The following is a 144179-nucleotide window of genomic DNA, read 5'->3' as shown; positions in this document are numbered from 1 at the left end:
AGGGTTCACTCAGCTGCCTGCTTTGCCGCTGGAACTTCATTCTTGGGAAGTTTCTGAGTTTCCCAGGAGATGGAGCATGAGCAGCATTTGCTCCAGCCTGAGTAATTTCAGAAGGCCTGGAGTCCTGTTTTGTTCTGCAGGTTTCCAAGAGTGGGTGTGGGGCATGAGAATTCCCAGCAAGGGCCATTACCACTTCTTGTTAAAAATTGGGGCCGTGCATTCCTCCTCTGTCACAGTTTTCTGCCGAGTGGTTATTGTGGTGTTTTAAAAGTTAGGCCGGGCTTGAAGAAGCCGGACAGAAATTAGACTGAAATGTTTGAAGTGAGTCCGTGTGTTAAAAGCACCCCTGAACTACTAGGGGGTAAGCGTGTGTGTTGCATATTCCAGAACAGCCTCAAATCCTTTTTAGATTTAATAATAATCTTGAGCACTGGAAAGACTGAATTAAAGCCGGATGAGACTTGCCATATTTGCAAACATTTTTGAGGCAGTCTGTAACAGATTTTAATACTTTTCTGAGTTAGAAGGAACCGTAGCATATGATTTATAATTTTTACCTTTATGAGCTATTGTTCCCTTATTAACCCCACTGCCATGATATCACATACTATGTTATTATTGGAAGTGAAAAGGTCCTTATGTGCAGAGCTAATATGTAAACCTTTCTCGGTAATTCAGGTACCCTTGAATTGTATAAAAAGAGCAGAAATATTTTAATGTCCAACTCCTCGTTTATTCACAGCTTTTAGGGTACAGTTCCTGGGTTAGCCTGGAGGTGATTGGCCAAATCTTTGCTTCTCCTGGAAGCCAGAATAATTTCCAGGCTACAGTGGCATTGGGGTTACAGGTTCAGCTTCATCATACCCCCATTAATTCTAGTAGGTACTATGAAATATATAGTTTAAAATTTTCTAATGGGGGTGCCTAGGTGGCTCAGTCGGTTAAGTGTCCAACTCTTGATTTCAGTTCAGGTCGTGATCTCACAGTTTGTGAGATCAAGTCCTGCGACAGGTTCTGGGCTGACAGCCCACCGCCTCCCCCCCCCCCCCCCCCCCCGCCTGCTTGACATTCTCTCTCCCTCTCTCTCTCTCTCAAAAATAAATAAACATTAGAAAACGTTTTTATTTTTCCCAATGAAAAGCTGGGAGCCTTCAACTTTTTGTTTTTAATTTTTTTACCTAACCCCAAGAAGCAGCTACTTGGTTATGCAACTATGCCAAAATGAAACACAGGAGAATTCTTCTTTTGTAAGACAAATGTGTCCATTTTCAACAATGATTCCCTCTTTCTCTCTCTCCTCCTCCCTTCTCCCTTTCTCTTTCTCTCCCTTCCTTCCTCCCTCTATCTCTTCTCTCTTGAATTACTGAAGGCTCTAATTGCTCAGCACTGTCTTCATGATAAGGTCAGGAATTATACACTGTATGCAAGGCTTTTCTCTCCAGCCTCATAGCTGACCAGGGAAGACTTGCTTCCCTCCCTGCTTCACACTCCAATCACTGAACCACTCCCAGTGCCTGAGCGTACCATGCTTATTCTCTCCCTTGCCCTGGCATGCGTTACTTCTCTAGAATATTCACCCTCCCCTCCCTAAAGCCGGTGAGTATTCTCATAATATCCTGTCTTCGTTTACCCGTGTAACCAACTACATCGTATGGTAAACTATTTGTCTTCCCTTTTAGACTCTAAGTGACTTGTAAGCAAGACTGTGTTTATTTTGTTCACCATTGCACCCCTAGAGTTCCTCACGGTGCCTGGTATAGAGTAGGCGTTTGGTGAATTTTTGTCAAAGGCTCAACTGAGTCTGGATGTCACTCAGCTTGCTTTACATGCAGAGAAGTAACTTGACCTTTCAGCTTACTCCTGGAGAGAGGAGCAGAGGGGCAGAATGTACCTGGAGTGCTTCATAAGTCTGCAGGAGTCAGCTCTTTTCTGGTTGCAGGCTAGGAATGGCATTATACAGATTTCAAGCTGAAGCACAATAGGGCTGTGATGAGGAAGCATGTAGGGGCACTACATCGGGCTTGCCCTAAATCACGTAATTATTATCTTAATATCAAGATTATTTTAAATTTGCCCTTTATCTTTAGTGAATTACGAGAGGATTGCCTGCTACGTTAGAAGTAACCTATCTGCCAGAACATGAACTGTTGGTATTTAAATAAAATAGGTTGAGCCTAACCAATGCTCCTTACTATTGCGTTTCTACTATAAAGGTGACTTAAAATTTTTCTTCCTTAAACTATTCATTGTTAAGTGTACATACCCACTGTCTATCTCAAATATTGCTTACCATCTCCATGTTGCGTGAATAATAAAAATGTCTGATAATGATGTTTGTACTTAAGAAATTGCTGGGATTAATGGGGCGCCTGGGTGGCTCAGTCGGTTGGGCGTCCGACTTCGGCTCAGGTCATGATCTCGAGGTTCGTGGGTTTGAGCCCCGCGTTAGGCTCTGTGCTGACAGCTCGGAGCCTGGAGCCTGCTTCCGATAGTGTGTCTCCCTCTCTCTCTGACCCTCCCCCGTTCATGCTCTGTCTCAAAAATAAATAAACATTAAAAAAAAAAAGAAATTGGTGGGATTAAGAAATATAATCTTAGGTTAGTGTGGGTAGAATTACATAAAGTAACTACCACTGTGCAGAGTCAATGCCGGGCATTTTATCTACATCATCTTTGATCATCCCAGCAACCGTGATAAGTGGGTGCTATCATTCCTCTTTACGGATGAAAGAATTGAGGCTCAGAGGTGAAATGCCTTGACATGATCACTTAGTATGTATGTGGCAGATCTGGGGTTTGAAATTTGGTTGGTGTGCCCCACAGCCCCTGTTCTTTACTGTATATTTTTCTTCATGATGAAAGCACTATTGTTTTCTTAGGCATTGGATGTTGGTGCATATCATTGTTGAATACTATTGTTGAATGCACAATGATGACACAGTGGCTGATGGGTCACCAGCAGGAGCATTCTCTCATTATCCTTGAATTTGTGACCACAGACAGTGTTTGGAGAACTTTGGGATTTTAATTCAAACTGTTGGGAGTCTGCCACAAAAGCTCAAGTGATTAGCAGTCGCCAGGCTGATGAGTCTTTGATTGTTTCCCAGAATTCTATAGACATGTCAAGATACATAGGCTATGTTCGCCCATGCTATATTATTTATTAGGATCACACCACTTTTGGGGACACTAATACAGGTGTTTTCTCTAACACTTTTATCGGACTTTCTCCCAACTTCCTGACTAGTCCGAGGAGGTGAATCCAGGAGCTTCTGGAATGTAGCCTGCAGGGGTAAGATCCTAGGGTCCACGTAAAGCTTAAGAAACAGTCTCAAACCTGGGGACCGAGTCAGATTCTCTAGACCTGCAGTTTTATTTCTCAGAATGAGATATAACCCAACAGCCATTTCTTTAGGGACTTGTGGCTGAATTAGTCCTAATGTTTTAAGAAACCTAAGTTTTCAAGTCTTTTACAATTATTCCAGTGAAATGTCCACTTGATAGTGGATTCTATCCAGTGTAGTGTTCTCTATTATTTGTATTCTGTATATGATGATGGAGGTGACAAGGATTTGGGGAGATTGCCTGTTTTAAGCTGGCTGAAAGTCAACTACCAATAAAACCAGCAATCTTCCTAAGATTATCCACAAAGTCTGTGATTATCATGGGTTTAAGCACATACACATTACTCTGCTTTGCAGAAGTCTTACTGTTGCTTTTCAATGACAAAGGTGATTCAGAAGTTGGGGTATTGACTCCAACTTATAGATTGGTGACTATTAGAACCAAGTGAATTACTATAATTTGACACTAACACCCCCCCCTTTGATGGAAATTTCCTTTTAGATGATTCCACTCTCCTTCTCTATGTTGGATTACCAAGTGGGGCTATTGGAATTAGAAATCCTGCTTAATGATATTTGAGCAGACTATCAAGTCTGTATGCAAGGGTATTGAAAACACAGGTATAATTTCCCCAAAGAATGTAGAAATGACCTTAAAAATTATAGAAGGTGAGATTTTAAAAAAATTATATAGTTCAAGTTGATGTTAGGAAAGTAGTCGAGAAAGGGAAACTAAATCTTATATTAGAAGGATATTTGGGTATTCCTTTCACTATCAGCATATTAGTTGATTGTGGATCACTGGGTTTTTCTCTATTTCTAAAATCCACAGTTCAATGGAAAAAATAGTCTTAAAATCAAAGAAAGCAGGGGCGTCCGGGTGGCTCAGTTGGTTAAGCAGCAGACTCTTGATTTTGGCTCAGTTCATGATCTCACAGTGGTTGTGAGATCTAGCCCCCAGGCAAGCCTCCACGTTGGCCCCACTCATGTGCATGGTCTCTCTCTCTCTCTCTCTCTCTCTCTCTCAAAATAAATAAATAAGCTTAAAAAATAAAATCAAAGAAAGCAAGAATCGTCTTTATGTGCCATTATGGTTCAGTTAGCACGTTTTATCTCATGAGAGATTCTTGATAGGATGGGAGCAATCAAGAGGGAATTTGGACAATACTCTGTGAACCTTGCACAAGCTTTTCTAGGAACTGCGTGCACTGGCGGTGATCAGGTGGGGGGGCACAGATGTTGGGATACTCCTCACTAATGGTGATACTCATTCTTCACATAACTCAGCAAATACTTATGGAATGGCTATTTGTACTAGACACAAAATATACCCAAATCCCTGCTTTTATTGAGATTATATTCAGAGCAGGGGTATAGGCCATGAAAATTCAACATAATACATAACTGCATTATAATGAATATTAGATTAGCGCATGGAAAAAAATGGGATGGGGGTCAGGAATTCTACAAGGGGGACAGGTTGTCATTTTAAACAGGCTGATCAGGGTAGGCCACAATGCAAAAGTGATATTTGAAGGAGGCAAAAGAGGTAGCCATGGGTACACCGAAATAAGGAAATTTTCTGTGCAAAGGCCCTAAGGCCTGTTGTGTTTGAGAATAGCAGGTGTGTTTGAGAATAGCAAGGAGGTCACCGTGGCTGGAGTAGAGTGAGAGGGGGGGAGCAGTAGCAGATCACGACAAAGAAGTCACCGGTGAGTGGGGAAAGGTAAACCACTTGTGGACATGCAGATCATCGTAAGGACTCTAGTTAGCCTTCATTCTGAGTGAAATAAGGATACATTGCAGAGTTTTGAGCAGACATGGCTGACTAGTGTTCTAAAAGAATTGTTTTGGTGGGGGGATAGGCTAAATGGGTGAGGGGCATTAAGGAGGGCACTTGTTGGGATGAGCACTGGGTGTCATATGTAAGTGATGAATCACTCAATTCTACTCCTGAAACCAATATTGCATTATATGTTAACTACCTTGGATTTAAATTAAAAAATAAATAAAAATAAATAAAAGAATTGTTTTGGCTGTGAAAGGCTGAAGCAGGCAGGCAAGGGCAAAAGGAATTCCAGTGAGACATCTGGTATTCAAAATTGAAGATGGGTCTGGAGATGTACATTTGGAGTATTTGGCACCTCTACGGTACCTAAGACCATGAAATATCCCATGGGAAGTCACTGATTCCTGGGAGCTCCATTTCTAGAAGCTGCAGCCCATGGCATAGGATGTGTTCCAATCCTCGGGCCAAGTTGACCCCACCTTCTATTGTTTTTTGAGGATAGCAGGATAGCATCAGTCATAACCCGCTACACCAATTAGTTTAATCATTTGGTGTTTCCTGGACACAAATATTTCCACACCATGCACAGTTAGAGCTAGAGGTCATCTACTAAACGTTTCTCATCTAACAGATAAAAAGAGAGGCTCAGAGAGGTTAAATGATTTCACCAAAATTGTAGTGAGGGTAACGGTGGACCTGGGAGTAAAATGGCCTTCTAGCTCAGTACCGTTCTTTATGCCTTCTGGAGCACTTACAATTTTATTAAATGGAACAAGAAAGGTGATAACAGAGAGGTAAAGTCAAAGATCATTTCTGCCACCAACTGTTTCCTTCAGAAAAAAAGTCTACACAGGAGAGCTCTCTTAATGCAGTAATTTTGGCTGCACTTGCATCCCGTAGTGTAAAAAGCCACAGAGTGAACTTCAGCTGACCCACTCTCAAAGGGAGAGCTGGAAGGCACCTCCAGAGTTGTTCAGGCCAGGTTTTGAATAAACTGGGGAATGATTTTTGAATTCTAGAAAGGTGGGTGAATAAGGAATAATTTCTTTTATCTAATCAGTAACAATAAATTATTCTTTTCCTCTTCGACTTGGAAGCTAGAGAAGGCAAGAGAAGAAAGAGAATGTGGGTAACTCTGCCATCAGCTTTTGATGATTCTTTTTTTTTTTACATTTATTTACTTTTGAGAGGTAGAGAGAGACAGAGTGTGAGTGGGGGAGGGACAGAGAGAGAGGGAGACACAGAATCCAAGACAGGCTCCAGGCTCTGAGCTGTCAGCTCAAAGCCCGACGCAGGACACGAACCCACGAACCATGAGATTATGACCTGAGCCAAAGTCAGACGCTCAACCGACTGAGCCACCCAGGCACCCCTTGATGATTCTTGATGATGATTTGGAGAAGGCTGGAAAGAGCTAAATCGGCATACAATTGAACATCATTTTTATTTGACTATAGATTGCAATCAGACATATGCTCCACTTCAATTTGTCCCTGGTTCTAGTCCTTTCTTAGCTATTGGTGAGTTATTTGGATTAGCTAATGAGTTCCAATGGGTTATTATATATAGTTTGCAAACCGATATTATATTTGGAGACAGTTCTTTCATTCAACAGATGTTTATGGAGTATCCACTACTATATGGCAGGCATGAGAAATGCAGTGGTCAAGACAGGTAAGGTATATGTTTTCACAGAACTTACATTGTCACGGGGTTACATAGACAATAAACAAGAAACTAAATAAGTGAACAAGATAAATCCAGATAGTCATAAGTGCTATGAAGGAAACAACACTGTCAAGAGATGGAGAGAGCTTAGGTGAGCTACCTTAAGTAGGTGGGTCAGGTGACTTTTGGACTAAAAATCTAAATAATAAGAAGGAACCTGCTGCATGGAAGTGTGAGGCATTCCAGGCAAAGGGAAAGTTTAAGAGCAAGGGCCTTGAGGTGAGAACAGTCCTGGGATGTTGGAGGTAATGAAAGCAAGTCAGTATGGTTGAAGCATAGTGAACAGAGTAGGCTGGGCTCACATCGGGTAGGACCTCGTAGACCATAGGGAGGAACCAAATTGTAGCCTAAGTGTAGCAGGAGGCCACTAGAGGATCTTAAGCAAAGGAACAATATTATCAATTTATTTATTTGCAATAACACTGAGATTCCTTTTTGAAGAATAGGGTATAGGAGAGCAAGAGTAGGAGCAAGGAGACCCATTAGGAAGCTAATATACTGATCTAAGGAGTTAATAGTAGGTCACTCTGGGATGGTAGCAGTGGAGATGGCTAATGTGATAGGATTTGAGACAGATTTCTGAGATAGTGTCAACTGGCTGATGACTGAATAAAACATAAGGGAAAGAATAACGAAGGTGACCGTGGGTTTGGGGCTATACAGTTAGGATGATGATGGAGCTATTGGGTAAGATGGGGAAAACCAGAGAGCCATGACTCTGGAGGGCAGCGGTTGGGGTGGAAGGTGCTCATGAATAGCAGAAGTGAGAGTTCCTTTCAAACATATTATGTCTAATATACCAATCAGCTATCTGGAGAGGTAGCTGTACAAGAGAGTTTGGAATCCAAGGGGGTGATCAGAGCTAGACAGAGAAAGTTGAGAGTCATCAACATATAAATAGTATTTAAGGTCACAGGACCTGATTCGCTCACCTGCAAGAATTTCCAGAGAGGAGAGAAAAGCTGTGAAGACCAAAGCCTGGGCATATCAACCTTGAGAGCAGGCCGACCCAGCAAAGGAAACTAACTGAGAAGCAACTTCGGTGAGTTGGGGGAGGGCTTAGTGTTGTGCAACTCCAGAAAGGAAAAGATTTCTTAGGAGGGAATAGTCATCTGTGATGAAAACTGCTGCAAGGGATCCCAGGAGATGATCCCAAACCACTGACCTTGGCAAACAGAGTGTGGTGACCTTGACAAGAGCAAGTGCAAAGGAATGACGTGGTGAAAGTTGGACTGTAGGGGTTGAAGAGAACAGGTGATGATGGCATGGAGACAAGTGCAGACAATTTATTTATATCTGTGGTTTCTTTCACCATTTCAGATAGGGATGCAGTGATGAGGTAGGACTGTAACCAGTATTGTTAGGTGCTAATATTAGGGGTTTAAAAAAATTTTTTTAATGTTTATTCCTTTTTCAAAGGGGGGGGGGGACGGGGGAGGGCAGAGAGAAAGGGAGACAGAATCTGAAGCAGGCTTCATGCTCTGAGCTGTCAGCACAGAGCCCGATGCGGGGCTCGAACTCCCAAATCGTGAGATCATGATCTGAGCTGAAGTTGGACGCTTAACCAACTGAGTCACCAGGTGTCCCTAATCTTAGGTGTTTGGTGAATTAAAACTAATATGGGGCGCCTGGGTGGCTCGGTCGGTTAAGCGTCCGACTTCAGCTCAGGTCTATGAGCCCGCATCGGGCTCTGGGCTGATGGCTGAGAGCCTGGAGCCTGCTTCCGATTCTGTGTATCCCTCTCTCTCTGCCCCTCCCCCATTCATGCTCTGTCTCTCTCTGTCTCAAAAATAAATAAACTTAAAAAAAAAAAAGCTGCTGAGGATTCAACTCAGTTTAAAAAAAACAACAAAAAACTAGTATACATTCATAGGACATTTGATCTCCTGTGTGTAGTTGGGCGGATTAAGCTTTCATGGAGTCCCCTTGATGTTTATACATGCAGTTCTAATCATTCTTTGACACTAGTTTCTTGGGGCTGTTTTCTGCAGCAATACCCAAATAGAACAAAAGGCAAAAATAATAAAAGCCAGCATTTATGGAGCACTTAGTGTGCTGTTTAGTGGTGATTAGTTCATTTAATACTTACTTCAAATGGTAGGGGCTATTTAATCCCTTTCTGATAAGATCACATGGCCTCCTCTAAAATCCAGGTAGTTAATTTATAATTGAAATCTTGCAACACAGCTTGAACTTAACTTGGGAAATGCTTGTATTTCGACAAAATTATTTATTTTATCTTTTTCCTTTTCCTCTCACCCAAATACCCCTAACCATGCTTATACAGCAGTGTGGGATTGGAACCCAGGCAATCTGGGAGCTCCAGCCCCCTGCTGCTTAATGAACATCCTTTATCTCAAGGCACATGGAAAGGAGACTCCATAAAGGAAAAGCAGACAGCATTTGATAAAATCAGTGTTGCTACAAAATTGCATACCAGTAATAATGAATTGAGCTAGAAATGAAAATTTTATTCTGGAAACCTCTTAGTGGTGTTTAAAAAAGAAAAAAAATCTGCATACCAATAGAGACTGCATTTACAGAATGCTAGTCCTGTAACATTACTCAACATTCTCCCTCCAAAACTCATTTTCACCTTGATAATGAATTGCCCCTGAAAATCGAGATAGACTGTCATGCATATACATTTTTCTTTTGAAAGTGTTTTGGCATTTTCCTACCTGACAGCTAGTAAAACAGATGATTGATTGGATACTTTTACTATCTCTAAGGCTGATTCTTATTTTGGGTGGGGTTATAATGAAAATAAGGGCATTCCCTGAGGAGTAACAAGCCCATAGGAGGAGTCTTTATCCTCTAAATTAGAAAAGCCTAGCACTCATTGGTGCCCAGGAAGTGCCCTAGACTGGCATTGTCTTGTTGTTCTAATCTGAAAATGACAGCATAGAACACAGCCGAAGGCATGAAGCATTTTATCATAGGTGATGCAGCTTTAATTGGTATGTGGAAGGCATGCTTGTGGAATTAGTCCTCAGAATACTGGCCAACCAGATCACTTTCAACATTTCCCAGTGTTTAGTTTCGTCTTATAATTAAGTAACAACGATCATTTCCTGACAGCTAATAACTAGCTAAAGGAGTTAGAAGCCTCATTAGGTTTATAATTTATCAAATTCTAAGCTCTTCATTTGCAGTGTTGCAAAAAGAGAAAGCATCCTCCAATTCCAAACTGATTAAAGACAATCTCTCCAAGCATATTTCATATGTGAGTGTTAATTTGCTCATCAAAGGCTGACTTTGTTATTTTCCAAGTTTTTTTGAAATAACAATTATTACTTAAGCAGGAAAAAATGTTTATGTGGCTTTAATAGAGATGTATTGAACTGTGTACACACACACACACACACGTGTGCCTGCTAAAACAAAAGTAAAATCAATAGGCCATGTATCCTTTAAGGCTCTTTTTGTGACAATTCCACATGCTTTCCTGAGAGCATGCTTGACTATCCATTAATTCCAGAAATAGCATCGTTACATGTACTCCACAAATACTGATTGAGCACCCAGTTTGTGCTAGGCACTATTCTAAATGTTGAGGATACAGCAAGGAGACAAAAACTCCTGTCCTTACTGGGCTTGGAACCCAATCTTAATAATTTCTGTCTTCAAGATTACCCAGAAGATTATGTAGGCCTGGAAGACCACACATTAAATGTCTTCAAAGCGGTCCAGCTAAAGGTAGGAAAGGGTCCTTGCTGGATCATCTTGGCCACCATACCTCTGACTGTCTTCTCATCAATATGGCCATTGCATAGTGGCCTCAGGTTTTTCTGGTTCAAGAATCACTCCCTGATCAACCATACTCTTGAGATCATAATCTTCCTGCTAGTGGGAAAAAGTACAATCTTTTCTCTTACGGGACCTAGTGCTTTCCTCTTCATTTTGGAACCTGACATGAGCTGGTCACAAAATGACTTCTAATCCCTTGATGAAAACATTCATTTCTACAGTTTGATGTGGGGACAGTCAGACCTATAATTTAGGCTCTGGAATTCTAGAAATATGGAGCTCAAGTTACCACGATTCTTCTAAGTGACTTCCATCCTGCCCAGACCACATTGAAAAGACCTCTAGAGAAATGGAACAGTATCTTTCTAATGGTACTTACTCTGAGACTTCCATCAGAGTTCCTGTTGGGAATCCCTCAAATATCTTTCCCTTCCATATTCTAATGCATCCTTGGGGCACAGTAACCCTAGGTGCTCAAAGAAACTCCATTATATCTTCTGCCATAGGAGCAACTCAAGACATGAGATCTTCTGGGATCTTCAGCGTTGGCCAAAATGCAAAGCAGAACCCCAGGAAGCCTTCTGGCATTTGGTTAGTGTTAACACACCAGTCCTGGATTTCAGCATCAGAGATGTCCATCATTGTCCTGCATAGAATATGTGGACATTGGCCCTGGCACCTTACATGAAAATTATCCTTCTGGTGTTCCAACTGCTTCTCTTGGTTCTAGACTATCTAAAACTAAGAGTTGGGACTACCCAGTTCTTATGTTGCTAAATCCAATTCTTCAATATGTGTTCCTGGGAACTCTTCTTGGCCTGAGTATATTTAATAAACAGGCAGAATGAGTGGTTGATGCCCCCTTTATTTTATTTGAAGTTTATTTTTTCTGAATTTCCATAGAAATTCAGAAATTTGAACATGTTCTTCATTACTTTAAGTGCCATGGGATAAATATTTGAAGGAATGGGGTGCCTGGCTAGCTTAGTTGGTAGAGCATGAGATTCTTGATCTCAGGGTTATGAGTTCAAGCCCCATGTTGGGTGTAGAAATTACTTAATAATAAAATCTTAAAAAAATTTTTTGAAGGAACATCCAGCTATTTTAAATCATTCGGCAGACTTAACGGTGCAGAAACAAACACACATCTCTACTCATTCGACAGATACTCCAATCATTAGGAACCCAAGGGGAAACAAGTTGGTAATTAATGGACATGCTATGTGACTATTCTCACATAAAGTATAGGGACTCAGAAGCAGGCTTTCACTTCATCCCCGAAATTACTCCTGATTTAAAGTCACTTTTCCTAATGTGCCTGGCAATCCCATTTGCCTATAATTTCTGAAGAGTTACAGTCTTTGAATTCAGTCCTGGATGGAAGGAGAGATAGTTCTATGCAACATACACATTTATTTAAGTAATTAGAAGTTTTCACAAGAAAGAAAATTTTACAGTGCTTTTCTGAATGGGCATACTCTGTCATGGAAAGATGGGCCTGGAGGGGTGAACCAAAACACTGTGGATGCCATAGGGAGGGGCTCTCTATTTCACATTGTTTTTCTAGGTCTAGTGAAAACATAAGGATTGAAGGCTGGGCCTCACCCTGGTGATATAATCAGGAATGGAAGCTTGGTAGCAAATAATGAGGACAACAGAAGAACCATTATGTTTAGAGAAGGAAAGGTCTCAAAAAAGAGAGAGAGAGAGAGAGAGAGAGACTACTCCAAATAATTCAGGCTCCTTTTCTCTTTTTCTTGTGTGAAATCGAACGTTTCCATTCTCTGTTTAGCCTTTACAGGTGGTGATATCACCTGTATCACCTGTAGGGGCTTTAGAAGCCAAAGACAACCTCAGAGTCACTGGCTTCTCTGGGCAATGGGAATCTCGCCACAGGAGGAACAAAATATGAAAGTAGAAAATTCTACCCTGAATGACAAATCTATATGTTCTAAGGATGAATCCAAACTTCGGAAGCTGTGGGACTGTCCTCAGTCAGAAGTGAAACTCTTTCAATTGCTTGCATTGGGGAAACACCCTTGTCTCTAGGTTTGGGGATCATGAGTCAAAGCCAAGGACTGGAACCTCGCTAAGTCTGTGTGTGTTGGGCCTTGAAAGGGAGTGTGCTAGGTTCTGGGATTGGCGCCTCTTCTGTAATGCTTTTCCCCTCCCAGGCCTCCAGGTCAGGACTGGCAGGATTTAATGACTCTGAATGTCTGCAATGAGTGGCATCTGGATAGCCCAGGGGGACTGGCAACAGCACAAAATTGGCACAGGGGTTGGAGAGCAGGTGGAGGGATAGAAAACTGGATGCCTAAAAGGTGGTCTTTTGGGGGAGGTCAAAAAAATCTTTTGCCAAGCCTGTTAGGTGAGTCACCAGGAGAACTGAATCTCAACTGTTGTCCATTCTAAATTTTTTTCAAAAATAGCACTGAATGTATAGAAACTTCTGAAATGAATTGTCTGATACTGTATACTTCTATTTACCCCTAAAAAGAGAAAGTTAGATGGTTGGTTGATAGGTTGTTAGTTATTGTCAATGCATGGACTGCCTTTAAACTCCAGGTATTAGTATTAAACAAATCAAAAATATTTTTAGTCAAAAAATATTTTTAGTCAAATTTGTCTAGGATGCAGTGGGACCCGGCCAAGTGGGTTCAACACCTTAAAGAGCATGAGTCATCCATGAAGATCATCCCTTCTCATTTTCTTTTGAGTCATCATCTGCACAGCTTTAAAATTACCTTCAGGAATAAGGCAATATAGCTGACTTTTTTTAAAGCAAATTTAAAAGACAGAAATCTTTCATGTCTGTTTCCCCTGCAGTATGGTCTTAGAGAATGAGTCCTCCGGGGATCATATCCAGAGAGATGGTGTGTTCACCACCTCTGAAGACTCTAAAGCTTTTGTCAAACCTCAAAGTGACCTAAGCTCTTCAGGAGGGAGGGACATTTTAGGTCATGAATAACATAGACAAACCCAGAACTCTCATGGATCTATAAGCTCTTGCCTCTGTAGAAACCAGAGTGGGCTTTGGGGAGGGAGGAGTCATCATCCCGCACACACATTTGTAAGGCAGTCCCCTGGAAGCAGCCAGAAGCCAGATCTTTGAGAGGTCTCAGAACCTACCTTAACTTGGGTTTCAAAGAACTGCTAACATCTTTGGCTGGCAACCCTAAGCAGGCTTGGTTCTGGTTACAGAGAGACCTTCTAAACAACCCCAGAAAGTAGCTACTTACCGAGCCCCTAATAAATCCAAATGGAACTCCAAAATCCCTGCTATTGAGGGATGTGCATTTCGTTGAAGCGCCCCTGGTATCACAAGGCCCCCCCTGAAATGAGTGTTTTCTCTGAGGAGTGTTTGGGTTCTCTTGTTTGTTTTCTGCCTGTTGGCCCTTTCCACCATGTCCAGCTCTCTTCCTTTTCATGGGCACAGCAGAGCCTATTACTGCAAATTGGTGATGAGGCAAGGTGGCTGGGAGGTGCTCCCGCATGGGGGAGTTCTGTTGTTTTTATAACCGGTGCCAGCTCTGAGTAGATGGTGAGTAAGAGCCTCTTCCTCTTCCCTCTGGGCTGCCCTTGTCTCCCATGCCAATCTTGTTGCTGGCCTGTTTCGGATATGGTGCTAAGCAAGGGCGGCTGCCTGGCTCTGATGCTTCCCAGGCTCAGGACTCAAAACTCGAGAAGGCAGCAAAATCCGTAAGTGAGGGCTGCATTGGCCTGTGTTTCCTGTTAGCCAGTATTCCTGCATGAGGGCTTCTGGGGAGAAGTGGCAAATGCGAAGGCAGTCAAAGAGCGTTTGTTACTCCTACTTCCTCCATTAGGTAAATTGAAAGTGCTCGCTTGGCACACAAGAGCAAAATGGATGGTGAATGCACCTTCCAGTGACTTTTGGGCTGATTTTAGGTTAGATGGCCTTTTCTGCAAAAGAATCTTAATGCTGGCAAGTTTCTTTCTTTCTTTTCTTCTTTCTTTCTTTTTTCTTCCTTCCTTTCTTCCTTTCTCTTTTTTTTTTTTTAACAGAAATAACATCTGTTTGTTCATTCTTATGTTTGAACATTACAATATAAGAGCAATTATGGTTATCCATACTTTATACTCCATACATTAATTTGCTATTTTCCATTCTGGTTTTGAGAATAATGTTTGTTTTGGATTTTAGTTGCTCTTTTGTGTGCCTCACTAACTTGTTTGCCGGCTGCCAGATTATTACAAGCAGATATAAAGGGGAGTTTTCTTCTGGAGAAACCTCCACAGTTCATGCTCAAAGGATATGTTTGTATACCCTACAGAGGAAGAAAGTAATTCATTAGTATCTTTGTGTGTGTGTCTATGGTTTCTTTCTTTCTTTTTTCTTTACTTTTCTTCTTCTTTTTCTTTTTTCTTTTTTTTCTTTTCTTTTTTTTTTTTTTGGTAGCTGTAATCTGCAGTTTCTGCATCTTTTAGCATAAATATCAGTTTCTCATTTTGTAACATGATTTCTTTCCAAACTTGTAGTTTAATTGAATCTAGCTTTGAGTGACACTTTAAAAAATGCTCTCCCGCATCAGAAGCATTTCTCCAAGCCAGGTGCTCTTCATGCTCACCTGCTGGCAGTGTTTGATTAGCAGCCAGCTACAACCGGGTGTTCGTATTTGTGCCAAGTCCATTCTATACATGGTGGTCTGTGCTTGAGAAGATGAGTCATGCTAATTACTCAGACCCCTTCCTTGGAGGTAATGTGCCAAAATCACAGAGCAGAAAAGCCAGAAACAGTATGAGCCTTGGTATTGATGGACCATAAAATCAGAATTTCATCTCCGAAGATTGCTTTGTTCTCAGATACATCACCCTTTCCAGCTATGAGCTCACCAACCCTCGCTCTATCTCTGGGCCAGTTGGCATCACTGCCATTCTACAGACGCAGAATGGGAGATGCAGCTGGGCAAGCCAAATTGCCCCAAAGCCAGGTGATCTAGCTAGAACGGGGAGCCAACTCCCTTGACTTCTCTCCAGCCCCTTGCTGTCTCAGACGACGGCGGCTTAGCGGAGAGACCCGGAGGCTCAGTTGAAACTGCAGTGTTGCCTGAAAGTGATCTGTATGTGAATTATCAGTCAGAAGCCAGGAGAAACTGGATCAAACAGTGGATGCACAAATGGAGATTGGGAGAAGGCAGCAGGGAATGAGGCTAAAAATGAGGGAATCTGGGATGTAAGTCCAAGAATGTAGGGAATATCCTTTTTATGCAGGCCACGTTGCCTCTCTTAACTGTGGGCTGAAATATGCTAGATAATATATGTCATACAGCAAATACAGAATATCCTCCAGTAGGAAATGGTAGTCAAAGGAAAGCTAATGCATAAACTTAAATCATTAATTTAGTAAATATTTATGTATTGAGTGTCTCCCATGAGCTGAATCCTATGAAATTCATCTTTATAAGCTCACTGCCTGTCACATGGTAGATAGATTAGATGAATGGATGGATTGATGGATAGGTGGACACATGTTGTCCATGAAATTTTTTTTTTTAATTTTCTTTTAACGTTTTATTTCTTTTTGAGACAGAGAGAGACAGAGCATGAATGGGGGAGGGGCAGAGACAGAGGGAGACACAGAATCAGAAGAAGCAGGCTCCAGGCTCTGAGCAATCAGCCCAGAGCCTGACGCGGGGCTCGAACTCACGGACGGCGAGATCGTGACCTGAGCTGAAGTCGGACGCTTAACCGACTGAGCCACCCAGGTGCCCCTGAAATTTTCTTTTAAGGACTTCCTGTCTTCTCCCCGCTCTTCCTCCCTTGGGAGGGCCCATGCAGTTCAACAGAGACTCCTGCCTCACCCCTCCCAGAACCACCCACTCGCAGGAAGGAGAATTTCCTTAATGAAGGCCAGTGAACATGGGCTGTGTGCCCACAGGGAGGAAGGCTTTATATACTTTTACCCAGATGGAATCTGGGAAAACCATGTCAGGAGGAAGGCCACACCCTAGCCAACTCAGGGGAGTAGCATTTGCATGTTATAGCCTTCACTGCAGCAAACCCAACACAGGTGTATACTCTCTGGGTGAGGCAATCAGAGCGAATTTGCCCCCAGGTCTCCAGAGGTCGACCACCCTTCATCCACTATCTCTTGAGCTTGCCTCCTGGATCCCAGCTTCATCTCAGACATATGCAGCCAGGATCTAGGAAAGGCACACCAGGCACCATTATTTATTGAATGCCCTCATTGCATTGGCCTCAAACCAGATGCAGAATTAGATTACTATACCTGACCAGTTGGTTCACATTTTAAACAAATAAATAGGCAGATAGAGGTGAACTAAGTAGAAGGGAAGGTGGAAATATACTCCAGGGAGAGGCTGGTGCCAGAGAGGGAAAACCGGTCAGAGCCTGTCATTTTGAGAGCTTAAGTAGGACGGATCTTAAAATATTTCAGACCCAGCTCCATGTTTTTAATCAGCCAGAGAACAGGCAAACTTGGGTGGGAGAGGGAAAAATGAGTCACACACTTCATGCATTTAATGTTAATTCATTCCTTTGTGGTTGTTTCTGTCTTTGGGCTACCCCTGTGCCTTGTATGTGCCTCTGACAAAGCACGTGGCCAGCCATTACCAAGCAATTATTTGTTTACTTTCCATCTCCTCCAATGGAACATGAACTCAATGAGGGCAGGGACTTTGTCTTTTCACCTCTGACTTCCCAAAGCCTGATCAATAAATGCTTCCTGAATTTACATATGATACCCACCTCAGTGACTATAGCTGAATTTCCAATGAGAACTTGGGCCAGGATGTTAGATGCTCTAGGAATTCAAAACAGAGGTAACTATGGATTGGAGGGGTCTGACAGCTTTCTTGAATATAGTATTATTCTCTGGGATCTGAGATGATGGGATTGAGAGTGGGAGGTGGGCAATTGCCTGAGGCAAAGGCTCAGAATTGGGGGTACTCTTGTGGTTCCCAGGGAACGATGAATGAGCCAGTGTGGCTGAAGCAGAGGGTTCCTGTTTGAAATGTTGGTGTCATATACAAAAAAGGCAGGGTGAGGCCAGTGTGTGAAGGGACAAATGAAATTGTTTGCAATTGAAATTTTCAACAGTGGGAATCACAGAAGTCATTTGAGCTAGGCTTTAAAAGATAAAAGGAGAGCTCAGAAGAGCTGAACCCAGCAATGCCCCAGCCATGCCAGGCAAGACAGCTTGGAGCATTAGGTGCTAGAGGCAAGGAGCCTACGTCAGAAGGGACAGCAGCAATCTATGAGTTAAGTGATCAAAGTCTGATCTTAGAAAGGTGACAGTGGGAATGATTTTCCAGATTTGGTGGGGAGACTGTTTTGAGACAAGTGTATCATTTGTATTCACAATTTTCTGTAAATAAGGATTCAAATAATGATGGCTGAACTCTTAGTGCTTAATCTATGCCAGTCACTATTAGCATTTTTACATAGTATCTCAATACACCCTCACAACACCTCTTTGAGGTATTATTATTATTAGCCCTATTTGACAGATAAATTAACTGAGGCATGGAGATTAAGAAACGTGCCCAAGATCATACAGTGAGTGAGACATAGAGCCAGGATTCAAAACAGGTTGTAAGACTGCATACCTCAAAGTGTTCACCACAAATACTTAAACAAGTTCATGGGAGGGTTTATGTATGATGGAGGAGGTTCTAAAATGTGATGTGTGTTATCACCATTTCGAAAGGAGAATAGAGAAGCATTTCTTACATTAGCTTATCTATCATCATTATTAGTTGCCTACTCCGGTTTATACTGATCAGTATTCATTAAAATTTAGAATCTGTAACAGGATAATATGCTTCTTTTTAAACATAGATTTTCCTAATTTAAAAATTAATAATATTCACAATAGGGGCATCTGGGTGTCTCAGTTGGTTAAGCATCTGACTTCAGCTCAGGTCATGATCTCACGGTCTGTGAGTTCGAGACCCACGTAGGGCTCTGTGCTGACAGCTCAGAGCCTGGAGCCTGCTTCGGATTCTGTGTCTCCCTCTCTCTCTCTGCCCCTCCCCCGCTCATGCCCTGCCCCTCTCTCTCTCAAAAATAAATAAGCATTAAAAAAATAATATTCACAATAAACATCAAAATATTCCAGAAATAGCAGATATAAAGTGAATATCCTGAGCAATCCTAATTGCTCCTTAAATCATTCTCCATTGTTGTGTGAAAATTCCTCCAGCCTTTTTCTTTTATATATGCTTATATAATGTCATCATATTATCCTCATTCTCATCATTTATGTTAATAATAATCCTTTTGCTCAGAGGTAATCACTCTGTTTTGTAATATGCTTTTTTATTTAATATATTTTGTACATCTTTCCATGTGAGGACACACAGTTTTCTTGCCTTTCAAAGTTACACAGGGATTCACAGTCACTTTCAACATGACCTCCAGTCTGGATTCATGTTCTTTTCCAATCAACAGAGCAATACGTCTGACATGACCTAGATTCTTACCTCAATGCCACTTTGTTCCTTCTGTGTCTGGGATACAGGGCTCAAGGAGAAGCAAGCTCGAGTGGGCCTCAGTTTTCTGTTTCTGGGAAAATAACAGAAGCTGGCATTTCTCTAGTATCCCTATGATCCAGCAACTATTTCTAGCCCCACTTTATAGATGGGGAAACTAGAGAGATTAAGTAACTTATACTTGTGCAAGGTCATACAGTTAGACATTAGAGAGTCAGAACCTGAACCCAGGCTCTTGTGCCTGCAAAGCCTGTTTATTTAGCACCACCCTTTCCCTTTATCTCTTTTTACAAGTCTTTTACCTGAGTAATAGGAAGGGGGTTCCATAGCATCATATTGCAGTCAGCTGCAGAGGAAAAGTTAGTCAATAAAGGTGAGCTCTGCTATTTCTCATTAAGGCACACTTCACAAATACCTGCACGGAAAGGGGGTGTTGTCTAAAGAAGCACATCCCCTCCCTGTGGGTCACTAGTTAGTGTGGAATGTGACCCACTATCTCCCAGCAGTCCCAGGGGACACTTCCTAGGACTCGAACCTCGTTCAGTGTCTCTCCTGCTGGTGGAGGCCAGGGAAGGGGAGTCTCAAAGGTTCCTTGGGTGAAGCGGAGTTCCCCACTTTCCAATCGAGTGACATGACAGCAGCAGCAAGGCTCTATCTATCCACCCAGTACAACCCACACACAAATTTCAAAAGAGACAATTTAAGTGGATAAGCGTAGATAAACAATCTTGGTGGAGCGTCCTTACAAGGACTTTGTTCTTTTGTTTTTGTTTTGTTTTGTTTTGTTTTGTTTTGTTTTGTTTTGTTTTGTTTTTGTCTAAGTGAACTAGACTGGTTTAACAAACAGCCCCCTTTAATGGAATAAAGTAACTCCTTGCTTTGTGCTAGGAGAGCCTAGCTAGGACATATAAAATGATCAAATTATTTCTTCCCAAGGTAGGCATTTTCACAGCGCTTCAGCATCAGAAGGGAACTGAAAATTAAGCAGTTCAGATTCTTGTCTCATATGTTTTACAACAGCCCCCTGAAGTAGGCAAGGAGCTTCCATTTGAATACTGTCAGGGAAAGTGAACTCACTAAGTACAGAAGCAGACTGTCTCAGGGCACCTGGGTGGCTCAATTGGTTAAGCGTCTGACTCTTGGTTTTGGCTCAGGTCGTGATCTCATGTTCTTGGGTTTGAGCCCCACATCGGGCTCCTTAGTGTGCATTGGGGGGCCTGCTTGGGATTCTCTCTTTCCGGCTCTCTCTGCCCCTCCCCTGCTTGAGCTGTCTCCTACCTTCAGTCCTTTCATCCTTCTGGGACCAAACAGAAGCCATTGAATGGTTTTTCCACTTCACCACCTTGCAACCTTTTGAGCACAGTTACCATTTCCCTGACAAATCTTGTCTTTTTAGGTTAGTCTTGAATTCCTTCACCCATCATTCCTGTGTCATGATCTAGAGTCCTGGGTGCTAAGGTTTTTCTTCCTTGATTGTGCTCCAGATTGTCCATGACCCTTTCAGATGGGTGACATGTAACACAGAACACAGTGCTTCAGGGAGGACCGGATGAGGCAAATTGCTTACCTTGTTCTTGATGGTCTACTTCGATCAGGTGCATTAAACATAGGACTTTGCCCAATTCTTCAAAACAAGGGGAAACCAAGGAACTTTATTCTGGAAAGTTTGCAAATAAATCAATTCACCAATTTATTTTTCTTCAAGCAATAATATAGGGAAAAGAAACCTATGGATCTAGATTTTTCATTTGGTGTATTGTAGCATCTTTCTGATATGCCACTTTTTGTCATAATATTCCTCCGTGGTCCATCTATACGCTAGGAATTGTGTGGGAAAACGGTGCTTAACTTTTCATTAGTGTTAAGTCATGACTCCTGGGGCTTCTTAAAAGTGTCTTAAAAATTGAAGAGATAAAATATTGTAGAGTATTTCTGGATGCCAGTGATTCTTTGAAGTGGAGAGCTAGCCTCTTAAAGACCAGGATATTTTGTTAGCAGCTCCCCTCCCCGCCCCCCACCACCACCTTACTGCTGCTGCCTTGATGGAATCAAGTTTCTGTGAACTCTTTCAGATTGCCTTGAAAGGTTTACTACTTCCCTCCTCTACCACAGGATTTAGGTCCCCACTCCAGATCCAGATTAGTTTTTGTAACACTAGAAGAAAGTAAAATAATAGAGTAGGTTTCCCTCAAAAAGCTTTCTTTGATTATAAACTGTGTCCATGTACATGTAAGATTTGATTACACCTTAGACTTCTCTGGAAAAATTAGTGTTGGGATATACAAGAAAATGTGTGGTGAGGGTATATGAAGGTGGGAGTACATTAGACGCTCTTGTACCATTTTCTAAAAAGTGTATGATTGGGGGGTCTGTACAGAAAAATGTCATCAAAAGTCGGTACATATAAGGAAACCATTGTCAAAATTAACACTGTTCTTCAGCCATTTGCTAAATAAGAAAAGAAGGGCAAAATCTTTCTTTTTTTTCCTGCTTACTATAGTATCTTTAATATCTCTCTAAACAAAGAGCACTGTCCAATGTGGAAAGGAAGGGCAAAATCTTAAAGACAAATGAATTTTAAATAAACAACAACTAATTATAGCAGGGAATGTGTTGGAAAGAGTGGTTATATGTAATTATATAGTAATTATATTGAAAATGTAATCACATGCCACCTAAACATTTGCTGGGGAATAAATCCACCCCCTGCAACCATCCCCTTCTGATCTCAAAGACCTACATTGACTTTGTAAAATGTGTGATATGGTTTCCACTCTGAAAAGGGTGACCTTTTCCAGGGCAATTAAAAGGTGCTGCTTTGAGGATATTGGAACCCATGCTCAAAGGGATAAAAGGAAATTGAAACTTCTATTAAAAGGAGCTAATGATGCCTAGAGCAGTTGGGATTAAAAAAGAACAAAGTCAATTTTAAAAAAGATCTCCAAATCAAAGAGCAGCTTTTCTCATCAAATACCAAGAGAAAGCAAAATGATTTTTGATGAAAAATGGGGCAATGGAATCAGCCTTTCACCTACATCCTGGGGCTTCAGTCAAAAATGGTAAGAAGTTTTGAGCAAAATCCTTTGAACTTTTTGGGAGGAATGTGCTACATGTATTTAAGATAATGTCATGAAAGATAAACTAGCTTGTCTCTCAAATTAGGTACATATTGAAAGGATAACAATAAAATATAGTGTGTATAAGATTGATTTATAATTGATTCCCCATCTGACAAAATAATTCCAGAGTTAAAAAGCTAGCATTTTAAAACATAGAAATATAGTTTATGTATATAACATTATACCAGTTTTAGGTGTACGAAATAATGATTTGATATGTCTATGCACTGCAAAATGATTACCACGGTAAGTTTAGTTAACATCCAGCACCACCCCTAGTTATGATTTTTTTCCTTGTGATAAGAAGATACATCCTTCTTATCTGTGATAGAAGACTGTTAAGATTTACTCTCTTAGCAACTTCCAAATATACAATACAGTATTGTTAACTCTGGTTACCATATTACACATTTCATCCCCAGCACTTACTTATTTTATGTCTGGAAGTTTGTACCATTTGACTACCCGTCACCCATTGTGCCCACCCCCCACCCCCTGCCTCTGGCAAACACCAATCTGTTCTCTGTATCTGTGAGGTTTTTTTTATTGTTGTTGTCGTTTTAGATTCCACATATAAATGAGATCATTTAGTATTTGTTTTTCTCTGTCTTACATATTTCACCTCACATAATGCCCTCAAGGTCCATTCATCTTATTGTAAATGGCCGCATTTCTTTCTTTACATGGCCAAATAATATTCCATTGTATATATATACCACAACTTCTTTATCCATTTATTTATCGATAGACACTTGGGTTGTTTCCATGTCTTTCTATTGGAGATAATGCTACAATGAACATGGAAGAGCAAGTGAGTATCTTTGTTTTCCTCAGATAAATACCCACAAGTGGAATTACTGGATCATATGGTAATTGTAGTTTTAACTTTTTGAGGAATCCCCATAGGGTCTTCTACAGTGGCTGTACCAATTTACATTCCTACCAACAGTGCACAAGGGTTCCCTTTTCTCCACATCCTCACCAATACTTGTTATTTCTTATCTTTTTGATAATCATTCTAACGCTCATGAACTGAAGCCTCATTGCAGTTCTGGGTTGCAGTTGCCTGATGATGTGTGATGTTGAGCACATTGTCATGTACCTGTTAGCCCTTGTTATGTCTTCTTTGAAAAAAATATCTATTCATTCCCTTTACCCATTTTTAACTTGAATTCTTAAAAATTATCTTTGCTCTTCAACTGTATGAGTGCCTTACATATTTTAGATATTAACCACTTATTAGAAATATGATTTGCAAATGTTTTCTCCCCTTCTATAGGCCATCTTTTTATTTTGTTGATGGTTTCCTTTGCGTGCAGAAGACTTTAGTTTGGTGCAGTCCCATTTGTTTATTTTTGCTTATGTTGCTTTTGGTATAAAAATCCAAAAAATCGTCGCCAAGACCAATATCAAAGAGCTTACTTCCTATGTTTTATTCTAGGAGCTTTATGGTTTCAGGTCTTATGTTCCAGTCTTTAATCCATTTTGAGTTAATTTTTGCATATGGTGTAAGATGCCGGCACAGTTTCCTTGTTTCGTGTACAGCTCTGTAGCTCTCCCAATGCCATCTGCTGAAGAGGCTCTCCTTTCTCCGTTGTATATTCATGGGTCTTTTCTCATAAATGAATTGACCATATATGCGTGGGTTTATTTCTGGGCTCTCTATTGTGTTGCATTGATCTGTGGGTCTGTTTTTATGTCAGCACCACCCTGTTCTGTTTACTACAGCTTTGAAGTATAGTTTGAAATCAGGAAGTGTGATAGTTCTGGCTGTGTTCTTCTTCTCAAGACTGCTTTGGCTTTTTGTGGCCTTTTGTGGTTCCATACAAGTCTTAGTATTGTTCGCTCTATTTCCATGAAAAAAATGCCACTGGAATTTTGATAGGGATTACACTGAATCTGTAGGTTGCTTTGGGTAGTATGGACATTTGAACAATATTTTTCCCATTCATGAGCATGGGATATCTTACCATTTATTTATGTCTTCTTCAACTTCTTTCACCAATGTCTTATAGTTTTCAGTGCACAGCTCTTTCCCCTCCTTGGCTAAATTCATTCCTGGGTATTTTATTTTTTGATGCAATTGCAAGTGGGATTGTTTTCTTAATTTCCAAAACCTAGCATTTTGATGACCTGTGATGCACACAGTGACAACTGTTAGATGATTGCTGTGATGGTAATTATTATAACCTTGGTATGAGGCTCACTCCTGAATACAGTTGATAGTAACTATCTATGCTAGTCTGTTCAGTCTGCCATAATAGAATACCACAGATTGCATGGGTTAAACAGCAATTTATTTTCTCACAGTTCTGGAGGCTGGAAATTCCAAGGTCAAGGTTCTAGCATGATTTGGTTTCTGGTGAGAGCTTTCTTCCTGGTTTGCAGATGGCCACCTTCTCTCTATGTCCTCATGTGGCTTTTCCCCGGTACATACAACAGTGTGCATACAGAAAGAGGGTGGGAAGTGAGCTGTCTGGTGTTTCTTATGAGGACACTAATTTTCTTAGTTCAGGGCCCCACCCTTATGACCTCATTTATCCTTAATTACTTCTTAGAGGCTCTCATTACTGAATATAGCCCACACTTGGGGGTGGGGGTGGGGATGGGGCATAGGTTAGGCCTTCAACATATAAATTTTGTAGAGAGGGACACAAACATTCAGTCTATAACACATACAATAGTAATGAAGAAGTCAGGGACTTTCTGGGATTGTGCTTCCTACCACACTTGCACACCAATGAATAATGCCTTTGCCACTTACACGGTAGTTAAAGGAGTGTCTAACAAGCCATCAAGAAACCTACGAGCAAGCTAGTGCTTCATTTTGTGTTTAAATAATAAATGAACTAAATTGCTCAAGCCAAGGGGTACCACATCCTTGACATAACCAGCAGAAGTCTCTTCATTACAAATTTGCTTTAACTTCCTTGAGATTTGTTTAATGGCACGATAGTCCATGGGAAACTCTCTATCATAAGTTATCACTTTTGGACATTGGTTATCTATCCAGCAAATCAGGTCATTAGCAAAGAAAGCCTCACAGAATCCAACTTACTACTGCTGAATTTTGACCTGGCTATGGTTTTAATAGTGGATAAACCATTATTTTAGAATTAAAAAGGTTTTCTAAATTTTTTTCTTAATTTTTTCTTAATTTCTTTAATTTCTAAATTTCTTTATTTATTGTTGAGAGACAGAGACACAGCATGAGCATGGGAGGGGCAGAGATGGGGGAGACGCAGAATCTGAAGCAGGCTCCAGGATCCGAGCTGTCAGCACAGAGCTTGATGCGGGGCTCAAACCCACGGACAGTGAGATCATGACCTGAGCCCAAGTCAGACGCTTAGCCTACTGAGCCACCTAGGTGCCCCTAAAAAGGTTTTCTAGAATAAAGCAGGTCACTCCTACTTATACTGGGACTCAAAGCTACCTTAAAGGGCCCAGGATGCCTCATCTTGGCTTGGAAATTCTAGGATGAATTGTGTTACATTCAATTACGAAAAAGAAATGCACAGCCACTTCTGTGCCAGTGTGTATTAAGCAGAGGCAAACATTTTCAGTGTTGGCAGTCAGTTTTGGTGGTTTAATAATTTGAGCTAGATAAAGAGAAAAGGGAGTTGTTGAGACAAGAAATATGGCTTTTCTCAAAAGCAGAAGACATCTGGGCTGATAAAAGGGCAACTGAAAGGGGAGCTAAAGATAACCAGGAGAAACTGATCATAAATTTGCCTCACGGTTCAGACAGAGGGTCACGCAGCTGAATTATAGGCAGGGGTTACTGTGGTGAATTTAGAACCTGTGTCCTAGCTTTGATACCTTCAGGCAGCCTCTTCACCGTGGGCCTCATCTCCAAACATTAGGTGGTGGGATATGCATAGATGAAAAGAATTGCCCAGTATGAACATGTGTTAGAGGTTATGCATCATTGATGGGACTACAAAGTCCCGGAGAAGTAGGTCAGCCTGTGTCCCGTGTCACAGGCTACTGACTCAGCTGTGCCATGTCAAACAGCTAATAAAAAAAATAAAAAAAAAACTCACCTGACAACTTAAAATTGTTTAATCTTTCATTTCCTTAAGATCCCAGGGAAGCCAGGCCTTCCTGGAGAGGGCATTCCAGATTATGAGTTCACACAGGGTATGAAATGCACTTGAATACGCGTGCGTGCACGCACACACACACACACACACACACACACACACACATTTGAACAACATCATAGCTGATGAGCTAATACAGGTTTATCCCTATGGTCCAGGTATTCAAGCTGGTTGTTTGGGGATGTGGGCCTGGAACAGATACATGGTGTGTGTGTGTGCTGGGAGAGAAGTAGGAGAGAGACTCATGTATCATACTCCATCGATCTCTCTGAGTAGGACCTAACTTTGCTTTCTTTATTTAAAGAATAATTATAAAAGTAGAACGGAACTCCCTTAGGTCTAATGCTGTGAAATGAGCTAATATCATGAAGGACTGCTCAATAAACTTAAAACAGTATACCATATAATTATATGATTTACATCAAGCATGATTATCATTTCTGCCACTAGCTGCCAAGGTTAGGAATCCTATATTGAGGTCTTCCATGGGCCAGACCCTGTCCTAGGCCAGTATTTTTCAATCTTGGCTCTTACTAACATTTTGGCCTGAATAATCCTTTGTTGTGGGGGGTGGGGTGGGGCCGTCCTGGTCACTGTGGGATGCTTGGCTGCAACCCTGACCTCTACCCACTAGATGCTAGAAGCACACGCCCTCCACCCCCAGTTGTGACAACTCAAATGTCTCTAGACATTGTGAAATGTCCTCTGGGAGCAAAATTGCCTCTGGTTGTGAACGACTGTTCTAGATACATGATATGTTGGAGATATGAGGTGTATACAAAGAGCATGAGCTGGGAGTCACGTTGCTGGCTTAAGTCCTTCATTTACTTTTTTTACTGGCCTTTGCTGTGTGCCAGGAACTGTACCAGGTAATGGGGATACAAGGATGAATAAGACATTTTGTCTTAGAGAAAAGAGTCTCATAAGAGAGAAAAACTCATATATAATTAAATTACCAATCAGTGTATTAAATGCAGTGAGCTAGACATGCACAGGAGGTGGGGGTAGAAAGCACCTCACTTAGTTTGGGAGTTGGAGCCGGGGCATCAAAAAAGGCTGTCCTGAGCTGCCTGGTCTGAGCTGAGTCTAAAAAAATAAGTAAATGGATGAAGTGAGAACAGTGAACAGAGGCACACAAAGGCAATAATGAAACATAAAACAAGACCCAGGGAGGAAAACAAGCCTAGTGTGTGTTGCATGTTGGGCAGGGAATGCTAAAAGTCTGAGGGGTAGACAGGATGACCTGTTGACCATTCTAAGAGCTTGTGCTTTATTGCAGGAGTTGCGGAGCCACAGAGAGGTTTTAAGTGACATGTTTTTGTTTAAACCAATTGCTTTGGTCAGTATGTAGAGAATGATTTAAGGGGCACAGAAATCAGGGGGAACAACTTAGGAGGCCAAGAGATAATGAGGCCCAAACTAAGGCAGTGGAAGTAGAAGAGAGACTCAAGAAATAGTTCAGAGATAAAATGGCATGACTTGGTGACTCTTTGAGGATGCGAGATGAGAAAGAGGGAACGATAGAGGGTGGCTGCCTGTCACACTTGTTGTCAGGTACCACTCTTGGTATCTAGCATATAAGAAATACTCGGTGAGGTAGCCATTGCATTATGTTATCATACCAACTTTTTCTTGTCCCTGTTTTGCAAATGAGAAAATTGAAGCTTCCAGGAAAGCTCAAATTCACACAGCTAGTGAACAGAGGAGCCATGATTCGAACTCTATTTGAGTGTCTGACTTCCACCCTATCCTATCCTACTACATGGCTTTGACCAAGTGTGGATGAAACTGATGAATATGAATTTACTCAGAAAGAAATGGACTTGGTCACTAGTGGCTTTTATGTTTGGCAGGTGCTCAGTATTTACTGAATGGAGGAATGATTGATTTTCATGGAAATGATACCAATATATTTACTTATAATTTTCATGCATTCCAAATTGTTGAGGGGATAAAGAAGTATCTTGCCAAGTATCACATGCAAATATCACCCACCTGAGTGGCAGCTTTAGTTTCTTCTCAGGTTCCTGGCACCTACCAGTGAAGTCATGAGACCCCATAGTCCATTGTTCTGCCCATTTGTTTAAATGCTCACTGACACAGAGCCAGGGACATAGGTATAACAAGTACTTGTTCTATGATTTGATAATTTGCATCATTTTTTTAGCATTACCATTAAGTTCTAGAGGTCCAGCAAGAGGACCTCCACTCCCCTTGTCATTTCTATCTGCAAATATTAAATGTGACCGAGAATGACTGTTGGGTGGGAAAAAGGGGAAGATGGCCGCTGGGCTACGAGTTGAATTTTATGGATGTGGTTAAAATAAACACAAAGAAATTTCAGTGCTACTTCTCTCTAGGATTTCTCCCTTCACCTTTCCTTCTCCAAATCTAGTCTTCAAAGCTCCTAGGAGAAACAAGACACAAAAGTGTAGGATTAGTTGCCTAATTTACTTATATGTTAAGCAAGTGTCCAAAAAGGCCAGTTAAGCCTGTCTGACAGCAGTGACAGTTCTCATCATCAGAAAATTTAAGACTGATTATAGCCTGTGACCTGTGACATCTGTAACGCCTGTTAAGAATTGCTAGGAAATGTCACTGGTATTTGTCTCTAGGGATCATCTTCCTTCACTGCCAGAGAAAGAAATTTCTGAACTGGGATAGAAGAAGATTACCTATCGCTGCTTACATTTGCTAGCTGTGCACGTGAGGATTGGGACCAGAGCTGAATATGGAGACACATTCATGATTTTGTACTTCTAGAAATTATAATATAGAGATTCAGGCCAGGGCCCTCTGCAGTGGCTTGTTCTTAACCCTACAGAATCAGGGATTCTCTGGTCCTGGGGTCAGGGCCTCAGGAGAGCACATTCCTCATTCTTTATTCCTACTGCTCCTGCTTGGGTTCCAACGACAAGACAACCCAGGGAGATATTCCTTATGCATTTGTGGTACCAGAGTCCCAAGGCAGGGCTTGACATTCCACCCCAAGCACGGCCTTATACTGTGGTTCTCTTTAGAAACTATTGCTAGGCAATAACTTCTTATTTAGAGCTCACACTCAGTCCAAGTTAAAAAAAAAAAAAATCTTGGTTGGATTTAAATTGTAGGTAACAGTAATGTTCCTCCACTATGTGCTGAGGCGCTGGATATCCCTCCAGGTAAAACACCCTTGATCTATATTCCCCTTGGCCCCACCATACTTGACTCATGCTTCATATCTCAACTTAGATGTGATTTCCTCCAGGCTTTCTCTACTCTCTCGATTCAATAGCACCTGCCAAGAGCCCTTCTCACTCTGTGTTGTAATACAATTGTCAACAATTGTCTAAGAGTTTCTTTGGGGCAGAGATGGTACCATACTCATTGTGGTATCTCCAATAATGAAGACACAGTGGGCTATTAGACAAGGTTTGGACTGAACTGGAGCACGTGGGGATGTGCAGAAGCTTTGTGGCTGGCAGATGTGGGCTCACAGCCATGCTGTCACTTACCAGCTGTATAACTGGAAATGCAGCTTACTCCTACTGAACCCCAATTTCCCCATATGAAAAAATGGAAATAATAATATTTACCTGAAAGAGTTGTATAAAGTCTATCACAGTATGCCTGACATATAGCTCGTGCCTAATAAATATATTTATTCCTTTGGTTTTTGCACTAAGTTGAGGATTAGAAAGTCCTTCCAAATGTTTGTGCTGGGCCATCGATATGGTGAGAGATCTCACTCTAAGTATCAGCATATGTATTTTTAAATAATTTTGCTCATGATCTAATTGTGAAAACAGTCATGTAAAGTGGAAGAAACATAATATCTGAAGTCAGAGGGCTTAGTTGGATTCATTTTGTTATCTTTTCCCCTGATAAGTGACATACACATTCATATGTACCTACTCACTCTGCTCAAAGCTGTTTGCCTTAACTTGAACGATGTGCCTTAACCCAAATGTGCCTTCTCCTTACTAGCTCCAAAATTAGCAGTGAAATATTAATTACCATCCCACTTACAAATAGTTTTCCTATGGTGCAAGGTGTGCTCTGCTCTGTACCAAATAGAAAATGTACTGCCATTCAAGGTCCCCTTGGGACTGGGATTCTTTTTCTGTGGTGCAACAGTGACATCCATTGGCCTGTTGTGCCAATTATGGAGCAAACCTGCTTCTCGGCTCTGTGACTATTGGGTTTCCTGATAAAGAAAAAGAGAGCAAATTCTCTGGGGCCAGCAAGTTAAGATAGGTCAGCACCTGGTCCCCTGCAAAGTGGGCTGGTTTCAGGACCTTCCCCAGGACACGTGTTCTCAGATCAGTGCCACCAGGTATTCCCTTGTGGTCATGTGGGGCAGTCCTGGAATTGGTCCTCTCTTTGTGGAGTTCAGTAAATTCATAGGACTATGGGGAAAATACTGGTTTGGGGTTCAGATATGCTCTTGAATGCATAGGCCAGGGCAAATCACTTCCACCTCTGAGCCTTTTCTACACTAGTAACACGAAACTGATAACAGTACCTGTCTTGCATTTACCAAGGGCTTTTCTGTATATTTTATAATAAGTTCCCACAACCCCATGGCTATTGCTGTGGAAATTAAGAAAGCACAAATCACATCCTTTTACCATCCACCAGATTGTAAGGATGGGAAGCTGAGCACGAAATCACAGGTTTCCAAACCATAAGCCTTAGTGACTTATGTTCACTGCCCTAGTTGGAATTAACCAGGTCACTCAGAAACTCCTTCATTTCTGGAGGAATGGGGAAAGTTCCTAAAGATAGGAAATCAAAGGAAAGTTTATGTGGCTAGATATGAGATTGAGCAATGAGTGAGTGTCTGCATGTAGAAAAAGATATACAGTGCTGGTTTTCATCTCCATGGAGAACTAACAGGAAATAGCAAGACCAAAAATATTTCCACCTACTATGTGATACTCTGTTAAACATTAAGCATGAAAGATAAATAAGACAGACCATTGCATACCCTCAAGTACCTCATTTTTCAAGTGAAGGATACAAACCAGGAACAGTGAATTATAATAATGTGGTAAGTATTATGTCCTGCAGCGTGCTGTGTGCGTGTGCGTGTGCGTGTGTGTGTGTGTGTGTGTGATTGACAGGACCCAAGTAGTGGCTAATGAAGGCACCTTTGGATGGAAAAACAGCGGATAGTCTCAGTTCCACTTGAAGCCAAAATATCAAACACTTCTCAGTATCAAAATCGAGCAGACTGCAAACTGACAGTCAAATACCTAACATTTCCATAAGAAACAAGACCCACGGGGGCACCTGGGCGGCTCACTCGGTTAAGCATCTGACTTCAGCTTAGGTCATGATCTCACGGTTCGTGAGTTCAAGCCCCACATCAGGCTCGCTGCTGTCAGCACAGAACCTGGAGCCTGCTTCAGATCCTCTGTCCCCCTCTCTCTGCCTCTCCCCTGCTCACACTCTCTCAAAAATAAGTAAAACATTAAAAAACAAAAACCCAGCGGATTCAATTACACTCTGTATCATTTCCTAGTGAAGCCTTTCTCTTTTTTGGGGAAATAATTAGGGAATTTGTAACTAAATCGTGGTGTGTGTAGCCAGATCCATTACTGACTCACTGGTACAGTTTCTTCAAATCGTTGTTATGGTTAAACAAACCAAAAAAAACACCAAAGACTCATCTAAAAATCTCATTCAGATTCCATTCTTCCCTCCCTGGTTGGCCAGGAAAGCTTGGTTCCAATGTCCCCTCTAGTTAGATTGTCTTACGCTAACTCTCATTGTAAATACTCAATATCCTTGAGGCCACCTCTCAGCTCCCTAGCAACAGCTGCCCCACGTGAACCTACTACTTCGCATTTACAGGTGGGGCTTTCTGCAGACAGAGGCCAAGACACCTGCCAAATGGGTTGGCCCCATGACTATGAGTTCTTTTAATTCTTCCCTCCACACTCTCCAACCATTAGGACTTCTTGGAAAAATCAGAGCCCACACTGTAAAACATCACTTCTCATATTAGTCGTTTTCATTTAGAACCACGTGTGTGTGTTTGTGTCACTGAGAACATTTTAGCCGACAGTTGTTGGCTGTGTTTAGAAACCTTTCCACATGGCGGTGCCTCGGTGGCTCAGTTGGTTGAGCCTCCAACTTTAGCTCAGGTCATGATCTCAGGGTTCCTGAGTTCGAGCCCCATGTCGGGCTCTGTGCTGACAGCTCAAAGCCTAGAGCCTGCTTAGGATTCTGTGTCTCCTCTCTCTCTGCCCTTCCCCCACTCATGCTCTGTCTCTCTCTCTCTCTCAAAAATAAACATTTAAAAAAAGTTTTTTTTAAACAGGTTTTACTGGGGCACCTGGGTGGCTCAGTCCGTTAAGCATACAACTTCAGCTCAGGTCATGATCTCACGGTTTGTGGGTTTGAGCCCCATGTCCAGCTCTGTGCTGACAGCTCAGAGTCTGGAGCCTGCTTCTGATTCTGTGTCTCCCTCTCTCTCTGCCCCTCCCCGACTCTTGCTCTGTCTCTCTCTCAGAAATAAATAAACATTAAAAAAGAAGAAGAAGAAACCTTTCACATGAACCAAAGTATAAGTCTGAGGAATCTCCGTGAAATTTCTATGGGCTTTGAGAAGCCTCTTTCACAAAATAAGAAAAGATGAGTTCATTTTAACCAAGGGAACCCATCCAAAATACATATATTCCCCAATATGTTAATACTAAAGAAACCAAGAATGAAGCTACTTGATAATGTCCCCAGAGCCCTTCAGTGCTCAGTATACTAAGTGTTGTTGTCCCTCAGTTGCTGTCCCTCAGCCATCTCCCTCACACAGCGGGGGGGGGGGGGGGGGGGGGGGCGGCGAGGTGGGGCTCAGAGAACTGTCACTTATCTCTGTGCACCCCACTCCCTTCCAGAGCCTTCCTGCTTTGGGTAGCTTCAACACCATGGCATCTTCACATTCAGCCTTCAGCATTTTGGAATTGGGCATAAAAGAACCCCATACTAGTCCTTTGTAGGACTATTCAGTTAAATTTGTGGAGAGGTCTGCGTCCTCTAGATAGGTCTCACTGTCCCCACATCTTTCACCCAGCTGCTTAGGGCCCCATATGCCTCTAGTGGGGACTAGTCTTTTTGGTTTCACTCTTACTCTGTCTGCTTATAAATGTATACCCCCAGGAGAGAGTCATTAACACTAATGATAACCAGTTTGTCACATATAGGCTTAAATTATTTTTTAATTTGGTTTAAAATATATTTTTATTAAGAGATAAGTTACAAACTGAAATATATAAATCCTAAGTGTTATGTTTCCAAGAATCTTGGCAGATGTATCACACTGGTGTAATCCATTCCTCTATCAAGATATAGACTATTTTCACCACCTCGAAAAGTTTCCTTGTGCCTCTTTGGGTCCATCCCCTACATCTAAGCATCCACTGTTCTGATTTATTTCAGCATAGATTAGTTTTGCCTGTTCTATAACTTCTTATAAATGAAATAACACGGTATGTACTCTACTGTGTTGGTATTTGTTACTCAACATAATGTTTTTGAACTTCATTCATGTTATTGCTTTTATTAGTAGCTCATTTTTTATCCAATCTCCTGTTGATGGACATTTGTGCTATGCTCAGTTTGGGGCTAGTACAAATAAAGCTGCTGTGGATATTAGTGTATAAGTCTTTTTTTTTTTTTTTTTAAGTTTATTTATATATAGAGAGAGAGAAAGCAGGGGAGGGGAAGAGAGAGAGAGAGAATTCCAAGCAGGCTCTGAACTGTCAGCGTGGAGCCTGATTCGGGGCTCAAACTCATGAACTGTGAGCTCATGACCCGAGCCAAAATCAAGAGTTGGACACTTAACCAACTGAGCCACCCAGGTGCCACTATGCATACAAGTCTTTTTGTAGACATATGTTTTCACTTCTGTTGGGTAAATACCTAGGAGTGAAACTCTGGATCATACAGTGGATGTATTTTTGACTTTATTAGAAACTTTCATACCATTTTCCAAAGTGGTTCTATTGCTTTACAACCCAGTAACAGTTGCTCCAGAACCTTCTCAACATTTGGTTGTAGCAGTTGTGTTCCTTTTCTAATGCATTGTAACAAATCACCACAAAACATAGCATCTTAAAGCAGCATTCGCTCACAGTTCTCTAGATCAGAAATCCCATATGACTCTGTGGACTCTCCTGCTTCTGGTCACAAGGCTGAAATGAAGATGCCACCTGGGCGGGGCTCTTATCTGGATTCTCTTGGGAAAATCCATGTCCAAGCTCATTCGGATTGTTGGTTGAATTCAGTTCTCACTCTGGGCAGCTCTCTGCTTATAGAGACTGGCTGCGTTTCTTTTCATGCGGCCCCCTCCATCTTCAAGACTGTAAGACCTGTTGAATCCCCTTCATGCTTTGAATGTGTCTGACTTCTTATTCTGCTATTGTCCGGGGAAAACTCTACTTTTAAAAGGCTCACCTGGGGGCGCCTGGGTGACTCAGTTGGTTGAGCATCTGCCTTTGGCTCAGGTCATGGCCTCACAGTTTGTGAGTTGGAGCCCCACATCCAGTTCGCCGCTGTCAGTGCAGAGCTCACTTCAGGTGCTCTATCCCCTTCTCTCTGGCCCTCCCCGACTTGCATGAGCTCTCTCGCTCGCTCTCTCGCTCTCTCTCAAAAATAAATAAACATTAAAAAAAAAAAGGCTCACCTGTTTGGGTCAGACTTAGTAAATAATCTCTGTATCTTAAGGGCAGTTGACTTGGGACTTAAGTTGCATCTGCAAACTCCCTTCACAGCAGTACCCAAATTAATGTTTGATTGAATAACCAGGGGACAGAAATCTTGGGGCCATCTTTAGAATTCTGCCTACCACAGCATGCCATGGTGAAGCCTTAAAACAAACATCATTTTCCATTATTCAGCTGCTTTTAAAGCTAGAGATTTCAAATATATTTTTCTCCTAAAGAATCATACCTACTGTGGTTTTAATAATTATCCCTTATCATTTGTATTCTGTGCATTTATAAAACTTACTACATTTGAAAGCATCTAAGTGCTTCTCCAATGTTGAGTTTGACAGCCCCATTCAAAATGATCAAGTTAAGTAACTAGCAATATTAATGCTAGACAATCGAGACACAGGTTAAAGTGCTTTAACCAAGTGATTTGTGTCATGTCTTGGTGTTTACAGAATTGAAAACTAATATTTTAATTTGGTAACTAGAATAATAGGATCTAAGGATGAAAAGTCCCAAGATCTTTACAGTCTAGCTAAAGATCAGAGAAATTGATTCGTACAGTTGGTTACTTAGAGATGAGCCCAGAGCCATGGCTCTATATTCCCCGGGCTAGAATACACTTGAATTATCCACCACACTTGAATGCCTCCTTGTTTCTAGAGAGGTGTCTGATCCTGCAAAGGAACTTTGAGATTTGTTGATTTAGGTCACCATATAAATCTCTGGCAACCTAGAAAACATTGAAAATTATGCATAGATTATAGTGTTTTCCTTAGTTCCAAACCACGAATTTTAAACTTGCTAAATCCATTCCAAGAAAAGTTATCTTTTGTCAGCTTGAAACTAGCTAAGGGAGGAAATGAGCCAGTGGAGTTGACCTTCTCCTGTTTAGATGCTATGGTCTTTGGAGTCCTTAATTCTGTGCTTGAAATCTCACCGGACGTGGGCACTTTGCATTTCCTCCAACAGGGAATAAAGGAATTGTATGCCCGACTTTTCAAGAAACTCTTAGACAGCCCCCTGGTTTTGAAGATGGATTCTAAAGAAGGCGGTTGCAATGTCACAAGACTTGGCAAGTTAAGATTAGCTTTATACCAGAGGTAATCACTAGCAGCAAACCAGCCCAATCTCTCCTGAAGTTGTGTTTTATTTGGCCCGCAGAATGGTAGTGTTGCTTATTTGAATTAATTGCCAACATATAAAAGCCAAAAAATTGCACATACAAGCCCGGATATCCACTTTTCTTTTCCTGAGAATAGTGCACCCACTTTCTGCAAGTAGACAGGGCATGGGTGCTGCATGTGCCCCCATTTCCCTGGTTCACTTCATCCATTTTCCTTCTTGGTTTCTACAGAAATCTGAGTCATAACACCGACTTCACTCTAAGCTACAGTTTTGAGACACCTTGTCTAACTGTTCAAACAATTTCTTATCTGGGTTATACATACCAACTATGTTGGGCTCTTATTTCCTAGCAGTTGAAGAGAATGAGCCAGATATTTAAAACAGGTGAGCTACTCCCTGACATTAATTCTGGCCACTTAAAAGAGCATTTTCTTGGGGCTTAGTCACTGAGCTTCTGACTCTTGGTTTTGGCTCAGGTCATGATCTATGGGTCATGGGATGGAGCCCTGTGTCAGGCTCTGTGTGGGGTATGGAGCCTGCTTGAGAATCTCTCTCTCCTCTCTGCCCCTCTCCCCTGTTCACGCTCTCTTCCATAAATACATACATACATACATACATACATACATACATACATAAAACAGAATTTTCTCTGTAGGCCCATAGTTACTATCTGGAGTGTTCAGCATTCGTATAATTTCAAAAAATACCTTTTTTAATGGGATATTCTGAAAATTGAGTTTAAGTAAATAAAACGTTTGGTACTTGTGAAGCCAAAGGGTTTATTTAGGAAAAGCACCTTCTCATCTAAAGAACTTCTGTTGGGGCACCTGGGTGGCTCAGTCGGTTAAGCGTCCGACTTCAGCTCAGGTCATGATCTCATGGTCCGTGAGTTCAAGCCCCACGTCGGGCTCTGTGCTGACAGCTCAGAGCCTGGAGCCTGCTTCAGATTCTGTGTCTCCCTCTTTCTCTGCCCCTCCCCTGCTCGTGCTCTGTCTCTCTGTCTCAAAAATAAATAAAAACATTTTTAAAAAATTAAAAAAAATAAAAATAAAGAACTTCTCTTATGGGCTGCATTTTGTACCCTCCCACATTCATATTGTTAGAGTCCCAAACTCCAGCAGCTCAAAATGTGACCCCATTTAGAGACAGAGTCCTTTAAGAGGTGATTAAGTGGAAATGAGGCCCTTAGGGTGGGCCCTAATCCAGTCTGACTCATGTCTTTATAAAAGGAAGAAATTTGAACACACAAAGAGACGCTAGAGGTGCACACAGAGGAAAGACTGTACGAGGACACAGTGAAAAGGCAGCCACCTGCCTGCCAAGGAGAGAGGCCTCAGGAGAGACCAAACTTGTTGCCATCTTGATCTTGAACACTCAGCCTCCAGAACTTGGAGAAGACTAATTTCTGTTGTTTCAGCCACCTCATTTTTGGTATTTTGTTATGGCGGCCCTAGCTAACTTATCCAGCTTCCTAAGTTGTGTTTCTTTGGAAGAAACTCTGTATCGCCTTATGAAATATGTGCAGTTGTTAATGGATAATTCTTCAGTTTCTGCAGCTAGAATCCCTAGCCGACTGACAGCTGTGATTATGGATTTCGATTGCCCATGAGCATCATTTGGAGAGTTTTTAAAAATAACAGTGCCTGGGATCATTGCCTAAAATTCTGACTCCTTTGGTTGGGGTTGGTCTTGGGCTTCTGGTTTTAAAGGCATCCTAGGGACGCCTGGGTGGCTCAGGCGGTTGAACTTCTGACTTCAGGTCATGATCTTGTGGTTTGTGAGTTTGAGCCCCGCGTCGGGCTCTGTGCTGACAGCTCAGAGCCTGGAGCCTGCTTCAGATTCTGTGTCTCCCTCTCTCTCTCTCTGCCTCTCCCCTGCTCATGCTCTGTCTCTCTTAAAAATGAATAAACATTAAAAAATAATAATAATAATAAATAATAAAGGCATCCAAGGTGGTTCAGAGGTGCAGCCTGAAGTAAGAACCATTGATGTAGAGAGAAGGGTGTCCCTCCCTAAAAGGGACTAAGGCTTCTACATTTGTCACCTGGGTTTTCCTCAGCTGACAATGATATCCAGAAATTGATGGGATAGGTTTCTTGCCTGTGTAACAGGACTTCTGAAGGCCTTGAGTAAAAATGAACCACTTCAGGTCTGCAGAAAAGCCACAGCTCTGCCTATGAGGCACTTACTCATGCAGTGTGGTGACCTGGCTGGGATCCTGGGTGTTTTTTTTGGTGTTGTTGTTTTGTTTTGTTTTTAAATCTCCTGTGTCCCTGCCCCTGATAGCTTGTGTTTAATTTCTTGTCCCACCCTCCATACCCGTTGAGGGTGGGGCACTAGGAGGGTTTTGGCCTTCCCTCAGTACCCTGGGCCTAGAGCTTAGAGACTGACAGAAGAAAGAGCCATTGGGAGGAGAGTACTATTAAGGCCTACATCCATACAGTTTACCTTCCCTAGCAGCCGAGAGAGCCAGGGCCTTGCTGGAGTGTTGGACTCTCCTGTGGACTGGGCTGCTTTCTGCCACATCTCTTACAATTAAAATGGCGTTTTCTTTCTTTTTTTTTTTAATTTAAAGTTTATTTATCTCGAGAAAGACAAAGCAAGTGGGGGAGGGACAGAGAGAGAGAGAGAGAGAGAGAGAGAGAGAATCCCAAGAAGACTCTGCATCGTCATCAAGGAGCCCAATGAGGGGCTCGAACTCACCATCTGTGAGATCATGACCTGAACTGACACCAAGAGTTGGACGCTTAATGGACTGAGCTACCCAGACACCCCTAAAATGGTGTTTTCTGATGTTGATGGCTATTTAAGCTTGCTGACTTTATTAGCTTAATTCCTGGCAATTTTCATTAATCTCCCATGAGCCTGGTGGAATGAAAACACTGCCCCGTTCTAGTATTTTCCACGAACTACCTGCCCTATTCATGTATGGAGAGTGTAGCGTTTTTGAGAGACAGATACAAGTTAACTGAGCCGGGACAGTGCTTGCCCCTTCCTTCAGAACCTCTCCCTGGTGTTTGCTATGTCTAATCTTTCTCTCTGACATCTGGCATGACATCCTGATCCCATGTCATAACTTCATTCCCTGTTAAGTGCTGTCCTGGTAAATTCAACTGTATCAGCTCCGACCTGCCTGACCTGACATACCACAGAAAACTTTAAGTGCATTCGGAAATTCCCACCGAATGCTTTATCACACAACCAAACAGAAGTGGGTCATTTTCGGGACCCTAAGGATTATGGGTAAAAGCAAGAATTTTATAAGGGATTTCCTTTTGGGCTAAAATAGTATCGCCAAAATCCTAAAAAAGAAAAAAAAAAAAAAAAGAGAGCAGATTGCTGCATTGTGGGTCTGGAGGTTAGGAAAAGTCTGGTAATTCCCAGTGTCTCTTAAAGCTGGAAAAGGTGGGGCGCCTGGGTGGCTCAGTCGGTTAAACGTCTGACTTCGGCTCAGGTCATGATCTCACAGTCCATGAGTTCGAGCCCCGCGTCGGGCTCGGTGCTGATAGCTCAGAGCCTGGAGCCTGCTTCGGATTCTGTGACTCCCTCTCTCTCTGACCCTCCCCCCTTCATGCTCTGTCTCTCTCTGTCTCAAAAATAAACATTAAAAAAAATTAGAAAAAAAAAAAGCTGGAGAAGGTTCTGGCCTCACTCAGTACAGATGGATATTTGTAATTATAATTTTGAACTGGTCATGCGATCACCTATTATTTCAAGTGATGGTGTATTACAGCTTGCCTGAGTTAAAGTATGATGATCTTTCAACTCTCATACCTTTTAATTCCTTGAATGGACATGCTAAGGAAGCAGGGACCCAAAGAGATATCTTTGTAGCAGTATTATTTACATGACTCAAAAGATAGGGGCGCCTGGGTGGCTCAGTTGGTTAAGCATCTGACCTCGATTCAGGTCATGATCTTGCAGTTTGTGAGTTTGAGCCCCGCGTCGGGCTCTGTGCTGACCGCTCGGAGCCTGGAGCCTGTTTCAGATTCTGTGTCTCCCTCTCTCTCTACCCCTTCCCCACACATTCTCTCTGTCTCTCACTCTCTCTCTCAAAAAGGAATAAACATTTGAAGGAAAAAAAAAACGATAGAAGCGACCCATGTAAGTGTCCAGTGACAGATGAATGGATAAGCAAAACGTGTTACATACATGTAACAGAATATTGTTCAGCCTCAAAAAGGAAGGAAGTCTTCCACATGCTACAACAGGGATGAGCCTGGACATGTAAGTGAAGCAAGCCAGTCACAAGAACAGATATTGTATGCTTCCATTTATACAATGTACCTAGAGTGGCTAAATTCATAGACACGGAAAGTGCAATGGTGCTTGCTAGGGGATGCAGGGGACGGGGAAATGGGGGTTGGTGTTTAATCAGTGCAGTTTCCAAGCAGTCTCCGCACTGTCATCAAGGAGCCCAACGCGGGGCTCGTGAGATCATGACCTGAGCCAAAACCAGGAGTCGGACGCGTAACCGACTCTTGGGAAGATGAGAGCCTTCTGGAGAAGGATGGTGGGATGGAGGCACAACAGCACGAACGTACCTCGGGCCCCTAAACGGCTCACGTAAACATGGTTAAGGTGGCAAGCTGTATACTGTGCATTTTACCACAATTTTCAAAAAGGAAATGCCGAGCACGTAGAAGATGTTATTATAATTATTATGCAAACCAAAGTGAGCATGCAAGGTGTCTTTACGAATTTCTTCTTTGGTCAGGTTGATATAAAGAAGAGCCTAAGTTCCAGAGAAGTGCTTTTATGATGACCGAGAAATAAATCTTTTTACATTTTATTTTAAGTTTATTTACTTATTTGTTTTGAGAGAGACAGAGAGAGAGCAGGGGAAGGGCAGAGAGAGAGAGAGAGAGAGAGAGAGAGAGAATCCCAAGCAGGCTCCACACTGTCACCGCAGAGCCCGACATGGGGCTTGAATTCAAGAACTGTGAGAGCATGACCCGAGCTGAAACCAAGAGTCAAATGCTTAACCGACTGAGCCACCCTGGTGCCCGTGCCAGAGAAATAAATCTGAAATGTGCAACAAGCCGTTCAAAAAATGGTCCCTTGTTAGACATTAGTTTGAGCAAACTCACCTTCCAAATCTATGTGCCCACCTGCCTGCGGGGGATATCCACTCCTGTCTCAGAGGCCATTGCCCCAAACCGAGGCCACTTTCCCATCACAGCTGCTCCACGTCTGCTCCCCCCCGTTTCAGTGTGTTGCAGTGTCACCCATGCAGTTGCCCCAGACTGAAATCTGGGTGTCTTCCTCGACCCCTCCATTTTTCTCAGCAACTCTGCATCTAATCCAAACGAACAAGGCCCCTGTCCGCTCAAAGACTTGTGCACAAATATTCACAGCAGCGCTATTCCTAATAGAGAAAATGTGCAGACAGTCCAAACGTCTGTCACCTGGGAAATGGGTCAGCAAAATATGGCATATTTATAATGGAAAACTATTTAACAGTAAAAAGGAATGAACTATTGAAACAAGCCATGACATGCATGAGCCTCAAAAACATGCCAAGTGAAAGAAGCCAGACACAGAAGATAACATAGTTTATGTTTGCACTTATTTGAAATCGTTAGGAAAGGCAAATCTATAAAACAAACAGATCAATAGTTGCTAGAGGTTGGGAGTGGGGGCAGGGGTTAGGCACAAGTGAACTTCCTGAGGTATAGAAATGTCCTAAAACTGGATTATGGTGATGGCTGCACAACTGTATGCATTTATTAAACATCACTGATTTGTACACTTTCATTAAAGTTAGCATTTTATTTGGGAAACACACATAGCTATTGAATCGTAGATTTATCATTTTTCTCTCCATGTGCCCCTCCCTTTACTCTTCTCCAACATTACCCTATGCCAGCCATTTAATTGTTCAACAAATCTTTGAGCACCTACTATGCGCCACACACCAGGTGCCTGAGTTAGAGTGAAGTAAACCAAGCAAAAAGCCCTGCCCTCCTGGAGCTTACATTCTAGGGTGGAGAGAATACATCGCCTCCAGGCAGTACTCCCGCAGCTATGTCCTGACTGGGCTCTGGCCTTGTCCCTTTCCCACCAGTGGCACTGCAGGCAAGGTGATCCTTTTAAAACACAGATGTGACCCCGTCCCTCTGCTTCAAGTGTTCCAATGCTTTCCCATTGCGTTTTGGTTAAGCTTCAAACTCCTAACCGGGACCTGAGCTACACGTCCAGGGCCGGCTCAAGCCTCGGTCTCTGTCCACCCCCTTAGCCACTTCCTCCTTTGGGCTCCTCTCCAGCCGCACTGATTTCGTCCCATTCCTGGGTCTTCCTGAGCTCTCCTCCCTCCATTCTCTTTGCCCAGCTAACTCCCATTCACTCTCTCGACCTCAGCTGAGAGTCCTTTCCCATTTCATCAGTTCTGGTTTAGGATGCCTTCCTACAGTCCTCCAGCCTGCCAGACAGATTCCATCACACGGCACCCACAGCCTAGTAGCTGCTCAATAAAACATGTGTGCTAGATGGATAAACATCCAGAAAGAAAAATCTGTAGAGAGACAGGTTTAACTGGTATTGACTTTGTTATTTATGTGATTCTATGCCTCCACGCTTAAGGGAAAGAGTATTTCTCAGAGTTCTGATATAGGAAATGGGAGCTCGATGTAGTAAGGATACATTGAGAAAGTCAAGATTATTTATCCCTCTTTGAAAAAAAATGAAGCATTAACAAGACTCTCTGTTCTAACTGCATGCATGGGACAAATATTAATGAAGTGATGTTCATACAAAGCTTGGAGTTCATTTGCCTAAAGTAAACTAAGGTAATATATTTTCAGAGAGAAATAAAACAGAAAAAAAATCTGTCCCTACTGTTGGCATTTAAGGTGATCGCGTTAGCAGTCATTTGTCCTAAATATTTTGATCAGATTCTTCTTACTGTAAATTAATTCTGTTACTTCAAGTCAGGGACTTAAAAAAAAAGAGAGAGAGAGAGAAAATACCCTGTTTACCTCCCTTCCCAGCTTGTATTGATAGGAACAGTAAGCTCAAACTGTGTGGGATGTTTCTTGCTTTAAAATTTATTTACTCCCTTAAGAAAAGCTACTTTTATTTCATTATTTTTTTTTTTAGCATACATGGGTTTTAACCTGGTGAGAAAATATCCTCGCCATTAAGAGGATTCTGCCTCATTACCTCTTATAAAAAAAGCCCTCCTCCTTCCCAAATTTGCAAAACTAAAGGAAACATAAATTAAAACAACAGTTGTTGCTTGTTGCTTTGATCAACACTTATCTCCAAAAGAAAAAACTCTAAACTAGGATAGATTTTAAAAACAGTTCCTTCCCTAAAATAAATCAGTCAATATAAACTAGTGTCCCAACTGGATAAGAAAGTAAAAATGGGATGGGGTGGGGATAGGAAGAGAATTTGAAAGGAAATTGGGTTGGGATTCTTATGTTCTTTATTTTGCCTGTTGGCATGACTGTCCTGTTAGCTCCCGGGATCTCTCTCAGACTTGTGATCTGGAATCCAGTAGCAAGAACCCAATTAGTCTGTTGTGTAGACTTCAAAAATGTCTTCGGCCAAAAGAGGTTAGAGAGGGAGGGAGCCAAAGCATAAGAGACTCTTAAAAAACTGAGAATAAACTGAGGGTTGATGGGGGCTGGGAGGGCGGGGAGGGTGGGTGATGGGCATTGAAGAGGGCACCTGTTGGCATGAACACTGGGTGTTGTATGGAAACCAATTTGACAATAAATTTGATATTAAAAAAAAAAACACTTGTGAAAAAAAAGTTTATCTAAAATTTAAAAAAACATGTCTTCTGCCATAACCCATTATACATACGTAATTTTTAAAACATCCAATTGGCTGGTGGTTCCGAAAGAGACATTTCTCCACAGCCTTCCTCTCTGTGTCTGCAAACTCTTACATCTTTCTCTTTTTTTTCCTCTTTGTCCACATAAAGACAAAGGATATTGATGTGTAACTGTGAGGCAGCTTGGTAAGAGAAAGAAAAGGGCAGGGATGGGGAAGAAATAGTAGCCAAAGGAGTAGTAATGTATTTTCCTCTTCAGAATGTATTTGGCTACTTTCTTCTTTTTCTTATTTATCCTTTAATTTTTTTTTAAGTTTATAAAAATTTCTAGTCGTGGTAAAAACACATGACATTCACCATCTTTCCCATTAAAAAAAATTTTTTTAATGTTTATTTTTGAGAGAGAGAGAGAAAGAGAGACAGAGCACGAGCAGGGGAGGGGCAGAGAGAGAGGGAGACACAGAATCGGAAGCAGGCTCCAGGCTCCAAGCTGTCAGCACAGAGCCCGATGCAGGGCTCGAACCCACAAACCTTGAGATCGTGACCTGAGCTGAAGTCGGGCTCTCAACCGACTGAGCCACCAGGTGCCCCACCATCTTTCCCATTTTAAAGTGTGCCACTCAGCAATGTTAAGTACACTCACATTGTTATGCAGCAGATCTCCAGAACTTTCCATCTCCTTAAATTGAAACTGTGATGCTTGTTGAACAGTATCTCATTTCCCCCTTTACTGTTGCTTTTATTTCTTTTTTATGTTTTATTTTAGAGAGAAAGAGAGAGTGTGTGTGAGAGGGGGAGAAGAAGAGAAAAAGAAAATCTTAAGCAGGTTCCATGCTCAGCGCAGAGCGTGATGCGGGGCTGGATCCCACCTGGGATCATAACCTGAGCCGAAATCAAGAGTCAGACACTTAACTGACTGAGCCACCCAGGCACCCCCACTGTTGTTTTTAAATTAGAACTAAAAAGATGGATTCTTCTGATTCTGTATAATGTTCTCATGACCTCACATGTCAGGAAGTAAAAAAATTAAATGTTTATGAAAAATAAAAGATACCTGTTTTCCATGAACTGTGATCACTTCTCCACATTTCTCTAGGTAACTTATCTTTTCCCTTCTCCTACACATTCTGAGATAGGCGAAGGAGGAAACGAATCCTATCCTCGAACCTTTAGCAGACAGGTCTCTGGCTGTCTGTCTAACAGAGTGATCAAGGGTAAGTTGTCTTCTAATCAGACAGAATTATACTCCTTCCCAGGAGCACACATCAAACTTCCAGAAGACGTTTTCTCCCTCCCGTGCAAACCTCCGGATTTCCCCCCCCCCCCCCCCCCAACAGCCATGACTTGCTGGTCTCTGGTGTCACATTTCACACCAGCTGCCAGGGTCCCCACTTGGGTTGGCTCCAGTTTTCTGAAGGCTGGCAGTTAGTTAATAAGAAAACCAGGGATGTAAATCACAGGTTCAGACAGTTTCCTGTGGGGGAGCTTTTAGGTTCTGATCAGATCTTTTCATTCCAGCACATGGAGAGGAGACCATTGCTCCCTTCAGAGACGAATACAAACGTAGACCAGAGATGAGCAAGGTGGGACGCAGACGGGGAGCATATTGGGAAGCTCAGAGTCAGGGCACACAGGTTTTCATTCTTTTGCCTAAAGCACATTCATTTACTGAAGAGTGGGGATCTCATGCTGGATTTAAGGAAAAATAGCCAAATTCTTAATCTGGCAGTTCCAGTACAGACAGAGGAAGAGTTCTCACTTGATAGGAATATGGAATTAAACACTGGTATTTCTAAAACTAGGTTTTAAACCACTGTTTGTTTTGTGAGCTATGTAGCTCCAAAACTCTGATGGAGGGGTGCCTGGCTGGCTCCGTCAGAAGAGCGGGTCACTCGAGCACCTGGGTGGCTCAGTCAGTTAAGCGTCCGACTTCGGCTCAGGTTATGATTCTCACAGTTTGTGAGTTGGAGCCCCGCATCGGGCTCTGTGCTGACAGCTCAGAGCCTGGAGCCTGCTTCGGATTCTGTGTCTCCCTCTCTCTCTGTCCCTCCCCTGCTCACACTCTCTCTCTCTGTCTCTCAAAAATAAATTAACATTAAAAAAAAATTAAACAAAAAAAGAAGAGCAGGTGACTCCTGACCTCAGAGTTATGAGTTCAAGCCCCACATTGGGTGTAGAGATTACTTAAAAATAAATAAATAAACTTAAAAAAAACAAACAACTCCTAATCCAAGACAAAGGAAATGGAAAAAAAAAAAAAACTGCAATGGAATATTTTTTGGGGATCTATTCTCTATCATGCATGGCACTAGACACTGTAAGTTCCCAGATGAGTAGAAAAGATGTGGTCCCTGCTCTCCAGAATCTCACCATCCAGTCATCAACCCCCTGGACTGTATTACAGTAAAGAAAGCTGAGGGCTGATGCAAGCTGAGGAACAAAGCCAGGGGACCCCAGTGTTCTATCGGGGATATGATAAGGTAAATGAAGCCCTCAGCAGAGTGCGTGAGGATAGCATTCAATAAATCAAAGTCATTAATAACAACAGTGATAATCCCATCATCCAGATAGACAGATAGACCAGATAGACATTGGTCCCCAGCTCTAATTGGGAATACAGGGCATACACATAGTAAAACAAACAATGCTTCAAAGCAGTATATAATCACCAAAAATTTAGTTCATAAATTTGGGGTGGGAAATGGTTAAAGCAGTTGGGGAAAGATCTTGAAAGAATATGACTTATAAACAAAGGGGGACAAGAAAAACCTGGTCTCAAAAAGGAGATGATGGCCATGTGTATAATGGTCTAGGAACATTAATTTACCCAATACCGACACATGCTGCACACCATGGGCATCAGACAATCCATGCTCCCGAAACACTATTAGTCTAGGAGGGGAGATTTCTGTTTTAATGGCACCAATAGCTGTATTCAAGGTAAAATGTGATAAAGGCAATAGTTGATGATTAAATTATATATTTTTGAACATTCAGAGGAGAGAGAAATTGCTGTTGGTTAAGGATCAGAGAAGTTTCATTGTGAAAGAAACATATTTCTGGTTCTGGCAGGTTGGCTAGAATTCCTTAGAAGAGAAATTGGAGTTGAGGAAGGAATCTCACCCCAACCCAGAGAGGGGGCGGGCGGTGGGGGGGTAGGTAAATAAAATTCCAGAGAGGGAAACCAAAGCATGCTTGCAAAAATGGTAATTACTGGATTCATTAAAGGTAGTTAGCAAAACTCTCCCTTATAGCTGAGTTAATAAGGATGGAATCAGGCAAAGTTAAGTGACCTTCATTTGGGAAAAGGCACCATTTTTAAAGGAAAAAAAAAAGTAACTTTCCATTTACCGAGGGGAAAAAAAGATCGTTCTAGAGAGAAATGGCCCTTTGTTTATCCTCCATTAGACTCGTAAGGCAAATGGGTTTTTTTCTAAGTAGTTTTCTTTTTCTTGGTGCTCTGAATGCCAATAAAAACTTTGCCTGTAGAGAATGGATATGTTCACTTTCCTTCACCCCCTAGGAGAAAACAAAACCTGTCCTATTATTAAAGCAGTTTAACCTGCAGTGTTATCTTGGTCATCCAGGATGGTTATAAGGACAAGGCATGGGCTTTAGAGTCAGATTCTTCATTCTGTCCCCGAGATGCTGTTGCACTTTGGCAAGTTACTTAAAATCTGAGCTTCATTTCTAGTCTTTAAAATGGGACTGGTGATAACCTCGAGGTATTATTGTAAAAGTTAGAACTAAGGTATATAAAGCCTGAGGCATGGTGCGGGACTAGTACTAGGCACAAAATGAAGGGTGCTCTTACTATAACTGATAGGCTGTGGCTCAGCTCTTTCTGGTCTATCAGCAAAAAATGGCAGCCAACAGTCTACCGAGATCTGCCCAAGACGCTGTTACCTTCTCGCCTTTGGTCAGTATAAGCACACTCCAGACACCTCCCAAAGGTGCTGATTACAAGAACTTTAAACGTAAGTTTTCTCTCCCATCTTATTTTCTGTTTCCTAGGCAAGAGCACTAAAGTATGTGAAATAACACTGACATCCGGCTTGGAGTAGAACAGTTTCCTGAACACCTACTGGGAGAAAGTTGGGCTTAAAAACAAATCAGCTGGAGAGTAAAGAAAAATTTTTTTCATCGCCTGAATCTACATGTGAAAGTACAACATAAAACTGTGGGACTTGAGGGGAATGAAAGAGATCTTAGAAAATGAACTATTAGCGCGATGCTCAGTGGCTAGAATCCTTTTTAAAAGCACATTGCTTGTGGGTTTTTAAAGAATAAGGGGAGATGAATTGGCTTCTTTAAGTCAATAAAGTGAGACTGCCAAAAAAGTAAACAGGAGCTACATTTAATTTCTCTGTTTTTCTTTTGGGAGCCAGAGAAGTTAATACTTCAAGACCAGTGAAGCTGCCAACTAGCTAGTGGAAAATTTTATTTTCAAAAATAAGCTTACAAATGAAGATAAGGTGACTTTTTTTTAAACCTAAAGCACCAAAGAGGATTTAAGCCCTTTTGAAAAACATGTAGACATCAAATACCATATTGTCTAAACCTTAGTAGCAGTAAATCATCAAAGTGAGTCATCTACATTTCAAAAATTCCAATTGGTTTTCCCTAGCAACTTACCCCAGCAACTTGTTTTTGTCTCTTGAAGTCACACTTCTATAGCACCTTGGGTTGTTCTTAAAGCAGTATATGGCAATGTTGATGAAATTTAAGTGTTTAAAATATTTATATGTGGTCAAGATTTCATATAACACAGTCTTAGGAAGAAAGACTGGCCAGCGGAACAGGTGTCTTGATGCTTTGAATAAAATTAAGACATCCTTTTTGAAAGGCTAAGATTCTGATACAAGGCAAAGACAAAAAGTGCCAAATCATTGAACAATTCTTTTAAAAAGTGATTTGTGGTGAGGGTGGGGGTGGGTAATGACTCAGTCGGTTAAAGTGTCCGACTCTTCAGCTCAGGTCATGATCTCATGGTTCACGGGTTCAAGACCCACATCGGGCTCTGCACTGGCAGTGTGGAGCCTGCTTGGGATCCTCTGTCTCTCCCCCTCTCTCTCTCAAAAAATGAATAAATAAGCTTTAAAAAAAAAGTTTGTAGATGATTTGCATTGTTATAAAGAAACCATTGTTGGTGATGATGATGAATTCTCTTGGTCAGGGAAGCAGCTCTTTAACAAAAAATAAATCAGAGGTTAGCACGTAGTGGAATAACATACTTTTAGTCATTAAAACAGATTTCTATAAATCAGCTGTTCAGTTTGTATGCCAACGTAAAACATCACACCAGTCTCCATTTCCACACCTACTCTCTCCTTAGGTATCACCCGTGATCAGATTCAGGTACTTGCTTTAAAGCTCTCCACCTACCGCCCTCCGGGCATGCAGGTGTTTTCCACCCCAGGTCTGCCCTTCGCTCAGTCTTTCTTAGCTCCTGCACAGTCTCAGTGGCACTCACTCCCCACCAATCATCATGTGGGTTCTCAGAGAAGCAGTTTCTGCCCAAATACAAAGTGCAAACCATGACAGGAATTGCACTGAACTCCATCTCTAAATGGGTTATGCTTCTTCCTCCTCAGATTTCCCCCCAAATCCTTATTTATCTTTATCTATATCTTCAGAAACATATGAACATTTTTCTGGAAAGAAAAGTTTTGTGTTTAAAAAAAATTTTTTTTTTTAAATGTTTATTCATTTTTTGAGAGAGAGAGGCTGTGAGCAGGGAAGGGGCAGAGAGAGGGAGACACAGAATCCAAAACGGGCTCCAGGCTCTGAGCTGTCAGCACAGAGCCCGATGCAGGGCTTGAACTCACGGACCATGAGATCATGACCTGAGCCGAAGTCGCACCCTCGACCGACTGAGCCACCCAGGCGCCCCTGGAAAGAGAAAATGTTTAAAGCTTCCATCAGAACATTTCGGATCATGTCCCAGAAAAGATTTTAATCCTCAGTTCTGATGCTTCTTGGACATCAACTGAAATACTTGCTTTCCTTGACAGAAGATCATGTTGGTGCTTCTGCTCAGGCACTGGTTAGGTTGAGAATGCTGACTGGCTCAGCCTTGTCTGCCCTTGCCCGCACCGCCTCCCCCCTTTCCCCGTGTACATTCTCCCCAGTGACAAGGGCATGCCAGTGTTTGCACTCCCGATGAACCCGGGCTGTTAACGACCTGTCACTTGTGGAGTTTTACCTTTCAGGATTCTGGGCCGTCAGTACTCAGTGTCACCTCTATCACATGCCTTTTCCTAAGAGTCAAATGCCCTTCACATACCAAGCGCACTTCACCTTGCTCTAGGAGGTTGCTTCCGCCAACAGGAGGTAGCAGCTGTTAGCAGTTCACATCAACCCTGTTAGAGCTTCGGAGCTGAAAAGGATAAACACCTACGCCAGCACAAACAACTGTGATCACTAGTGCGGGCTAGTCTGAATTGCAGCCTGACCTGTGCCTTTTATAAGTAAATTTACAAGGAAGATGTTCTTCCTGAAGTTTTGCTTGGTGACCAACATTTAAATGAATACCAGGAGTTGAAGATTTTACCATAATTATCCACCATAATCATCATTTGCCCATATAAAGCTAATCATGATTTTATGTGCAGCTCAATTAATAAGAGCTAAAATGCAATAAGCATTTACTTTATGTCAGGCTCCATTCTACGTGCTTCATGGGGAGTTATTACAGCGAAACCTCCAGCAATCCTGTGAATCAGGTTCAGTTTTTAAGCTCTCATTTTATAGATGAGGAATTTGCCTCATGGGGCAGGTAATGACCAGCCCAAGGTCACATAGTAGAGCCTGAGGCCAGAATTCCAGTTCAAGCATTCTGCTTCCAGAGACTGTACTCTGAACCATGATGCAATGCTGGCCTCACAGGACTGGGATTCTCCCTTAGGCCTTATGGTCAAAATCTGTGAGGCCTGCACCTCCCATTCAGCCTTCCTCCATCACTGTGACTCCATTCACCATCAGTGTGACTTCTTGAAGGTGCCGATCTGGTCATGACACTGGTGTAAAACTTTTAGTGATTTCTCATGGCCTACGAGATAAAGTGTAAGTCCTGAAGATAGCCCAGAAGGCTTCACTCCCATCATCCGCCTCTCCATCTACACTGTTTATCACCTGCCCCCTGCCTCGCCGTGTTACTTGCTGACCCCCAGTTGGCTTCGGGACCTTCAAACTTTCTGACCTGACCTTTTTCTCCCCTCCTGTTATGCCAGTCAGCCCATGCACGTGCTTCAGGACCTCTCTCAAACATCTCTGTATCCTTCCCTGCTGTACATAGCCTCTCCTCTGCTGCCAGTACATAGATTAATCAAAATAAAAAATAGTTATCATTTTTTTTTTTAGCTCTCACATATTAACCACACAGTGCTGCTTATTTTATATGTTTGGTGGGTAGAAATTTTTTTTTGAAAATTTTTTAATGTTTATTTATTTTTGAGACAGAGAGAGAGTCAGCAAGCAGGGAAGGGGCAGAGACAGAGGGAGACAGAGAATCTAAAGCAGACTCCAGGCTCTGAGCTGTCAGCACAGAGCCTGATGTGGGGCTCGAACTCACAAGCTGTGAGATCATAACAAGCCTAAATTGGACACTTAACCGACTGAGCCACCCAGGCAAATGTTTTTGGGTTTTTTTTTACATTTTTTTTAGTGTTTATTTATTTTTGAGAGAGGGAGTGAGAGAACAAGTGGGGGGGGGGGGCAGAGAGAGAGGGAGAGAGAGAATCCCAAGCAGGCTCTGCTCAGTCAGCACGGAGCCCAGGGTGGGGCTTGATCCTACGAACCATGAGATCATGACCTGAGCCGCAATCAAGAGTCAGACGCCTAACTGACTGAGCCCTCAGGCACCCCTGGTGGGTACAAATCCTGAGCCACAAACACAGTTATGGAAGAAGGTAACCGTTTCTTTTTTAGAAACTGACTGTAATTTCTCTTTTGAGACCTCATTCGTCAGAGAAAAACTTAGTATCAGCTAATTCCGAGTCTCCTCCCGTTTCTGGGGCTGCTGGAGAGTTGTCAGGGCCTTAGGCAGGTACGTGTGTGTGTCATAGGGAGGCTAAGTGAAATTGCACCTTTGGCCTCCATGTCACCATCTCCCTATGCTGGTGTCTGATGTGTCTGCTGACCATCCAAGCTGGGACAGTGGTATCTACAGCTTCCTCAGATCCATCCAGCATCTATGCTGTCTTGGCCTTACCAGAAACATTCTGCCTCTCTTGGACCACTCTTGATTGGGAGGATTGGTGGGAAGCATGAAGCTCTCTCCTGCCTAAGCACACCACACAGACATTTCTTTGTGACTCCTACTCCTGACCGAGTTTCCAACGACTCTGGGACTAAGCCAGATCTCCAGACTCTTGCTTGGGGTCAGGGCCCACATACTTTCTGCTCTCAAATCTCTAAGCCTTTCTGGAGATACCATCTTGCCCCACATAGGACCCAGAGTTGCTCTAGCTTCTAATTCCCCTTCACTTCTCTCCGACTCACCTTGCCCTTCTTCGTTAGTCCTAGAAAGCTGTAATGTCTGTGGTGGAGGGAAAACTGGCTCTAATTGAGTGTTCTCAAAAATCTTAAGACTTGTGCCTGGTTGCCTTTGTTCTATGAGTTCTGCTCAGTCACCCTTTCTTTGGTCAATGGATGGCACTGGCTGGGAGGAAAGACAGGACTATAACGAACAGTTATTCCCACCCCCCAGACACACACTCAATAACTATCTCATGTTATCTTCACAAAAACCTATGGGAGGTATAATTATTCTTACTTAGAGGAAAAAACTAAGGCTTAGTAAGATCAATTAACCTTCCACACAGCTAGCAAGCTCTTTAATCCAGCCCATACTTTTGATAACCACACTCTCTTCTTATCTTGTGGTACTGAAATAATTTCTTTAGATGTCTGAGTTTCTGATGAGCACCTTGAAGTCAAGGCTAGGACCTCATCCAACTTGATATCCTCAAAGTCTGGCACTCTGCAGGCACTCAGCCGGTGGTATCGGAAATGAAATGGGTCAAAGAGAGAGAAAGAAAGAGAGGCGGGGGGGGGGGGGGGGGAAGTCAATGGGAAAATCTTATCTTAGGCTGTCCCGAAACTTCCGGAATGATATTCTGTCAGTCAAAATATAAGTGGAATTTGCTGGTATCATCTAAATCATGTCCAGAAGAGGACTCTCTGTACATTGTACTCTCAGATTATTCAAGGCGTAGAAATTATTTCCTTATGTCCAGAAAAGGGTGTAATGTCGTTGGTGACACAGCGATAACAAATGATGATCATATGCATATATGAGCAGTACGACCAGAACTAGTGAAAGTTGTTATCAGTCAATGCAGTCCTAGTTGACATTTATTGACTTTCTAGACATTGTCATCCAAGACGCTGGTGGTGTATAAATCTGATAACTTCTTGAATTTCACAACTTTCTATTAAATTTTTGTCTGAAAACTCGTTACCCCGCATTACATAAATCCCTCCGATAACAAATATCCTATTTATTAGACTATGCATCTAGGTGAAGGGTTAAAGCTTCAGGCTGTGACATGCCCAAGTTACAATCAAAGGCAGGTTTGGTGGATGATTTTCCTCCTTCTTCATAATTGCTTATTTACGATGTGACTTATTTTTAAATGTTTTCTTATTTGATGTTATTGGGGCATCTGGCTGGCTCAGTCAGTGGAACACATGACTCTTGATCTTGGGGTCGTGAGTTTGAGACCCACGCTGGGGGCAGAGTTTACTTTTTAAAAATGTTATTATTTGATGTTATGGCAAATACTATGACACAATAAAAGTAAAACAATAAAGTTAACATTCTCCCATGCTACCTCTTTCTGGTAACTTCCATCAAAGGCTGGTGTATGTTCTTCCCTGTGTGTTTAACATATGTGTTCCAGCACATCTTCATGTTTCTAGGAGCTAGATGTTCCTTTTTCTATCCTCCCTCCTGCGCTCCCCCCTTGTCTTTTATCCTCCAGCTACCATCTCTCATTCCTCCCCTCTTCCTTTCTCCATCCCTTCTCTTCCTCTATCTTCCCTCCTCTCTATTTTTCATCATCCATGTTTTCCTCTCTTATTCCCTCTTAGCCTTGCAGTACCCAGGCTCTAGGAAATTGAGTTTTCACCCTCAAGATGTGGCAGCTCCGTCTGAGCTTGGGGGATGGACTTTATTCCTTGGGTTGCCTGCTGTCTTGCAAAGCCTCAGCCTGAGAAAGTGGGGAGCATGTGTGGGAAGAAATAAAATATTCAGTTTATCAAAATTAGCTTATTTGGCTGAAATATTTCAGAACACATAATTATTACAATATTGTAAAGATTCAATTCAAAGAGTAAATTATACTTACTGTTTTAAAATTATACTTATTGTTTTAAAAATGCCCCAATTCTCTAGAAATGTTAAAAGCAAAAGGTAAATTTAGGGGTGTCTGGCTGGCTCAGTCAGAAGAGCATGTGATTCTTGGTCTCGGGGTCATGAGTTCAAGTCCCATAATGGGTGTAGAGATTACTTAAAAATAAACAAATAAGGAGTGCCTCAGTCAGTTAAGCATCAAACTCTTGATCTCACAGTCCGTGGGACTGAGCCCTGTGTGGGGCTGTGTGGTGACAGGGAAAACCTGCTCAGGATTCTTTCTCTCTCCCTCTCTCTCTGCCCCTCCTCCTCTCCTCCCCAACACCCCCCTCTCTCTCACACAATAAATAAGTAAGCTTTAGGGGCAACTGGGTGGCTTGTCAATTAAGCATCTGACTTCAGCTCAGGTCATGACTTGAAGTTTGTGAGTTCGAGCCCCACATTGGGCTATGTGCTGACAGCTCAGAGCCTAGAGCCTGCTTCTCTCTCTTCCCCTCCCCCGCTCATGCTCTGACTCTCTCTCTCTCTCTCAAAAATAAAATTAAAAAAAAACCTTTACATAAATAAATAAAAATTTTTAAAGGTACATTTATATTTACACCCCGCCCCCACTCTAGAAATAGTTTAGTATTCGCTTTCATATGTTTTTCTAGACTTTTGTAAAGCATGATAAATGTTGTATATACTGTGTATATAGCTTTGTCATTTAACTACATGGAAATCTCTGGATACTACATATAGGTCTACCTCTTGTAAATGCTGCATTATATGCTTCAGAATTAACCATTTTCGGTATGAACACTTATGTTGCTTCCAATTTCCAGGAGGCAATTCTAATCTTTCAATCAAGACTTTCCCAGGAGAATGCTGTCCATCCTTGTCTCCTTAGTGACCTGAGGCTGCTGACATGAGTGACTGTTACTTAACCAGTGACCCCCCCATAACATTGAAAATGTCCTTTGTCTCTTACATGCATGAAGCAATCCCTTCCAGTCTCATCTGCTAATTTTATTCTGTTCTTCCTTTTGGCTTCCATTTAGACCTATGCAGGTTTGATGCAGGATCCCAGATCTGACCCCCTAAGCTATGCAGATGGCAGCTGGGTGCTATACTAACAAAAATTGTAGTGGCACACATAATGAGTGAACTTTCACCTACCTAGGACTACCCTATCTTTTCCTTGGGTTCTGACCTCTGTAAGATTCTAAGTAGCTTTGCAGGTGACAGCCAGGTTTCATAAAGGCCTTTACTTGAGACCCTAATCCTAGGGTTACAAAAAATGCTTTGGATTCTAGTGTGAAAGTACCATTCCTGATTACAGTCTTAATAGGAACTAAAAGACAGCATGACTTTACAGAGGCCATCTTTAATAGTTGTCTTAGAGTTTACCCATACATATACTTGACATGTGTAACTGTTTCATGGTCATTTACCAGTTATGCTTTGTGAAGGAAGGGATGGATCATTCTGCAGGAGCACTGAGAGGGAACTCCAGGTGAGGCGCCAGGTGAGGGAACTTACCTCTAGCTTGTGCAGAGAGACGTTAGCATAATTTTGTATTGCTGCAGAGATTTCTTCATTTCCAGGCTCAGCTTTGATCCCATGAGATAGGTTGTTTTCCTTTCATCTACAAATATCTGACAATGCCTCTAAGTTACAGATACAACTGTACAATGGAAGCCCAGGGTCTCTCACCATAGTGATGGATTTCACTGGTATAATACAGGCTGCATGGGAGGTAAGATTTGGACCCAAAGTATGGCTTTAATCACCAATTTAAAGTGATATTTCATATAAGAATAGAGGGATCTGTTCCACCCTCATGAGATTTCACCTGACCCTGAGCACTGAGAAAACAAGATAAAGAAGCCACAGGTCTTATCTGTTCTTCCCGCAGAGCTCCTGGCTGAGTCTTCTAGCTAATGCTTGCTATTTCCTCAACATGGTGGCAGACGCAATGTGCTGTCTATACTGAAGGGCTGATCACTTATTTAAAGCTTAAGCTGTGAACATCACCTTCACCCAAAACTAGATTTCCACAGGACATTACACACAGGGCAGGCACACATTAGCCTTCCTGCTTCCAACACTTAGCAACAGTGTATATGCGTACCCTGTTGACTGCATGATAGGTGTGGATGTGTTTGTGCATGTTTGTAATATCATTTTGAAGACAAAATACAGTTTTAAGGGGGATAATACCTTTTTGGAAGTGGGAAGGAAGCCTGTCCATAAAGATTTCAGTAAAGAGGTTTATTCAGTGGTTGCTGTGGTAGCTAATGCTTCTAATAACAAAGAATACAGCCAAGTAAAGACAAATGGTATCAACCCTCCTGGAACCGAGGCTTCTAGTTCCTACTTAATTAGGCATTCTCTTCTCTGTGTCTGTATATATATATTTACTGCCTTAAATATAGAACCTGAAATTTTAACAACAGGGATTCTGCTTGAGTGAGAAGAAATAAAACCAATTTCAGACCTGTTTTCTTAATCTCTGGCGACAACATGTGAAAGCAATTAAGAAAGGTGCTCTAAGAAAAAACTCTTACCCCCATTGAAAGAGGCTGGAAGAGCCTTTGAAGAAAGATGAAACTAAACGTAACACCCTACCTTCCTTAAGACTATCAACTGGGCACTTGTATCATAAAAGCAAAACAAATGCAAATGTGTATATTGTCTAAAACCCAAGAGTTTGCAAAGCTGAATCCAAGGTCCCGAGAGATAACAGCCATAACTACTGGAATAATCACCTGTGTCTCATGTAGAGGTGATGCTCATGGAAACAAAAAGGGACTGACTGGGAAGGGAGGTTTCAACAGCATTAGCCGGTCGGCAACAACCTGGATCTCTCCGGTTGACTTCTACTGAAGAGGACATACGAAGAAAAAGGATGGTTATTTTCCTTGTAATGTGAGCTTTTTTTTTTTTTTTTCCTTCCAAGCTGTGAACTTTTTACCTTGGCTTCATTCATGCTTCATTTGATCAATTACTAACTGTATGGCCCCTGAAAAGCGAGCGCGGGCTTCTTAAAGTTGGTATTTTGCTCTCGGATTCCTTTTCATTTCAAAATGGGGCGGGTGGGGGGAGGTAAGCCACCTTTCTGAGGGTGAGCTGAGAAAGGAGAGACGGGGAGCATGTGTGTCGGTCCCCTTAATACCACGAGGACCAGAGGACGTAGCCCGCGGAGGGGCGAGGGCAGCCTGACTCTTCCATCCCGGAATCCGTTTTCAAACCTTGGGGAGCCTTTTCTGCCATTGAAATGCAAATCCTGTCTTGAGCGCCCGGGCCAATCCGCGAGGCTTCCTGTGGGATTACCTGGTGGCGAGCGCGGAGCGAGCGCGGCCCCTCCGGCGCGGCCCCAGAGGCCCGGAGGCGTGGTCGTCGGGCGCCCCCGCACCCCCCGCCCCCGGGTCCCCCGCGCCGAGATTCGGCCCCTGGAGCCGAGCGCCCCGGGCTCGCCGCGCCGCAGCTGCAGTAGCCGGGGCGCGGCGGCGCAGGGCGCGGCCGAGCCGCCCATTGTTGAGCGCGGCCGAAACCCCCGGCGATGCCCTGCGCCGCCTCCTTGGAGCGGCGGCGAGGTTTGAACTTGGCGTCGGCCTGGAGTCCTGCGCCGCCCGGGAGGCGGCGGCGGCCCCGCGAGCGGCGATGGTGAGTGCTGGGCTCGGGTCCGCTCCCCCTGGCCGGCGGTGGGTGCGGCCGGGGCGCACTGCTGCCTTTGAAGGAGGGGGGCGGGCGTGCCCCGCCGTCTGCTTTCTAAAGGGTGTCTATTTCAGTCCCTTCGGCGACTGTGGAAAAACCCTTTCTGTGGGGATGGGTCCCGGGGCTGGCCAGGTGGGGGGAGGGGGGCGGCGCTCTCCAAAGGTCTCCTGACACTCCTGGGCCTTGGCTTTTTTTTTTTTTTTTTTTTTTTTTTTTTTTTTTTTATGGAGGCAGGAACTGCCACTCCAAGAGGAAAATAATTGCAGATTATTGACAGCGTGAAAACTTTTCAGAAGAAATGATCTGTGAAATATTTTAATTTTGATAAATCGCTCCGCACAAGGGCCCCTACTGGGTTTAGAAAGACTTCTCTTTCGTAATTTTACTGGATTGGTTTCTGTAGGAAAGGTCTCAAATGTGCTTTGAGGCGCACCCCCCGCCCCCTACTTGTTCCAGATCTTAAGGCAGTTTTTAAAAAGGTGTGTTCTCCGGTCTGTAGCAGAAATTAAATCAAGGAATTAAATTATACCTGACACACGCTCTACTCTGAATTGCCAGAGGGATAAAAGTGCTTTGCCGAAGGGTGTGGGAGGGCTTAAAAAATTTCAATACTGGGAGCATGGGGGGTGGGGGGGGAAGTATGTTTGTCTCTTTCTCTGCGATGTATTACTTTTTTTTTTTTTTTTTTTTTTTTTATCATAGTGGTGTAGTGAACTTCTGTGCCGGGAGGCTTTTGGGCTGGGAGTGAACGAGCACCCACATGCGTATAATCTCCATGGAGAGATTAGCACAGAGGCTTCTAAAGATTGTTCTGTGCGTTTTCTGTTTCTAGTTATTTAATATTTAAGGACTAGTTATCAAAGGCGTGTTAGACGTATAGCTAAATCCCACCCCCAAATGATTTCACCAGAAGTTGGTTTCCATTTTAACTAATTTCGATGGTTATTTTTGTCTTTTAAAATCTTTTTTTTTTCCTGATTGTGAAAGTATTACATGGTCATTGCAGAAAAGGTGGATCATACAGAACTGAAAAAGAAGTAAACGGTTATTCACAACAATGTTTATATTGTAGGTTAAGGCTTGTGTTTCATAAAAGCTTAGTCATTTGAAAACTTTGCAGACATTTTTTTAATTGCTCACAAATCTGGTTTAGGAACTAAAACTAGGAAATGACCAGGGAATAACCTTGTACTTTAAAAAAGGTTGTAACCAACAATAACTTCTTCACAGAGTTCATGGAGCAGAATTTATTGTGGCAATTTCTCTTGAATCAGCTTCCCACATCTGCTCCTGACAAATGGTTTCTGTTTGTATAGCCTGTTTTGTAAATACATCTCTACCATTAAGGCAAAGTGCCCAAACACATATCCCTTACCAGTGCTTGCAGCTAGGCTGGTAGAGTTAATATTTTTATTGGTTTCTACATCAGAACTTCTTCACTGTATGCTTGATAAAACCCTGGAGAAGGTTACCAAGGGATGTTGTAGAGAATTTAATTCCCTGGCGGTTTTAAGAATAGGATAAACATCCATCTGCCTTCAGTGCAGTACTGTCTGGATAAAGGAAGACTGGGTCACATCTCCAAACCCCAAATCGAGGCATTCTAATTATATTTCAGCCTTCAATAACCTGGGACCAAGGAGTATAAAGATCCCCCACCCCCAAAGCACCTGAGTCCAGTAAGAGGTGAAGCCCTGTTTGGATTTACATAAAATGAAAATCCTCCTTTGATAAGGAAGATTTATAATTACTCCTAGGACTTGCCAATTCTTTTCTATTTATGGATAGAAAAATCAACAATGATTTAATTGCTGTCTAGGAAGTTACAGAAGTTGAATACAGCAAAAGTTGTGTGGTTTGAAGTAAATGAATGGGTTGATTCACAGGAATTAAAAGTTCTGCCTGAAAGGTGGGGGAGGGGTCCATGTGTCCTAAAACTCTCAACTAAAGATGGTGTCCTTGGGAGCTCTCTTCACCCTGGATCCAACTTTCTCTTCAGGATTCCCATTTTGTATGTTAAATCTGATGACATCTTTACGTCAACATTACGTTTTACTTTATTCCTCAAAATGTGTTCTTGTGTAGCGCTTTTGTCCAGACCAACGTATTCCTGTAACTTCTGTTGGAGGCTGTTCCCCTGGGCCAGCAGTGCTGCTGGTTTGTGGTTTCTTTCAGAAGGTCAGAATTTCATGGGTTGCTGCTTCCTCTCCTCTCCCGTTTGACAGAAGTATCCTGTAATTCTAACCACTGTGTGACCTCAATTGCAGTGACACCTTCCTCCCTTTCTGTCACGTCACTGGATCAGGAGCAGCCACCACGCTTTCTCCCCCCAGGATCACTGGGAGGGGTTCACTTTCTAGGAAAGGTCACCTCAGGAGGAAAATGGGGAAGTCAAGAGTCTCCTGGCTGGGCATTTTTTCACTTTGCTTGAATGAGCAGTGCCTCCCCTCCACACCCGCCAGCTTGTCATATTTCTCCATGCATGCCAAGCATGTTTTCTTATGCTATAGTAACGCCCAAAGAAGGAACAGGAGTGTAACAATGGTCTTTCATTTGTTCAGCAAACATTTACTATGTGGGAGGCAGCCCTGGAAATGGAGATGGGTTCTTTGCCCTCTGGGTTCTCGTCCTGTAAGAGGAGAAATCAGATGTTAATAAGCTAATGCCATTGTGAGGGAGGATAGGGGTTAAGAACTTAGGTTTATTGTAAGTTAAACATATCCCAACCCTATGACCCAACATTTCCATGCCTAGCTATTTACCCAAGATAGATGAAAACAAATGTCCACAAAAAGTCTCGTACAGAATGTTCATAGCAACTTTATTAATAATTGCCAACAGCTGGAGACAACCCTGTGTCCACCAAGAGAATGGATACACTGTGGTACATCCATACAATGACCTACTTCTCAGCAATCAAAAAGAATGAACTCCTGATACATACAACCAGCTGGATGAATCTCAGAACCATTATGTAAAAGAAGCCAGTCACAGGTTGGGCATCTGGGTGGCTCAGTCGATTGAGCATCTGACCTTGGCTCAGGTCATGATTTCACGGTTCGTGGGTTTGAGCCCTGCGTAGGGCCCACTGCTGTCAGTGCAGAGCCTGCTTCAGAGCCTCTGCCCTCCTCTCTCTGTGCCCCTTCTTCCTCGTACTCTCAAAAATGAATAAACCTAAAAAAAAAAAACAAGAGAATACAAAAGCAATTCTATTTATGAAGAACGAGAACAGGCAAAACTAATCTATGGTGGCAGGTGTTAGTGGCTGCCTCTTGAGGGGTGGAGAGAGTGACTGGAAAGAGGTAAGAAGAAGCTCTCTGGAGCAATGGAAAGGTTCTAGATCTTGTTTTGAGAGGTGGTTGCATAGATCTACACAATTTTCAAGCTCCATCAAATTGAACACTTAAGGACTTACGCATTTTACTGTATGCAAAACATTAGTTCAATCAGGAGAAGAAAAACCTAGATTCCGGAGATAGACCAGAGTACACATCCCATCTCTGCCTCTAGGTATATATTGCCTTGAGCAAATTATTAAATGCCTCTGAATCTGAAAGCTTTGGACAATAATGAAGCTTCTTCATAGAGTTGTTGTGTGGATTGAGGTAGATAATGAAAGTATTTAGCTTAGCGAGGGCTGAGTAAATGTCAGCTAATAATCCCATGCGCTGTGATAAATATAAATGTGGTATTGGTGTATATAAAATTATTTGTACTTTTTGTAAAACCATCTCATTTAAGATTATCAAGGATCCTGTAACCTATTAACTGATATACTTAACATTCTATGTATCTTTTTTTTTTTTTTTTTTTTTTTAATGAGTTCTGTTTTTGAGGTTATGGGGAATTTAAAGTTCTTGCCTACAGCCTTACTTGTTCAGAGTACCAGTGTGGCTTTTCTTTGCCACCAGAGGTGAACCCTGGAGAGGAAATACCCACTAGGCAAACCCCTCTGTGTTAAAGGACTGATTTTATGAAATTTGTTGAAGCTGAACTCCCAGACTAGGTCCATAGCTTCCTCTGGGAATCCAGGTGAAAAGGTTACATTTTACATCCTCTTTCTAAAGATGTGGGGGGAGGGGGCAACGAAAGTCTTGAACTCTGTATCAAACTGATACTGTGCTGCTTTTTATTTTATTTTAAAATGTTACTCTAATGTTTATTTTTGAGAGAGACAGTGTGTGAGCAGGGAAGGGGCAGAGAGAGAAGGAGATACAGAATCTGAAGCAGGCTCCAGGCTCTGAGCTATCAGCACAGAGCCCGACGTGAGGCTCGAACTCACGAACTGTGAGATCATGACCTGAGCCCAAGTTGGACGCTTAACCAACTGAGCCACCCAGGCATCCCTGTGCTTCTTTTTAAAGAGACAGACTATATAACTTCAATTTTCAGTAAAATACCTTGGATGGAGTGGTCAATATGATAATAGTTTATTTAATCTATTAAGCTTTAATTATTTCAGTTCCACAAAGTGTTTGGGAAAGATGTTCTGTGCTTTGCCAACTCCAGCAGAGGCATTTTGTTGTTGGGTTGGTATTCATTCAGTAAACATTTATCACACATTTACTGAGAACATATTAGCCCTGGGAATTCAATTGTGAGTGATAAGACATTTCACACTCAAGGGTTCATAGATGCCCCGACTCTTAAGTGTGAATATGTATCCATTTTTCTGGGAATTTTTTTCAGAGCAAAGGGCTCCGTCTTAGGCTAGTCTTGTTTTTTGTTTGTTTGTTTTATAAAGCCTCCTGCTTGAGGAAGTTTAAATCCTGTCCCCTCCCCATTCCCACCCCCATTAAACACCAGAGTTTCTTCCTAAGGTTTTCTCTTTTTATCTTCCTAAAAATAAGAATAACAAGATATTCTTGTGTAAAAAGGCAGTAGTGAAAAGGTCCTAAGACTGTGGAGACAGAGCACCCGACGTCTGAATCTGAGCTCTGCTATCTGCTAGTGGTTTAGGGCAAGTTCCTAATTGTTTAAGCCTTAGTTTCCTCATCTGCAGAACTGTGATAATAATACCTTGAAAGAGGTGTCAATAGTATCAGATTCAGGCAATTCTAACAATTCAGTGACAAAGTACATGTAAAAGTAAATAGCCTGGCACCTTGGTGGGTGTTAATTTCTGAAATTGATTGACTACTTGCTAAGAGTGGAGCACTACCTGAAAGTCTTCTATCTTCTTCACACTCCTGTGAGGTAGGCATTGTTCTCCCCCTTTAGAGGTGAGGAAACCCAAACACAAAGAGATTAAATAGCTTGCTGAGGGCATGATGGTGCCAGGGTTGAAGCTCCACAGGATCCTGCTCCTCAACTGAGGAGTCTCGTAATGGAGGTCAGTCGCTTTTCCCTTTTAGGTAAAATTATTTTTAAGATTTAATTACTACAGGGAGAAAGTAACACCAATAAGTGGCACTGGTGCCACCATTATGGATGGCACACAAGTGAACACGGGTGATGAGGAATTAGTTGACCAAGGAATGGGGGGCAGGGGGGTGCTAATGAACACTTCAGAGTCTTTCCCCAGACTCTCAAAACTCTGCGTGTCAGTGACACTCTCTGACCCTGTCCTTCACCCTCCTACCACCCCAATGATTCCGACTAATTGGGAGAGGCACCAGGGTCGCTCAGTTAAGAGTCTGACTCTTGATTTTGGCTCAGGTCATGATCTCACTGTTCTTGAGTTTGAGCCCCGCATCAGGCTCTGCACTGACAGTGTGGAGCCTGCTTGGAATTCTTTCTCTCTCCCTCTCTCTGCCCCTCCCCTGCTTGTGCTCATGCACTAAGCTTTAAAAAAAAATCAATTTGGGAATAAAGACATGCGGAGAACTAGGCCACCTGTTAGGATTTGGTCTAGGCTGTGTGAAGCCCTTGTAAGGATTGACATAGATTACCTTGGTCCAAGAGGGAAGGCCAGGTGAAAGATGGTCTCCAGAGCCCTGTCATAGTAAGAGGAAAAGTAAACTGACCTGGGATGTTGCTATTCCCTATTTCCATTGGCATTTCCTCAATAGATGCAGAAGAACCTGAGCTAGAACTTTAAAAAAATGAAAGCCAAGTGCAGGTTGAGAACCCTACTGATTTAATGAAGACTTAAGAGTTACATTGGCCAATTAAAATAATGTGTGGTGGAGCGCCTGGGTGGCTCAGTCGGTGAAGCTTCCAACTTTGGCTCAGGTCATGATCTCACAGTTCGTGAGTTCGAGCCTCACGTCAGGCTCTGTGCTGACAGCTCGGAGCCTGGAGCCTGCTTCAGATTCTGTGTCTCCTTCTCTCTCTGCCCCTTCCCTGCTCACACTCTGTCTCTCTCAAAAATAAACATTATTTTATTATTTTTTTAATTTTTTTAATGTGTGGAGGTCTAGGGGAGAAATGTAGTTACAGAAATTATAGATCTGATTTCCTGTGTAGATAAGAGCCTTTGCACTGGAGCAGCCTCCTGCTTCTGCAAGTCCCCGTTGTTGTACAAGGTGCTCTGTGTTAGTGTTCTCAACATCCAAGCCTCTCCTTTGCAGTGCAGCTAAACAGCCAGAATGTCAGGACTTTTTCCTCAACTACCCAAATGGTGCCAGGTCTACTTACGGACCCTCCAGAGAGGTTCCCCGGCACATGCTGGAAGTCCCCCTGGAAGCAGTGGGCTGAAGCTGGGGGTGTGGAGGACTCCCATTGGGAAGTGTTGCTTGCACCCTTGTATTTAAAGGCTGTTGTGTACCAGTTGTGTCCACCCACCCATCTGCAACACTCCTGGCAGATGAAACCCTGAGGTTTCTGCTCTCTGAAGGTGAGAGAAGCAAGCAATCTGGAGGAAGAACCTGCAAGGATCTTTGCTCTCTGGCTGTCCCTGACCCATCAAGCCTGCTGTGCCGTGTGCAAGTTCCACTTGTCTTTGAGTGTGACTCACAATAGATGTGCATGGCTAACGTGAGGAGAGTTGCAGGGCTGTCTCTTGAAGTCCCTCTTTGCTTCTTCACCATTGCTTCCAGCCTCTGCCCCTCAACTTTAAGCCCTTTGTGTCGGTTCCCATGGTTACCTCTTCACCGCTAGCAGCTGGAATGCTAGTGAGAAAAGGCCGCCTCCCCTACTGAGCCAGGTCTGGCTGGGCGGAGGCCACCCTTCTATCCGTGGGTTCGTGACGTGGGGTCACAGTCCAGTACCTTCTCTTTGTCATGGGTGCTGTACCTTTTCCAGGCTTGGCAAGTTGGGGTTGCAGTGGGAGGGGAGATGAGGGGTGATATACAGGGTGTTTCTTGCCCTGGGCTGGCCTGGCTGCCCCATCCATGACCTGCCAAACTCCAGCCTGATGCCATCTCCTTCTGTGTGTTAGTGCCAGGTGGAGAGGGGAAGGACCTGCTCTGCCCAGTCAGATAAAAACAACCCCTCACTTCCCTGTCTCCCTTTGGCTTTTGTTCCCAATACCATCTGTTTATGGCTTAGTCAACAATAGTAAGTCCAGACTGTGTTCTTGAAGGAATTGGTGTCAAAAGCAAATTTCTAGGGCACCTGGGTGGCTCAGTCAGTTGAACATCTGGCTCTTGATTTCAGCTCAGGTCATGATCCCAGGGTCATGGGATCGAACCTCACATCACGCTTCACAGCCCTGCTGTGAACCTCTGCCCCTCCCCTGCTTGCGTGCTCACTCTCTCTCAAAATAAAAAAAATTTTTTTTAAAAAAACAAGTTTCCATCCAGCTTGGAAGATCAGGCAGGCACTGGAAACTGGGGTGTAGCCCAGGGACTTGAGGCTCAAGATGAGAATGTACTAGCTAAGAATTTGTCTTGAAGCTCTCTCCTGAGATTCTCCTTTGGAGTCCAGCTGGCCTCAGAGTCAAGATAGAACTTGTAACTACAGGTGGAAATTAAACAGCCTTAATAGTGAAGGGAAGGAAAGGTAGTTACCAATTAGAAACCACCAGAAATCGTCACTTCCGAGGAAGACCATACTGGATGAATTGTTATGCTCTTCCTAGGGCAAGGCTACCCTGTTTTCTAGAGACCCATCAGCCTGCAGATAATCTAACTGAGCTGTAGGCGACATGACTGTTATAAAAGGTGGTTAAGGCCACCCGTTGGAGCCTTATAATCTGTTGGGTCCTGGCTTTACCACTTTCTTTGTGATCTCAAGCAACTTAAAAGCATACCTCAGAGATACTGCAGGTTCAGCTCCAGACCACTGCCAGAAAGTGAGTCAGATGACCTTTTTGGTTTCCCAATGCATATAAACTTAGGTTTATCCTACGCTGTAGTCTTTTAAATGGGCAATAGCATCATGTCTAAAAAAACCCAGTGTATATCCTTTACTTAAAAAAAAAATTGCCAAAATCCTAACCATCATCTGACCTTTCAGCAAGTTGTAATCACTGATCACAGATTACCGTAACAAATGTCATAATACTGAAAAAGTTTGAAATGTTGGCAAGAATTACCAAAATGTGCCACAGAGACAGGAAGTGAGCAAATGCTGTTGGAAAAGTGCTGCTAATAGGCTGGCTCAATGCAGGGTTGCCACAAACCTTCGTTTTGTAAAAAACACAATGTCTGTGAAGCACAATAAAATGAGGTGTGCCTTATTTAAATTACCTGTGCCTCAGGGTGCCTGGGTGGCTCAGTCAGTTAAGCATCTGACTCATGATCTCAGCTCAGGTCATGATATCATGGTTTGTAGGAATGAGCCTCATGTCTGGCTCTGTGGCCAACAGCACAGAACCTGCTTGGGATTCTGTGTCTCCCTCTCACTCTGCCCCTCCCCCTGCTCATGTGCATGTGTGTGCTCTCTCTCTTTCTCTCAAGATAAATAAACATTTAAAAAAATTACCTGTGCCTCAGTTTTCACTTCTGTGAAAGGGGGCCATGTCTCATGGGGTTGTTATAAGAATTAAATTTGTCATGTAAAAATACTTTCTAAATTATAAAGCCTAACACAGGTGCCAATTTGTAATATTTTTAAATGATGTTTTGAGAATGCTATGCTAAACTCAAGACAGATTTTGTCAGGTCAGTCCCACTCTTGTGTGACATATGTTCGTGGGTCCAGAATTCCCCTGAGGAGGATAGGACAGTGTTGGAGTGAGTAGGGACATACAGGATTTAAAAGAAATAAAATTTCTAGACTGTATTACATTAATCCCATAGTAACCAAAGGAAAGGAAAAATGATGGGGCTAAGTTGAAACTCAGCCTGTGGACCATAGTGACAAACACCTTGGAAAGGTATATTGTAAATGGCAAACCATTACTTTTCCACAAATTGTCTATACCTTGGTACCTTGGCTTCCATTCAGACTTGCTTCCCAAGAATATAAAGCAACAGCTGTGGGAAAGCTTGGGAGACAGGGTCCTGCATTGGGTGATAGCAAAGGTTGGAAACATTCAGGTTTGTGATTCAGTGGCATTAAAATAGCCTGGAATGTCTATTATCTCCCCTAAACAGCAGAACGAATCTTGGATACTGTGGACACAAATGCAGTTGGCACAAGCTTAAAAAAAGTGCATGCAAGCTTCCTTCTAACACCCAATAATCCTCTTGGGCAAAGTGAGGATTAGGCCTTCCTCACAAACAAGGGGGTGAGTTCATTTTTTCTAAGATTCCTCAGCTGATGCCAAATTTAGCAAGGGACCTATTTTCTCTCAATGAATGACGGTCTCCATTTCCAGTTTTAAGGTCCACCCCTCTTCTCTAGGCAGGTTTAGGACAGGAGTGACTTAGTTTGCATGTAGATGGAGAGTGAAACCCTGGCTGCCACTGACTACGTTGCAACCCCAGGAACCTTCCAGAACCAGGAGGAGGGGAGGGATGTCTCACTCTGAGCCTGATGTGGGAGGACTCCAGGGACTCAAAAAAAAAAAAAAAAAAAAAAAACCAACCACCCTGGGCCCAAAGTCATGTTTTTAACATATCCATGCACATACATTCCCTGAAGTGCCATTTCTGTCCGGTGCCTGGGGCTCCTCTGATGAGAGGAGGCCCCTGGAAGAGCTCCTTAGGCTAATTCTGTCATCCTTGTGCTTGAGGAACTATTTCTTTCATACCAGCTGCTAGGTCCTCTGTGCTTGTCCCTTCCCAAGGGGCCTTCCTCATGCTCCATATTTCTTGTTAATTATGTGCAAAAAATCCTCCGCCCTGAAGTTAAATATTTATATCCCTCCCTAAATGCTTTGGACATTTGCAGTTTTCCTGTTTTGAGGAATTAAAGAGCCCGTCATTATACCAACCATGCGGTCACACCCCTTGATGACTTATCCTGTTCGTCTCTCTCATGTAGACCACTGTGATCACGTGATCATGGCTGTGTCTGGTAGTGGTTCCCACGAGCCAGTCTCCCTGGATCCCACAGCCTTGCCACGAGGTAGATAATACTCTGTCCCCTTTTTTATACATGAGGTCCTGAGGGTCAGAATCATGGCCAGGGACTGGCCGAGCTCAGATGCAACCCAGGTCAATCTGATCCAAATCGTGGATCAGATTAGAAATTGTCTTTTATTCCACACAGATTCTAATTTGGAACCTGCATGTAGAAAGCACTCATCACTTAATGGATGAAGGTACTCAGAAATTGTGTTTTCTCACTCAGGATTGTTACTTATGCCCTTTTTTTTCTCACCTCGGTTCATAGACCATTAAAGGTAGAAGAAACCCTATAGCTCACCTGTCCTAACCCAGTGCAGGTCTCCCGGCTGCCGGTCCAGTATTATCTCCCTCTATGTTAGTGTGTGCGCATATGGCCATTTTGGGTGTTCCGCTTAATCATCCCAACTGCTTTTTCCTAATGTGTGGAAAGAAGGGAGGAAGTGTTACCAAATGTTTTCCTATGTTACTTCTACCACATTGCTGCTTATTCTCTCTCTCTTGCTCCTCTCACCTCAAGTGGATCCTTTCTTAATTTTTTTTTTTTTACATTTATTTATTTTTGAGAAACAGAGACAGAGTGTGAGCAGGGGAGGGGCAGAGAGAGAAAGGGAGACACAGAATCAGAAGCAGGCTCCAGTCTCCGAGCTGTCAGCACAGAGCTCAATGCGGGGCTCGAACCCACAAACTGTGAGATTGTGACCTGAGCCGAAGTTGGACGCTTAACCGACTGAGCCACCCAGGTGCCCCTCAAGTAGATCCTTTCTAACACACTGTCCTAGTGGTCATCGCTGGGACTATGCCATGCACTGTGGTCTGGGAGAGGGAAGCCATAGGAATTTGGACTGGGACATTTTGTATTTGGCTCCAGCCTTACCCTCCCATGATGTAGGATGTCAAGATTGTTTCCTGTGTTCTTTGCTGTGTCAGCTGAGGGTCTGGGGGCTGATTGCATTATATTCTGTGCATCCCTCCCCACCTGCCTCATGAGACCAAAAACATACCTGTCTGGTCCAAGTAGGGCATCAGCAACAAAACTTCCCTCTGGGAAGACAGCAGTGCCCATCCACAGGAGACAGAGTGGGCAACTGCAGGGAGCCCACCAGGAAGCTGGCCAAATGTCCACTCGGAGCATAGTTTTACTAAATATTCATTGGGCATCATCTCTTAGAAGAGCACCTTACCTGGCCAAGGAAGAAAAGAGAAACTAAGACTATTGCATGGGGGTGAGGAGCATAGGCTTTGTCATCAGCCAGATCTGGATTTAATTTTTGTTCCAGTAGAGCGTGTTCAATTTTCTCTGCTTCTCTGAGCTTCCTTTTCCTCATCTGGAAAGTGGAGATGTAACAGCATAAAAGTACCTGCCTTAGAGACTGGTTGTGAGGATTACATTAGGCTGTGCAGGTAATGATTATGGCCTGGCTCGGAGCACTCCATAGGGTAATTACAGCATCTGGGACTGTGCTTTGATAACCTGCCCTCCTTGAAGCATATGACCAGGGGAAACAAGCATATATATAGACAATGAAAGAGAGGGAATGGAAAGGAGAGGAAGGTGTGCTGAGTGTGGACTACTCTTGTGGTCTCATGTACTCTCTCTCTAGCACTTACCATGGTTTGTCATTGTATATTTGTACAGTTGTCTTGCCTGTCTTCCCATTAGTTTATAATTTCACAGGAGGGGTCCACTCAACTGCCATTGCAAGCCAGGGCCTAATCCATTGTGTGGTCCATTGTGGACCTTAGTGATTGTTGATGGAGGGGTTGGATGATTGGGCAGGGTATAGAAGTGGCCTCTGAGTCTTGGCATGAAACATGTGCTGTATGTTTTCAGCAGCGTGACCAGTGTTAGGAAGTTCTGAGTAAAAACAGGAATGCAGTTTTGGCGGCAGAGGTAAGGATTAGGAGTCTTTCAAAATCTGACCTCATCATCTCTCTAGATCTAGGGACATTTAAGCTAGGGCTGGAGAGGGTCCTGTTTGGATTTCAGTAGCTTTCTATTTTCTTCCAAAGAAGCTTTCCCTTTGAAGAAGTCTTGGTATTAAATGTTTGTCACCTGTATCAGTGGACTTTTAGGACTGTAGGATCCAAAAGTAATATGAAATGAGAGAGGGTGAGAGTTGGAGTTAGGGGCCCTGGCTTCATATGCCAGTTGTGTATCTTACAAGTCCTGCACTAGGGCAAGTTAGTGTCTCTCTGTGAGGCTGTGAATGTAGATCTGTTCAGTGGGGCTAAATAGTACCCATTCTATTATGTAGGATTATTATGAAGGCCAAAAGGAATAATGTATGGAAGGTACTTTTAAGCTATAATGGGTGAGAATAAAGTAAGGAATTATTACAGTTCAGTGTAGAGATTTGCATGGTTCTTTGGGAATGCATGAGAGGGGGGTGTTGGGAAAGAAAGATGGAGGCTGAATTTTCTCAGGAAGCGTTCATTTCTCTACTGATACTGGCTTCCCAGAAATTCTGCTTCCTACTCCAACAAGGATTTTCAGTGGTTGCTAGAGCTCCCAGAGTAAACCTGCCACCAGTGTAGTCTTTCCACTGCCCAGATTTCCTCCCAGGAGAGATCTATCCACTTTCATTCCCTGACAAAGATTTCCCTTTAAAAATATGAAGAAACCAGACTCTTAGACTCATTTTAGTTAGGAAAAAAATAAGGCTAATTTACTTTTTCTGGTAATTATACTGTTAATCGTAAACAATTTGCAAGATACAGAAAAAGAAAAATATCATCTATAATCACCCAGTAGTAACATTCTGGCATATTTGCTAGTCTTTTGTTTTCATGCATATCTTTTTGTCTCCTATAAGTAGCAAAAGGGTGATGTGGAAGAAATGCCAGGCATGCATGGCTTAACATGTGGCAATGCTTAAGAAAAGAGTATTCAGGGGCGCCTGGGTGGCTCAGTCGGTTGAGTGTCCGACTTCGGCTCAGGTCATGATCTCATGGTTTGTGGGTTCGAGCCCTGCTTCCGGCTCTGTGCTGACAGCTCAGAGCCTGGAGCCTGCTTCTGATTCTGTGTTTCTCTCTCTCTCTCTCTCTCTCTCTATCTCTCTCTCTCTGCCCCTCCCCTGTTCTCGTTGTGTGTGTGTGTCTCTCTCTCCCTGTCAAAAGTAAATATTTAAAAAAAAAAAAAAAATTACAAAAAAAAAAAAGGAAAACAGTTTTCAAAGCCAGTGATCTCAGGGGCATTTAACGAGGGGTGACATGGAGGAAAGGGTGTGGCCTTCAGCCATTCCCGTTTCTACTTGTTTTATTTCATTTTGCTTTCTTTATCTGTAATGAGGATCATCACTGTTTCACATGATAAGAAAATTCACTGAATAGCTGTTTTTAAAGTCCAGTATCGGATACATACCATGTGCCCAATAAATGTTAAGTTTCTATTCTAAGTTAACATTTATTGCCAGGCTCTGTTCTAAGTGCTTTAGGCATATCAACTTGTTTAAGCCTCACAACTACCCTTTGGTGTAGGTGGTATTATTATCCTATTTCGTAGCGGAGGAAATTGAGGCATAAGAGGTTATAAGTGATCTGCCAAAGGTCGAACACCTATTAGGTAATAGAGCCCAAATAATAATGTGAACAGCTGGCTCCAGAATCCACATTAATCCATATTACACAGCCTGCCACTTATCAAAGTTGATTTAAGGTCAGGCTCTGAGTATTTGAGGGGAGGACTGTACTCCTCCAGTGGTAAAGATATCATCAATTTAACTATAGGGCCTTGCATGAGTGCCCTTGGTTTTCTTACGCACTTGCTCTGGGCTGCCTGTGCATAGGCTTCAGTGGGTGGAGGGATTACAGTCAAAGGTAAATCTGAAGTGATTAAATATTTATTAGGTAGGTGAAAAGATCTGGCCAGTCATCTGGCTTTTTCCCCTACCCACCCTTTTCTAGTCCTTGTGCAAGGTCAACATAGAAGTCATTACCTAAGATCTAGATATGGTTAAGCTTACTATGGTTTCAAACATCATCAGAAATACGTTGAATGCCGGTGGTACAAATTGTACACGTGGATCCATTGGGAGGTTTCAAGGGATATGAAGTGAGAAAAAGCAGCAGCAAGAGCAGGAGGTACAGACGGACACAGGTCTGAGGCCTACCGATCACGACAACGCCTGACTGAAGGGTTATGCGTGGCCTTCGTGGAGTGAGCAAGCTGCCAAATGAGGGTGCATGAGCAGAAAGAAGAGGTTTTTTGTTTTTTTTAAGCTTTTTTTTTTTTAAGTTTATTTATTTATTTTGAGAGAGAGGTAGAGAACGAGCAGGGGAGGGGCAGAGAGAGAGGGGGGGACAGAGGATCTGAAGCAGGCTTGTGGTGACAGAGAGCCCGATGCGGTCTCGAACTCACAAACTGTGAGATCATGACCTGAGCCAAAGTCAGGCACTTAACCAACTGAGCCACAGCAGGTGCCCCAGAAAGAAGAGGTTTTTAAGTACAAATCAGTGACATCGCTATGATGGAGAGCACCAGATAGGGTTTAGGCCTGAGAGAATACAGAGTGAGCTTCCTAGGTGGGTAAATAGTGATTTTAAAAGCAAAAAATAAAATTTAAAAAAGAGAGTAATGGAGGGACCCGGACCCAGAAGGCTAAGTCTAAATACATAGGAACCAAAAGGAACAGGGGGCTTTTAAAGAAAGGACAGTTCACTGAGGATGTCTGAAAACTTTGATAAATGGCTCAATCATCCAAGAATGGAGAACAGCTATATTAGGCTAAGAATAGAAATCTGTTCCCAATGGCATCAATTTTTCCACTCTTCTTCCAGACACTGGAGAAACCAAGAGTCCAGGCTTTTTACCCCCTCCAGGAGATGGAGGAGAAATGTGTGGGAAGCCTTTAGTAATGACCCTCAAACCTGCTACCGAGAGAGACCTGATAATTAGGCCAGCTTCACGCATGATGGACATGGAACAGGACAAAACAAAGCAAACGAACACACAGGAAACCAAGAACACGACTTTTAATAAGGCAAATTGTGAAAATGAGCACACAGTGGCATCCAGCATAAATCCACAGGAATTTCTCCAGTGGGCTCTGAGGACAGGCTCAGGCCTATATAAATGCACTTCTGTCTGCTTAATCTGAGAAAGCATTCTGGCTGCTTCAAAACATCAGGCAGCGAAACTGCACCAGGCCGTGCCAACTGTTTGTTTGGAAGGCTCGGCCAAGGTCCCTCAACACCGGTCCTCCCCACCCCACAAACCCTGCTGCTAATGAGATGGACCAATAGGGCCAAACTATGCTTTCTCAAAGAAATTGGCTGACAGTCTTGTAGAGAAAGCAACTGAAAGAAGAGAGAACCACCTTCCCCAAAACATGTGCAGTAAAGAACTTAATACCTTTAAGAGTTGACAGGCAGAGAGCTCCATTCTGGATGCATCCCAACTAGTCCTTTTACAGTCTCCTGTGATCCATTCAACAAATCTGTATTATGTGCCTACTGTGAACCACTCAATGTGCTAGGCCTTAGGTGTGTAGTGGTTTAAAAAAACAAAATTGGAGACAGACCGGCCAGGGGCCCAGACCTCACTGAGCTTGCCATTTAGTAGAGGAAATAGACCATGTGCCAGTGAATAATCACATGCGGCCAGTAGTGCCGTGAAAGAAAAGACCAGGTGCCAGGAAAGAGACTTTGGCAGTAGATGGGGTGATGTTCGACCCGGGACCAGAAGGCTAAGGAGGAGGCAGCCAAGTGAAGAAATTGGGACGAAGACTGTTCCGGGCAGTGGGAACAGCATGTGTGAAGGTGAAGAGGTTGGTGGGATGGGAGCTTAAGGCTGGCCTGTGAGGTCAGGGTGAAGTAGGAGGGTGATGTGTAAGGGAGGACTGGAAGCCAGGTCACTTGGGCCTCAACAGCCAACTTAAGGAACTTGAATTCTCTCTGAAGTGCAGGGGGTAGATACACAGGGTTTTATTAGAAAGTGACATGAGCCATTTGCATTTTTTTAATTTATTTTTTATTTTTAAATTTTTAAAAAGAAATTTTATTTTTTTAATTTTTTTTTTTAACGTTTATTTATTTTTGAGACAGAGAGAGACAGAGCATGAACGGGGGAGGGGCAGAGAGAGAGGGAGACACAGAATCGGAAGCAGGCTCCAGGCTGTGAGCCATCAGCCCAGAGCCCGATGCGGGGCTCAAACTCACGGACCGCGAGATCGTGACCTGAGCTGAAGTCGGATGCTTAACCGACTGAGCCACCCAGGCGCCCTTTTTTTTTTTTTTTTTTTTAATTTTTTTTTTTTAACGTTTATTTTTGAGACCGAGAGAGACAGAGCATGAATGGGGGAGGGGCAGAGAGAGAGGGAGACACAGAATCGGAAGCATAAAAAGAAATTTTAGAGTGTGAACAGGGGAGAGAGAGAGAGAGGGAGAGGATCTCAAGCAGTCCCCAGGCTCCTCAAAGAGCTCAACGAGGAGCTCGATCCCATGACCTGAGCTAAAATCAAGAGACGGATGCTCAACTGACCAAGCCACCCAGGTGCCCTGAGTCATGTACATTTTTTAAAAGTGTCACTGGCTGCTGGTAGACGCTGGATTGAAGGGGGACAGGAGTGGAAGCAGCCAGTGAGGAAGCTCTTTCCTGTTGGATGAAACCCCACAAAAAGGGAGGAACTGCTGCATTTCTCTAATGTTGTAACAGTCCCTGCCAAGGAGAGATGATTCTTTGCCACTCTGCCCCAAGACAAAATAAAAGTATTTAAACTCAGTAGAAAGCAGGAATCTAAAGGGATCTGGAAAGACCATTTAAAATGTCTGGCTCAGTTCCTCACAGCTCTTACTCCAGCTTCTCCAGGCCTCCCCCCAATTTTCATGCTGTTCGGGAGAGCCACAGGGAACAGAATGATCTGGAACTTCTGATGTTGGCTGACACTCAGTTCAGAAAGCAGTGAATGGCTCTACTAAAATATCAAATAGTAAAGTAGCCAGTGTATATTCATGAGTTAGGAATATTGAGGGTGGTGGGGGAGAGGGTGGACAAAATATGAGTGTAATCATCACAGGGAGTAGAAATGGAGGCAGTTGGCCTGGATTTCTTGTTTCTTAACTGTCTGGGGAAGAAAGATGACAGGAGGATTGTGGTTCACAATTTTGTTTTTAGCTCCTCCTAAACCTTGATCTCGAGACTGGGGAAGAGCAAGAAACAATATACAAACAGTTCCCCCCGCCCCCGCAACCCTCATTAGCTTTGCCAGCCAGTTAAGTGAACAAAAAGGAGATGGGAAGGAAGACACGTTACAGATCTGTTGAACATTTGGCAATATTTCGTTCATTTAACAAATGATTATCAAGCGACTCAGTGTGCCAGGCAGCAAGCTGGTCTGCTTGCCTTTCTAAGCATGTGGAGGAAGACAGACCAGCAAACAGGTGGTCAGAAGACAGTGTGCATTGCACTTTGAAATGCACACCTATAGCTAGCACAGGGCGCAGCACCTCATGCCAACTTGCACTCGGAGGAGATGATGTCCAAACTGAAACCTGAAGGGCAAGTATGGATAAACCAGGAGAATGTGGTGCCTTTTGGGATCTGGAAGTAGCTCCCTAAGGCTGGAGAGGCATATGGTTTACCTCTGTATTTTTTCACTTGAACTTGTTTCATTGAGTCTAAGGCTTCTGCAGGATATCTGTGGGTGTCTACCTTTGAGTATCTTTTAACTAAAAAATAAGCTCATTTGGCAACATGTTTAATTAAAGTCCCCACCATCACCATCTCCACCCATTCTGACCAAATCTGGGTGTACTTCCAAGGCCTACAGAATTTGTGATATAAACTAAACAAGTTTGAAGCTTTTACACTGAAAGGAAGAAGAGTAACTGATGGTGATTTTTATCTCACGTGAGTGTGATTCCATGTATGGTTTGAGCCAAGATATACAACCTGTCTGTCTCGGCGTATTCATCTGGAAGATGGGGCTCAAACAATTAGGTTTTGCCTTTATAGAGAAGTTGTGAGAATGACTCCTGATATATGGGAAAGCACACATCTCCTATAGGAAAGACTTGGAATAATCTGTCCCAGGTGTGTGGAATCACAGTAGCACCAGTGGGGCACGTGATCAGAGCACATTGTAGGCTTTGCCAGTTCCACTCTGCTGAGAGGCCGGAAGCGGATGGGAAAATGTGCATTGCAGAGACAGGCCAAGTTCAAGGTGCAGATAAGATAACTGGCGAGGGGATTAAAAGGCGAAGTGAGGAGTCCAACGGGGAGGTCTTTGGAGTAATAGGCTTCCCAACACTCATTCCAGGACTAATTTAGGTCTAGATTCATCATGGATTTTTTTTTTCATTAGAACATATAAATGTTTTAAATGTTTGTCATCCAGATGATTCTAGAAAGAGTTTAAGGCAGAAAAGCTGTGTTCTAAGTGCTGGCGATTCTTCCTGCACTCTCTCTAGCCTCTTTTCTAGTTTGTATGATACATCCAGAAAGCCCACTCATTGCCAGGACCTCCATCTGGCCTCTGGAGCCAGCCCATCCAGGGTGGGGGGAGGCGTAGATTAGCAGGGAGGCCGTGCTGTGGTTTAGCAAGGGGGGGAGCGGGGGGACTGCAGTCAGCAACAAGCTACATGAGTTCCATGAACCCTCACACCCAGTTGCTAACCTCAGTCGGTCTCCTGGAGGTGGCAGGTGACCAGACAGCCAGTGGCCTGGAGAGCAATGCTGGGGTGCCGGTCTCTGCTTTCCTAGGGTTGTGAGGAATCCTGTATCGAAAGTCCTTGAAAGGATGAGATCATCTCCTGTTCCTTGTGCTTTCATCTCTTTTTCATTTGCCTGCCCTTCCTGCCATCCCTTCCCTGTGACAGTGCCCTCCTGGACCTTCCATCACCTGGCACCTCCCAGGAAGGGGGAGCGGGCGAGGAAAGAGAAAGGGGCTTCGCTGTGGTACAGAGCCAGCAATTATGGTTCAAGCCCCAAATGAGGAAGGTATTAAACGCCACAGAGGTTTTATGAAAGCTCAGGCTTGGCCTTTGCTCTCCACTAGCAGACACATAGGCATCTAGAGGAGACTAGAAAGGAAAGCTTGCTGTCAGAATGGATTATACCGGTGAGTGGTCCTGGGTGTGCTCGTGACATACATGTAATCTTCACATTCACACATCTGATGGTGAGATACCCTTGAGTCTGTTTTCTGCCCCCAGTTTAAGCCAGGTGGTGTTGGTGCCTCTGAGGGTTGTAGGAGTAATTCTAATTGGGGACCACAGGATGAATTCTGCAAAAGGCCTTGACATATTAACTCTCTGGCCAAAGCTCTTTCTGTGGTTATTCCCAGCATAGATTCGGTCTTTTTAGTGGTGTCTGTTTCGTAGAACATGTTGGCTGAAAGGAGCTCTAACATGGAGGTACTGCAGTAAAATGATTGTGAAAATAATTAGGCAAATACCACCTGTAGGCAGTGTGCTAGACAGGTAACAGACATCATCTAGAAGACTTAGCAGCAATTTTGCAAGATGGGCATGATAATATTGGCTAATTTTCTGAGTACTGAGCATGTGCCAGGCTCTATCCTAAGTGCTTCATCTGAATTAGCTTCAGCTTCTCAACAGCTCTATGAAAAACGGTGTTCTTTTACGCCCCTTTCAGAGATGAGACAGCCGGGACACAGAGGGGTCAGAGTCACAGAGCTAGTCAGTAGGAAGAGTCAGGACTCCAAATCAGAGAGGCTGCCTACGGAACCAGCCCCCTAGTCATGCTGTGCCCTGCCTCTTATATTTATATTACAGATGTGGGGCCTAGGTTCAGAGGGCATTTGCCCAATGTCTTTCAATTCATAAGTGACAGAACCTCAACTGAGCCTTCAGACTTCAAGCCTAGACTTATATTGACCATATTCAACTCCAGGAATCCTAAATTTGATGAGAAAAGTAATGTACAGAAAGGGGTAAGGGTACTTAGCTAAGGAAGCATATCTTAGAAATGGAAACTCCTTGGTCATCTCCCTCTGTGTCCTGAAATAAAAGAAATTGACAGCCGTTTGATAATCCCGCCTCTTCTCAGCCAAGGCTCACACAGAGGAGAGGCTGCATGCATTTGCCTCTTCTCCGATTCCTGCTCACAGGACGTGTGTGGGGGCCACCGGTAGGCTCTCCTAGTCTCAGAATGATCCTTAAAGACCCACACTGAAAACACATCACTGGTACCCAGCAGAGCAGAATAATGACAAAACTGCTTCAGAGCCTGAGGCAGGCGACTGTCTGATCAAGAGGATGCCTTCGAGTCAGGCATTTGGAAATTCAGAAGCTGAGAGTCTCCTATGGGGAAGAAATACACCTGTTCTTGTGGCAGAATGTGTGCCACATATTGGTCACGCAGGGCTTAAAATTTTCTCTGCCTGGGACTGGGGAGGAAAAGAGAATGGTGTTAGGGACCTGGGGGGTGTGAGGGTGGACTTAAATGGACACATAAAAGGCTTGCCTCCAGCACGGTGGAATCTAGACAATCTGAAACAGCTAAGGCTTAAGAGTTGGCATGCTCTTCTGAGCTGCCACTCACTGAACAGAGGAGGCCTGCTCCCCTTGGGGGTCACTCTCCTTATAATGAATTGAGAAGGGAGGCAGTGGTCTGGGGTGCCTGGGTGGCTCAGTCGGGTAAACGTCCGACTCTTGATTTCCGCTCTGGTCACAGTTTGTGAGATCAAGCCCCATTTTGGGCTCTGCTCTGATGGCACAGAGCCTGCTTGGGACTCTCTCTGTGTCTCTCTCTCTCTCTGTCTCTCTCTCTCTCTCCTTCTCCTCCTCCTCCTCCTCCTCCTCCTCCTCCTCCTCCTCCTCCTCTTCCTCTTCCTCTTCCTCTTCCTCTTCCTCTTCCTCTTCCTCTTCCTCTTCCTCTTCCTCTTCCTCTTCCTCCTGTTCGCATGAATGCACTCTCTCTCAAAATAAACATTAAAAAAAAGAAGGGAGGCAGTGGGGACTGGGTTTCAGGGACATTGCCTGGCCATTTGCTTTAGTGAGTCCAGTTTCTCACTTATTTACTGATGGAGGCTGAATTATAGGGGGAGTTCACCTTCATTGTAGTGTCTCTTCCCCCTTGGTTGGAAAACCTGGTATTTTAAACTGGGAAGTATACTTTAGTGCTGCACAGAAACATAGATGGGAAAGGATGAAGCCCCTCAGGCATGGGCCTGCCTTCTTTGGAGCAGAGCACTTCAGTGGGTGCAGGCTGAGAACTCTGCACTCAGCTTGCAGTTCTGCTTTAACCGCTCAGTTAATTTTCATGCATTTTTCTTGTTGATTCATTAGTGCGCCCTTCCCATGAACACCATCATATTTTCCCGTTTTCCCATTCTTTTGTTTTGCCAGAGATGCGTGTGCAGACCCAGGCCCTGCAGGTACCAGTACCTCTGACTCCCTCAGCCCAGAGCCCCTCACCTCGGACCCCCAGCACAGGAAAGCAGCATGGTCAGGAGGAGTTAAGCTTCGGCCGAAGCACAGGTAAGAGACACAGAGTCTGTGCGGAGCAGTTCAGAAAAGGAACTCGGCTGCTGGAAGAAAAGGGACTGGGGGCAAGGCTGGTCAAGATACTTGGTAGGTAGGTAGGAGGGGCTGAACAAGGAGGTCTGATAGCAGCTCAGAGTACAATAATGATGGTTTTCAAAATAGGTTCTGAAGAACCCTAAAGTTCCCGGGAGGTAGTCTGGGGCTCCCTCAAATCATTTGAGTCAGATCTCTCTCTCTCTCTCTTTTTTTTTTTTTTGTATGTTTGTTTATTTTTGAGAGAGAGAGAGACTGAGAGTGTGAGCAGGGGAGGGGCAGAGAGAGAGGGAGACACAGAATGTGAAGCAGGCTCCAGTCTCCCAGCTGTCAGCACAGAGCCCGACGCGAGGCTCGAACTCATGAACCACAAGATCATGACCTGAGCTGAAGTCAGAAGCTTTACCAGCTAAGCCACCCAGGCACCCCTGATTCAGATATCTTTTTAAAAAACACATCCGTAACTGTTTTTGAAACTACAATGAAAAACACTCACAGCAATATACCAACCAAGGTCTTACACTTTGGAAATGACAAATGTGTTAAATTGTACAGCAAGATTAATTCATCTTTGAACTGATGATCATATAAAACTCTTGTCCTCTGTTAACTGAGGAGTGTCCTGAGATTGTAAAGTTAGCCTAAAAAACATTTGCAGCTACTCACCTGTGCATCCTCTGTGCTCCTGTGTGCTCCCACAGCTGTGGGAATTCGGTTAGTGGTAGAGGACAGGTCAGATTTGCAGAAGGTGCTGGCTACAAGGGAGCCAGCTGGCAAAGGCTGTTCTGGGGCCAGCCGGAAGAGGCAGAGCCCTGAGAACTATGTCCTTTAGCCTCCTTGGATTGTCAATGTAGAGAACCAGAGCCTCGACTTGGGAAGACTCCACTGGGCTGTGTAGGTTGGTGTGGCATCAGCACCAGTGTGCTCAAGGCCAGAGGTTGTAGTTAAGAAGTTACTGCGATAGTCTGGGAAGAAAATGATCAGGATTGAACCACACAAGCGGTGATGGGACAAGAGAGGAGACATGATTCGAGATGAATTTAGGAAGCAGATCGATAGCAGATGAGGATGGGAGAAGGGAGAAGACAGATTAAAGAGTGTGACTTCCATGCTGCTGCCAGTGGGGCCCTTGGGAATAAGCGTGGGACCATTAGGCTGATGAAGGCAGGAAGAGCATAGATTGACTGAAGCCGTACTTGAGCACTGGAATCACACAGACCTGAGTTTGAGCTTGAAACAATGAAAAGATTTTATAAATCAATCTTTAACAGTTGGATGAAACAAATGAACCTAATTGTATACCTGGATGGTGTCCTATCCATGAAGAGACAGTCTTTAAAATGAGCCGGGGTTGGGGCACCTGGGTGGCTCAGTTGGTTAGGTGACCGACTTCGGCTCAGGTCATGATCTCACGGTCTGTGGGTTCAAGCCCCATTGGGCTCTGTGCTGACAGCTCAGAGCCTGGAGCCTACTTCAGATTCTGTGTCTCCCCTCTCTCTACCTCTTCCCTGCTCATGCTCTGTGTCTCTCTGTCTCAATAATAAATAAACATTAAAAAAATTTTGGGGGTTGCCTTCATCAGCATGGTCAAAGCTGGCCATCAGTGGTCTGTCTGTCTGAAGGGGGACAGGAAGGGAGTGGATGGGCAAGCAACTTCCTTTTTAAAAAGGATACGTTGCTCCCACGCATATCCCTTTAACTCCGTATACTCTAGGAATTTCACATGTGTATCTTGACTCCACAACTATATTTATTGTAAGCCCCTGCAATAGCTGGCTTCCTCTTTCCTAGAGGAAGAGATCTCTGTATCCCAAGTGTTACTGATGTAGGACTGAACTTGGAAATGGGAGTGGTTCTTATCCAATTATACTCCGATCCTAAATCCTGCCCATTTTGGGTTTTACTTTTTATTTCAAAATAATTTTAGAGTCATAAAAAAGTTGCAAAAATAGTACAGAGATTTTCAGTACACCCATCACCTAGCTCTCCCTAATGTTTACATCTTTTATCATCATAATCCAAATATCAAAACTAAGAAATTGCTATTGATAAAATGCTGTTAACTACAGGCTATATACAGAAGACTTTATTCAGTTTTAATCATTTTTTCCCCTATGAACATCCCTTTTTTGTTCTAGGATTCTGTATTGTATTTGGCATGTTTCCTTAGTTTCCTCTAATCTGATATTTCCTTAGTTTTTCCTTGTCTTTTCCAACCTTGACACACTGAAAGAGTATGGGCCAGTTATTTTGTAGAATGCCTTCTTTTTGGGTTTGTTTGATATTGTCTCATGATTAGATTGAAGCTATACATTTTTGGCAAGAATACCACAGAAGTGATGCATCCTGGTTGCATGTCCTATCAGGGATTACGTTATGTCCATATGTTTTACTCCTGGTGATGTCAACCTTGATGACTGGGTTGAGGTAAAGTCTGCCAGGTTTCTCTGCCGTACAGCTATTCATCTCTTTGTAATATCTTGGAAGAGATAACTTTGAGACTATGTGAATATCCCTATTTGTCCTCAGACTTTCTCCATTGGTGGATATAGTCCCTGCAACAGTTATTACTATAATGTTCTAAGCTGATTCCATATTTTCTTCATTCCTTCTGTACTTATTAGTTGGAATTCTTCTGTAAGGAAGAGCTGTCTCTTTCCCTACTTATTTTAACTGTATCAGTAAGGACTCCTTCATGTTTATTTTCTTCTCTGTGTTGTAATCCAATGCACTTTTGCTCTTACATTATTTTCATTGCTTACATTATTCCAGCTTTGGTCATTGTTTCTCTTTCAGGCTGGCTCTGGTCTAAATCCTGTCTTGAAATATGGAAAGGGGTGAGGTGCTGATGTCCTGGTCTTCCACTTAGGGCAGAAACGATGTGCTTATCAGCTTCTTAGGAGTCTTTCAAGTGTCGAGTTGGTAGGTTAGTAGTGGCCATTGAGCAAGTCTACTTTGTGATAAGTCGCAACTCTTGGAATTGGAAAGTGCTGGGGCTACTTCATGAGCCAATTCCAAGTGCACTGGGTCAGAGTTATAGATAGTTCCTTTTTCATGGAGCAAATAGCCAGGAAGGATTTTCTCATTTACGCATAAGAAAAACAAAAGAGTAAGAGCAGGAAACTCCATCCTCCCCCAGATGTAGACAGCGACCAGCCAAGCAACGAGATTTAGAGAGAGAAACTCTTTCTGGTCCAGGGCTTAATATTCTCACAGATCCAATCCCATCCTTCCCTTCCGTGAGACCCCTGAATGCTCTCTTATCTAACTCTGTCAGTAGGAATCCTGTGATCTCATTTATCTTAACAGAAATATCTCCATAAAACCTCTCAAGCCTTCGGCCAGGCTAGTTCAGTGAGTTGGTAAAGGAGACAAAATGTTCTAGCTTGAAATTCAGTATTTCCTGAGCCAGTGCTTTCCTCCACAAACCTCTCCCCCCGCCCCCACCAGTCGTACCATCATTATAATAACTGCCTCATTTACTTACTAAGCATTTACCACATGGTGGTCTGTGCTCTGTAAAATAAATCAAGACAAATAGATAACACAAGCTCAGGGTTTCACTCCTAATTCTCAGCGGAGCAACACGGTTAGTTCAGCTGGGACTTTGTACGTCCCTTGGCAGTGAGTTTTGTCCCGGGGCTGCTGACTTCGTGTTCTCCGGACAGTTGTGCCTAGCAGGTCTCAGGGGATGTTGATTTGGACCCCTGCCTCAGTAGCCTCCCAAACTGGGAAGCTTAAAGCAATTAACACACACTTTTGCAGACAGTGGCATTTTTGCATGTGGAGGAGGCTGAGGGTTTGGCAGAGATCATTCAAGGGAACTTCCTGATTCCAGTTTGATGCATTTTATCAGCAGATGGTTTTCCTTGCTTCCCTCCTCCTCCTGCCCACAAAATGGAATTCTAGCATTTCTAAGCTGCACGCTATTGTCTAAGATGCTGGCTCTTGCCGGAAAAGTTACCAAGGGTCACCTTCTCTTCTTCCCTCTTATTTGGCAGGAATTGAATTTTAATTGGCCGTTTTGCAGAGGTGACTGGGAATGTGAGTCCCACCCAGCTAGTTGCACGCTTAGCGAGTTCCGGGTGGTTCGGGCGGTGTGACGGGAGGTGCAGTGGACTGTTGGGAAGCCTTTGCAACCCCGACAGGAGCAGAGAGGGCAGTAGTTGGGAGAGATGGCTTTTTATCCCAGCCCTGAATATGACATGCAGTTGGCCAGAGGGCTGTTATCTAGGATGCTTCTGTTTGCCACAAGGTAAGTCCACTACTATGTGAGAGTGAGAGTTCGCACTTTCATTGCAGGGTTCGCAACTGACAAGCCTTTCACAGGTGTCTTTTTGATGTTGTGTTATACCTGTTTATTAAAAAAAAAAAAAAGCAACCGCATGCTTAAGTTTCTCATTATATGCGCATTCATGTAATTCAGTACTATTAGTATTTCTGCATAGGAATGTTTAATTATTCTCTCCTGTGTATGCAGTCATCATATTTCCTTTTTTTAAGTTTCTTTTTTTTTAATGTTACTTATTTTTGAGAGAGAGAGAGAGAGAGAGCGAACAAGGGAGGGGCCGAGAGAGAGGGAGACAGAGGATCCGAAGCAGGCTCTGCACTGACATCAGAGAGCCTGATGCGGGGCTCAAACTCAGGAACCGTGAGATCACGACCTGAGCCCAAACCTAGAGTCGGACGCTTAACTGACTGAGCCCCCCAGGCGCCCCACAGTCACCATGTCTTAGGATGCACGTGCGTATTTGGAGTGGCTTTTCATCTCCTTCAAATTAGCAATTGCTTTGTGTTGTGTACTTCATGGCTTTGCTTCCCCATTTCCCTGGGGAATTCCTAGATGACTGTTTCCATTTCTCACAAGGAATGGCTGTCTGTGTCCTAGCAGCCAAGTTCTTCTCTGTTCTCATTGCCAACACTTGTTGGAAGAGAAGGAACCTGTGACTGTGTTCTCAGTGTTAGAGGAAAGGTGGGTCTTCTCATTCAACTTTAAAGTTACATGAAAAGAAGTGGTTACTGAGATTGCCGGCTGTACATTATGTAACCCCATCACAGCTGAAGGTATAAATGCTTGATTATCTTTTCCCCATTCCCACTCATTTGAATCCGCTTTTCTTCTTATATAATCTTGATTCAAAGTTTTTGCTCAGAGGTCCGCTTAATGCGAGTGCTTGCTTCTAGGGAATACTGTCACTTAAGAGAACATATGGCATGGGAAAGAACAGGTGGGTGCAGCAGTCATGGTCATGTTCTAGATCTCAAGGTGATTGGAGTATTGATTACTATGGAGATTCCTCTGATCATCAGACCGTGTAAAAGGTAAAACTGAAAATATGAACTGCTTATTTTATCCAACACAGAGAAGGATCACAGGGCTGGTTTTTCAAGTTTTATTTGGCATTCTTTCATTTGAAAGTGAGTAAGAGGGAAGCATTCTTCTGAGCTGTATTATTTTCTCCCCCACCGGTGTCAGGTTATGTGTGAGTGGTGGTAGGGGTGGCTGGTGGTGGTTAAACACCTGGTGTAAAATTTATTATGAAGATGCAGGTAGGTAGGAATGGAGGGGCTGGAGCAAGTATTCTTAAAGTTTTTAGCTTCTCTGTCATCTTTTCAATCAGGTTTCAATCAATGATCTTTAAAAGTTTTCTTTTAGTGAGCGATCCCTTTCTGGTATGATTTTTAAATGTAGATTCTTTTGACCACTGTTGGAGGTTTTTCTCTAAAAATGAATTGCTTTCTGTCCTTTCCTTTGTTTTCTTGTTGCCTTTAATTGCTTATTTGTGGCCTCTTTCTCTAAATGACAAGCAGGTGAAATAAAGAAGAGAAAAACAATGGGATGCATCAGACTTATCCCAAAAGAGCCAGTGTCTTTAGTGTTGGAGGTTTGGGGGCCATCTATTTGTTTTTGTTTAATGGAGTGGTGTTTGGAAAAAAGTCCCTTCTGAAAGGTAAGGCTTTTGCCTCACACACACAAAAACCCTTCCTCCGCCTGTTTTGGTAAATGAAAAGCAATGTATACTTTGGGATTGTATGAAAATTAATTAGCTTAATTTTGAAATATCTTGGTTGGTATTTGGCCTCCTTTAAACTCTCCAAGGACAGTCTTGTGTGGATTTATGTATTAAGGAGGCGTGTTTCCAGCTGCTGTGGTAGATACCCTTCCCCTCCCGCCCCAAAGACCACTGGGTGGAGGGGAAGAGCCACACCTTTACTGTGCCCTGCTGAACTGCTTCTAACTTATCCAATGGGAGTCCTATGGTAGACCTCTAAGCAACTTCTCTGTCAAGGGGAGCAGTAATTCAGGGACACACAACGATTTGATTTCCAGTTCTCTGCAACTATCTTACCCTGAGATCCATGAGGGTACGTTTATTCCATCTGTGTGTGGAAGATAAAAACAAACCAGCACAGAGGTGATTTCTCCTACATGAGCTCTAGCAACACATTCTATGGCACACGGAAGTAGAGAAGAAAATCCTAAAATCATAATATCTGATATCTAAAGAAATTGGTAAAAGCCAATCTCTCCTTCTTCCTCCAACAAATAAAATATCCGATTGCAAATTGAGATTTCAGAAGAAGAAATTATCAATAATTAGAACTTATGCTTCTCTATTTATGCTGTGCTATTTATTGTAATTGGATTTTGAAAGTCCATGAAAGACAAGATGAATGCTGTTAGAGATCAGAGATGTTAGAATGTCTGTGTCAACTTCTGCCATGGCTTGGATGCAAATGTTGAAGTGTGGGAAGGAGAGTTGACTTTTCTGCTTCCTCAGAGTTGAGAGGAGGAGGATAGAAAGAGAGGGATATTGAGAAAAAGACATTGCAACGCCATCATCCGTTTGTGACTAAGTGAAAGACGCCCACCCCATTGGTGGTCCCTCTCCTGTAGGATAATAGCTTTGTTTGGACATTAATAAAATTTAAATCTTAAAAAAAAATATGTCAGAATAGAGAGTGGGGAGGAGATAAACCACTAGTGAAAGGACATTGGGACAGGTGTGAGAAGTGGGGTAAAGCATCTTACTTGAAAAGGTTTTTCATCTTTTATGCAAATTTTAGGTGTTAGAGTCTTATGTCTATCTGTTAGCACACTTCACTCTTACTTATGATTCACTCCTCAAAGCCAAACGTCCCCAGGGCGTATTATCAGGATGTGACATTTAAAAAGAACTTCTCTTTCCAGAAAGGACTGTGTGTTGCTATGGGGTTATATTACCTAATGCATACCTTTCTACCCACCGAACCACTTGTTTAAGACACAGATGTTGGTGAGGCAATTATAAAAGCCTTAGAAAACTTTGCTTGGATTTTTCTGTGAATCTCAAAAGTCTGAAATACAGTCTTGAAGAGTCCTGTAGTCCTAGAAACTAGAGGTTAGCGATGCTGTAAAGGGGGGGTAAAGGATTTCTCAAGAACAATGTCTTTGCCAATAGTGTTACGGGACAATTGCCACCTTTTTTCTTTCCTTTTCTTTTCTCTTTTCTTGTCTTTTCTTTTGTATCTTGGAAGATAATGGGCTTTTTCAACCCTTTAAAAATTTTAGGAGCTTTTCTGCCTCCTGTGAACATGTAGAAAACCTATCTCAATGTGGGGTAATTTTTATTCCAGAGAGAGTTCCATGGGGATCTATGGAATAAAACAGTGTTATGAGTACAGCTCAGTGTAGCTTGACTCAGTCATGGTTTTCACTTGCTGTATATTTTTGTCATCAGTATTTGGGGCCTATCATTTTCCTGTAAACAGGAAATGCCTAAAAAAGGCATTGTTGTTCAAATACAGATCATCTGTTCCACTATACTAAAGATATAATATCCTTCCCCCCCCCCAATTACTTGTACAGTGACGCTTAATTGTTCATATTGAATTTGTTTCCTCTTTAAAAGGTGAAAGGGGCAATTTAGCTTTAACTATCAAAATCACAAGTGCCTATTTTGAGCCAACAATTCTACTTCTGGGAATTTTTGCTGCAATAAGTCTGCATAGATAGAAATCAGTGTATGGGCATGGTTATTCACTGAAGCATTATTTGTAATAGCAAGAGACTAGAAATCAAAAAGTATCTACAGAAAGGGTCTGGTGGGTAAATATGATGTATGCATTCAAGGGAATACCAGGCAGCTAAAAGGAAAAAAATGGTATGAAGAGGCTTTCTAAATACTGAAGAGAAATGGGGTGAGTGGGCTAGGAAATGTGGAGAGTAAGACTTCTCAATGGCTTTGATCTTTTTTTAAGAAAAAAACTATATGAATTCAAAAGAGTACCTATACTTATTCAAAAGAGTACCTCAACTAAACCGGGGAAAATATGAAGATTTGATTAATCTTGGTGATGAGTATGTGGGTGATCTTTATATTAATTTGAATACATTTATATATGTTTAAAGACTTTATAATTTTAAAAACAGATTAGGAGAAAAAGGGGAAAATAGCAGTGACACACAAAAGGAACCTTAGGAAACATATTTTATCCTGGGCCAAGCATATGGTGTTCAGTAAGTCTATCAGGAAGACCCTCAACCCACATCCATGACACGTTAACTCAGACCTGATTTACAGAATATATTAATATATTGTTTTGGGGGGTCAAAAGTGGGGGGTTAAGACTGGAATCTTGTTAAGTTGGACTTGGTCATCTATTGTTTTTTTGTTTTGTTTTATTCAAGTTCGTTAACGTACAGTGTAGTATTAGTTTCAGGAGTAGAGTTTAGTGATTCATCACTTACATATAACACCCAGTGCTCAACACAAGTGCCCTCCTTAATGCCCATCACCCATTTAGCCCAACCACTCCCCCCCACCTCCCCTCCAGCAACCCTCAGTTTGTTCTCTGTATTTAAGAGTCTTTTATGGTTTGCCTGGACTTGGTTATCTATTAAAGCATATTGTGTACTAAACAGATGATGGATGGGCAGGTAGGTGGGTTAGTAAGTGGATTAGAAAACAGGATGTTTTATTTGGTAGTGCTGGTAGTCTATCTTGTATTCTTACATATTCAGCTCATGTCTGGTTGATAACTGGCATGGTTTTATAATGTTCGCGCACCCAGAAGAGTAAACTCAAAGTGTCAGTCATAATAGCTCACTGAAGCACAGCATCAACACAAAACTGAACTCTAGCTCTTGGAATTTTTTATGTTCCAAGTTGTGGTTGTTACCTTCTTGATTTATGCAAAGCATACAGATCCTTCAAGGTCATCTGAAGTCCCGCTCTATTTCTAGACCTTTTGGCCAGCTTCAGACCCTATTCCTGATCATGGGCAGCATGTGAGATGTTTGATGCTTACATCCAAAGTCCCTCTAGAGCTTACATGGCCCAGTACCATTTGATGACTTCTCCTACCATCTGCTTTTTGCTCCTAAGGCTTCAGTCACACTGTTGTGCTTCTTGAAAACCCCAGATTTATTCCCACATCAAGGCCTTTGCATTTCATTGTTCCTTCTATCCTAAATACTCTGCCCCCAACTCTTTGCATGGTTTATCATCATCATTTAGGTCTCTGTTCAAATGCCCCTCTCAAAGAGGCTGTCCACAAGCAGGACCCTCATCTCACTCTCACATTACCCAGTTTTATTTCCTTCAGAACCCTTAGAACCGTGTGAAAATATCCTGTTTATCTGCTTACTGTCTGTCTCCCTACTCTGCCCACCCCACCTCATTTACGCTGCTCGTTGCTTAGATGGTAAGAGCACAAGCTCTGGGGCCAGATGTGTGAGTTTAAATATCAGCTCTTTGGGGGGTGCCTGGGTGGCTCAGTCTGTTAAGCGTCTGACTTCGGCTCAGGTCATGATCTCACGGTCTGTGGGTTCGAGCCCCTCATCGAGCTCTGTGCTGACAGCTCAGAGCCTGGAGCCTGCTTCGGATTCTGTCTCCTTCTCTCTGCTCCTCCCCTGCTCGTACTCTGTCTCTCTCTCTCTTTCAAAAATAAATAGACATTTAAAAAAATTTTTTTAAATAAATATCAACTCTGCTTACCACCCTTGTGACTGTGGACAAGTTGCTTAATTTTTCTTATTTACCTCATTTCCTCATTAATAGCCCGGCACGTAAAGATAGGACAAAGAGTAAGTGAGAAAATAGGCATCAAGTGTCTAGAATGGTGCTTGGCACTCAGCAGGCACTCAGGTATTTTTTGAATGAATGATTAAGTCTGATTCTGTTTAACACTTTTTCTTGCATCTAAGACTCCCCAGCAAGATTGTAAGCTCCTTGTGGCCATCTCAGAACTCCCAACTAGAATTCATCGGAGTAGAAGGCACACAGTAGGTGATCAACGAAAACTGCTTGAAATACCTGAACTTCTTTATTATAGATTTCTCAGAAATATGCTCTGCATTCCTGACTCTGTGTTAGGACAAAATCATCTAAGAAGGACACCATGTCACTTGCTAGTTCCAGTTTCATCAGCCTACCCATCCCACGCAGTTAAGCTTCCTTGTTTGTGGTTAGGAATGCAACAAAAGGGCTTTGTTTGAATTACACCCACACACAAAACTCAGTCTGCTCAAAATTTAAAATTAAATTGTCTTCTGACCCTTATTGATATGCTCATGATGTAATGCCCTTTAGGAAAGTATTTCCTTATCTTCTTAAAGATCAAAGTGATCCCAAAATATGAAAGCATGCTGTGCTCTTTAGGAATGTTTATTAAATTATTTGCATCATTGAAAAAGTCAGTAAACAGCTGTTTGACTTTTTTTTTTTGTTATCTCCAGCTATTTTTAAAATGCTGTGCTTTTAAATAGGTAATACAAGCGCATGATACACAATTCAAAGGTTACAAAAGGAAATAACAGTGAAAAAAATAAGTTTTCCTGCCCAGAGGCACTCATTTTCCTAGTTTCACAAGCATCACTCCAGAAATATTCTTTCCACTAAGACCTGTTAGGGGTTACGTATATTTTCTCTTGCATACTGCATCATACTGTACTCACAACCTTATAGTTGTCATAGATTTTGGAGATCTTTACATATCAATTATGTATAGAGCTACTCCATTCTTTTAATGGCCACAAAAGTATTCTGTTTTATGGATGTACTGCAAAGATTTAACTGGTCTGCTACTGATGAGCATTTAGCTTGTTTTTCAATCTTTTGATAGATGTGTTATTTAAAAAAATTTTTGGGGGGTGCCTGGGTGGCTCAGTCGGTTGAGCTTCCAACTTCGGCTCAGGTCATGATCTTGCGGTTCGTGAGTTCGAGCCCCGCGTCGGGCTCTGTGCTGATAGCTCAGAGCTTGAAGCCTGCTTCAGATTCTGTGCCCCCCTCTCTCTACGCGCCACCCCTCTTGTGTTCTCTGTGTTTCAAAAATGAAGAAACAAAAAAAATTTTTTTTTCTAGGGGTGCGTGGGTGGCTCAGTCGGTTAAGCATCCGACTTCAGCTCAGGTCATGATCTCGCGATTTGTGGGTTTGAGCCTCGCGTCCGGCTCTGTGCTGACAACCTGGAGCCTGCTTCAGATTCTGTGTCTCCCTCTCTCTCTCTGCCCCTCCCCTGTTCATGCTCGCTCTCTCTCTTTCAAAAATAAACATTTTTTAAAAATTAAAAAAAATTTTTTTCTAGATGTTGCCAGACTGCTCTTTCTTCAGGTTGTGCTGATGTATACTTCCCCTAGCAAGGTGTAAGAGTCACTGGGCTCCATTCTGGTCCTCGTTTTTATTGTTCTTTTCCCTCATTTCATCACTTCACTGCCCACGTGGAAGAATCTTATAAAAAAAGAACTTCTCTCTGAAGCCTTCTCCCAACAGATGCATTTTTGTTTTTTAAGACCTTTTGTTTGTTTGTTTCAAGATCACTCTGTTCTTAATGTCTTAGACCTGTGGTGAGACCTGACACCCCACCCAAGGGCCAATAGTTACGTGTCCAAGCTCCAGAGAGAAAAATCTCTCCAAGTTGGGTTTCCTGCCTTGGCATTACAAGTCTTTGACATTTATTTTATCTTTACTGTAGGAATTATTTCTTTGTGATGTATTATTTACTGTAGGAATTCCTTCTTTTGGTCTCCCTACCAGGATGTAAGCTCCTTAAGGGCATATCTTAGTATTAATTCTTAGTTATTAACTCTTAGTTATAAATGCTCATCAAATTTTAGCTCTTCTGGTCTCACTGTTATGTGCCTTGAGCCCCGACCTGCCACATCAACCCCCTCATGTTTCCCTCTTCTGCCATCATCATAATGAAAATAGAGGACATTGGGTGTGAAATCTCTCTGACTCGCCTCCCATCTGTCCTCTTTCATACTTAGGAGCATCAACATCTTACCTCCTACTTTCTTATTTCAGTGGAACTGCCTTTACGCATACATAAATGAGGTATACTGACCACATGTACTGTAGAATGCCATCCCTTCCTACTTTCTCATGAGTCTTGAGGAGTGTCCTCTTTGTCCTGTATCCTTAGCTCCCTGTCTCACATAAACTTGCTTATACTTCTCTTTGTTTAAAATAGGGGTCCCCGGGAGGCTCAGTTGGTTAAGCATCTGACTTTGGCTCTGGTCATGATCTCATGGTTCATGAGTTCAAGCCCCGCCATTGGGCTCCATGCACAAGCAACTGAGCCACCCAGGTGCCCCATGATCGGTTATCTCTTTAAGTTCACTGCCACTGCGTTAAGTGCTAGACCCTCATTATCTTTTACCCTGGCCAAGAGAAAAGCCTCCAGTCTTGTCTCTCTCAAATGTATTCTCCTTGTCATTGTCAGGATCTTACCGAAACCCGTATTTGAACATGCTCCTCCCTGGCTAAGGTTCTTTGGTGGCTTCCAAATCCACAGGACACTGTCCAGACTGTCTAGTGAAGCCTGTTAAGATGTGGCCCCTCCTACCTCATCACCTTTATCTACTGTTCTTCCCTTTACTCATCGTCTCCTCTCCAGCTTCTTTGTGTTGTTTTACCATATTCTTGTACATCTCCATGCATTAGTCATGCTATTCTAGCTAGATGGCCTTCCTTTCCCTACCCTCTTCCATCTGGAAAACCTTCCTTTCCCCACCCTCTTCCATCTGGAAAACCTTTCATGATCTAGGTTAAAGTGAAGCTTTCTCACAGTGTTAGTGAGTCCCTCCCCTGTGTTTACCAAGTATCTTGTATGGGTCTCAATCGTGGAGCCCATCGCATCCCAGGTTACTTGGCCATCCTCCTCTATACTGTGAATTATGTGGGTCTACTGATCCTTTGTTGTTCTTTGTATCCCCACTGCCAGCATAGTGACTAGGATATAGAAAGTCTCCCTGGATGTCTCCTGAATGAATGGGAAAGAAACCAAAGAAAGGTTTCATGGGTTACATTTTTTTGAAAAGCCTCGCTCTTGCCTCCAAAGCACAAGGAGAAATTTTCTTCCCTTAATGTAGGTGAAACAGCTCCACTTGTCTTCACTGTTCTGTGCACACAGCCTCCTTGTACACCTCAGTCTGATTCAGAACTTTCAGTGGGATGTCTGACCCTTCATGAAGGTGCTGTACTAACTGATATACGAAGTCTGGGTGAGTAGATTGCACTTCAGGGCACCTCCTCTCTTTTTTCCTTTGAGATTTCAGACTAGAGGGCTTCTCCGGAACTCCTGAAATTATTGGAAAACAGTAGCTCACACCTCATCTCCTTGACTAGAAGCGAGATGTTTCTGTAGAGCCTTTTGAGTTTACCAGGGCCTGTCCATTTCTCTTGGGCAGGGAAGGCTTCTTGGCACCAGTGTTTTTAGGTAGGTGTGGTCGGATACCGCTGGTGGATGAAGCTGCTGAAGGGTCATCCCTAGGATTACCACCCTCAGGTGCCGGGCCAACCTCACTCTGCAGCTATATCCATTGGCTTCTCAAAGTCCCTAGTCACAGGTCCTGCCAACTCCTCTCCCTAGGTAACCAGACATGAGGTGGGAAGATGACACTTTATTCTTTCTCCGTATGTATTTTGGACCCATTTGGATCATTTGAACCCATATGAAATGTCTCCAGGTGCCTCATGCAAAAAAAAGGCTTTATATTTTTTCAGCAAGTTCTCGGCTTTTCCTTTATGGTTATTCAGTAACATCTCTTGAGTGTCTGAAGTCATAGGCAACTGGGTTTCAATCCTGACTGTGGGACTTAGGGCTGTGTGATTTGAGCCAGCCACTGAGGGGCTTGGGGCACCAGAAAGGATTTCTAATCCCTGGATGGAACTGGAAGACAAAGCAGGAAATCTAAGTCACTGAGGAATTGAGGTTCCAGGGAGGTAGCCTGGCTTTGAGGAGCTAGGTGAGGAGCCAGTTTCTGGGAGGCTGTGTGTCCAAGGTCAGAGGGAAGCTAGCAGCAAGAATGGCAAACTGTGGAGACACTGAGCCATTAACCTGGGGCTCCCAGATGGCCCCTCTGAGAAGAGGGCAGGTTCAACTTTGGGGCAGAGGGTATGGGTTGCCTGGGACCTGTTAGGGGGATTAGAGAGGTATGGGGGCAAAAAGCCAGACAGTTGTAATATTTTGCCTTCCACTGTTGATCTCCTGACTTTGCACCCTACTTTCTCTCTTTTGCCCCAAGACTGTGCTATTACTTGCTTTCATTCTTTCCTAGCTTCCAGGTGGGCAAGGTCTGTTCCCTGTTGGCCCGTGTTTACTTCCCTGACCAGAGGTCATGGCCACTGCCCTGGCAGCTCCCTGCTTCACCACTGTGGCCAGGGTCTTCCAGGCTGTGAGCACCATAACTCTCTGCTGTAATGATCTACTCTTAGATCTACCTTCTAGATCTACCTTCCTGGGGAGCTCAGATGTGGGTGACTCTGTGCCATCGACAGTTCCTGCCCATTCCCCTTGCCTCCACCATTCACTCCAGGCTTCTCTCACCCCTTTCCTGTCCTGCATTGTAGATCTCCCTGATGGGGTTGTCTCCCTACCCTCTAGTCTTTACCAGTTCTTTAATAATGAATGCTGGAAGATAATCATACTGAACATTCGTTGAGCTCTACTATGTGCCGGTACATGACCTCATTTTTAATCTTACAAAACCCTATGAATAGGTTCTGTTATAATCTGCCTTTTACAGATGAGGTAGCTCAGGATGGTTAAGAAATTTACCACCAGTTTTTAGCTTTTGGATTTGAGGTATCAGCATTAGAATCCAGGTCTGTCTGATCCCAGAGCTGATAACCTTTTGCCACATTCCACCTTCTGTCTATCCCCAGTGTTTTATCAAGAGAGATTTCCATTTTTCTCACTTTCCTTGGCCCATGTGGCAACACAGATGTTAGCATATGACTATATGTTCCTCAGTTCAATCAGCATTTACTGACTGACAGCTAAAAATCTTGTGTGTCTGTATCTCTTGCTTCACAGAAGACCATTTCCCTATCCTTTCCTATTTTTCTTCAGAAGAAAATATGTGCACTTTTGGGAAATCATTATCTCTCTTGCAGTCCTCCCTACACTCTTACAGATTTTAAAAGTTATTTCAGATTAAAATGAGGCTAATACAGCCTCTTTGATTAATGTCTTCATTTTTTTACATGAACAAAGGCTCAGAGAGGGAAAGTAATTTATACAGAGTCATACAGCAAGTTAATAAAGTCAGGGTAAGAACCCATGTCTTGACACCTGGCCTAATATTATTCTGATATACTTAACACTTTTGAAATTTGACTCATATTGGGGGAACGGTTTTTTCATTTAATTTAGCAAATGCCAATCTATCGTTTCATAGAAAAGAAACAGGTGTGTGTACTTTCAGCTTTATTTTCAGTGTATCAAAATGCACTCCTGGATCTCATACACGTGTTTCTAAACTGCAGAAAAATGCCCCTGCGTTCCTACAGTTCAAACGTTTTCAGCATGAGATACCCTAGCACACCTCACTTTTTTTGCCAAAAGTACGGCACAGCCCCTCTCTCCTGACTCTGACCTTCTATAGCAGTGTAATCCTTACCAAATTTATTCTTCAGTATCGTAGCTAAAGGACACCCATTTTTTTCCGTTTGGCTTTGTCAGCTCTTTGTGTTATAAAGGCAGGATATTTAAAAGTTGAAGTCCTTGACTTGCAAAATGAAAAACTATTTTCGAGAACATCTTGCCGTTTAGACCATGTAGCTTAGAGCAGTGTTAACCCTGAGGTAGCTGCTAATTTTTATGTAGTTCTTACCAAGAAATTAAAATAATGTAATTTATCCAGCATCAGGATAGGACAGAGGACTTCAAAATCACCAGAAAGCTTTTTACCATACAGCCACACAAAGTCCTTTGGGAGGTGGCAAGGAATTACTGCTCCCATTTTCATATATGGATAAGCAGAGACCAACAAACAGCAAGGCAACTCTGTGTGCTTTAAATTAATAAAGCATAAAATGTTAACATACAAGGAATCTAGGTGAAGGTGAAATTCATTCTTTTTTTTTTCCAGTTTTTATTGGGATATAATTAGTGTGTAACATTGTATAAGTTTAAGGTGTACAATATACTGGTTTGATACATTTATAAATTGCAGAATGATTCCCTCCATAGTATTAGCCACTCGTCCATCCTGTCACATAGTTACAATTTCTTTTTTGTCTGAGAACATTTAAGATCTAATCTCTTACCAACACGCAAGTGTATGATACAGTATTATTAGTTATAATCACCATGCTGTACATTAGATCCCCAAACCTGTAAATCTTATAAAGTTTGTGCTCTTTAACCAAATCTTCCCCTTTCTCCCATCTCCCCAGCCTCTAGCTACCAATACTGTTATTCTGAATTGTCTTTTTAATTTTTTTATTTTTTAAATATTTTTTAAATGTTGACTCATTTTTTAGAGAGAGAGACAGAGACAGAGTGCAAGCAGGGGAGGGACAGAGAGAGACACACAGAATCAGAAGCAGGCTCCAGGCTCCCAGCTGTCAGCACAGAGCCCAATGTGGGGCTCGAACTCACGAACCACGAGATCATGATCTGAGCCGAAATTGGACGCTCATCTGACTGAACCACCCAGGTGCCCCTGAGTTTGTCTTTTTTAAAAAGATTCCACATAGAAGTAAGATTGTACGGTATTTATCTTTGTCTGCCTTATTTCACTTAGCATTATGCCCTCAAGGTCCATCCAAGTTGTTGCAAATGGCAGGATCTGCTACTCATGGCTGAGTAATCCACCGTGCGTGTGTGTGTGTGTGTGTGTGTGTGTATCACATCTTCTCCATTCATCAGGTGATAGACGCTTGGATTGTTTCCATGTATTGGCTCTTGTGAGTAATGCTGCAGTGAACCTGGGAGAGTAGATATCTCTGTAAGATCCTGATTTCAGTTTCTTTGGATATACACCCAGAAGTGGGGTTGCTGGATCATATGGTAGTTCTATTTAATTTTTTAAAGGAATCTCCATACTGTTTTTCATAGTGAGTACCAATTTGCATTCACATAGTGCACTAGGGTTTGTGTGGGAATTCTTTATACTAAGTTACAACATTTTTAGGTAAGTCTGAAATCATGTCAAAATGAAAGTAAAAATATTATAAAGCAGAGAGGAGCAATGGTTAGTAAGAGAAATAAGCAGTAAGTTATACTTTCCAATATTTACTTAATTATTTTTGATCTCTAAGGCTACAGCAGTCTCTGCTTTTCAATCAGTAAATCACATCGGTGACGAGACTCCGCTGAGAATGCTCCTGATGTTGAGAGGTCTCTCTCCCATGTCTCCTCAGGCGCAGCGACCCTGCAGGCCGACCTCACTCTTGGCATTTAACCAAATTGGGGGAGAACCAACCAGAGGGCAGCATGATGCAAATCACTCCGGGCACGATCGGCAGTCCTTGGCCCCAAAGGTACCATTCCAGGTAAGTGACCCAGCCGAGATGCAGGGCTTTGCTTCTTTCAGAGCTCTTGTTCCCAGAAAAGGTGTTCTTCTGTTTTGAGAACATTTCTTTACACTCAACCTGAGGATCAAACCTGTCTATCCACCACCTTCCTCTTCCTCTTCCTCTTCAAACTCTTAATGTATATGTCACCTTCATACCCTGGGCTAGACTGGCAGGAAGGGAGGCCATGTGAGATCATTGCAGGGTCTGCTCATTCTCAGTCAGACCTTTCTCAATTGCACATTGTAGCACTTCACTAGAAAAACTGACAAACTTCTTTCCTCAGTGCTTAATGTCCTTCTCAACCCAGTATGTGTCTGCTTTTTATGGAGTGATTTTATTCATGTATTTGAACTCCTTATTTGCTTTATATCCTTGTGTTAAGGCTAGTTATCCAACTTAGCTCCAACCAAAAAAACGAACACACTTAAGGGCTACTCAGTGTGCACTCCTGTGATTATCTCCTGTGATACACACCTTCATCTCCACCTTTAAAACAGATACAGTATTCTTTTATTTTTTTTAATGTTTACTTATTTTTGAAGGAGAGCGAGCGAGAGAGCGAGCGAGCGTGCGCATTAGCGGGGGAGGGGCGGAGAGAGAGGGAGACACAGAATCTGAAGCAGGTTCCAGGCTCCGAGGTGGCAGCACAGAACCCGATGCGGGGCTCGAACCCAGGAGCCGTGAGGTCATGACCTGAGCCGAAGTCGGACGTTTAACCGACTGAGCCACCCAGGTGCCCCTAAAACAGATACGTTATTCTTAACCCCATTTTACAGAACCTGAAATTGAAGCTTCGAGAGACAAATTTGTCGAAAGTCAAACAATTGATCAGGACCTGAGTCCAGACTCAAGTCCAAGCCAGGTGTCAGAGCCCTTGTGCATAACCGAGTTATACTTTCTCTGCTTTTCTAGTCATTGTGTCAGTCAAGGTTCAGTCAGAAAAAGGCAAGGCCACCACCAGTGTCACGGGAGAAGGGATTTATTGTGGTAATCAGATCTTACACAACTGAGAGGGACTGGGGAGAAGGAAGCCAAACTTGACCATCCAGACATATTAAAGTACTCAGTCAGGACTCCCCTACATTTATGACAAACTCAGAATCCATGCAAATTAGAATCCATTTTCTGATGCCAGGGAGTTAGACTCTCGCTTAGGACTTTTTGAAAGTGCTTGGATAAGGGTAACGGCAGAGAGGTGGGACGGTCAAGAGAATATGGGTCCTACATACAAATGAGATACAAGTGCTGATGAGTCAGGTGGGGGAGGGGGTGACTTCTGGAAGGATTACTTAACTGACAGATGGTGGCTCTGCATTCAGCAAGGACAGGACTCAGAGCCGTTAACACTCAGGTCTGGTCAAATCAAGAGCCAATTCCTAGACTTCTCATGGACAGACATGGCTCCTAGCACATCTGGGTAGGTTTCAGGTCATAGAAAAGAATTTCCTGGTGACCCTCCTTGTTACAGACACTCCTCTCCCTTGTCCATGTCCCTCCCAATAACCTTGAAAAAATTTATTCTTGCCATCTAAGCTCAGAGAACAGGGCCCACCAGCAGGGTGCTGTTGGTACCCAGGCACAGCGTTTTCACTCTCTGGGCCTTTAGAAGAATAGGGGCGCCTGCGTGGCTCAGCCGGTTAAGTGTCCAACTTCAGCACAGGTTATGATCTCGTGGTTCGTGAGTTCGAGCCCTGTATCCAGCTCTGCGCTGACAGCTCAGAGCCTGGAGCCTGCTTCAGATTCTGTGTCTCCGTCTCTCTCTGCCCCTCCCCCGCTTGTGCTCTGTCTCTCTCTCTCTCTCTCTCTCTGAAAAATGAATAAATATTAAAAAAAATTAGAAGGTTAGATGTGGAGGGCCTTGCAGTGTGAAGGAAAGAAGGCACGGTGATACGGTACTTGGGCTTTTAAGTCAAACCTAGGTTCAAATCCCAACTTCACCACCTACTGGATGAGCTTGAGCAAATCATTTAACCTCTTTGATCTTGTTTTTCTTGTCTATAAGATGAAATTAATAATACGTATCCCATTTGATCACAGTGAGGATTAAACAGAACATGTAAAACATTTAGTGCAGTTCCTGCAACATAATAAGCATTCAGTAATTTTGACAATGATAATAATTAGGCTGAAGACTTACCAGAGGCACAGTGAAACCTGATAATAAATGTTAAGGTTAATGGCATAAACCAGCATGCGCATAAAATGCAACTGTGCATTACCAGAGTGTTCCTAAAGAGTGGAGCCCTGTGGGGCCTCCTCACGCCTACGCTGCACCAGAGCCCCTAAATCTGGTCATACTGTGACCTGAAAAATATGGGCCGAAGTTAAGACTACTGTAGCCAGCGCTCAGAAGAGCTGCGTGCGGGAACTGTGGTGAGCTCCAGGAGGCCGCCAGAGAATGGCAGAGCGGGCTTCAGAAGGGCAGTAGCTCCGAAGAATGCATTTCTGCATGTCCTGCTTCCTCCTTCCTGTCCAACCTCCAGAGGGGCTTCAGTAGGTCGATCTATCGCCGTGCCCCTCTAACACAAACTTCAGGACAGATCCCCCCGACCGTCTGCACAAAGCACTGTGTGGGCTACAAAGGAAGAAAGGCAAGCTCGCATTACCCACAGCGCTACAGACCTGGGTATGCTCTTCTTCCCCAGCACGGGTCACCCTGTGGTCTGGTGTGTCTGGTCCACACCTCAGGCTTGCAGCTTCGCCGAGGGCTTCACCCCAACTCTGTTCCCCTCAGAGGGCCTGAGGTTGGTGGCTGTCGATGGAGAAGTGCTTCCGGCGCGTTTCCAAGGAGCACAGTGGTCTGGTGTGCCGAACCAGTTGGGTGGCATCCCTCTGGTAGCCCTCCTTTAGTTCTAGAAACCCAATCTCAGTCCTAAGTTTATGGATCCGTTTGTCATTAAGAAGCGGGAGAATCAGGGAGCTTGGGGCAGAGGGAAGCACAGGACAAGTAATTTTAACTGCCTGCGAGCTGGTTTAGATCTGAATTTCACTGAAACTGTATTGCAGCTGCTTCCTGTCAGACCCAAGTCACTGTCTTTTTGCTGTTCTACAGAAACCACATGATGGTCCTAAGTAGTTAAAGTACTTCAGAAGAGATCTTGAAAAGTCAGGTAATCCAGCCCCCTCACAGGAGGCTGAAGTAACAGTATCAAAATGCTAAAGAACCAGTACTGTGTCTCAGATGGTTTCTAGTTATTGAGGGTATAATGCTGAATGAGACATAAAAAGCCCCCACCCTGTAATATTTGTGTACCAAGGTCTGTTCCATGGAATGATAATCCATTTAGATGCTTTTTGGAAAAAAGTTTCTAGGACCAACAGAGACTGTAAGATCATGACCTGAGCCGAAATCAAGAGATGGACGCTTAACCAACTGAGCCATCCCGGCGTCCCTAGAAAATACTTTCAAACACCCACAATAAAGAGTAATATTACAAGAACACATGGATCTACCACAGAATTAACATCTTGTCATATTTGCTTCAGATCTTAAGCATTACAGACACAACTGAAGTCTCTTTCATACAATGAAAGGAATAAAAGGTAACCTTGAGTAGTGGTAAGTGCTGTGAAGGAAGTAAGCAGACTAATGGGGAAGAATGGAGGAGATGCTCTTTAGATAGTTCCAGGAAATCTTCCCTCAAGTAGAGACTTGAGTAAAGGGAAGAAGTGAGCCAGGAGAAGAGCATAGTGTGTGGCGGGAGCAGTGGGTACAAAGGCCCTGAGACATGGGGATGCCTTTCATGGGTCTGAGTTACAGTAAAGAGGCCATTGCACTGGAACGCAGTGATCGAGAGGAGTCTAATAGAAAATGAGGTTGAGAGCTAGCCAGACCACAGTAAGAAGCTTGACATACTTATCTTGACAGTAAGGCTGTCTCTGTGGGCTGGAACCGTTGCAGGGAATGAAGACCTCATTCCAAGTTGTTCTTCCCCACTATTAAAAGTACCATCTTGGGGGATGCCTGGGTGGCTCAGTTGGTTAGCATCCGACTTTGGCTCAGGTCATGATCTCACAGTTCATGGATTCCAGCCCCACACGAGGCTCTGTGCTGACAGCTCAGAACCTGAGCTTCAGATTCTGTGTGTGTGTGTGTGTGTCCCTTCCCCACTTGCATTCTATCTCTCTGTCTCTCTCAAAAATAAACATTAAAAAAAAATTTTTTTAAAGTGCCATCTTGGAAGCAGGAATGGCAAAGATAATCAAAATGACTACTTCCAGAAAGTGGCAGAAGAACTTTGCAGAGGGTGATGTCAGCACACTCGTGGCATAGCATACCGATTGGTCATACTCCCCACGAAGCTTGGGAAGGGGGATTCCAAAGGGGTGGAGCTCTCCCCGAGTAGCAAAGAGCATGTTGCAGTCCTCACATGGTGCATTCCACCTGAGGTGTGGTGGCTTAAGTTTCCTTGAGCTCTGTAACCCATTCTGCCCTTGCTCTGCCTAGAGATAGTTCTACCAGTGATTTTGTATTTCTAGACATCATCTACAGTTTGAGATAGGTTAGTGATGACCCTTGTTCCCGCTCAGTAGTGAGAGTTTCAGTTATTCAGTTTATTCTCTTTGACTTTTTGTGTGTTCCCAAGTAGATGTGAATTATCCTTTCAGTGAAAGACTGCTAAAACTCTCAGCAGTTTGGAGGGGGATTGAGTAGTGCCTACCACCTGCATGGAACTGGTGAGCAAAACAGCCATTATGGATATACGGCTTCCATTTCCATTAGAAGTGTTAGCTCTGAATCTATCTTAGAGGAGATAAAGGGAAGCATAAGTGGGTCATGTGGGATTATCCCCAGCTGAGCTGTCATGTACATTTTTAACACAATCTCTTCATTTCAAAGAGCTGGGAAGGGAGGGTGGAGGGGTAAAATCTGGCAGTGACATATGCCATGCCATTGAGTGCCAGGACTGATATCTGTAATCTGGCTGGCTCGTGAGCTGTTCCTTCCTGTCTCCCTTGAATCTCTACCTGTTCCTCCTAAAGTAGGATGCTCCATTCAGTAAACTGACTTTCTCTAAAAAAGAAGAGTTACATTCTTGAAGTGAGTTGCTGAAAATGTACTCTTCCTTGAATTCCGGTGCCAGTTTTGAGTCAGAATATGGCCCTTTTAGTCTCTTGCCATAGACCCTGGATTTAGGCCAGCCACAAAGCCAATAAGGCACTTCCTTAGCCAATAAAACACTGTATTTACTTACATGAGATCTAGAAATATAGTAATAACACTATGAATTGTAACAGTACTTAAATGCCAACTCATTTAAAAGTAGGAAAGCTTAGGGGCACCTGGGTGGCTCAGTTGGTTAAGCGTCCAACTTTGGCTCAGGTCATGATCTCATGGTTCGTGGGTTCGAGCCCCGTGTTGGGCTCTGTGCTGACAGCTGAGAGCCTGGAGCCTGCTTCGGATTCTGTGCCTCCCTCTCTCTCTCTGCTCCTCCCCAGTTTGCACTCTGTGTCTTTCTCTCTCTCAAAAATAAATAAAAATATTAAAAAAAATTTTTTTAAGAAAATAGAAAAGCTTAGCAAAAACTTTGAGTGATTTATCCTTCAGTAGAGAGCAGTAAGTCACAAACATTTGAACAGTTTTGAGATTATTGTTTGACTTCTGGACCCTATATTCCTTCCTTATTTATTTTTATTTTATTTTATGTTTCATGTTTATTTATTTATTTTGAGAGAGAGACAGAGCAAGAGCCGGGAAAGGGCAGAGAGAGAGAGGGAGGGAGAGAATCCCACATTGATAGCTAGAGCCCAACACAAGGCTTGAACTCACGAACTGCAAGATCATGACCTGAGCTGAAATCAAGAGTCAGATGCCCAAGTGACTGAGCCACCCAGGTGCCCCCACTTACTTCTTCCTGTATGCCCTCACTCCCCCAACATTCTGGGTGAAGTATATCTTGAGTTTATAATTAAAGCTAATTATAAGTAAGTTTGTTTTGAGGCAACTTTTTGGGGTATGCCATGCCAGGATTGAAAGTCATTCCCCCTCTTGCTGGCAGAGGATTTTGTAAAGGAGAAAGGCTTACCTTTCTGAGTGTATGAAGGAGGCTTTGCTCAGGCTTTGGGAAGTCATTCATAGGGATGGGCTCCCGTGATTAAGGCTTCTTAGTAAGCTTCCCTCTCCTGTTAGCCTTCTCTGACTCCCATTTCTCTGTATTTCTCTCATTCAGCTTTGTGTTTAGCTTTCTCACTACAAACAAATTGTCTCTAGTACAGTCGAGATTCCAGGAAGATTGCCAAGGTGTAGCCCTTCAATTCCATAAAAAGGAAAGATATTAACTAAAAACATACACACGTGCACACTGAGTCTCCCTCACCCGTTTCACGTGCCTGGTCTCTTAGTGAGCTCTTCCTCCTCTTCCCACAAACAGCCCCAAGGGACACAAAATTGCAGTGTCTCTCACCCCTCCTCCTCTTCCTCTATCCTTTCTTGGCACATGTAGAATGTCATTTGTAGCACGGAGCAAATCACATCAATGTGATTTGGTCACATGGCTTCCTCTCTGCTCCCTGTTCCTCCCCTTGCAAGCCTGGGTGATTAATTAGAGCCACATAGGTTACACTGTCGGGCAATTACTCCTAGTAACAACATACAAGGAGGCCGAGCAAGGCCCAAATATGGCCCTTTTCACCCACCCTTCCAAAAACGAAACATCTTGCACAAGAGTACATTTATAAGCTGGGTCCTGTGCCTGTAAGCCTACCAAATGGTAGCAGCTCATGGTGCTGACTGCTGTGTCTCCCTTTCTTCCAGCTCCTCTACCAGTGACCTCTCCAACTATGACCACGCGTACCTGAGGCGAAGCCCTGACCACTGCAGCTCCCAGGGGAGCATGGAGAGCCTGGAGCCCAGTGGGGGATACCCACCCTGCCATCTTCTCTCCCCTGCCAAGTCCACCAGCAGCATTGACCAGCTCAGCCACCTCCACAACAAGAGAGACTCGGCGTACAGCTCCTTCTCCACCAGCTCTAGCATCCTAGAGTATCCGCCCCCCGGCATCTCTAGCCGGGAGCGTTCAGGCTCCGTGGACACCACTTCTGCCCGGGGCGGCCTCCTAGAAGGGATGAGGCAGGCAGACATTCGCTATGTCAAGACAGTCTATGATCCCCGGAGGGGAGTCTCAGCAGAGTATGAGGTGAACTCTTCAGCCCTGCTTCTCCAAGGGAGGGAGGCCCGAGCATCAGCAGATGGTCAGGGCTATGATAAATGGCACAGTGTTCCTCGGGGCAAGGGGGCGCCCCCCCCATCCTGGAGCCAGCAATGCCCCGGTTCCTTGGAGACGGCCACTTCCAGCCTGGCTCCTAAAGCGGCCGCACCGCTGCCCCCAGCTCGGAGCGACAGTTATGCAGCCTTTCGGCAGCGAGAACGGCCCAACTCTTGGTCTAGCCTTGATCAGAAGCGGTTCTGTCGGCCTCAGGCAAACGTCGCAGCCTCCCTGAAATCTCCCTTCATAGAGGAACAGCTGCATACTGTGCTAGAGAAGAGTCCAGAGAACAGCCCCCCGGCGAAGCCCAAGCATAATTACCCCCAGAAGGCCCAACCTGGCCAACCTCTACTGCCAACTGGCATCTACCCGGTACCTTCTCTGGAGCCACACTTTGCCCAGGTGCCCCAGCCTTCTGTGAGTGGTAACGGCACGCTCTACCCAGCACTGGCCAAGGAGAGTGGGTATACAGCTCCCCACGGAGCTTGTGACAAAATGGCTACCTTTGACGAGAATGGGAACCAAAATGGATCTAGCAGGTCTGGGTTCGCCTTCTACCAGCCTCTAGAACCTGATTCAATGTCCCTGGTAGAGAGGAAACCTGAAACTTCAGCCAAATGTGTCCCCTACAGAGTCCATTTCCCTTCAGTACCTGAAAATGAGGAGGATACCTCACTGGAGAGACAGCTCGCCCCTCTCCACGGCAGCAGCCCACATCCCAACGAGAGAAAGAGCACCCACAGCAACAAACCATATTCTAATCACCACAGCCTCAAAGTGGGTGAAGACAAGAGATCTTCCAGGCCCTCAGAGCCCTGGGAGGGTGATTTACACGCAGACCACAATGCCAACCTGCAGCACAGGCTGGAGAGGGAGAGCCTAGGCCAGAGCCCGCCGAACAACTTTGGCAGGACCAAGTCAGCCTTCTCCTCTCTCCAGAACATTCCTGAGAATCTAAGAAGGCAGAGCGGCGTGGAGCCAGGAAGAGGAGCCCAGGAGGGCTACCAGGATGGCAGGTCCACCTGTGTAGTCAACAGCAAGGGGGAGGACTCTGGCAGGAAAGCTGTTCCCGATCACAGGAGCCACCTGGACAGGCCAGTTTCCTATCCAAGGCCCGAGGCGAGAACCAGTGCCTTGGCCTCTTTCCCAAGTTCAGACCCAAGGCACGAGGACCCTCCCTCTCCACCCCACCAGCAGACATCCAGTCTGGGCCGGAGGCGGCTCAGCTCCAGCAGCGCCTCGGCTCTGCAGGGCTTTCAGTATGGGAAGCCTCACTGCTCCGTGCTGGAGAAGGTTTCCAAGATAGAGCAGCGAGAACAAGGGAGCCAGAGACCCCTAAGTGTGGGCAGCTCTCATTATGGCCATAACTACAGGCCCAACAGGACCGTTCCAAATTCTCATCCTTTTGGGAAGGACTTTGAGGAGACAAAAGGCAATATCCGTTTTTCCGACTCCACTGAACCCATAGGCAATGGGGAGCAGCAGCACTTCAAAAAGGAGGAGCCAAAGCTGGAAGAGGTTACCCGGCAGCCACACAGTCAGCAGTTGAGGAGGGGTGCGGATGGCGGCTGTGGCCCCCAGCTCCAAGGCAGCGAGCCCCCGAGGCGGGACACGCACCTGCTCCGCAGCCAGAGCACCTTTCAGCTCTTCGGCGAGACGGAGCAGGAGCCCGTGTGGCTGGATGACAGGCCCAGCACGCCCGAGTCGCCGGTGCTGGACGCCCCTTTCAGCCGTGCCTACCGGAACAGCATCAAGGACGCGCAGTCCCGCGTCCTGGGGGCCACCTCCTTTCGACGCCGGGACCTCGAGCCGGGGACACCCGCGGCTTCGAGAGCCTGGCGTCCAAGGCCCGCCTCGGCCCACGTGGGGCTGCGGAGCCCGGAGGCGGCGGCTTCCGCCTCCCCGCACACGCCTCGTGAGCGGCACAGCGTGACCCCGGCCGAGGGCGACCCTGCCCGACCCGCGCTCCCTGCCACCCGAAGGGGGCCGCGCCGTCGCCTGACCCCCGAACAGAAGAAGCGCTCCTATTCGGAGCCCGAGAAGATGAACGAGGTGGGGATCTCGGAGGAGGCCGAGCCGGCGCCCTCGAGCGCGCAGAAGAAGGGGCTGCGTTTCGCCGAGAGCACGGTGGCGGACCGGCGCCGCATCTTTGAGCGCGACGGCAAGGCCTGCTCGACGCTCAGCCTGTCGGGCCCCGAGCTGAAGCAGTTCCAGCAGAGCGCCCTGGCCGACTACATCCAGCGCAAGACCGGCAAGCGGCCCTCCGCCGCCGCCTGCAGCCTCCAGGAGCCCGGGCCACCGCGGGAGCGCGCCCAGAGCACCTACCTGCAGCCCGGCCCCGCGGCGTCCGAGGGCCCCGGCCTCACCTCGGCCTCCAGCCTCTGCTCGCTGCGGGAACCGAGCCTGCAGCTCCGCAGGGAGGCCGCCCTCCTGCCTGCCGCAGCAGCGGCGGGGGACGTGGGGGAGTCCCCACGGGCCCCCAGAGATCGCAGCAGCTCCTTCGCTGGTGGTCATGTCTTTGGGGAACTGCGACGTGGGGACCAAGCCCCGAGGGAGCTGCTCGCTGGAGCTAACTATGGGCCGAAGGGCACCCAGAGGGTGGACAGGACCCCTGGGGAGCCCTCCTCGTGGGGGGCCGCAGCCAGGAGGGCTGGGAAGTCCATGTCTGCTGAAGACCTGCTGGAGCGCTCAGACGTCCTGGCGGTTCCTGTCCATGTGAGATCACGGTCCTCTCCCACTGCAGACAAGCGTCAGGTAAGTGCAACCAGAGGGTCCTAGGATGGGGCCCTTCTGGCCCTGGAGCTTTAGTGAGGCTCCCCTTTAATTTTCCTTTGACATGCAAAAGGGTAGCATTTGTTTTCATGGGGTGATTTCTTTCTGGGTGCCCGGTACCCTTACAGAGATCTAGAGATTGATATGTAGATATATAGAGTTGTATAGGTATCTTATATAGACCCATACATCTTATATAGAGGTATGCATACATATAGTGTGTGTGTGTGTGTGTGTGTGTGTGTGTGTGTGTGTGTACACGTACACACTTCATTTTAGGAAGTCACCATCTCTCAGTGCAAGAATGCATGGTTAGGAAAAGTTAGTGATTTTTTTTTTTTACGGTGCCCCCGCCCCCCCCCCCCCCCCCCACTGTGCAATACAAACTGTGTCTTGGAATTTTAAAGATTTTAGCTTTGCATCCTCTATTAGACTTATGCATTTATAAAACATGTAGAATTACTGACTTTAATAGTTACAGTTATTGAAGTCCTGGCCCTCAGCTAAGTATGCTTTACACTTTTTATCTCATTGATTCTCACAATCATCCTGTGTAGTTATATTACCCACACCAAACCTATGTCTCCCTGCTCCCATCTGGATCCTTTCTGTGCACTGTCTTGGGGAGATAGGAGAATCATACGCTTTCAAATTCTCTCATAAAAGAATGTTCTCATAAAGGTTTCAAACTACTCAAAGTTTATCAAGTGCTTTCCACTGGAAATTTCAGCACAGTTCGCAATAGAACCTGAGCACTAAGTCCCAGGAGTGTATTAATTTCCCTAATTCTCAGTGGCTCCTCGCTGTGCATGCCCTGCAGATCAAAGGCTCACCTCATAGTTCCCTTCCCACCAAAGATGATATCAGGAACTAATATATATATTAGGCATTCATATTTATGTTAGCTCAGGGGAAAACGCCTCCATTGTCCCTTCTCAAATTCTGTTTTCCCCAACAGAGAAGTCCACCATTTAGCAAGCATCTGTAGAACACGTGTTGTATGAAAAGCACTGTATTAGAAGGTTGAAAGAAACACAAAACAAAATAAGGTTCATGCCTTTCTGGGATTCACAACTGAACAAGGACTTGAACTTAACTATAAGTAACTAACATGACTAGTGAATGCTTTGGGAGCAGTGATAAATAATATGCTATAGAGGGGAGAGTTATTAATTCTAACTGAGGGGATCTCAGGGCTTCTCTTGAAGAAGATGGGGTTTTTTGATCATTTCTAAAATTTTTTATTTATCTTTTTAATATGAAATTTATTGTCAAATTGGTTTCCATGCAACACCCAGTGCTCACCCCAACAGGTGCCCTCCTCAATGCCCATCACCCACCCTCCCGTCCCTCCCACCTCCCATCAGCCCTCAGTTTATTCTCAGTTTTTAAGAGTCTCTTATGATTTGCCTCCCTCCCTCTCTAACTTTTTTTTTCCTTCCCCTCCCCCATGGTCTTCTGTTAAGTTTCTCAGGATCCACATAAGAGTGAAAACATGGAATCTGTCTTTCTCTGACTGACTTATTTCACTAGCATAACACTCTCCAGTTCCATCCACGTTGCTACAAAAGGCCATATTTCATTCTTTCTCATTGCCACGTAGTATTCCATTGTGTATATAAATCACAATTTCTTTATCCATTCATCAGTTGATGGACATTTAGGCTCTTTCCATGATTTGACTATTGTTGAAAGTGCTTCTGTAAACATTGGGGTACAAGTGCCCCTATGCATCAGCACTCCTGTATCCCTTGGGTAAATTCCTAGCAGTGCTATTGCTGGGTCATAGGGTAGATCTATTTTTAATCTTTTGAGGAACCTCCACACTGTTTTCCAAAGTGGCTGCACCAGTTTGCATTCCCACCAACAGTGCAAGAGGGTTGCCGTTTCTCCACATCCTCTCCAGCACCTACAGTCTCCTGATTTGTTCATTATAGCCATTCTGACTGGTGTGAGGTGATATCTCAGTGTGGTGAAGGAGATGGTCTTTGAACCAGGCTGTGAAGGATGGGGCAGGAGATTTATAAAAGATTGGGGGTTGTGTGGGGGGAGGCATTAGTTGGTAGAAACAGCCTCAAAAAAAGAAAGATTCAGACATTACTGCCTGAGAAGTACTTTTGCTGCACCATTTCTGAAACAAAATTCTGTACCCATCGAGATATTTTCTGTTTCAAAATATCCAGAAACATTTTTCTCCCCAGTATAAACCCACAAGAAAATTGTATAGAGGCAATCCTCCATAAGCATTCCCTAACCATTTTCCTCCCCTCAGAAGGAAAAACAGAGCTAATTTCTACTCCTTATCCTACAACTAAAACACTTAAAACCCATGTATGTAACATAAAATTTCAGCGAGTTTGATGGGCTTCAGGAGCATAGTAATCCAAACATCTTAATTTTTCTTCCCATGTTCTACAGAAAACAGAAATGTTTAGGTGAAAACTAAATCATCTTCTGCTATTTATTTCTTATGAGATGTCCTCCTTCTCCCTTGGGGAATTGATTGGATGGCTATGAATGTTCCTTTGCTTTCTCCCCAAATACGTCTCAAGCCTGGTAAACTGGGAAATAAAGCTAAAACATAGGTGGTATAGAGAAGTGATGAAATTCTTCTAAATCCCAGCTAAATATATTATTTGAAACACTTTTTCAAAAGACAAATACAGAACATTATTTACATCCTCTGCAATAGAGTACCATATTTAGATATTATTTAATTTGGTGACTGTGATGCCAGAGGGGGGAAACATTTCAAAATCAAAGAATTTATCTGTGCTGCCTTGCTCCTATAAATTCTGAAAATAGAATATCATCCCTCAGATTGTAACAGCCAGGACTGTGCTCCTGACCTTCCTTCTCCCGTTCTCCCACCCAGCACCAGACCTTGCCTGCCTGGAGACCAGGTCCATGGCAAGGTCTGCTCCTTGATTCTTCTTCATACAGCCATCATCTACCCTATTTGTAGAACTAGTTAAAAAAAAAAAACAAAAAAACTAGGCTCCACACAATTATTGTGGTTATTATTTTAGGATATTATATTGGTTTTTTATTTGCATAAATTCGAGAAACTTTACCATTATTATTAAGCTTTAATGAAGGTATTCAGTAGGAATTTGTCTCAATCCGAGCTTTAGAGAACTCTGAGAAATTAAGGAACCCTGTGGAAACTGTCTGCCTCAGTTAAACCCAAAATATGGAGTCTATTTATGGTCCTGAACACATGCTGCTTGTTCCCGCCAGCCAGATGCTAGAGCAGGATTTACAAGCTTTTGACAAGGATTCCATTCCTTTTCAAAAATCCATTATTGAGGATAGTTTCTGCCTCTAAAACAAGGTCAGCATAGACATCAACTCTTCCAAGGGGCGCCTGGGTGGCTCAGTTGGTTAAGCATCTGACTTCGGCTCAGGTCATGATCTCACAATTCGTGAGTTTGAGCCCTGCGTCGGGCTCTGTGCTGACAGCTCAGAGCCTGGAGCCTGCTTCGGATTCTGTCACCTTCTCTCTCTCTCTGCCCCTCCCCCACTTGTACTCTGTCTCTCAATCTCTCTTTAAAATAAACATTAAAAAAAATTAAAGTATCTTAAAAAATCAATTCTTCTGTTAATAAAAATTGATCACTCTTGGGCCTAAACAACTACAGAAGTAGTTATTACAGAACAGTGGATATTAGTGATGGAGCTGAAGGGAACACCAAATTCTTACCTATTTCCTGCTTTCTATGAAGCTTTAGAAAATTTAACCTTTTTAAAGTGGATGTGCCCTGCAAAGCTGCCAGAGAACATCCAAGTAATTCTGCTTGGGAGATGGAAATTTACACCTATTCATCGCATAGATTTAAAATACAGCAAAGGCTATAAAAAGAAGCCTTTGGAGAAATAAGATTCCTGGCTGGGAGTTGTTTTTCCAGATGCTGAGTTAGAGGCTTCTCTCTTTCTGCCTGTTTTCTCAAAGACCCTGGTTCCTGATATATAAGATGCTCAGCATGTGATGGTATGACAAACATCATTTAACTACTGAGAAAACTGCTTAGTGCATCCTACCATGTTGGATGTAGGCTTGATTCTGTAGAATGCAGCTTGTAACTCATTTTAGCACCCCTTCAGTAAGCACCCATTAAAGCTTGTGCATAAACAGAATCACCTTTCCACCAAAGGGAAAGTTGCAAATAGCTAATAATAAATGTTTGCTATGTATGTACCAGTTGTCGTACTACATGTTTTATAAGCATAAAAATAATCCTTACATCTGTGCAAAGTAGATACTGTTGTTATCTCTGTATTACAGAAGGGGGATATGAGCACAGAAAGGATGGGAAATTTGTCCCAGGTGGTGGGAGCAAGGTTTTGACCCCATGTTGTTGGACACCAGATTCTGCTCCCTCCCTGAATAAAAAAGTTTGGGAAAAGGAGGAGGCTAGCATTAAATATCTATCTGAAAACTTCAGTCAATGAATTTATTTCATTTTAACATCTACTGATTACTGTTATTTACATTTAAAAAAAATTTTAAGATTTCTCAAGTGGATTTGATTCATCTTAGCAGATACTTGAAACTGGTATTCCAAAGTAGATGAATACTATTGTCTTCATATTTTATTGGCTATGAAGATACTAAGTAACTCAAAACCCAAAGCAAGAGTGAGGATCGGGACTCCATAGACTTTAGGTTTGCAATTTTAAGTTTGCTATTCCTAATGAAGAATAAGAACTGGGGTATTTTGAAGTCCGTCATCAAAAATCAGATAACTAATAGACACAAATAGACACTTGTCCAAGTGTCTACTAGAATAACTCAATACCTTGTATTTCTCCCAGAGCCATTGCTTTTTCCTAAATTGCCATAAGTACTTTATACTTCTTAACAGGTTATAGAAAATAAAGTCTTCTTTGGCAGTGAATGTATGTCCAAATCACAGCAAGTAAATGCAACAGAAATTGAGCCTCCTCGGGCTTGTACTAGGCTGGACTTCTGTCCAAATGGTATTGTCAGCAACAGGAAGTTTAGAGAGTTCTCTCAATGGCCTGTGAGTGGGTCTCACTTCCTTTATTATTTATTTATTTATTTATTTATTTATTTATTTATTTATTTATTTATTTATTTTGGTGTTGCTATCCTATGAAGTCTTTTTTTTTCTTCCTTTATCTTATGCACACCCACATAAATATCAACTTAAGCGCCTCATTCTGAGGGCCAACTCATGTGACTACAGAAGTTAAACTCATACTGAAATTCAAAGGAGATAAGAAAAATGGAAAAATATACCTAACTGTTAGTGGGGAAGGAGCTTAAAGGGGAGGTAGAAGCGTGCCCACTTAATTATTGGCAAAGCTGTACATTCTTGTCAAGAGGGGGTGGAACAGGGAAAGACCTCAGAAGGACCAGAAGGTTTTGTGGAGAGCAGGAATTCCCATTCCCTCTATCAATATTTGAGCAAATAAGAGACACATGGAACTCCTTTCTCTCAAAGCATCGAAATCTCATTGCATCCAGCACAGCCTCTACTCACCTGGAAGATTCCAAGGAAAAATCTGGAGCTTTGAAGAGATGATGGTTTGAATCCTCCCTCCTCCACTTTAACTGTGGGCAAAATACTTAACCTTTCTGAGCTGCAGTTACCTCCCTGCTCCCTCTTATTATAGGTTAACTTACAGAAGGACCGTCAGGGGCCTGATACAATTCCAGACACACAATTTGAGGATTGTAAGGTAGTTAGCAGAGTGGCACTCAGTAAATGCAATAAGGGATCACTGCTATTAATATTCAGGTGTTTGTTTTCCCTTCAGACCTACTACTGCCTTTGGCTCTTTCCTGTTGCCTTTGAGTACCTCTACCACTGACTGGGCCAAAAAAAAGATTGCAAAGCAGTTAGCCCATTGGAGAGAGTAAATGGTGAAATGAGTTGCTAAAACTAAGTGGAAGATCATATATGGATTTAATGTCTCTGTTTTCTGCCTGTCGCCTGTTATAAATAATTGAAATAATTATATTCAATAAATTTTCAATTTATAATTGAAAATTAAATGTATTATCAATAGCAATATCATTGTCTTCATCAGGGACCTGGTCACATGGGCCAAATTTTATACTACCGAAAACTCACACAAACCAAACAAATCTCACCTACCACCCTTTTGGGAAACCAATATATACCCTTACAGGTGCCTGGGTGGCTCAGGCACAGGTGCCTGGGTGGCTCAGGAATGAAGCATCTGACTTTGGCAGAGGTCACGATCTTAACGGTTCGTGAGCTTGAGCCCCACTTCTCTCCACCCCCCACTTCTCTCCCTCTTCCCCTCCTGGGATTCTTTCTCTCTCTGCCTCTCGCACCCTCTAAGGTAGGTAGGTAGGTAGGTAGGTAGGTAGGTAGATAGATAGATAGAACCAAAAGAAAATCCCTGAAAAGTTACCAGAGTTACTGATAGTACAGGTGGGTGAGATGTTTTTCCTGGAGAGAATATACTTCAAGCTGATTACAAGCCAGATACTTACCGTTTTTCTAATTATACATCAGAACATTTGAGATTTTTGCTAAATTCAATAAACTATCCTTTTCTTGCCATCTCCCATATTTCCCTATTGCTGGTTCAAAAGTTTGGCCCTTTGCATTGATTTTCATCATTCTGTTTCAAGTCCAGCGGTTATTTTGAACCCTGGAGATAAGTGCTATCAGACTTCTGCTTAGAAAATGTCCTTGTTAGGAGAGGCACCTGGCGAGACAGACTGAGGTGCAAATCCTGGCTCTGCCACTTGTGACCTTGGGACAGTTAAGTGCTTTGGATCTGTGTCTTCCTCAATGCACCAGGGTTCCCAGCACTTCCTGGGGCATTGAGCATGAGGAGGGGTAGTATGTAACAGTCCTGCATTGGTGCCTGACCGTAAGGAGTAGGCATCCAGTAAAGGTTCCTTCTCCTTTCTACCTCCACCTTCTTGGTAAATTTCAGTGCCTGTTTTTTTGGGAATAACGCTGTGCCTTTCTTGTGTTTCAAGGATGTGGTTTTGGGGGAAAACAACAGCTTTGGCCCTGTGAAGGATCCGTATTATTTGGCTGGCCCTGGGTCCAGGTATGTACGTGTATTTATGATGCCCTCTGCCTTAGGAATGCCGCCGGAGTTCAGATTCTGTGTCTCCCTCTCTCTCTCTCAGAAATGAATAAACTTAAAAAGTTTAAAAAAATGTTTCTATTCTTCTCTCCAAGGAAGGGAAACGTGACATTAAGATGTTTCATAGGACTGTGTGCTGCCTCTGCCATTTGTCTGTACCATAGGGACCTTCTACGTTTTTTATTTACAGATGACTTTCTTTAAGGATGAGACTTCTTCAAAATAGATTTAGAATGTGTACTGTTGAAGCAGTGGTTGACTTCAAGTAAGAGTAGCCTCAGAATAGTTCATGGAGATGCTCCATGCATATCTGGCTGTCACACATGGGGCCTCTTTGTGTGGCTGTCTTCCAGTCTTGTGCACAAAGGGTCAGGTCTGGTGACTAGAACACTAGAGGAGGAGTGACCATTTCATGAACAGCTTCACAGAGCAAGACAAACTTACAGGAAGCACACAAAATAAAAAGTAAAGCTCCCAAATCATAATTTTTAGGCATTTAGGGATAAAAAAAAAATAGCAGGAAAGTTAAAAATTGTCATCAAAATCATTTCTCCTAAGTAGAAACATATAATGGATACTTTTTTAGACTTTGAATTTTTGAGCTATTCACATGGAGCTTAAGTAGAAATTTCCAAGGAATTTCTCCTGACGCACGTGCCTGTGTGTGGTTTTAAGGCAACATCATAGGGCTATCTACTATAATTTGTAGTATGCATTTACATCTTCCCTCCTACCTTCCATGTTTTTTGAAGCCAGTTTCTTTTTCTTACATTTTTTTTTCATTTTTTCAAATATAAATAAATTTATATTTATTTTTGGGACAGAGAGAGACAGAGCATGAACGGGGGAGGGGCAGAGAGAGAGGGAGACACAGAATCGGAAACAGGCTCCAGGCTCCGAGCCATCAGCCCAGAGCCTGACGCGGGGCTCGAACTCACGGACCGCGAGATCGTGACCTGGCTGAAGTCGGACGCTTAACCGACTGCGCCACCCAGGCGCCCCTCTTTTTCTTACATTTAATTCAATCCTTGTTTCTCCTTTTTTCTATACTGTATTCACCTTCTCAGTAGCTCAGCCTAATACTGCCACCTAAAAGCAGCCTATGTGGTATCAGGAGGTGGGTATTAAGTTACCTTCTTTATGGCCAAGAGCAGACGTCCACGGTTATGTGCTCTTGCTCCCATAGCTGTGCCTAAAGTGAAGAAAATATTCAAGGTGAGGCTGAGAACTTTGGTTAGTTTGGGTGCATTGCTTACAAGCTAGAAACAAGGGAAAAGTAAGTGACCTAACGTACTGCCAAAAGAGAACTGTCTGAAGTCAAAGGCGAAAGTAACTCAACCAAAAAAAAAAAAAAAAAAAAAAAAATACCTCAGTTACAAAAAAAATTTGAGGGGCGCCTGGGTGGCTCAGTTGGTTAAGCATCTGACTGTTGATCTCAGCTGAGGTCTTGATCTCAGGGTCGTGAGTTCAAGCCCCAAGGTGGGCTCTACACTGAGCGTAAAGCCTCCTTTTTTTTTTTAAGTTTATTTATTTATTTTGAGAGAGAGAGAGAGAGAGAGAGAGAGAGACCGAGCAGGGGAGGGGCAGAGAGAGGGAGAGAGAATCCCAAGCCTGAGGCGGGGCTCGATCCCACAAACCATAAGATCATGATTTGAGCCAAAACAAAGAGTCAGACGCTTAACTAACTGAGCCACCCAGGTACCCCAAGCCTACTTAAAAAACAAACGTGTGCCTGGGTGGCTCAGTTGGTTAAGTGTCCCACTTCAGCTCAAGTCATGATCCCACAGTTCATGAGTTTGAGCCCCGTGTTGGGTTCTGTGCTGACAGCTCAGAGCCTGGAGTCTGCTTTGGATTCTCTGTCTCCCTCTCTGCTCCTCTGCTCATGCTCTGTCTCTCAAAAATAAACAAACACTAAAAAAAATTTTTTAAAACAGAACTTGACGAGACATTTCTCCAAAGATGATAAAAAATGCCCAACAAGCAGATGAAAAGGTGCTTCACATCACTAATGATGAGAGAAACACAAATCAAAACCATAATAAGATACCACCTCATACCCATTTGGGTGGCCTACTATCAGATATATCGAAAGCGATGTGGAGACGTTGGTCCCCTTGTGCAAACATGACTACTAGGGCCCTGCCACCTCTAATTTATAGCTTAGTAATAAATGTCTTTCCCTCCACCAAAAATAATTGTTGGTGAGATTGCAAAATAGTCTCCATTGCTTTGGGAAACAGCATGTCAGTTCCTCAAAAAAATTAAAAATCTGCCATATCTGAGCATACATCCTTAAGAGTTGAAAGCAGTATCTCAAAGAGATATTTTCATACCCGTGTTCATAGCATCACTATTCACAATAGCAAAGAAGTGAAGCAGCCCAAATGCCCATCAATAGATACAAATGTGGTATATACATATACTGGGATATTATTTAGTCTTAAAAAGGGAGTCTGACACATGCTACAACATGGATGAATCTTGAGGACATTATGCTAAGTGAAACAGGCTGGACACAAAAAGACAAATACTCTGATTCCATTTACATAAGGCATCTATAAACTAGTGAAATGCATAGAAACACAAAGTAGAGGTTTCAGGGCTGGGGGAAGGGAGAAGAGTTGTTGCTTAGGTATCGAGTTTCGGATTTACAGGAAGAGAAAGTTCTGGAAATCTGTTGCACAGCAATATGGATATACTTAACACTACCAGACTGAACATTTAAAAATAGAGTCATAGGGGTACCTGGGTGGCTCAGTAGGTTAATTAGTGGTCTACTCTTGATCTCAGCTCAGGTCATGATCTCACGGTTCATGAGTTCAAGCTCTCTCATCGGGCTCTGTGCTGACAGTGTGGAACCTGCTTGGGATCCTCTCTCTCTCCCTCTCCCTCTGTCCCTTCCTTGTTGGCTCTCTCGCACGTGTGTGCTCTCTCAAAATAAATAAACTTAAAAAAAATAGAATAGTAAATTTTCTGTGTTTATCACATTTTAAAAAAAGCTATGAAGGAAAAAAAGAAGACTAATTGCTTTCAAACTCCATTCTTGAATGTTAGGATTCCTGGATACCTGTGAACAGATGTTTGCCTCTCACACTCTAGTATAAAAGAGACTCAAACATCTCTTTCACCCTATCTTTTGTTCTTGAAAACATACAAAACAATCCCCTAGGAGAAGCATTCTCAACTAGACTAAGCATTTAACTCCAACATTACCTTCAAAAATATACAATTGAAGTATGGCTCCTATAAACTAAGAAGATTCAACATAAACTAAAAATATATGAAAGATTAGAGGTGCCTGGGTGTCTCAGTCGGTTAGGTGTCCAGCTTCTGCTCAGGTTGTGATCTCTCGGTTTGTGAGTTCAAGCCCCACATCAGGCTCTGCACTGTCAGTGCATATCTTCTGTCTCCATCTTTCTCTGCCCCTCCCCCGCTCTCTCAAAAATAAATAAACATTAAAATATATATATATATATATATATATATATATATATATATATATATATATCTCAAAGTTTATTTGGGCTTTAAATAAAGGATAAATATTATATTTCGTGGGTTTTTTTTAGTGATGCTTCCCCTTTTAAAAAAGTCTCAAGATACAAATATAATAAAATGAAGGTACCCAGGTTAGTCATTAAAACTGATTCCAGTTATTCTGTGTCCTATTAGAGGGTATGGAGTTTGAAAAGAGTTTATATCCTACAGTCTAAACTGCAGTTGGGCAGAGTTGTTCAACAGACATTTACTGAGAGAGTCCTTTTTTTCTTAAGTTCATTTATTTATTTTGAGAGAGAGAGAGCACGTGAGCATGAGTAGGGGAAGCAGAGAGAGGGGAGACAGAGAATCTGAAGCAGGTTCCACAATGTCAGCACAGAGCCCAATGCAAGGCTTGAACTCACGAACTGCGAGATCATGACCTGAGCTGAAGAGTCAGAAGCTTAAGTGACTGAGCCACCCAGGCGCCCCCAAGACAGGACTTTGTACCAGGTACTGAGGATACCAACATGAGTAAGACATGAGAGAAAAGCCGCCCCCCCCCCCCCCGAATTTCCTGCCTCTGGGTTTTCAGTACCCCCATTTGGGAACCCACCAAGAAGTACAAAGTAGCCAATCTTAGATATTGAGACTTTCCTGGTAAAGATACTGCCTCTGAATGAAAAGGATATCTGAGGGGAAGGGAGGGGCTGCATCTGAGAGAGAGATGGGCCCCTTAGCGATCTGCATTTATAATACAGAAAAAATAACATCCCGAGAAGAGCTAATTTGGTTCTTTGCAGTCTTCTCCTTCCATATGCTGCATTATCCTTGCCTGGCACTTGGATGGTTTTGTGGCAGGCCTGGGCTGGGGTTCTCCTGGGGACTGAGCCACAGCTTCCCTCGGGACTCAGATCTGCAAAATGAGAAGTTCCATCTGCTCTCCAGATTCACTTGCATATGAGTCAAGGAGCGCCAAATGTGGAATTTTCAAATTAGGGTGGTTTGCCGGCGCTTTGTTTTATCCCCACATTAACTCTTGGGTGGCAGCAGGCAGTGCTACAGATTTCTGTTTTGTTTTCCTTTCTTCCTTTAGAGCATAATGACAAAAGTATTGGAAGTTGTTGGGTTTTTCCTCAGAGCCTAGATAGAGGACAGGTGTTGAACTCACCACGTACCCCATTTGCCCATTGCTATTGCTCTCTTTCTCCAGAGATGATTGCTTATTAGCTCCTTGGGGAGACTCCCCTCCCCCTCCTTACCTTCCATTGTAAAAAGTGAAAACAGGAGGAAACTGAGGGAAAACTGTAAATAAAACCGTCAAGTTCACAGCCCACACAGGTGCTTTCCAAACAGACCTCTCCCATGGGGATCACACTGGGACTGCTTTCCCAAAGTAGTCCTGAAAGGGGCAGAAGAAATGTACCTGTTTCCTTTTATACCCCAAAGCCTGCCCCGAAGAGCTGCCTTATGTGAGATGTGTAGAGGGGGTGGGGAGGTCAGGGAGAGAGAGCTAATAAAAGGAAATGCCTTGTGACCCCCATGTCTACCATCTGACATTTCCTGTAGGACTGTATGCCTGGAATCTTTTCTTTTTTAATTTTTTTTTAACGTTTATTTATTATTGAGAGAGAGACACAGAGCGTGAGCAGGGGAGGGGTAGAGAGAGGGGGAGACACAGAATCTGAAGCAGGCTCCAGGCTCTGAGCTGTCAGCACAGAGCCCGATGCAGGACATGAACCCACGAACTGTGAGATCATGACCTGAGCTGAAGTCCACCACCTAACCAACTGAGCCACCCAGGAGCCCCTGGAATCTTTTCTTTTTTTTTTTTAATGTTTATTATTATTTCTAAGAGGGAAAAAGGGAGGGAGACACAGAATCTAAGGCACACTGCAGGCTCCAGGCTCTGAGCTGTCAGCACAGACCCTCATGCGGGGCTCGAACCCATGAGCCGCAAGATCATGACCTGAGCAGAAGTTGGACACCTAACCAACTGTGCACCAGGCGTCCTTTTTAAACTTGCTTCTTTGTGTGAGCAGCCTGAGGGACAGTGTGTGGCTCCTCTGAGGGCCTGCTTCCTAAATGCTTTTCCCGTCTGTGTAATGAAGTTGGGGTTCAGAGTTTGCCCCTTTCTTTTGAGCTGTAACCCTTGTGTTTGTATATCCTGCTCCAGGTCCGTCAGTTGTTCAGAAAGAGGCCACGAAGACATGCTGTTGCTCAAACACCATCCTAGCCTTCGTTGGGGTGGTTCAGGCTGCAAAGCAGTTGGTGGTTCCTCTGTACCCAGCGAATGTCCTGGACCCCTGGACCATCAGAGGCAGGCCAGCAGAACAACGCCTTGCCCCAGGCTGTTGCCCACAGGAATGCAAGGGCATCTCACAGACACTAGGGCTGCATCCCTGACCCCGCTCAGCTCAGCTCTGCCTTCCCCTGTTCCCTCCAGCTCCCAGGCTGCGACCGATCAGCTGACTGGAAGGGACTGTCAGACAGGGCAACAGCCTCTTCCTCCATACACCCCAGCAGTGACCCACAGAAGCAATGGTCACAGCCTGGTCCAGCCTGCCAGTCCAAGAGGCCACGAGCCCGACAGCCTGGAGCATGGGCTAGAAGAGGCAACAAGGAAGCGGGTCTCGTTGCCTCAGCGGCCTGCCCCACCTCGGGTGAAGTGGGCCCACACGGTCAGAGAGGACAGCCTCCCTGAAGAATCCTCGTCACCTGATTTTGGAGACCTGAAGCACTACAAAACACAGCAGACTCCTCCAAGCTCAGGCAGCACTCTAGACTCGCCTCTTGGGGCCCCAAGCACTCCAGGGAGGATCTCCCTCCGAATATCTGAGTCGGTCCTGCTGGCCTCCCCACCACCTCGGGAAGATGATGATGATGATGAGGTGTTTGTGAAGGACTTGTACCCCAACGCCGCTTCCAGCCCCGCATTTGAACTTCCCCCACCCCCACCGCCTCCGCTGAGCCAGGACACCCCAGTGAATAGCTTGGATGACTTTCCTCCACCTCCTCCCCACGCTCTGTATGAGGCAGAACTGGACAGTGAGGATCACAAGGAGCCCTGTACCAGGTAAGTGGGCAGACTCTGGATGGGGCAAGCCCCAGCTGAGGAACAAAAGGGTGCCCCTCTCCAGTAAGAGTTTTACCCTGCAGGCTCCCCGGATCCTCCTTTCATTGGCCACAGGAGAGCCCTGTTGTGGAGATTTTCTACAGAAGCTTAAGTCACGCGACTGGCAGAATGGTTTCATTTGTTTACCTTGGCAGGTTGTGACCCTAGTACCCAATACTAGCATCGGGAACAGAGGGACAAGAGTAGTGAAAATGGACACCAAAGCCCAAAAGGCATAGTTCACTTCTGTGGACACGATAAGTTCAAAGGGTCTTAAATAAATAGCATCCCTCATTCCTGCTTGAGTTCTGAATCAATTAAGAAATAAGACAAAGGAGGAAGACATATAGAAGACCAAAGTATCGCTCTTGTTACTGATACAGCTGATACTGGAAAATATGGCTCCTCTCTTGAGTGTAAGTGAGCCTCCTGATGGTGAACCCCAAACAGGTTTACCTGCCTAGTCTCAGGCCATGCTAGATACACACTGGTGTGTGTGTGTGTGTGTGTGTGTGTGTGTGTGTGTGTGTGTGTGTGTGTGGAGGGAGAGAGAGAGAGGTGTAGATTAGCCTAGAGGTAGCCTTACTCTCAAAAGAAAGAGAAGAAGCTGGCTTATGGACAGGATATGGTCAGCTTTCTTTCCACAGTCACTCCGTGTCCATTGGAGAGGATAAAGAACAGAGCTAAAGGTCAGTAATGTTGAGGGAAAACCTCTTGGAAGCCAGAAGAATAGAGAAGAAGCATTTCCCAACAAATACTTCCCAGGACAAGCAGTCTCTAAACACCAAGAGAACACGTTGCCTTTGCGATTAACTCCTTCTGTTCACCTGGACCTTTCAGAAAGCTCTAGAATCTCACAGCAACATTCACCAAAACTGAATTCCTACTAGATCCCTTAAAAAGTTACACACTCCCATGTGACCAACTGCTGGGGTGAGGAGAAAGCCCTCAGGACCTTGCAATTTGTGGGGAATGATAACCTCAGGGCATGACTACCTTGCCCCCACCCCACCATTCCTCATGTGGGAAGCCACAGCCCTGATGTGGAAAACTTCTCCTTCAGTCTTCCTACCCTTCTGTTGACTCCTCTCTTACCCTCTCTTTTTTAATATCCCTAGCAGCTCCAGCAAATTTGCCAAGGCGACGGTTGCCAAGGAAAGGCCCATGCCTGGTACAGTCCATTTGGTTGGCAGTCAGATACCAGCTTCCAGATCACAAACTTCTATCAAGGGTTCAGAAGCCAACGAGACCAACCCAACCTCCACCATGGGCGCTCTGCCCCAACTTGCTGGGGCTCTTGGCAAGCAGCCAGGCCCCGGGCAGCCATCTCCCATCCACAACCCAGTCAGTGGGACTCAGAGTTTAGAAAAGAATGTTAGTTCTGGTCCTCAGAAGACCTCAGAAGACATCAGAACAGAGGCTCTGGCAAAGGAAATTGTCCACCAAGACAAATCTCTGGCAGACATTTTGGATCCAGACTCCAGAATGAAGACAACTATGGACCTGATGGAAGGTTTGTTTCCCCGAGATGTAAACTTGTTGAAGGAGAACAGCATAAAGAGAAAGGCCATGCAAAGAACTGTCAACTGTGCAGGATATGAAAGCAAGAGGTAAGTCCCTGGTAATGCCCTCAAAAAGACTTATATTTAACCTCCTTCCATGGGGGTGGTAATAGGTCTAGGACAACTTGTGTGACATTTTCCTGCTTCCAAAGATTCTGACCCAAGAATGACACGCCATCTCAGCCTTAGCAGAATGGCTCTGAGGAGTAGAAAGTGGGGCAGACTGACCTTGAGTTACTAGGCACTTGCCCAACAGGAAAAATAGTAATAGTGGTGATGATTGCCATTAAAACCATTAATATTGTTGATGTCTTTGTGTTAGCCCTTGTAGTAATTTTTTATATAAACATTATCTCGCTGAATCTTCACAAGAACCTCCTGAAGTTGCAACCAATCTTACCTCCCTTTTACAAGTGAGGTCACTGAAACGCAGAGAAATTAAGACTGCCCAACCAAAGCCCTAGAACATGTGAGTGATGGCATCTGGATTTGAACTTGGCCCAGTGACTGTGCCTGGTGACTGTGCCTGCTCTCATAATGACTTCACAGTGCCCCTAACTCAATAAGCAACAGAGTCACCTTTGCAGACAGCACCACAGGGGTCAGTGCTGAGTGGCAGGGAGAAGTGGTGAGCAGAGCAGAGGCGGAGGTGAGCACAGATTTCTAAGAAGGAAGAGAGCCCAGGGCGCCTGGGTGGTTCAGTTGGTTAAGCATCTGACTTTGGCTCAGGCTGTGATCTCACGGTTTGTGAGTTTGAGCCCCCTATTAGGTGAGCTCAAGCCCCATTTTGGGTGAGCCCCGCTTCTTTCTCTCCCCACCTCCCCTCTCTACCCCTTTCTCTCCCCACCTCCCCCTCTCTACCCCTTGCTCACTTGCACCCTATCTCTCTCAGAAAAAAAAAAAAAAAAAAGCAAGCCCAGACAAATGGATTTACTACACTGACATTCACCCTTTTCAAGAGTTAGGTGGATGTTGTGTAACCCTAAAAATCAAGAGAGATCTGAACGTGGATGCAGTCTCACGGTGTTGTTCAGCCAGTGAGCCTCTGCTCCTGAAGCTCCCTGATGGCACGTGTTTACAGTCATGCAGTGCGTCCCAGCCCCCAGCCACAGGGGTGAAAGGACCCTGAGCAATCTGTATTTTTCATTCTTTTGATTTCTCCCGGGTGATCGCATATTTTCTTGTATGTTTGATTTCCTTAAAGGACTACTATGGGAAAGGTTTAGAGTGGTTTTTGTTTTCTTTTTAATTTTCATTGAAAACTATGTGGATTGATGGATTGGTACTCCACAGTTAGTGGCTTCTAGACTAAATAAAAACAGAGCTTTTTGTCTAAATTTGGGCTTGCCTTTAGAAATTTCCAACTGATCCTAACTAAATTACCAACAGGAATACTATGTTTTGATTTGGGGGAGGGGGAGAGAGGAAGGAGCGATGGAGTCCTTACAAGCTCTGATAGGTTGTTGGAGACTCTCCTGATACAAGGCCTGAACTGTCACCTTGTCCGTCCCCTTCTTCAGATTTGGCAGACAGAGACTTACTGAGGTGAAGTGACTTATCCAGGGTCAGGTGGTTAGCACACATTTACTGAGTACCCACAATGCGCAAGACAATCAATCCACTGGGTTCCACGAAGGACCCAAAGATGGGTTTCTCTGGGTGTGTCAGTTCCGCATGGGTAGGTGTCATAGATCAGAGTTAGGGGCTTCCATTCATTCCGTTCTCTGACCACTTGCTGTAAAAAGGCCAAGGCAACTTACAAATACATCCTTAGCAAAGTATTTCCTAGCATTATCACTGAGAACATTCGTTCTCTCAATTTAGAAATGAAATAGTCATGTAGCTTTTGCAGCACGGAGACCTGGAGGAATTTCAAAAGGCTGGCATGCGCCATCTTCTGGTGAAAACAAGCAATGTCCTATTGTGCATGAGACTCACCATTGTGAGGTTTAGTCAGTCAAAAGCCTGAGGAGCATTTGTAATGCTATGAATATATGGGGTGGGGGGGGCATATCAGAAGACTTTTTTCCTATTTTTTTCAATTAACTGAATTAAATGTAACTATATTGCTTAGAAGAATAGTCCTATCAAACAGGAAATGAGTAAAAATGACTTCTTCTGTGGCTCTTTATTCCATAGTAAAATGATGGCCTAGATGTTAAAAATAAAGTCACAAGATTGAAATACCTCTCCAAGAGAACCTCACCTACTTCCATAGAGTCATTTATTCAGTTAGTAGGCTCTGACCTCTACTCGAAAGACAGCTTGGTGATAGTCAAGCAGAGAACACTAGACATCAGGTTTCTCAATTCCTAGTTTGTTCCCCGGCCTCGAAACCCCTGCTGTGTACCTAGGGAGTAGACTTCACATCTCGTGGCCATTGACCAGCAAGCTGTAGATTTCTTAGGCTTATCTGGGCTGTCATGCTTATATGAGAAGGAAACATGGCCAAGTGTCCATGCAACAATCATAGTAGGCATCAGAAAGAGGACGGGTAACCGTGGAAGAGTAGGAAATAACCCACAACTGGAGATGGTGCAGCACCTTCAAAATACCCTCACACTCAGGGACTCATACTTTTTATATATAATTTATTGTCAAATTGGCTTCCATACAACACCCAGTGCTCATCCCAGCAGGTGCCCTCCTCCTCAATGCCTATCACCCATTTCCCCTCCCCCACCCCCCATCAACCCTCAGTTCTCAGTATTTAAGAGTCTCTTATGGTTTGGCTCCCTCCCTCTCTGTAACTTTTTTCCCCCTTCCCCTCCCCCCTGGTCTTCTGTTGAGTTTCTCAGGATCCACATATGAGTGAAAACATACGGTATCTGTCTTTCTCTGACTGACTTATTTCACTTAGCATAACACTCTCCAGTTCCATCCATGTTGTCACAAATGGCCAGATTTCATTCTTTCTCATTGCCAAGTAGTATTCCATTGTATATATAAACCACATCTTCTTTATCCATTCATCAGCTGATAGACATTTAGGCTCTTTCCATAATTTGGCTATTGTTGAAAGTGCTGCTATAAACATTGGGGTACAAGTGCCCCCATGCATCAGCACTCCTGTATCTCAGGAACTCATATTTATCACAAAAGGAGAAACACGTAGGGAGGTCAAATGACTTAATCCAGAGTCATCTAGCAAATCCACAGGCCTGGTGTCCAGTCTCCTTCCCAGCACTCCCTTTGGTGTTTTCCAGCCCAGGTCTGCCTGGCTTCCAAGAGCCCTATACATAGTAATCACTCTTTGGTAAGTATTTGTTCATCCTAATTTCTGGGAAGGGAATGAATAGCATTTTTTACACCTTTCTGAATGCACAGACATGTGGTAAAATAAAGCTTCTGGAATGTGCTGTGTACTTTTTTGTTCTTTATGCCTCAGGAGTGAAGACAAGGAGGCAGTGGGCATGCTGGTCAACTGTCCTGCCTACTACAGTGTGTCTGCTCCCAAGGCTGAGCTTCTGAACAAGATCAAGGATATGCCAGAGGAGGTGAATGAGGAAGAGGAGCAAGTGGATGTCAATGAAAAGAAGGTAAAAGAAGAATTGAGGCCTGTGTTCTGCTCTCTCCAAAAAGAGAGTCAAGGTCCGAGCAAGAATACTGGCTCCTTAGGGCAGGAGAGGAAGAAAGGTCTGTCACATCACCAACCTTGCCCATACAGTCCTTGGACTCCTGACTCACATGGCACTTTGAGTGACTTCCTCATAGCTTTCCTGTCATTTTCATCTTTACAGATGACAAAAGTGAAAGTCATTACAGGGAATAAGTTACTTCCTAAAAGCCTCATAGCTGAGACTGAAACCCAGGTGCCCTACCTTCACTTAGTCCAACACAGAGACCCCAGCTCTCTTCTCCGAGCTGACCAGCCAATGCCCGCAGTCTGTAATTTTCCTTTCATGTTTCATGTCCAAAAGGGAAACCAGACAATATAGAAACTTTAAGGAAAAAGACCGATTGTCAAAAGACACTTCTGAGAGGTGGTAATGTTAATCTTTACGTTCCCCCAACTCTGTCTGCAGCACCCCAGTGAATAGCTTGGAAGCACAGCACTGAAATTTAGTTAGCATTTGATACTCCTACAGAAATTTTACATGTAAGACATTTTAAAAATGACACCATGATGCCGCTGCTGTCTTCCCACATACCCTGAAGATCTAAGCCCAGCTGTGCCTGCCGGGGAGAAAGTTCTTGCCATTCCGCCTTCCCTACAGCCCCGGAAGGGCCACCTGCCACTGAGTTTTCAGCTCTTCATACAAGCCAGGCCCGTACACTGAAAAAGGACTCTCTGTTCAAACGCTTGTCTCTTGCTGAGCCTGGAATGTAAGTGGTTCTCAGTGGTACCAATCCCAGGAGAAGCCTTCTTAGGTGATTCTATTTCATTTACTCCATGTGTCGCAGGCTCTCTTGTTTGTGTGTGGAACGAGACCACAGGACACAGACCCTCGAGCAGGGAGTAACGGGGCAGGAGGATTTGGGGATTTTAGAAGCACCTCTGTCAGGGGTGTTCTTCTCCCTCCCACTGCTCCTGGCTCCGTGGACGCACAAGTGCACGGCTGGCACTGTCGTACTGAGCTCTCCCAGCCCGAGGTTTTCCCATTTAAACACCTGCTTCATGGCTCCCCTACTTCCGGCATATCCCTACTTCAAATACCCCCGAATGCCCCCATTTAATGGGTCCTCCGATGAGGGAAAAAAACTACCTGCTCTAGTCTCTCTCTACTTATCGCAAAGAGGGAGCTGTATAAACACCATTACAGGTACCAAGTTGCCATGGCACCTTTCACTGAATATTTTACACTTTTTTGTTTCATTTTTTTGCATGTAGAGATACCCTATTCTATAGTAGCAGTGTGACAAATTACTCATTGCTTTTTAAAAAAAAAAATGCTTTCCCATCAGTTTATTATCAGCCTCTCACTCTGATGATTATATGGCAAAAGTATTTTTAGATTGAGATAAAGGCACAGAGGATTAATCCTCACAGGAAATAACATTAGGTACAATGTGCTGAGCACTTCTTACCTTGTTAAGTGTGGGCTGTGTTTTTCATAGTGCTATATTCTCTTTATTTCCACAAAACTGCTCTGATACCTATACTGCCACATTTTACACCGAAGTAATCAGAATGAGTCAGAAGGAGTCAGGGCAAGAGAAGAACATCAGGCATCCAAGACAAAGGGACTGGCCTGGGTAAAGACCCAGAGATGTGGAAAAACACAGGGAGTGTCTGTACTGAAGAAAGGTATCGCCAGCAGTTTGATACTTTGGAATGCCAAACAAAAAGGCTCATGCCTCAGTTAGAAATGACCAAATTTAGAGGATCACACAGGAAGGCAATGGATCCCAGAAGATAAGGCTGGGAGGCTCCACAGGGGCCAGAAGGTCATGGAGGTCACATAGGGCTTTGTTTGAAATGCTGAAGAGTTCAGATCTTACTGCACGGCACTAGAGAATCCTATGAGATGTTTTTAATGAACTGCAAGCTTATTCGTGCATAATAGAATTTTCATTAGCATCATTTGTGTTTATATTCCTGACTTAAAAACAGAAAATATGGAGCGCCTGGGTAGCTCAGTCAGTTACTCATCCAACTTCGGCTCAGGTCATGGTCTCGCGGTCCGTGAGTTCGAGCCCTGTGTTAGGCTCTGTGCTGACAGCCCAGAGCCTGGAGCCTGCTTCAGATTCTGTGTCTCCCTCTGTCTCTTGCCCTCCCCACTCATGTGCTCGCTCTCTCTCTCTCAAAAGTAAACATTAAAACAATTTAAAAACAGAAAATATAAAGGGGCGCCTGGGTGGTGCAGTCAGTTAAGCGTCCGACTCTTGATCTTGGCTCTGGTCATGATCTCGTGGTTTGTGAGTTTGAGCCCCACATCCGGCTCTCTGCTGATGGTGTGCAGCCTTCTTGAGATTCTGTCTCTCCTTCTCTTTTGCCCCTCCCCAGCTTGTGTGCTCTCTCTCAAAATAAATAAACTTAAAAAATTTTTTTTAAGAAACAGAAAATATGGAGAGGGGCAGAGAGAGGGAGAGACTCTCAAGCAGACTCTGTGCCGTCAGCACACTGCCTAACTTGGGGCTCGAACTCATGAACCGTGAGATCACGACCTGAGCTGAAATCAGGAGTTGGACGTTTAACTGAGTGAGCCATCCAGGTACCCCCAAAATATGTGAGTTTTAAATGATGTAGAAGGCATCTATTAATATTTGCAGCATAGAGTTGAAAATGCAGTTCCCTTCCTGATATACAGCAAGCTTTTCTAAGGGTGATTTTAAAAAATGATGCTTCATCAAGATTGTTCCAAGGCAGAGACTAGCCTCCCACCAACCTTCCCAAAGAAATAACTTATTACCTGATATTTAAAGTTACTAGTAACCTAAGATACATCGCTAGTCATGAAATTCACTAAGACTCAATGGAAACCAGAGTCCCAATTAATAAATATTTTTAAAAATTGAAATTAGCCTTTTAAACCAATTCTGCTTTAATATATTTTCTATGTATACATCATAGATGATGAATTATAATGTTCCAAGTAAATAGAAGTTTGAAACACTTTCATTGTCTGAACTATCTGAACAAAAAATCTAAAGACAGTCTAATAATTAGAGCTTTAAGTTCTTTGCCTAACCCAGCTATGTCTATTAGGCAAAAATCTGCTTCAACAGGTCCCATGACTCTTTATTCTGAAAGCCAAAGGGCTTTGGCTTAGAGACTTAGTGGAATATTTCAGAAGGCAAAAAGAATCTGTTGTTCTGCAGAATTGGCTTTCCCCAGGAGATCATTAGCGACCCAGATGGTTCTCAGCTGCCCATTTGTGTTGCTCTTCCTTCATTCCTCAAGTTCCAGATTTCTCTGTGGTCTTTCTTCCTTTCAGCCTGAAAAACCTCAGTCTTCCTTCCTTCCTTCCATTTCTTTTAAAATAGGTCTACTGGTGACGGTTTCTCTTAGTTTTCCTTCATCTAAGAATGTCATTATTTTGCTGTCGTGCCTGAAGGATATTCTCACTGGATATGGAATTGGGGGTTGACTGTTCTTTTTCTTTTAGCACTTTAAAGTTGTCATTCCGCCTTCTTGCTCCCATGGTTTCTGACAAAAACTGCACAGTCATTTAAATATTGATTCTCCTGTATGCAATGTGTTGTTTTTCTCTGGCTGCTTTCAATTTCTTTTTCTTGGTCTTCAATTTTCACCAGCTTGATTATGATGTGCGTGAGCCTAATTTTCTTTGGTGATTCCTATTTGGCATTTACTGACTTCTTGATTCTGTAAATTTAGGTCTTTCACCAAATTCAGGGAAGTTCTCAGCCATAATGTCTTCAAATATTTTTTATGCACTAATCTTTCTTCTGCTTTTGAGACTCGAGTACCACAAATATTAGACCTTTTGATGTTGCCTCACAAGTCCCTGAAGTTCATTTTTAAGAATCTGTTTTCTGTCAGTTCTTCAGATTGGATAATTTCTGTAGGACTGTCTTCATTCCACCAGTAATTCTCTTAATTTCAAATATAGTTTTGAGTTCCAAAATTTCCATTGACTCAGTTTTTTGTAGTGTGTCTTTGCCAAAGACTTCTGTGTTCAAGAGTGTTTACTTTTACCATGGAGGAAGGTTATAAAAGTTATTTTAAAGGCTTTGGAAATCCCAGCACTGGGGTTTCCTCAGGATTGTCTTCCCCTGGGAATTGCTCATGTTTTACTGTTTTTTTGTTTTTTTTAATATTGGGTAATTTTGTGTTGTATTCTGAACATTTTGAGTATTACATTTTGAGCCTCTGGGTTCTGTTAAAATCTTCTACAGAATGTTGACTTTTTTGTTTTCATTTTAGCAAGTAATCTATTCAGCTTGACTACAAGTTCTTTTTGTGTTTAAAGTTTATTTATTTTGAGGAAGAAAGAGAGCAGGGGAGGGCCAGAGAGAGAGGGAGAGAGAGAATCCCAAGCAGGCTCTGTACTGTCAGCACTGAGCCAGATGCAGAACTTGATATGACACACTGTGAGATCACAACCTGAGCCGAAATTAAGAGTCAGACGCTTAATTGACTGAGCCACCCAGGTGCCCCTTGACTATAAGTTCTGTCCCACCTTCAGGTGCCAATTCCAGCATGATTTCGGTTTTCACAACCTTTGCTGTGTTGCACAGATCCTTCCCAAACATGCACCATTTGGAGGTTAGTCTGGGACTTGGTTAGTGCTTCTATCATAGTTCAGTTCTCAGAGTTTTTGTTGTGTTGCTTTGGGTCTACTTGAGCGTGAGCCTAGGACTTCTGTCAGTTCATACACAGAATTAGGGGATCTTCTTTCTGGCTGTTCCGTGCAGTATCCCCCCGACCCCCGACCCCAACACTGTCTGGCTCCCAGCCACCCCTCTTCCTGGGCCTCTGGCTAGAAAGACCAGTTCTCATGACTATAGCAGCCTGGGCTGCTATGCTGTTCTGCATGGCTGGGACCTCCCTCAATAAAAGAGAAAGAAACAAGAGTGGGAATTCCCCTCACACCGTTTGGACCACTTCCTCTGACCATAAAGAAGACTTGTTGTTTTTGTTTTTGTTTTCGCTTCTCTCTCTCGGGGTTTTCAGTGCCTGTGCCCCCACTGCGAGTGCAGCTCAGGGAGTAGAGCTACTCTTGGGAGCCAGGGCTAGGGGAAGAAAACAAGGAGGGTTAAAAACAGGATTTTCCCCACACGTTTTAGCTCGCGGAGGCCCCTTTTTTTGGTCCTTTGTTTGAAAGGCAGGACTTTTCTCAGAGTTTTGCTGCCACTCTCTGCGTGCACTTCAGAGCTAGAACATAGAAGGGGGAGGCAGGCAACTAACCCCCATTCCGGGTCATACTTCAGATTTGGCTCCCCGTCCCGACACGCTGCCATACTTCACTTTACAGAGTCCCCTTCAGAGTCCAGGGATGTTAGTTGTGGTAAGTGGGGCCGGAGGCGGTAGGGGGTGTATGCCATGTTGGCTAACGCCAGGACTCCCTCATCCTTCCTCCACCCTGGGGTTTACCAGCAGGGAGAGAGCTGACAGGCATTTTAGAAAAGTCTCTCTGGCAGCTGTGGAGGCAGAGGCGGTAGTTGGGAGGGTGTTACGGGGAAAGTGACGGTACCTGTGTAAAGGCAGTACGGGAGGGGCTGTGAGAAACAGGTGAATTTAAAAAAAGGGGGGCGGGAAGCAGAGTGGAGAGAACATGGGGACAGATTAGATGTGGAGCATGGTAGAGAGGAAAGGGTCAAGGAATGACTCTCGAGCTTCTGGCCTTACATGGCTGTCATAACTGAAATAGGGAAACAGAGGTCATTTAGGAGGGAGGATGATGGGCTTAGTTGAATTAAAAAAAATTTTTTTTTAATGTTTTATTTATTTTTGAAGGAGAGAGAGAGCATGAGCGGGGGAAGGGCAGAGCAAGAGGGAGACACAGAATCTGAAGCAGGCTCCAGGCTCTAAGCTGTCAGCACAGAGCCCAATGCGGGGCTCAAGCTCAAAAGCCATGAGATCATGACCTGGGCCAAATTCGACACTTAACTGACTGAGCCACCCAGGCGCCCCTGGGCTTAGCTGAATTTAAAGAAATTTAATACTGTTTCTTGTCAGAGAGTCCTGATACCCAGAACCAAGAGACCGTACTGAGTAAATAGGACAGCGTTATGATCACAAGCCTTCCTGAGAGGAAGTGAATGGTAAAGAGCCACTCTTGCCAGAGAATGTGCCAGAGAATATTTGAAATGGTAGTTGAGTCCCCAAGACCTGTTTTCATTGAGGTCCCACAACATGGGATGGAGGTTTGATCCCATTTTTGTCACTGGGACAAAAATCACCCCTGACTTTTCTCCTGGATGAAGTTCAGCTGTGAAAATAACCATGTACTACTGCCTAGATCCTCCCATTTAAAACCAAAGAAAGAAACAACAAAGCCTGTGGTTGAAGTGTCTTTATCTTCATCATTTTTACTAGCAGGAGCCTGAACTCCACTCTGCCCCTAAATTCCAGCCATGCAGCTAGGAGTCCTGAATTACCCTTCTTTGAGATGAAGATGGTCCTCCGTCAGCACAGGCCAGCCGTGTCATTAGCAACGTGATTGGAAACATGGTCAGCACAGATCCCTGAGCAGAAGGCAAAGTGCCATGGTCACGTGGGGGAGACGTTGAGTATTCCTCTAGAGGTGCACCCTAAAATGAGTGTTCCCCAGACTATTGCTGAATCTTAATGATAGCACAAGTAGCAATAACTTGAATGTGTATAATACTTTTATATTTCCCAGAATGCTCGCACAAGCTTTATTATGGTTGAGCCTCAGAACATTCCAATGAGCTATTTTAACGTAGTGACTAAAACCCTGATCCCTGAAGCCAGACGACCTGAATCTCGCAAGTTAAATAACTTCTAGCCACCTCACTTTGTGCAGCAGTAAAACTGGGATAATAATATACTACCTGTCTCATCAGGTTATTGGGAGTAGTAATTGAATAGTAAAATATTTAAGTGGTTCCCGGCACAGAGAAAGAGCTTAATATTCAAACATTATTAGTTTTAGGCAGATATTATTATCCCCTGGCTATAAGTGAGAAAATGGAGGCACCAAAGGTCAAGTGGTTTGATGGGGGGTGAGTTTTCTGTCAGAGCCTAGGTTCCTGACTCCTGGAGGCAGTGAGGAGGCCGGAAGGGGCCCAGCAGGGTTGCTGCAAGCAAATGGTGAGGTGGGAGGGGGAGGGTCTGTTAAACTATATTTAGAGGGAAAAAAACCCTATAAATTGCATCGCACACAGGGTGACGTAACAGTTCGCACCAGATGAGAAGTGAAAAAATGTGAATGACTTTGCAAATTAAGTAGCTCCTGAGAGACTAGAATGTTATTGAAACAAAACCCCTCAAAAGACCTGTTGTCCCTCCCACAGTGAATTCTGCAGCTAGAAGTTGGTAGGGTTTGGTTTTTTGTTTTGGTTTTTTGGTTTTTTTTGAAGAGGTCTGCCTGGCAGAGAAATGGTTGTTTGGTATAGCCAACTTTCCCTTGTTGCCTTCAGTTACTCACATCCCTTTTAACTGCAGTTTTAAATCCAAATTTCCATCACTTAAACGTAGAAGCATTTTAAAAAACCAAATACCATCCAAATATGTACCATTTGGGCCAGGAGTGACGGATGAGACTGCTCAGTAACTTCTATATCACAGCATGGCCATACGTGCTAACACATCACCTTATGGCCCGGCAAATAGCTTTCAGAAACCAGAGTGCCACGAGATGTGCCCTGGTTCTTCCCACCGAATCCTCCCTGCATCACTCCCGGACATTTCCGTCTCCTTCTAGTCTTCCTTCTACCCTGAAGCCCACAGTACACATCAGTTCCTGCACAGAGAGGCTGTGGTTCTGCCCGGCATCTGGGTCTTTGAAAACCCAAACAAGCTGTGCAGAGGACAGACTGAGAGAATTAGGCTGCCGAGCCTGATCTCCCATTGCTGTTCCGCTGTGTCACTTCTTTGCCCGCTGCCCGCCCACTGCCCTGCCTGGGGGCTGCCCTTTCGGCACTATTGACCTGCGTAGGAGCCCCGAGCCGAGTCCAGAAGAAACTCCGCCCAACATGTGAGGACAGACGTATCCTTCCTGGTCTCTGCTCATTCACACATTCAGAATCTCCTGTCCCTTCAAATACCAGCTTCTGAGGCCATGATGAGGGTTTGTTTTTTAATGATATCAAATAAACTGTCAGCAAAAGTGCTTTGAGTTCCAGAAGTGATGACACAATATTAGTTTCAAAAGAAGTCCTAGTGAGAGGAATGAAAAACGCAAGGCCGTTACCTTCTTTTCCATCTCCTAGTTCTGTTTCAAGACTTTTCTAGAAACTATACTTCTCAAGACAAGAGGCTGAAATGGATCCCACATTTGAATAATCAGAGACCTTTCCCTGAGGCTGGAGTATAGAAATGCTGCGTAGTCATCTGCCCCTTTGGATTTGGTGTAACTGTGAGAAGGTATCGTCCGGTGACGGAGCGGTGAGCCTAGGGAATGCAGGCAGCAAGATGAAAACCTCCTGGCCTGACTTCATGGAGATGTCAGAGTCTCTCACTGTCTACCTGAAAAGCAGCTGTAATGACATTTGACTTCTCTGAACCTTGTCTGGTGGGAATGCTGGAAGCTGTAACAGCAGGCAGGGTTTATTTTTCCTACTGCTTTCCATCCGTCTCCTTGCTGTTCTCTTCGTAAGAACGGATAACACCACAGAGGATCGTCACACCCTGCTGGGCGTGTTTCTGGAGCTGCCTAGCAGGCTGGGTAGCAGGCAAATACCAGAAATGCCAGCCACAATTGGTGGGGGTTTTCTGGAAAATCTATTTTCCAGGAGAACATAAGGAATATTAAACAATATTCTCTGCCACCTGCATTTTTTCTGGGTTTAGACTCCTCAGTTGGGGAGTGATATAGACTGTACGGGTTTTTCCTCTACTGAAAGAATCCTTGCATTGACTTTGTCTTAACTACACAGCTTGAGGAAAGCCAAAGATTATAACCTATGACGAGGTAGTGCAGCAGATGAGAATTGTGTTAGTCACTGTTTAGCCTTTGGGCTTAGGCGAGTCGAGAAGACAAGTTGTCACCGTGAAGGCCAAAACGTAGACATTTCAAGGACGCTCTGAACCTTAGATTGGAAGACAGAGTACCTCTGATGGTCCAGCTCCAAGATGAGCACAACATGGAGAAATATTTCCCCATATCATTGTAATTGTTGTATTTTCTGGTGATGAAGAAATAGTACCAAAAATCCTCAGGACCCTTCAGTTCTGTTAGTCAAAATTATTTCTATTTTTCCCCTTTTCCTTCCTTTAAAAATGAAGATTTTACTCTAACATCAAAATTGTGATCCTTTCTTACCAAGTTTCCAATTGAAGCCACATGGCTTGATTTTATATATATGCATAAAAAAATTTTTTTTTTGAGCTGGAACTGTTTTAGTGGTAAAGAAATAGGTTTTAACCAAAAAAAGATTATGTCCTTTTTCCATCTGGCTACCTTAGGCTAAGAGAAAAACAAAAGACTAATTTAAAAATCATGAAGTTTAATTTCTCTTGTAGCAAACTAGTAGACATTTAGCATAAGTGTAATCAAACTGGAAACCACTAAGACCTTTACTTCATTCCTTCAGTTAAATATATTGGATACTTGTGTAACTGTTTCATATGCATAGACATTTGCAATAAAAATGGCAAATTATATAACTCAGGCAAGTGGAGATAGTGGAGCACGATGGAAAGATCACACGGCTGACTTCTGATAAAGGTCTCGGTGAATATTTATGATGACTGTACAAGGCTAGTTCCTGAATCAAGCTGACTTGAGTTCAAGGCAGCCCCGCTTAATGGTATGTGTGTCTTGGGCCATCACCTCACCGGAGTCTGTTTCTTCACCTGCTGTATATGTATGATTGTTGGGAAGACTAAATGAGATAATCCATGTAGAGTTTATTGCACGGTGTCTGGCACATAGTAACTGCTCTGTTGAATGGTAACTATCTTCAATAGTCCACTCAGCTCTCTGACCTTGGGTAAGTCCCTTCGTTCCTTTAACTCTTGGCTTCTCTATTTGTAAAACAAGAAATCTATACCCTACCTGCATGTGGTATCGTTATGAGGACCAAAAGAGAGCATGTCTTGAAAAGCCTTATAAAAGTGAGTAAATGGGGCATCTGGGTGGCTCAGTCAGTTGAGGTCCGACTTGGGCTCAGGTCATGATCTCACAGTTTGTGGATTTGAGCCTCGCATCGCACTTTGAGCTGACAGCGGAGATCCTGCTTTGGAGTCTGTCTCCCTCTCTCGCTGCCCCTCACCTGCTCATGTGCACTCTCTCTCTCTCAAAAAATTGAACTTAAAAAAAAAAAAAATAGTAATATAAAAGTGAGTTGACAAGCCAGTTGGGAAAACTGAGCTGTACAGAGCATGACTCAATTGGGAAACATTACAAGGCGATGATGTGTAGTCAAGTGTTGGCCTGTGAAGACTGAATAGGCTCAGAGAAAGGCAGTTGTAGACATTCAGGGAAAGGAAAGAATATTGTGGCATCATGTTGAGAGGCAGTCCAGACAGAGTAGGGGACCTTCAGCTTAGCCTTGAAAAGACAGGATGTGCCTGGGAGAAATGAATCCTCTTTCCATTGACAATTCCACTGGCTAATGTTTGCTGTGTGTCTCCTCTGGGGTTACAGGCCGAGCTCATTGGAAGCCTCACCCACAAGCTTGAGACCCTGCAGGAAGCAAAAGGGAGTCTGCTGATGGACATCAAGCTCAATAATGCCTTGGGGGAAGAGGTGGAGGCTTTGATCAGTGAGCTCTGCAAGCCGAATGAGTTTGACAAGTACAAGATGTTCATCGGGGACTTGGACAAGGTGGTAAACCTGCTGCTCTCCCTCTCAGGGCGCCTGGCCCGTGTGGAAAACGTCCTTAGCGGCCTCGGTGAAGATGCCAGTAATGAAGAAAGGGTAGGTGGACTAGCGATTTAGTTCAGCGGCTTTTCCCTCTGAACCCACGCACATAGGTGCAATTGAACATGACCCCTTCTCTGGAGAAGATTATGATCTCTGGGGCAGGGAGGGCGGTCCAATGTATAGATTACCGGGAAACACCAAAGAAGTCATTTTGCATGCCAAGAGGTAATGCTGGCACTTCAGGCTCAGGGAATACTTAGGAAAGTAAAAACACAGGTACCAGAGTTTTCTTTCCTAACCTTCTTTCCCAGGAAAAGGAAGAGACAGAAGCATGGTGGGAGGGTGACATTAGAAAGGGAGAGAGGGACAAAAAGAAAAAAAAAAACTGCTGGGGCTGAGGAGAGTTCCCACGTGGGAATGTGGACTCAAGCTCCAGGGAATATGTGAGCGAGGGTCTGCAGGCACTTGGGGACGATGTACCCAGGTGTCTCCACTGCGCCCTCTACTGGAAGAAAGAGGACAGGTAGTAACAGCGGTAGCAACACTGGGTAACATTCAAGTCCTTTCCTCTTTGCCCAGCACTGGGCTCGCTGGAACCTCACAACAAGCCAGCAAGTGATGGAACCAGGATATGAGGGGTCCTGCTGCAGACCCCAAGTTTTATTCTCTATGATGAACATAATTCCAGAGCTGCATAGGACTCTTCACCTACTCATCGGTATAGCAACTATTTGCTGGGATGCACGAGGCTCATGAATAAACAGACAGATCCCTGTCTTCAGGGACCCTATCAAGACAAATCAGACAATAAACATACCTGTAACTATTGTACATAGATATTTATGCTAGAAGGTGGTGAGCACCCTAGCCACTAAGAGACTCCTTTGCTTTCTGGCTCCTCCTATCTATAGCTCTTTCTTTCGGGGCTATCAGGGATTTCCCAGTTATTTCTCCTAATGTATTAACTTAAAAGGGAAGATGTCATTTTTTGAAATAGAAAAAGTCTAGTTGGTATTCTGAATGTGCTTGGGCATCGAAAAACTTTCTGCATCTCCTTTCTCCTTCTGGTGAGTCCCCTCCTCATGCAAATGTGCTGAGTCTTTGCTTCCGCATCTAGAAATCGTCTAGAAGTGCCTGCCTCAAAAGTACCATCCTTTCCTACTTCCCTCCGCTCAGCAAACAAGCACCTACCAAATGTCTGGTGCTGCGCATTCTGGGGATGAACACCAGCCAAAACACAGGCCCCGCCCTCAAGGAACTCACCGTGTAGTGAGGAAAACCAGTATGGAAGCAGCAAGTGCATCCACAATGCTGCAGCACAGCAACGGACGCAGCTACGAAACGCTTCTCAGGTGGTGGGGGGAGGCCAGGAAAGACTTGGCACAGGTGACACTTGACCAGGGTATAGAAGAATTTCTTAATTCTACGTGGAGGGCTTCACCGTTTAGAAGCAATGTCATGGACAAAGTCAAGAACGACCATGGCATATTCAAGAACCATACATGGTTGCTTGGTTTTTAAAAATCGTGAATTGCAGGAAATATTTAAAAAAGCGTACAGTCAGGAAATTGACAGGAAATAGAGGGCTCATTCAAAAGGGATAAACAATGTTCAGTGAAGGTGTGGGAAGGGGTGAGGAAGAAGGGATAATGAAGCTTCCCTGTCCCCCCAAGGTTAGCATCACTTGGAGGAGGAAGAGAGCCCTTATCAGAATTCTAACTGTGTCTGTCCTACAGCCCTGAGGCCATGGTGAGCAAATGTAGTCCCCACTACCTGGCAAGGAAGGAGCCAGGGATAGATGCCCCAGGCTCTTCCTCCTGCTCCCTCCCTCCAGTCTCCTGCCCATGACACCCATGGATCAAGCCCAGAGGGAGAGGACACCAGTTGATGCAGCCTTCACCATTCAGCTTCCTTAGGCCCAGGGCATGGCTGAGAAAAGTGGATCTAGAGGCACAAGCAGTATCCAGCACAGAAAATAGTCACAGAGACCTTGTGGGTCACACTTGACAGACTTAGGACTTTAGCCTGGAGGCCAGGAAGAGCCATAAACTAATTTCATCACCTAATTAGCCTGAAGAGTGGTGGGGCTTAGGCTAAGAGTCTACCAAGAAGGAGTTAGGCCATTCACTTAGGGAACTACCACAGGGGTACAGACTAGGGAGTGAGAGAATGAGTTTGAAATAGTAAGGCAAGCTGGATGAGAGGTAGGGCAGAGCGGAAGCTAACTTTAAGTTTCCTGTTTGGCTGCTGGGATGGATGCCACAGGTCTGTGAGAGAAGAAACAGTGAAGCAGTTTTCGTTAGGGGAAGAGGAGTTGTTCCAGAATGGAACTCCACTCAACGTTTAAATGTACACACACACCCTCGAATACAGATGTGTGCTTGCTCACATGCATAATACATCCATACTCGTTTTAATCACGATCAGTCTTCATTAAGAAACCCAGTATAATAGAAATTTGAAGGAAGAAGAAGTGGTTCAACAAATGCAAAATGTAGAATGGTCACCAGTGGGGCGAAGGGGAATATATGTAAGGCTTCAACTGAATTCTCTAGTTTTTGCTTTTAATCTGAAGCAAATATGATAAATGCCCCTGTTAAGAATTGGCATGGCTAATGATGGGCACACAGGTATTATTCTCTATTTCTCATGTTTAAAATACTTGCTAATTTTTTAAAGGTGAGAAAGAGGTTTTCACTTTTTCTTTACAGCGTTTTGAAAGGTGTCTTCATTCAAATTCAGTCCCTAAAGGTATTTAAGGTGTTTTGTTTTTTTTTTAAATTCCAGTTAACATGCAGTTTAATGTTAGTTCCAGGTGTACAATATAGTGATTCAACACCTCCAAACATCATCCTGTGCTCGTCACAGGAAGTGCACTCCTGTATCCCCATCCACCCGCCCCTCTACCCACCTCCCCAGTTTGCTCTCTATATTTAAGAGTCTCTTTTTTGGTTTGCCTCCTCTTTCTCTTTTTTCCCTGTGCTCATTTGCTTTGTTTCTTAAATTCCACATACGAACAAAATCATATGGTATTTGTCTTTCTCTGACATATTTCACTTAGCATCATACTCTCTAGCTTTGTCCATGTCATTGCAAATGGCAAGATTTCAGTCTTTTTGATGGCTAATACTCCATAGTATATATAGCACATCTTCCTTATCCATTCGTCTATTGATGGACACTTGTGCTGCTTCCATAATTTCGCTATCATAGATAACGCTGCTATAAACATTGGGGTGCATGTGTCCCTAAGGGCTTTTTTTTTTCCAAATTTTTATTTAAATTCTAGTTAGTTAACATGCAGTATAATATTGGTTTCAGGAGAAGAATTTAGTGATTCATCACTTACATACAACACCCAGTGCTCCTCACAAGTTCCCTCCTTAATGCCCATCATCACCCATCTAGCCCATCCCCCACCCACCTCTCTCCATCAACCCTCAGTTTGTTCTCAGTTTGATCATTAAGAATCTCTTATGGTTTGTTTCCCTCTGTTTTCCCCCCTTCCCATATGTTCATCTGTATTGTCTCCTAAAACTCCACATGAGTGAAAGCATATGGTATGTGTCTTTCTCTAATTGACCTATTCACTTAGCATATACACTCTAGCTGCATCCATGTCGTTGCAAATGGCAAGATTTCATTAAAGATTTTTAAGCAATCTCTACACCCAATGTGGAGCTCTAACTCGTAACCCCGAGATCAAGAGTTACATACTCCACTGAGTGAGCCAGCCAGGCCCCTTACCTAAGGGTTTTTTGTTGTTGTTGTTGTTGTTTTAGACGTGTTTTTCTTATTAGGGGAAGGAAGCCATGAAAATGGAGATATCTGTAAGATAAACCTAAAACTTTGTACTTTCCCCCCTGGGCATTATTTTGTAAGATCTGACATGCTAGTTCAAGGGAAAATAAGGCACATGGCCTGTGAGCCTTTCATAAGCCTACATAGCCAATTTATATTGAAATAAAATTACAGATCTACCTTGTAATTAGATTTTCATTTTAATATTTCTCAATGACTTTGGCCTGAAAAATTTAAATGATTAAACATAAAAAGATTCATTATATGTCAACATGATGAGTAAAAAGCCATGTTAAAGATTTCTATAAAGAAAATTAGCCTACACATGCTATCTTACCATTGGGTTTGTGTAAGAAACGCTCAGAATATGAAACTACCATCATCGTTAAACAGAACTTCTCTCATAGTAGATTCAAAGGCATAAAAATTGGTAACAGATTTCTTTCGATATGGAAAATCTGATGTTCCCATGGTTTGTGGATCAGAGCAGAGGTTCTCAAACTTCAGCTGTGGAACAATCGCCTGGAATGCTTATTAAACCACAGATTTCTGGGCCCCAGCTCCCAAGCTGTGGATTCAGTAGATCAAACAGCCCCTGAAAATTGGCATTTCTAACAAGTTCCCAGGAGATGTGCCACTGCTGGTCCACACTTTGAGAACCGCTATCAATGTAAATACTTGTACTGTGAAGATTGGCCTTTCTTTCCCCCCTTTCAGTTAATTTTTTTTTAATGTTTATTTTTGAGAGAGAGAACAAGGTGGGGGAAGGGGCAGACAGGGAGACACAGAATCGGAAGCAGGCTCCAGGCTCTGAGCTGTCAGCACAGAGCCAGATGTGGGGCTTGAACCCACAAACCATGAGATCATGACCTGAGCCAAAGTTGTATGCTTAACTGACTGAGCCACCCAGGTACACCATGCCCCCTTTAGTTTTTTATCATGATAAACTACATATAACCTAAAACTTGCCGCCTCAACCATTTTATTCAGTAGTGATGAGTATGTTCACATTGTTGTGCAACAGATCTCTAGAACTTTTTCTTCTTGTAAAATTGAAACTTCATATCCATTAAACGACTCCATACACCCCTTCCCCCCAGCTCCTGGCAACCACCATTCTACTTTGTATCTCTATGTTTTTGATTACTCATATAGATATATGCAACCTCTAAATACTTCATGTGAGTGGAATCACTGATTGTCGTTTTAAATCTAGAAGCCTAGAGCTGAGCTTTTACCCCAGTTTAATGTAATCTCTCTTAAAGCTGCCACATAATTTGACAAGTTAGAGAAGTATATACATGCAACAGAAGGGTAATAAACTGATTTTCCAAAAAGTAAGCCTCCTTACTCTAGAGCAACAGTTGAAATACACTCTTGGAGATTTCACAGTCCTGTAAAAGGTGTTTTTGCAGTTTCCTTCCTTGCCCTTGCCCTCTGCTGATCTCTTGGTTTTGCCCTGGCAGAGCTCCCTCAACGAGAAGAGGAAGGTCCTGGCTGGGCAGCACGAGGATGCCCGGGAGCTCAAGGAGAACCTGGATCGGAGGGAGCGTGTAGTGTTGGACATCCTGGCCAACTACCTGTCAGAGGAGCAGCTCCAGGATTACCAGCATTTCGTGAAAATGAAGTCAACACTCCTCATTGAGCAGCGAAAGCTGGACGACAAGATCAAGCTAGGCCAGGAACAAGTCAAGTGTCTGCTGGAGAGCCTCCCATCTGATTTCATTCCCAAGGCAGGGGCCTTGGTTCTGCCCCCAAACCTTGAGAGTGAAACGGCTCTTGTTGGGGGGTGTACTTTAAGTGGTATTTTTCCAACATTAACCTCCCCACTTTAACCTCTTCTAAAACACCCAACCAAAAGATCACCCTTTCTCTCAACACTATTTAATCTGAAAAATGTTTCAGTACAAACCACCATTTAAACTCTATGGGTTACTGGGGTTTTTCTGGATGAAAGGAAAACAAACAAACAAACTATCCAGGAAAAAGCCTGTTTCTTCCTTCTCACTCTACATGATTGATCTGAGAGCTTGAATGCTGCTGGGAACTTACTCCTTTCTATGATCACTTTCTAGTAGAAGGAAAATTAATGAAACTGTGAGAACTGATGGGAGGGCGTTCGATTTAGTTTTTAACAGGCTGAGGCAACTTAGATGAGTGTCACCCTCAGGAATGTATTCACAGTGGCCTTCCTTGCTTGTGGGTGGTATATCTTGACAACAGGTATAAGAACTCATTAATGAAGGGTCTGCAACATAAAGCCTTAAAGAGAAACACCCACAGAAGAAAACTGTAAAACCTTGAACATTGTCGTTATTTATATTTTTTAAAATGAGAAAGATCATTATGTTTGTGTGCTAACCACTTATTTGATTCTGTTTTGTGGTGGACATAGGCAGTTATGTTTGAGCTTTGTACTTTGTGAAAACCTTAATGAAATGAAGAATTCCAAAGATAATCACATTGAGCATGGAGACTTTTTTCTTAAGCCCTTGGCTTGTCTGCCTGATTTGTACCTTTTTCGTTTGTGTGAGAATGGGTACGGGGGAATCCCAGTTTCTGCTGACAGTCATCGCTGCTTTACTTCCACAACCAACAGGAACACCACCTTCCCCGGGAAGGAGGTTTTGTGCCACATGGCTGTCACATCATTTCTTAGTGCTTCACAGCATGATTGCTGGGGCGGGGAGACAGAGCTAAATTTTACCAACAAGGACGACAGCTAATCTGTGTTAGAGGAAAGTCAGCAACCAAATCAATTCCACTGAAGTCATGCAGTGCTTCTGCAGGGGATTTGGGCTAAATGTAGCCTACATTAAGAGCTCTATTCTTAGGCTGTTTTAATGATGCTTTTGAAAAAGTTTTCCTAAATTCTTAAGCCTATCAACCACCATCAAAAACTGCCTCCTTAATATCCAAAGAGTGATTTTGCACTATCCATTTGGAATTTGGACGGGGCATCTGAAGACTGTGATTTTGCTTCAAAATTATGACTTTTTGGAGGGTACTCTAGAGCCCAAGTTATAAGTCTATTCAAATAGACCGGGAGGTGGCAGGAGGCGAGGACCAGCGGCCAGGCTGTGCTAATGGCTGCCGGAGATGGCCTAGTACGTTAAGCAGGTGGTGCAACCTAGGCTTTGATTTAGTTTTTTTTTGTTGTTTTCACATGTGCTTGACC

The 144179-nt window shown here is 43.6% G+C and overlaps 1 protein-coding gene and 1 non-coding gene across 4 annotated transcripts; both read left to right on the top strand.

The window, feature by feature from the left end:
• The first annotated feature begins 11584 nt into the window (after window positions 1-11584).
• Window positions 11585-11657, top strand: TRNAK-CUU. The gene has a single exon. It is a non-coding gene; the product is annotated as a tRNA-Lys (tRNA).
• Window positions 11658-57843: 46186 nt separating this feature from the next.
• On the top strand, window positions 57844-143459 carry SHROOM3 (shroom family member 3). Of its 3 annotated transcripts, none has more exons than XR_006201882.1 (10): window positions 57844-57913; window positions 79612-79743; window positions 97414-97545; window positions 104324-107528; window positions 114535-114608; window positions 120301-121200; window positions 122358-122849; window positions 126190-126340; window positions 126827-127127; window positions 136982-137067. XR_006201882.1 is itself a non-coding variant. In XM_042936141.1 (10 exons), exons 3-10 carry the CDS (start codon window positions 97487-97489, stop codon window positions 142834-142836), a joined length of 5520 nt encoding a protein of 1839 aa, XP_042792075.1. In that variant the 5' UTR covers window positions 57858-57913; window positions 79612-79743; window positions 97414-97486; the 3' UTR covers window positions 142837-143459. The 3 variants fall into 3 exon arrangements, 2 of the variants coding, with proteins under 2 accessions (XP_042792075.1, XP_042792074.1); XM_042936141.1 differs by lacking the exon at window positions 126827-127127 and adding an exon at window positions 142468-143459 and having other exon boundaries at window positions 57858-57913; window positions 122361-122849; window positions 136982-137254; XM_042936140.1 differs by lacking the exon at window positions 126827-127127 and adding an exon at window positions 142468-143459 and having other exon boundaries at window positions 57859-57913; window positions 136982-137254.
• Window positions 143460-144179: the final 720 nt, after the last annotated feature.

Source organism: Panthera leo, chromosome B1 (assembly GCF_018350215.1).
Source record: "Panthera leo isolate Ple1 chromosome B1, P.leo_Ple1_pat1.1, whole genome shotgun sequence".
Lineage (NCBI taxonomy): Eukaryota > Metazoa > Chordata > Mammalia > Carnivora > Felidae > Panthera > Panthera leo.
Note: the sequence above shows the minus strand (reverse complement) of the source record. Positions and strands in the feature narration are given on the sequence as shown.

Coding starts and splice junctions, on each gene's coding strand:
- SHROOM3 (XM_042936140.1), top strand. CDS start 97,487: ATGATGCAAATCACTCCGGGCACGATCGGCAGTCCTTGGCCCCAAAGG. Junction 107,529..114,534: donor CCACTGCAGACAAGCGTCAG/GTAAGTGCAACC, acceptor TTGTGTTTCAAG/GATGTGGTTTTGGGGGAAAA. Junction 114,609..120,300: donor TTGGCTGGCCCTGGGTCCAG/GTATGTACGTGT, acceptor ATCCTGCTCCAG/GTCCGTCAGTTGTTCAGAAA.